The sequence below is a fragment of the Bubalus kerabau genome, chromosome 21 (genome assembly GCF_029407905.1).
Source record: "Bubalus kerabau isolate K-KA32 ecotype Philippines breed swamp buffalo chromosome 21, PCC_UOA_SB_1v2, whole genome shotgun sequence".
Classification (NCBI taxonomy): Eukaryota; Metazoa; Chordata; class Mammalia; order Artiodactyla; family Bovidae; genus Bubalus; species Bubalus kerabau.
This window is the reverse complement of record NC_073644.1, coordinates 12,332,677-12,476,855: the sequence shown is the minus strand read 5'-3', so window position 1 is coordinate 12,476,855 and position 144,179 is coordinate 12,332,677. Positions and strand designations below refer to the sequence as shown.

The window sequence follows — 144,179 nt, the reverse complement described above, 5'->3', positions numbered from 1 at the left end:
ATATTGCTGAAGCCTGGCTTGGAGAATTTTGAGCATTACTTTACTAGCGTGTGAGATGAGTGCAATTGTGCAGTAGTTTGAGCATTCTTTGGCATTGCCTTTCTTTGGAACTGGAATGAAAGGTGACCTGTTCCAGACCTGTGGCCACTGCTGAGTTTTCCAAATTTGCTGGCATATTGAGTGCAGACTTTCACAGCACCATCTTCCAGGATTTGAAATAGCTCAACTGGAATTCCATCACCTCCGCTAGCTTTGTTCGTAGTGATGCTTCTAAGGCCCACTTGACTTCACATTCCAGGATGTCTGGCTCTAGGTCAGTGATCACACCATCGTGATTATCTTGGTGGTGAAGATCTTTTTTGTACAGTTCTTCTGTGTATTCTTGCCATCTCCTCTTAATATCTTCTGCTTCTATTAGGTCCATACCATTCCTGTCCTTTATTGAGCCCATCTTTGCATGAAATATATCCTTGGTATCTCTAATTTTCTTGAAGAGATCTCTAGTCTTTCACATTCTGTTATTTTCCTCTATTTCTTTGCATTGATCGCTGAGGAAGGCTTTCTTATCTCTCCCTGCTGTTCTTTGGAACTCTGCATTCAGATGCTTATATCTTTTCTTTTCTCCTTTGCTTTTGGCTTCTCTTCTTTTCACAGCTATTTGTAAGGCCTCCTCAGACAGCCATTTTGCTTTTTTGCATTTCTTTTCCATGGGGATGGTCTTGATCCCTGTCTCCTGTACAATGTCATGAACCTCCATCTATAGTTCATCAGGCACTCTATCAGATCTAGGCCCTTAAATCTATTTCTCACTTCCACTGTATAATCATAGGGGATTTGATTTAGGTCATACCTGAATGGTCTAGTGGTTTTCCCCATTTTATTCAATTTAAGTCTGAATTTGGCAATCAGGAGTTCATGATCTAAGCCATAGTTAGCTCCTGGTCTTATTTTTGCTGACTGTATAGAGCTTCGCCATCTTTGGCTGCAAAGAATATAATCAATCTGATTTTGGTGTTGACCATCTGGTGATGTCTATGTGTAGAGTCTTCTCTTGTGTTGTTGGAAGAGGATGTTTGCTATGACCAGTGGGTTCTCTTGGCAAATCTCTATTAGCCTTCGCCCTGCTTCATTCTATACTCCAAAGCCAAATTTGCCTGTTACTCCAGGTGTTTCTTGACTTCCTACTTTTGCATTCCAATACCCTATAATGAAAAGGACATCTTTTTGGGGTGTTAGTTCTAAAAGGTCTTGTAGGTCTTCATAGAACCGTTCAATTCCAGCTTCTTCAGTGTTACTGGTTGGGGCATAGGCTTGGATTACCGTGATATTGAATGATTTGCCTTGGAAACGAACAGAGATCATTCTGTCATTTTTAAGATTGCATCCAAGTACTGCATTTTGGACTCTTTTGTTGACCATGATGGGTACTCCATTTCTTCTAAGGGATTCCTGCCCACAGTAGTAGATATACTGGTTATCTGAGTTAAATTCACCCATTCCAGTCCATTTAAATTCACTGATTCCTAGAATGTCGATGTTCACTCTTGCCATCTATTGTTTGCACTTCCAATTTGCCTTGATTCATGGACCTGACATTCCAGATTCCTATGCAGTATTGCTCTTTACAGCATCAGACCTTGCTTCTATCACCATAAGCATCCGCACCTGGGTATTGCTTTTGCTTTGGCTCCATCCCTTCATTCTTTCTGGAGTTATTTCTCCACTGATTTCCAGTAGCATATTTGGCACCTACCGATCCAGGGAGTTCCCCTTTTAGTATTCTATCATTTTGCCTTTTCATACTATTCACAGGGTTCTCAAGGCAAGAATACTGAAGTGGTTTGCCATTCCCTTCTCCAGTGGACCACATTCTGTCAGACCTCTCCACCATGACCCATCCGTCTTGGGTGGCCTCACATGGCATGGCTTAGTTTCATTGAGTTAGACAAGGCTGTGGTCCATGTGATCAGATTGGCTAGTGTTCTGTGATTATGGTTTCAGTGTGTCTGCCTTCTGATGCCCTCTCGCAACACCTACCATCTTACTTGAGTTTTTCTTACCTTGGACGTGAGTATCTCTCCACGGCTGCTCCAGCAAAGCGCAGCCACTGCTCCTTACCTTGGACGAGGGGTATCTCCTCTCGGCCACCCCTCCTGACCTTGATTGAACATGGAGTAGCTCCTCTCAGCCCTCCTGCACCTGCCCAGCCACCGCTCCTTGGACGTGGGGTAATTCCTCTTGACCGCCTCCTCTGACCTTGTCGTGTGGGTAGCTCCTCTTCTGAGAATACAAAAACAAAATTTGTCCTTAAAAATGTGGGAAACATGTCTTGTTTGCCTGACTGCAGAAAGGTTAAATAGATAAATTTTTGGTCAAATATTTATGATTTTATTTCTTAAATACCTTTCCAATTTTCCATTCTCTAGAAAACAAACTTTACTAGAAGACTGTACTTGATATGCCATCTTTTTTTTTTAATTTACAAAATTATCACCTGAACCATTTTCTTTAAAGTTATTTCAAGCAATGCTTAGTCACCTGCATACAGTAAATGCAATCGATTCTCTTGACAGAGATCCATATATCTTCTTCTTCTGTGCCCCTATCCAGGTAAAACTGCTAATAGTTTGTTCAACAGAGGACTTTGTTGTCAGCTTGGGAGACTCTACCTCTGATTTTGTTTGCACTTTTATAAACATATAATATGCAAATACTTTGTAATACATTTTGTACATACATTTGTTGAGTTTGGTGACTTGACTTTCTCCCTTAAATGTATACCTTGGGAAGCTTTCATGTAAACAGTATATTTTTTAGTGTGACATTTATGTGTATGTGGGAAAGATTGAAGGCAGGAGGAGAAGGGGATGACAGAGGATGAGATGGTTGGGTGGCATCACCAACTCCATGGACATGAGTTTGAGTAAACTCCAGGAGATGGTGAAGGACAGAGAAGCCTGGTGTGTCAGTCCATGGGATTGCACAGAGTTGGACACGAATGAGCCACTGAACAACAGTGTATTTATATTTAATACTGTATTACATAGTTCATTACGCACTTCCATAAAGGTGGACACTAAGTATTTTTCGGATGCTTGCCCATTCACATCCTTAAACACATATCTTTGAGTACAAGCACAAGCCTTTCTGTAGTATATACTTCAGGAGTAAAATTAATCTTAATGATATTTATATGGTAATTTTAACAGATGCCATATTGTCTCCAAAAAGTAGTTACCAGACCACAACCCCCCCCAAGTTGTATCATTATGAATTTCACTAACAATGGATACTCAATACATTTTGATATTTTTCAATTCAATAGAAAATTATTTTAATTGATGCTTTAATTTGTGTTTTCTCAATTATTTGTGATGTTAAGTAATTTCTACACTTGCTGATATAAAAATATATAAAAATATTTTATATTTTGTGAAATATTGTACTATTAAAACCTATACTATATTGTTTTCTGTCTTTTTATTTTATATTTAGCCTTTTTTATGTATTCATATATATTTGAAAATCTTTTTCTGTGTATGCTATCATTTTTATGTGGTTACAGAAAGAGTTCTTCAACTTGAAAATTATGAAAATATTATCCAATAATTTTCATTTTTATCCATTTAAAGTTTTTCAGGTTAGACTTTTAATCCATCTAGAAATTATATTTTTGGTTGTTGATGAAAGAGAATAAATTATTAGCCAGTTGTCTGAGATGAAATTATTGAATATGTCATTTTATCAGTAAAATAAAAAGACAAATTCATCACATATTAAGAATCCTATGGATCCTATGTTGTGTTATATTCATTTACATATTTATGAAAAAACAATGTTTTAACTAGGAAAGTTTTGATTACCTCATAGTTAATACCTCATTTTGTTTTAATTATTCATGCTTATTTTATCTTTGCAGTGAATTTTATTTATTTATTTTTTTAATATTTTAATTTTTATTATTATTATTTTTTTTAACTTTACAATATTGTATTGGTTTTGCCATACATCAACATGCATCCACCACGGGTATACACATGTTCCCCATCCTGAACCCCACTCCCATGCAGTGAATTTTAGTATAAGCTGAGTTATACAGAAACCATTTTTGGTTCTTTTTTTTTTTTTTTTAATGTAAATTATTTGGAGAGAACCGACTTCTTCACAGTGTAAGTCCTCCCATCTAGAGACCTGTGTGTGTCTCCATGTTTCCACTGTCTCTCATGCCTGTCCATAGCATGGAGTACATACTTCCCTCGGGCTTTAACAGTTCTTGAGAGCTGTTTCTCAGGTTCTTCACAGTGGTCTGTGTACTCTCATAGTTCTGTCCTTATTTGTTGATCCTTTCAGTTCTCTATATTTGCACCTCATTTTATGGTGTTTGTTTGTTCTCAAAAATTGGAAAGATTTTTGGTTGTTTGCTCATCTTTTCATTTCACTCTGTGTAAAAATTGTGATGCTCTACTAAATGAAGTGTCCATAATTTGAATACTTGGTATCAGATATTTCTTTTACTATTGAAAATGTTTATTTGGACATAGATTTTAGATTTTTCTAAATTGTGTCTTCATGGATGGCTTCATTTTACTTTCATCTGTTTTTTATTCATCTCAATTTTGAATCACATATGGTAGCAAAAGCACTTTTCGTTTACTTTGGAGCTCCTAAAAATACTGTAGACAATTTATCATTTTCTCAGAAATAAGTATCAATGCATATTTTTAGAAAGAAGCTCCTTAATGCTATTTTCTTTTGGTCTTTTTTGCACTTTGTGGATTCTTTTAGGCACCATCCTTTCCTTTGATTATTTTGAACTGCTGCAAATACATTTCAGCCTACACTTTCTCATAAATATTGTGGGTGGTTTTTATTTAGATTACTTCAGTTTTTACAGATGGTACAAGAATTTTATTCCTTAGAGATGAAATGTGAGGATTACATTAAGTCAATTTTTATTGCCAGTTTAAACAATTATTAGTTTCGAGAAGGGGACTAACCTGGCTTCATGAGATATTTTGTAAAGCAGTTTTCTCTACATGGAAACTTCTTGAGCAGAGGCAAATGTTTCAGTGTTTGATTATGTAATGTCTCTTCTCTATTGAAAGAATAGGCTAAGATTATGAGCTTCTATTTTGGCTTCTATTATTGCAGGTTCAGGAAAATGGCTGCTTCTCTTGAGAGGTACCCCTCTTGCAGCAAATGTACTTGTGTGTAAGGATGGATATGAGGCAACAGTTGGAAGATGCAAAGATGGGAACTTCTCTGCCAAGTTTTATCTTTGGTGGAGTTAGCACTCCCCTACAGAGCACATCTGTTGCTGGTTTACAAAGTTAACATGATCACAAATGCGCTTTGTTTATCCTGAAGTCTTGTCTCCATCTGTCACATCTAAAAGAAAGTTGGAATGCTCACCTTTTCAGCAAAGTCATGTCCTTGATTGGATCAAACTCAGATGACAGGACTACTTTATTTAGCGTTAGCCCTGCTATTCATTGGCTTAATCTTTGTTGTATTTATGCTTACTTTTTTATCCTTGGTAAAGTAACTCAGGAGATTTTCTGATCTACATAAAATTGTCTTCAAATGGATTAGGCTTTATTTCCTAAGATTCACTTTGTCCTCTACTCCTGGCTCTCCAAATAGCAGTTGTTTAAGTTATTTTGCATTAGTTTACTTATTTCCACAGCACACACTTAGGTGTACCAGCATTTTTTCTTGACTAACTCTATCTGATCCCATCTATAGTATATTTAGAATATATATGTGTGTGCATGTGTATTCACATATAGAATGAGATTAATACCAGGACATCATATTAAAAGGACAATAAGTCAAAAGTGAGGAATTGAGTATCTTTTACATAATGTGTACACAGTAAAATAAAAATGGAAGGAAGAAAGTGTTTGTAAAGACAGATACATGAGTATGTAGGTAGATAGTCTGTTGAGAGTCCTTTGGACTGCGAGGAGATCAAACCAGTCAATCCTAAAGTAAATCAACCCTGAATATTCATTGGAAGGGCTGATACTGAAGCACCAATATTTTGGCCACCTGATGTGAACAGTTGACTCATTGGAAAAGACCCTGATGCTGGGAAAGACTAAAGGCAGAAGGAGAAGGGGACGACAGAAGATGAGATGGTTGGATGGCATCACTGACTCAATGGATATGAGTTTGATCAGACCCTGGGAGGTGGTGAAGGACAGGGAAGCCTGACATGCTGCGGTCCATGGGGTCACAGAGTCGAACAGTACTGCGCAACAACAGGCAGATAGATACATGACAGAGGACTGAACGCAAATGGGCATGAAGGATCTTTTACAGTGATAGAAATGAATTCATTTTGGTGATACTGAAGCCATATACAAGCCCCTGTGTCCTTGTCTTTTGAAGTAAAGGACTGCCTCAAGAGTCACTGATTGGGAACTGTGAAGATGTAGAAACAAAGAATAGCTGTTGGGCTGGGGAACTATAAATCCACCACATAGCTGAATCACTCAACTCCCAGTTCCCTGAAAGATATCGATAAATGCCTGACACACATTCCTAAGTTGTCTTTACAAGAAATAGACGCGCCCTTCACTCCAGATGAAAACTGCTGACTACAAGAATATAGACCCTAGCCTGATTGAAACCAGAAGGTTGATGATGTGTGAAAGTTCACCTTGATGCCAACCGATCCAAGAATTGTCCATGAGCAGATCATGCCCTGCCCCTTGGACACCATAGTACTCCTTAGTACCCCCTCCGAGGTGGGTGACACAGTCTTCAGGGCATTAGCTTGCTGTGGCTCTCTTTGGCTGGCAAAGCAATAAAAGCTACTCTTCTCTATTTCACCAAAGCTCTGTCTCCTTGTTTCTGTTCTTCACTGTGAACAAAAGATGAGTTTCTGCAGCAATATTTGCACAGTTCTGTAAGCAGACCAAAAAAAAAAAAACAAAGCATGTTGTTGTTTAGTTGCTGTCTTATGACTACATTACCAATTAATTGTTTGTTTGCCTCTAAGAAAACCCTACTTTTTAATATTCCTTATTGTGGTAGTATATTAAAGATAGAGCCTAATCTTCTAAAACAAATCATGCAAATGAAACTTTGTGGGTTTTTTTCCCCCTGTCATTTTAATATACTAGGAGCACAATGGAATTTTCTGTTGTGTTTTCTTGCAGTGCAATTTTAGGATAACCTTTGATCATTGGAAGATCCATCAAAAATAGGACGGACGGTAATTGCTCTCAACTCCAACTCATTAAGTCATCAGTTCTGACTAATCGGATTTTTAAAAAATATTTTGCTGATGAACATTACTTTATATTGACAATGATGGAATATTTATGTAATTACTGTTCAATCTAACATGTCACTCATAATTATCTGTAGCATAATCTATTCTTCTCTTGAATAATGTAACACTTGGAAACTAAACTACATGATTCAACTATTAATAAATACTATGATTCAGCATGTTATTTACCCTTGGATCTTTTTGTCCAGTGACATACAGACAGACACCCTATACAATTCAGCGTGCTCTCACAGTGACCTCTATTATAAAATCAAGAGTTTCTGTTCAGAATGAGACTAGCTATGGCCTTCCCTGGTGGTTCAGTGGTTGTTACTTCACCTTCCAATGTGGGTTAGGTGGGAATGTGGGTTTGATTCCTGGTCAGGGAGCTAGGATGCCACATGCCGGATGGCATGGCCACAAAATCAAAACATAGAAGTACTATTGTAAAAATTCAAAAAGGGTTTTTAAAAAATGATCCACATTAAAACAAATCTTTAATAAAACAAAAAAGAATACTGTTGGTTAATAAAGTTTAGCTTGAACAAATTCCCAAATCACACTAGGTAAATTTACTGATCATTTGTGGAAGCATGTATAGCAAGCATAAGTATTCTGGTCCAATATAATCAATATGTTAAATTTCCATTGTACGATGGGCATCATGCAGATAAAGGGCAGAAATCCTGGACATCTGGATTAATCACACATATGCTCAGTAAATTTTATTATCAAAAGTTTATTGACATCTGGGATAATTTTGCCTAAATAAAGGTGAAATGACAAATAGTGCTTACATCACATTCGGAAAATTTCTCCTATCATGAATGGTTATTAATAGAGTTTTTTAAATGGTTGAAGTGAAAGTCTTAGTTGTTCAGTTGTGTCCAACTCTTTGCCACCCCATGGACTGTAGCCTGCCGGGATCCTCTATCCCTGGGATTCTACAGGCAAGAATACTGGAGTGGGTTGCCATTCCCTTCTCCAGGGGGATCTTCCCAAGCCAAGGATTGAACCTGGATCTCCTGCACTGCAGACAGGTATACTATCTGAGTCACCAGGGAAGTCCCTTCTAATAGTTACTTATACTAAAAAGAGGAAGATCTGAAGTTAATGCAGTTGGACACAGAAATAAAAAAACAATTTAAGTCTCAACAATTAAGTACATACAAATGCTATATGATTTTGTCAGGGGAAAGTTAGGTAGATTGCTTTTACATTTTAACTTTTTGTATATAAAAAACTGGAATTTATTAGAAGGGTGCTAAGATGATTCATGGAATCCAAGTAAGAGCTGACAAACCTAAATAGGGTAAAGGTGAAACCCAAGGTCACACCTCTGACTTTACAGATGGGAGTCAATGTGCCTCCCCTACTGGACAGGTATCTGATGTTGACAGAATATTAACACCTTATGACTTGCAACTCATGACTTCCTGTGGGTCAGCCAGGGACAATAATCTTGAGCTGAAGACCACCCTATAGAAGAAAAGCAGTCTCAAGATTCAAAGAACTTAGCATAGATATAGACAATAGATGGATCAATTAAATGATTGACTTTTATTAATATAAATTCTAATATATAGAAAGAAGTGCCTAAATACAAGTAATGTGTGCATAATTTTATATATTTTATTACTAGTTAAATATTATTAAAGTAATACCAGTAATCTTCCATGCAGGTAAAAGATTTGATTATGTCTAGATTCTTTTTTTTTTTTTAATTGGGGTGTTAAGCAGAATAAAAAATAAAGGCCATAGCTTGAATAGACCTTTCTACTAAATACTGAAGGCTATACTGAAGGCTGGTAGCTCAGATGGTGAAGTGTCTGCCTGCAATGAGGAAGACCCAGGTTCAATCCCTGGGTTGGGAAGATCCCCTGGAAAAGGAAATGGCAACCCACTCCAGTACTCCTGCCTGGAAAATTCTATAGACAGAGGAGCCTGGTAGGCTACCATCCATGGGGTCACAAAGAGTGGACAGGACTGAGTGACTTCACTTTACAGGAAAAATTGCCAGTTTTTCACTTGTACTGAAGGCTACATAACTGAAACAAACTATCTTGGTTTCCCTATGCTGACTCTGACCTTAACCAAAACTTAAGCTTTCTTCATGTCCACGTGACCGTCCCGCTTTCTAGCCAATCAGCTACAGACAAGTAAACAGAACTTAAGTTTCCAGTAACCAAACACAAGACAATGTACTCCCTCATTCATGTTTATAAACTGAGCCGTAACTGCTGAGAACCAAGCCTCTTGACCCCTTTTGGTTTTGTAATCTCTGTTTAGGAACAATTTGTTTCTCACTCAACAGAATATGCATATCAAGCAAAGATCTCTGAATTTTCTTTCGATGGAGGCAGCCCTATCCTAAACTGCTCACATAAGGTTTACATGAATTTCATTTTTAAATTTGTTTCACCAACTACACATATAACGCTAAACCATATACATGTCTGCAGTTTTCGTGTTTGTTTTTTTCATTATGATGTTTTCTAGGTCCACCAGTATTGGTGTATTTGACTAAGTTGTGGTTTAGTTGCTCAGTCGTGTCTGACTTTTTTGCAACCCCATGGACTGCAGCCCACCAGGCTCCTCTGTTCATGGGATTTCCCAGACAAGAATACTGAAGACGGTTGCCATTTCTCTCTCCAGATGTGATTTTCCTAATTGCTTAAAAATGCTCTCTTAAGAGGAGTTGCCCTCTCTCACTGTTTGCTAGACTCTTGGCCACCAATGGCTAGGGCTGCTGTAATCTCTCTATGTGTCACCTTGTCCCACCCCTAGTGTATAGTCTAACCCTTGGTTCACTGCCTGTGCTGCTGACATTAGTGGTAAAATCAAGGAGCTGTATGTAATTCAAATGTAGTGTAATAGTTCTTAATCCATTGATTAACTCCCCAGTGTGAGAAAGTGAACGTGAAGTCACTTAGTCGTGTCCGACTCTTTGGAGTCCCCATAGACTGTAGCCAACAGGCTCCTCCCTCCATGGGATTCTCCAGGCAAGAGTACTGGAGTGTGTTGCCATTTCCTTCTCCAGGGGATCTTCCCGACCCAGGGATTGAACCCGGGTCTCCTGCATTCCAGGCAGATGCTTTAACCTCTGAGCCACCAGGGAAGCCCAGTGTGAGAGGAGATAGTTATTTTCTCAGAGAAAATCCCCTCATTTCAGAGGACTGCCTGGGGAGGGGAGGCGGGTATTTCCCCTGCCGTATTTGGTATTTCTCTCGGTCACAGGTCACAGCTGCTGTGTTGCTCTATATCGTCATCACTTCCCAACGGCCTCTGGGAGGAAGCCCTGTTGATATTAACATTTTACTTCCTTCTTCTGTCGAATATCCCAGGTCCTTCCCTGGTGGCTGAGATGGTAAAGAATCTGCCTGCAGTGCAGAAGATCCAAGTTCAATCCTTGGGTCGAGAAGATCCTCTGGAGAAGGAAATGGCAACCTACCAGTATTCTTGCCTGGAAAATCCCATGGACAGAGGAGCCTGGCGGGCTTGGTGGGTTACAGTCAATGGGGTTGCACTGAGTTGGACACAACTGAGCAACTAACACTTTCATTTTCCTTCACTTTCTCTTAGTAAACATGTAAAATCCCTACATTTAATTAGCTTTTGTTGCAAGCAGACAACTTGTTTCTGAAGAGCTGCAAAAACATTCTGCAAACCAAACCAAACAACAAGAAAAATCAAACAAAAATAAATGGACTCACCTCTCTTAAACCATTTGTTCAATTTGTGTCTGAAAAGGGCTGTGTACTATATAGGCCAAATTACCTGGTTCTAAAACATTCTGATAATTATCTTAATATTGAAATAAATGGTAAATCATTCAAATAAAAATATGTAGTTATGACAGGCACATAGGAACATAATCTGTAACTCTGACTCCACTATCCTGGAATCTCACCACTCTGGCCCTTGCCCACTTTTGCTGTTTTTGTTTAGTCACTAAGTCATGTCCAGCTCTTTGTGACCCCATGAACTGCAGTACATCAGGCTTCCTTGCCCTTCACTATCTCCTGGAGTTTGCTCAAACTCATGTCCACTGAGTCAGTGATGACCCAACCATCTCATCCTCTGTTGTCCCCTTCTCCTCCTGCCTTCAGTCTTTCCCAGCATCAGGGTCTTTTACAATGAGTCAGCTCTTTGCATCAGGTGGCCATATTACTGAAGTTTCAGTTTCAGAATCAGTCTTTCCAATGAATATTCAGGACTGATTTCCTTTAGGATTGACTGGTTTGATCTCCTTGCTGTCAAAGGGACTCTTAAGAGTCTTATCCAGCACCACAATTTGAAAAGCATCAGTTCTTTGGCACTCAGCCTTTTTTACTCCTTTCTATTTCTCTTTATTTATTTCTGCACTTCTGAGTTTCCACCAAAATGATTTCCCTTCTTGACCAAAAATATCCCCACTCTCCCTTCTTTATTGCAGTTCTTCTGGTGGAACATTCTGCAGGTGTTTTCTTCTGAAAATGTGTTTATTTCACTCACAGGTATGTGGTTTTATTTGTTCATTTATTAGTTTTTTTTTTTTTTTTTTTTTTTTTTGTCTAACACAGATCCCAGGTAGGCTGGAGTCTCAGAAAAGGAATCATTGTGAATTATTCTGTCATGTCTGACTCTTTGTGACCCCATGGACTGTAGCCCATCAGGCTCCTCTGTCCATGGGATTTCCCAGGCAAGAATACTGGAATGGGGTGTCATTTCCCCCTCCAGGGGATCTTCCCCACCCAGGGAATGAACTCGAGTCTCCTTTGTCTCCTGAATTGGCAGGTGGATTCTTTACCACTAGCGTCACCTGGGAAGCCCCAGAAAAGGAATGAACTTCTGCAAAGCACCCAGGTAAACTAGTTAAGGCCCAGCATGAGGACATCAATATTCATCCAGCTCAGTCTTAGACCCAAGCCTCATGAAGATGTTGGGAATGTTATATCCACCATGAGTGCTAGCATGTTTCCTGATGCTGTTATGTCACATAGGTGCATCACAAGATGTGCAAACAGAAGCCATTGACGCTAGCCTGGGAGGGACTTGTGGTTAGTCCCACAAAAAAAGAGCTGCTAGCATAGGATTGCAATCAAGCCTCTACTATGACAGTCTCCTGTTGAGTCCTGACAAGGACGAGAGCAACACTTTCTCTACCCCACAATCCAAAACCCCAAGTCCAGGGGTTGGGTGATCTTCTAAGACTGCCATATGCTGTGTTAGATGTGTCTTTATCCAGTGTGATAAGGCAATGAGAACCTGCCATCCGTCCTTTCTCTGAATTGTTTCTTGAAGTGTGTGCTGTAGCTCGTTATTGTTATCTAAAGATAAGCAGTTGCCCTTATCTTTAGGACATTTATTTCCATTATGAAGGTTTTTTTCTTTTTTTTTCTGGCTATAGAATTTGAGGCCACAGTCATTTTTTTCTCAGCAATGTAAAGGTATCATTCCATTATTTCTTGACATCCATTGTTTCTTTCGGGATAGGTGCTTAAACATATTTTTGCTTTAATAAGATTAATTGCTTTTTACTCTCTGGCTGTACTTATGATTTTCTTTTAGTTACTTTGTTTCTTTTAAGCAGTTTTCCTGAGATATATTTAATTGAGGTTTTGTTTGTCCTTTTTTCTCTCCTGAGTCTGTGCATTTTATTTTAAATCTCTGTTCTATTTTTTCATAACTTTGGAAAATTGTAACTGTTTGCTCCTCAGTCATTACACTGAATCACTTCTGTCCTGGATGGTCCCTTTTAGGTAATCTCTTAACCATAAGAGGTTTGGGCTCCTAATATTGGAGAATATTGAGAAGCTCAAGATGGTCCTACATCCAGTTCCTCCTTAAGGTCCCGGGTGTAAAATATCTCCTTCACTTCTCATCTTTCCCACTTCCTTTACTTCTATTCAAAAAGTGGATCCAAAGCCTAGCTTCTCCCTGAGTTTCCTTCATTTTCAGGCCATGTACCATTTTAATAGCCTCATGATTTTTTTTTTTTTTTCAAGCATTCCAGTTGCTCTCATCAGTTGGCTCAAATTAACTAGTTGTCTCAGTGTGGTGTCATACACTCTCTTGGCTTTATGAGTGCATTACTTACATTGCCCATTCTAAGCTCATCTTCTTATATCCATTTAAATTTAACAAACAAGGTATTTGTCACCATGAATGTAGTCTTTCTTCTTCTTCACAAAAGCATGATAAACTAGTCTATATGTTGTACTGTGAGACTGCAATATTTTATTCATAGTAGGCTGTAGAAGTTATTAATCTGTGTTTGATATCTCAATGTTATACATAAGGTTAGTACATTTTCACTTTATTTTTTTATTTTGCATTTTATAAATTGTTCTTTTTGTCTTAGATTTTTGAAATTTTTCAAGAGGAGGATCAAGAGTATGACATTTCTCATTAATCTTCTCCAAATCTGCAGTTTCAGGTATTTCCTCAGCAAGGGAAATAGACCTCTATGATTTATTTAATTTATTTAATTATTAACAGCCTTCCATCTGTTCTGTTTTCTCCTTCTGGAATTCCCGTTATTCGTATGTTAGGTCTTCTGGATAAATCCTTTAAATCCCTTAACTTTTCCCTGATGGTTTTCTTCTGACTTATTTCTTCCATTTTTTTTCTTCCAAGCCACTGATTCCAGTCTCATCTTTGAACTTCTGCTTCATTTATTGACTAAATTATTTATATAGGAAGTCATGTTTCATTTAGGCTCAGGAAATTATTTGGAGCTTATCTTGAATCTCTTTGTTCTGTTAAATTTCTGTTTGTTAATTTCTCTTATGCTTATTTTGATCAGTGAGTTTTCCCTTCTTTGGATGGATGTCAACTGTTTTGATGTATTTTTATTTACCTATTTTTCTTTCACTGGGACATAGGTCCATTTTTTGAAGACACACCCATACCCACACAGACAGCCATTGTGTCACACCATTTCCAGAATATTCCATCTTCCTTTTTTTGGGTCTTTATGATAATAACTGAAACTCTGGGAGATAGTGGAGGACAGGGAAGTTTGCCATGCTGCAGTCCATGGGGTCTCAGAGAATTGGACATGACTTAGTTATTCAACAACAACATGGTAATAACTTCAAAATTATCTTTCATCTCTTGCTTCCAATAATTGTAATTATATAATATTCAAAATTTACAGTACTGGTCACTTTAATAAAATTATCCACTGATCTCTGAGTTGCAGTTTCGTATACCTAATGACAAGAAGTAACTGCACATTGACATTATTGGTGAATATGAGAAAGTAGGTGGCACACTGCTCATACTTCAGAAAAACTGCAGGATGGAAAGCCACTGATGCCAATTAATACTCCAACATTAAATAATTTCTGTCACTCCTCCCCTCTGCTCTCAGACCTTAATTTAAATTTGACTCAGAATTTACGTGGCAAACTTGATCCAATGCAGAGTTTCTTCAGGATTCTGTTGTGGATCCAGTGAATGTTTCAGTACTTCGTTGACTGTAGGTATTTTTATTTTGACCTACAAAAGTGGTTGGGATAGATATAGTTCAGTTCAGTTCAGTCACTTAGTCGTGTCTGACTCTTTGCGACCCTATGAATTGCAGCACACTTAGGCCTCCCTGTCCATCACCAACTCCCGGAGTTTACTCAAACTCATGTCCATCGAGTTGGTGATGCCATCTGGCCATCTCATCCTCTGTCATCCCTGTCTCCTCCTGCCCCCAATCCCTCCCAGTATCAGAGTCTTTTCCAATGAATCAACTCTTCGCATGAGGTGGCCAAAGTATTGGAGTTTCAGCTTCAGCATCAGTCCTTCCAATGAACACCCAGGACTGATCTCTGTTAGAATGGACTGGTTGGATCTCCTTGCAGTCCAAGGGACTCTCAAGAGTCTTCTCCAACACCACAGTTCCAAATTATCAATTCTTCTGCACTCAGCTTTCTTCACTGTCCAACTCTCACATCCATACATGACCACTAGAAAAACCATAGCCTTGACTAGAAGGACCTTTGCTGGCAAAGTAATGTCTCTGCTTTTTAATAAGCTATCTAGGTTGGTTATAACTTTCCTTCCAAGGAGTAAGCATCTTTTAATTTCATGGCTGCAATCACCATCTGCATTATTTAACTTATATGCAGAGTACATCATGAGAAATGCTGGACTGGAAGAAGCACAAGCTGGAATCAAGATTGCTGGGAGAAATATCAATAACCTCAGATATGCAGATGACACCACCCTTATGGCAGAAAGTGAAGAGGAACTAAAAAGCTTCTTGATGAAAGTGAAAGAGGAGAGTGAAAAAGTTGGCTTAAAGCTCAACATTCTGAAAACTAAGATCATGGCATCTGGTCCCATCACTTCAGGGCAAATAGATGGGGAAACAGTGGAAACAGTGTCAGACTTTATTTTTGTAGGCTCCAAAATCACTGCAGATGGTGATTGCAGCCATGAAGTTTTGGATACTGCTAAAATAGAAAAGAAATCATGACAAATACAGAGCATGCCCAATGTGCCAGGCATTGCTTTGAGTCTACACATATTGGGTTTAAGTCGTTTCAGTTGTGTACAACCTTATGGACGGCAGGCTGTCAGGTTCCTCTGTCCATGGGATTCTCCAGGTAAGAATACTGGAGTGGGTTGCCATACTATTCTCCAGAGGATCTTCCCAACCCAGAGATCAAGCCTGAGTCTCCTGCATTGCAGACAGATTCTTTATTGACTAATTCAGGCTTAAATTTCCATATCTTTCTCCTTTTATCTGCAGAATCATCAAATCATTCAATGGTACTATTACTCTGAAAGCATATGTGGAATTCAAAATAATGTAATTCAGTTTAAGATATTAAGTACTTAATATATAAGAAGAACTAACTGTCTTGAATAAATAAACCACTCATATATCATGTGCATTGTCTGGTTTTAGAAATAAAAGTTAATGTGTAGAGAAACAAATGAGAGAAAAATATGAGAACCTGGGAAATTAGAGCAAAAAAGAGACTGCTTGGAGCTCAGTGGGAATGACTTTAGGGAAAACAAACACAACTCATACAAAAGGAGAAAATGTGAAAAGATCACCTGGGAGAGCAGAGCATCATGATAAATGTCAAAGGAAACACATGATGTGACATGTGGCGGTCCATGAGGATGTGAGGCAGAGGTATATTTTTAGCTAATGATACATCACATGAAAAAAGAAGGATAACAAGCATTTTAACAAATGAAATATTTCTAAAAAACATGACTTGTATTTTTCTGTTCTGACTTTTATATTGCAATTGATTTCTGCTAGATTACTATGTATTTTATTAAATAATTACAGTAAATCCTCCATATTAGATTTTTTTTTAAAGCAGAGACATTTGCCAACAAAGGTCCATCTAGTCAAAGGTATGAGTTTTCCAGTATGGATGTGAGAGTTGGACTATAAAGAAAGCTGAGCACTGAAGAATTAATGCTTCTGAACTGTGGTGTTGGAGAATATTCTTGAAGAGTCCCTTGGACTGCAAGGAGATCCAACCAGTCCATCCTAAGGAATATCAGTCCTGGGTGTTCATTGGAAGGACTAATGCTGAAACTGAAGCTCCAATACTTTGACCACCTGAGGGGAAGAACAGACTCATTTGAAAAGATTCTGATGCTGGGAAAGACTGAGGTTAGGAGGAGAAGGGGATGACAGAGGATGAGATGGTTGGATGGCATTGCCAACTCAGTGGACATGAGTTTGTGTAAGCTTCAGGAGTTGGTGATGGACAGGGAAGCCTGGCATGCTGCAGTCTATGGAGTGGCAAAAAGTTGGACACAACTGAGTGACTGAACTGATGGGCTGATTAGATTTATAGCTATTATAATTCTAAAACAGTAAAATTAACATTTTTGTTACCTGGGTCCAGTGTTATCTAGTTCACTATGATTTAAAATGGAAGGCTTCCCTGGTGGCTCAGTGGTAAAGAATCTGCCAACCAACACAAGAGACACAGTTTGATCCCTAATGCAGGAAAATTCTACCTGTCTAGGAGCAAGACCGTGCACCACATCTATTGAGCTTGTGCTCCAAGAGCCCAGGAGCTGCAGGTACTGAGCCCACATGCTCTGGAACCCATACTCTGCAACAAGAGAAGCCACCACAGCAAAAAGTCAGCACAAACAAAGATAAATAAATTAACAATTATTAAAAAAAATTAAAACTGAGAGAGCATTTCAATCATTTTTTTTCCATTTCATTTTCATTAGAGATAATCAAAAGCCCACAAATGAGCATGAGTTTTATCCTCTAAGTAAGTGACTCTTCCTCTCTATGTGGTAATTGATAACTGAAATCTCTAGGAGTTTTCCAGTTGTGGGATTACAGCTCATGAGATACTGAAAAACCTCTGAAACTTTCATCCTTTGCTTTTACTAAAGTGTAAGGGGTACATCATCACAAACATACCTTTTTATTTGCAATAAGCTCATAAAAATAAAAGAAATTCCAAGGATCTAAAAATAAAGAGGAACAAAACCTAAGGCATTAAAACCTCTGCTATATATGAACATGATTCATAATCTTGGTCAAGTAGAAGCTGTGGGTTTAACGTACATATGAGAAATTTGGTTTGAAGGTAGCACTAGGCTGCTTTGAAAATGTGACCCATTTATTAAAGTTAGATGCTTAAAGACCTGTGTTATTAGTAAAAGAGAAACTAAAAAAAAAAAAGATAAACAGCATGTGGTTGTTATGGATTTAATTGTGTCCCCAGAATCCACATGTTCAGGTCTTAATCTCCAATGTCTAACTTGCTTTGGAGACATGGTTTTTACAGAAGCAGCAAAATTCAAATTAGATCCCTAGCCCTACCCTAATGGGTAGCCCCTGATATGGCCAGTGTCTTATAAGAAGAGGAAATTTGGATCCAGGTACTATGCAGGGACTGTGTCATGGGGATATGAAGATGGATCTACAAGCCAAGGAAAGAGGCCTGGAACAGATCCCTTCCTCATAGCCTTTGGAAAGAATCAGCTTTACCAACCTTGACATTAGACTTTCACCATTCAGAACTACTCTTATTTTAAGCCACTTAGCCTGGGGTACTTTGTATGGTGGTGGTGGTTGTTCAGTCGTGTCTGACTCTTTGCAACCCCATGGATTATAGCCTGCCAGGCTTCTCTGTCCATGGGATTTTCCAGGCAAGAATACTAGAGTGGGTTACCATTTCCTTCTCCAGGGGATTTTTCCCAACCCAGGGATTGAACCCGGGTATCCTGCATTGAGGGCAGATTCTTTACCCCTGAGCCACCAGGGAAATCCACTTTGTATGGTAGTCCTGGCAAGCTAAAGCGTCCTCTAAGAAAAAGACCTGTCCCTTGAAGAGTTCTGATCATAAGCCTACATTGTATGTAAATCTGGCATTCAAGTTTGTGGTCTTGGAAATATTTGAAATATCATCTGAAATATTGACATAAAATGTGGCTACAGTACTGTGATGTTCCATAAAATGAAGTAGGGGATTATAAATGTCTCACTAGACTTCTGGTGTTCCACAGTGGCAGTCTTAACGAAAAAGAGCTCACAGTCCAAAATTACAAACCCCAGAAGGAAACAATCCACTGTAAACAAGGGACAGAAGAAAATACAAACAGTAGAATTAAATCCCCAGAGAATTATCACTTTTATATAAAAATAAGTTTAAAGTTATTAAAGGAATAACAGTAGGGAGTAAAAATATGATAAATATACACTACAAGAAGTCGTGTTTGAAAATAAAGCACAATCTGGACATAAAAAGAACCAAAGGAAAAATTAAATTATTTATGAAACTGCAGATACATGAATTTGAGGAAAGAGTTAAAGCACATTTTGGGGGGATTCATCTTGATGCAATGAAATAAGGTTAAAAGATGACATTATAAAAGACAAATTGAAAAAAAAATATGTAGACAGGTGAGAAATTCCAATACATCTCCACTGGAAACTCTTAAGAGGAAAAAAGAGAATGAGAAAGGTAATATTTTTAAAGATAGTATTGAGAATATTCCAAAATTTATATGAATTTTCAGATTTAGGAAATACAATCTTGAATATGAAAATAATTTAATCCATAGAATAGGGAAATTTCAGAAAAACAAAGAGTAGGTCTTAAAAATGACTGTAAAAAAAGATTGTATCAGAATAAATTAAAATTAAAATTAGACATTTTAACAGGGATAAAAAGATACAAGGCAGCAGAAAAATACCTTTAAAGTGATGTGAGAAAACAATGGTGAACTTTGAATTCTCTACTGATATAAGCTCCTGAAATATCTGACAGTGTTAGAAAAGGACATTTTCAGATAGAAACCACTGCTAACATAACACACTACTGAGAGAAAAACTACTGAGTTATATATTCAGAATGAAAGACATCAAAACCAACACAGATTGTGAAATGAAAGGGAAATGGTAGCAAATAAATTGCTAAACATTAAATAAATCTAAAATTCATTGATTGCATAATGCCAGGAAATTAACTATTAATATAATGTCTAATTTAAATAAGGTGGAACTGAGATACTAGGCAAAAATAGCTCGAGAGTATAATGAAAGATGGAAGAGAATCAATTTGATTTAAAAATCTTTCAGATATTTTGGATATCTGCTTTCATTTAAGAGGATATTGATTAATATTCAGATGGAAACCAACTATAAGTATTAATTTTTACCATCCTATTAACATTTAATAAGAACATTGTTGATGGACAGGGGACATTTATTAAGGTGATATATATCCTTTCAATAAATGTATATCTGTGTTTTTCCCCAAATTGATCTCTCCTCTGTAACAAGCCCCCAGGTCAAGACATAGAATATTGCTGGCACCACAAAGCCTTACTTATATTCATCCTTTCCCCAAGGAAAACCACTTCTTAGATTTCTGAGAGCTTAAGTTGTTTTTGCTGTTGTTGGTGTGTAGTTGCTAAGTCATGTCTGACTCTTTTACAAAACCATGGACTATCTGCTCGTCAACCTCCTCTGTCTATGAAATTCTCCAGACAAGAATCCTGGGGTGGGTTGCTATTTCTCCAGGGGATCTTTCTGACCCAGGGATTGAACTCTCAACTCCTGTGCTGGCAGGCAGATTCTTTACCACAGAGCTATCAGGGAAACATGAAGTTAGATTTTCCTATTTTTGTTTCAATAGAATACACTGCATACCTTTTTTGGTCTACCTTATTCAAAATCATATTTTGAGACATTCCTTCATGTTGTATAGCATTTTAGATTATTTACATCATTTCTGTTCAATGATATTTTGTGTCACTGCATGATAGTTTATCCATTCTTCTGCTGATAGACATTTGTTTAGTGTCTCGTTTGAGAACATTGCAAATCATACTGCTGTGAACAATTTCATATATTTCTTGTAAGCATATGCACATATTTCTTCCAGATTTCTATCCAGAAATGACATTGCTTGGTAACAGGGTAAGTGTATCAACTTGAGTTGCTGCTGACAAGCAGTTTTTAAAAATATCAATTTATACTCCCACCAGTGATCTGTGAGTGTGGTTGCTCAACAACATTCACTCAGATACTTGGTATTTTCTGATGCTTTCCTTTCAGTAAATCTGATACTTGTATATCGCCTTGTGGTTTTGATTTTCATTTCCCTGATGGCCAGTGAAGCTGAGGACTTTTAAATATAGTTATTAGACATTTGGGTGTAGTTTTGTTTTTTTTTCCTTTGTGTGTGTGTGTGTGTATGTGTGAAATGCTTGTTCACATCTATGACCACATGGCAAGACTATGTTTTTAATTTTTTTAAAAGAAGGTCTCTGTATATCATGGAGCCTGGGATAAGTTGGTGGACACGGGCATCACAAATATTTTCTTTAGTGTTGACGATGCTGTCTGTTTTAACGCCTAGTAGAAAGAAAGTGTCGAAGAATTGATGCTTTCAAACTGTGATGCTGGAGAAGACTCTTGAGGGTCACTCGGACTGCAAGGAGATCAAACCAGTCAATTCTAAAGGAAATCTACCCTGAATATTCATTGGAGGACTGATGATGAAACTGAATAGTTTGTTCACCTGATGCAAAGAGCTGACTCATTGGAAAAGACCCTGATGCTGGGAAAGATTGAAAGCAGGAGGAGAATGGGGCAACAGAGGATGAGATGGCTGGATGGCATCACCTACTCAATGGACATGAGTCTGAATAAACTCCGGGAGATGGTGAAGGACAAGGAAGCCTGGCGTGCTGCAGTCCATGGTGTCGCAAACAGTTGGACAAGACTGAGTGACAGAACAACAACAAAAATGACACCAAAGCTTGCAGTTAAAAAAAAAAAAAATCATCCATTTAGCCAGGTGGTCCATCTGGTCTGAGGCAGGCTCCCGTGGTCTTGGTTGAGCCCACGCGTGTGTCAGTGGTAAGAACTGGGCTTACTGACCGCTGGGTCTGTGACCTCTGTTTTTCTTCACATGGCCTGTCAATTTCCAGTCGACTAGCTTCCACTCCTTCCCATGGCAACCACAGGGTCCAAGTGCAGTGAGAAAGGGTGAGTCCTGGTGTTCAGGAGTGGCTCTTCCGGTCTCTCTTGCTCCAAGTTTTCTAACTTCCTGTTTGGTCAAATAAAGTCATGTAAGCAAGTCCAATTCAAGGCGAGGGAAAACAATCGATGAAAGATTCTACAGTCACATTGAAGGGATAAGGTTGCAGAGAGAGAAATAATAGATCCCACTTTTACAAGCTACCACTGCTTCTGGGTGCAGATAATTACATTCTGTGCTATGCTTATCACTCGGTCGTGTCTGACTCTTTGCCAACCCATGGACTGTAGCCCACCAGGCTCCTCTGCCCATGGGATTCTCCTGGCAAGAATACTGGAGTGGGTGGCTATGCCCTCCTCCAGGGAATCTTCCCAACCCAGGGATCGAACTGAGGTCTCCCACATTGCAGGCGGATGCTTTACCATCTGAGCCACTAGGCTCATGCAAAATATACTCACCTTTATCTATGATCCCCAAATTCTCATCAAATTCTAGCATATGGCTCAATGTTCAGAATTTCACAATCTGGATTAAATTTGACAGTCTCCTCAGATATGGCTGCTATTGATCTAAGGAATATAAACTATTAAACAAGTTACCTGACCCCATCACACCCACCATGCAATGGTACTAAAGCAACAAAGATGACTGTAATAAATACTTCCATTCCTAAATGGGAGAAATAGGAAGCACTTAACAGTCTACAGTTCCATGGGAGTGCTGAAATTCCACAAGGTAAAAGTTGGCAAGACCCGTATCTCTGAGGTTAGGAAACATTTCTTGGTTAAACCCTGCTTCTAAGTTTAGGAAGTAGAAGCAGGATATAATAAAAATAAGAGCCTAACCAAGAAATGGAGAAGGCAATGGCACCCCACTCCAGTACTCTTGCCTGGAAAATCCCATGGATGGAGGGGCCTGGTGGGCTGCAGTCCATGGGGTTGCTAAGAGTCAGGCACGACTGAGCGACTTCCCTTTCACTTTTCACTTTCATGCACTGGAGAAGGAAATGGCAAACCACCCCAGTATTCTTGCCTGGAGAATCCCAGGGACAGAGGAGCCTAGTGGGCTGCCGTTTATGGGGTCGCACAGAGTCAGACACGACTGAAGTGACTTAGCATAGCAACCAAGAAATAATAATAATAATTTCAATGGAGAAAATAAGCAGGAATATGTTTGCAAATGACTTTTTCCTGCTTGTTTTCAGTATCCAGAGATTTGGAGGCTTGGAGGTCTTTTTCAAATTTGATAACTCTTCCTTCTTGGTCCAAATTGGTGGCACATTTCCTATACACGTCTTTTAAAATTACAGGGAAAAAAAAAAGTGAAAAGTGAAAGTGTTGGTCGCTCAGTCGTATCCTTCTCTTTGTGACATGCATGGACTGTAGCCCACAAGGCTCTTCTGTCTATAAAATTCTCTAGGCAAGAGTACTGGAATGGGTAGCCATTCCCTTCTCCAATTAATTTCCCAAACCAGCAGACCAACCTGGGTCTCCCACATTGCTGGCAGATTCTTTACCATCTAAACCACCAGGGAAGCCCTGGGGAAGAAAGTGTAGATATAAAGTAGATATAATTTTTGTTTTTTCTCTTTCTAAGTACAACTAAAAACCCTGGGCATTGTATATAAGATAAAACTTTGAAAGGTGGGGAGAAAGCAAAGTGTCCATAGACACAAGGACTCCAAAGTAACGGGGTAGTGATTTCGCCAGATTTTCTTTTAGTCTTATATAATCTGAACAAGGAGCAAAAGAAGGCAGCAATTGTGAAATATCAGAAGGTTCAGACTCGAAATTCTCCCCAAAGGCCTCTCTTTCTCACCAAAGAACCAGGAAACAGGCAGCCTAGCAGATGGTAAACTTAATAAATAAGCAGTGTGGTTAAGCAATCCTCTGAAGACAAAACCATGACGCGTTCACTTGAGCAAATACCGAGGGACCACCAGACCTCTATCCTCCCCAGACAGGAACCATCTGTGGGAAAACTCGAATCAAAGTGGTATCTGAAAAGGCCAAATAGGGAGGCCAAGTTCATGGGCAGTTCTGTGTTATTATTATTCAACCTACATCTTAACAATGAAAGTGAAGACAGTGTTAGTCTCTCAGTCATGTCCTACTCTTTTCGACCCTATGGACTGTAGCCTGCCAGGCTCCTCTGTCCATGGAATTCTCTGGGCAAGAATACTGGATTGGGGTGCCATTCCCTTCTCCAGGGGATCTTCCCAACCCAGGGACTGAGCCCAGATCTCTGGTATTGAAGGCAGAATTCTTTACTGTCTGAGTGACCAGGGAAGCCCATTATTCACTGTTTAATAAAGAATTAGTCTTCATCAATATTCATCACAAACAGTATTATGCTAGGTCTTTCTTGTCACCTTTTTAGAAGTTTTTTCAGTAGTATATTTCTGCTTTTTAAATTTATTAATTGTATTTTCTTCCATTTTATGGAATTGTTTTATTCATGTCGTTTATTTTTATCTTGAAGATTGCATGTAACGGATCTTTTTTTTTAACTTGCTGTAATGGTTTACCAAGAATAATCCAACTTTTCTCTCTACTTTAAGGATCACATGAAATTCTATTTGTATATACACATATTCAAGGCTTTTCCCATGGCTCAGTGGGTAAAGAATTTGCCTGTTATGCAGGATATGCAGGAGATGAGGTTTTGATTCCTGGATGGGGAAGATCCCCCAGACAAGGAAATGAAAACCCACACCAGTATTCTTGCCGGGAAGACTCCATGGACAGAGGAACCTGGTGGGCTACAGTCCATGGGATCACAAAGAGTAGGAGACAACTGAGCACACACACACACACATATATATACATATACACATATGCACACATCGTGCAATCACAGACAAATGTAGAGGGTATGGTATGTGTTTTGCATCTTTGCATGTATATTAAGCATATGCAAGAGTAGGAGGTAAGAGAAAACGTCATAAGATTGAGAAATAGAAATTCAGATTAATCATATTTTCTGATTATAAATATGATTGATACTACTTGCATAAAAATATTTCTTTCATGGGAGAAGGCATCAGTTGTTAGTACTTTTGAACACCAATATCAATGTATATCCTAATAAATATGCATAAGACATGCATGATTGATATCAGTGGTTCACAAATACAGAAGATTATCTATATGCAGATTTGGGAGATAATATGAAATTCTGATATTAATACATTTTACCTTCCAAAGCAAATTCTTGATAAACATCGGGAATCTGTAAAAGCATTTTTCATATTATTTTATTTTCCAAGATTCCGTGTAACTTAATCCAGGACTTTTTTCATAGTAATTATATTTAGACTTCTTAACTAGCAGGAGATTATAATTTGTATAAATAAAATGATGGTAATATTTTAAATAAAATTAAGAAAATATGATTTTACAAAGCATAAATATGTATGCACTGTATATAAATAATTTATATCAATATACTTAGAGAAAATAGTGCTCTAAATGGATTATGGAAAGTAAATGCTTTATTAGGCTTCCCTGGTGGCTCAGACGGTAAAGAATCTGCCTGGAATGAGAGAGACATGGATTCCATCATCCCTGGGTTGGGAAGATCCCCTGGAGAAGAGAATGGAAGATGTTTTATTACACAATAAAATTATGAACATGTAAGCATAATTAATACCCTAAGAGTGCAACCTTGAAGAAAATATTGCAGAACAAGATTACCTAGAGAATATAGGCCATGATAACCTTATGGTTTCTCCTTGCTTTTCTCAATGTTTCTAAAAGGTCAATTTTTCAAGGTCTCTGTGAGATTTCATGAAATTTGATGTTTCACAGATTCAATAGCATTTCTTTTCATTGAGTATAGCTGTGTGAAATCTAAATTGTCCTCAGGTATTTTGTCTTCGAATGAAGTTATTGCAAGCACTTTTCTCTTTTTGACATCTCCCTACTTGACAGAAAAATCCACTCTACAGAAGTAATGGAGAAAAGTATTGCTTCAAGAAAAATAATTAGAAGCCATGGTTTAAATATTAAACACCAGATTTGAGTTTAAAAAAGAAGTCTGAAGTTGACCTTTAAATTATGGTTCAAAGTCTTTTGTTATAACTAAAACACAGACAAAGTAGTTATTTTCTCACTAATTTAAGTAAAATTTTAATGTGCTGACATTTTTATTTAATAAAAGGAATTGGAGATCTTTAAAGAACATAAGAAGGTTCCTGAATATTTAGTTTGAGGTGGTTTTTTTTTTTTTTTTTTTTTTGGTCAGACTTATAAAGGGAAAGTGTTAGCTGCTCAATTGTGTCCAGCTCTTTGCAGACTCCATGAACTGTGGTCTGCCAGACTCCTCTGTACATGGAATTCTCCAGGCAAGAATACTGAAGTGGGTAGCCATTCCCTTTGCTAGGAGATCTTCCCAACCCAGAGATTGAATCTGGGTGTCCTTCACTGCAGGCAGATCCTTTAACATCTGAACCATCAGGAAGCCCTTACAGAGAATAGCTTAGAGAGAATAGCTTAGTGAGAATAGCTCTGCAATCTACATTTATTCATAATATTCATCTCATCAGATGTAAACCTCTAATTTATCACAGCTCCTTTTGGAGTTGAAGAAATTATATATCAGTTTTAGAGTGAAAACAGTAATAGGCAAAGCATAACTTAAATAATTACATGATAAACTCAGATAATTTACATAAATAATATTGCCAATTAAACAAAAATTGTTAAAAAAAAATCACTATACCTATAGCTTGATTCCATGTTCTTTCAGAAAATGCCAAAAAATGGTTTTTCATCAAAGTCATATTTAGATTCATATAAGTTCTTACATTAGGAGTTTAGTCACTCTCTTGAAACTGATGGAAAAGAAGTAATTTATAACATTTTTTCTGTTGTTTTCTGAAGCATCTCTGCTGTTAGTGCTGAAGACTGCTGCACAGAAATCAGCTCTCTTTTTAGCAATCATTTCCCAACTCTGTGCTGTACAGCAAGCCTCTGATTATTATATCACTTGAACATGGTATATATCCTGTCGTATTGTCTTTACTTCCCCCTTGAAATCAGAGTTGAGTCCTGGAAAGAAAGGGACAGTGCATATGGCAAAGAGTAACTTTTTTTCTCCTTTTTTTGAAATGTCCTTCAAAACGGTACTCTCTAAAGTGCTGTGGGAAATGTTAGCAAATCTGTTCTAACTTCTTTTCAGCAGAGGACATAGGACAGTGATGAGCATCCTTCTCGCCTTTGGTACTGTGCCTTGGAGTACTGGTGGAGAGGGGATTTCAGGGTCACTGCCCCCCACGCCCCAGTGAACCCCCCTCCAGCCTCACCCTGACCGGGTGTCCCCTCACAGCACCAGCTCATGCCAGTGTGACCTTCATCTCTGACCTCGCTGCCCCGGCTTCACCATATTAATCACAACGCTTCTTTCACAGAAATGCTTATGAAGCTTCCATTATTCTTTACAACAACACCCTTCTGATGTGCATGTGTGTGTGTGTGTGTGTGTGTGCCTGTGTGGAGAGGGGAGATGATGTTCATGACCCAGAGACCAAGAAACAAATACTAAACTAAATCTGCAGACTAGGGTAACTCTTCATACTCTATTTAACATACAAGTGCCAAAAACTCATTTATCTTATTCGTTGACATGGTATCCAGAAAAATAGACACAGGGAACAATTTTCTTTTTTAATGTGGAAATTGGTTTTGATATTTTGGGGGAAGGATTTTTAAATGTTCTTTTTTATTGTGGTAAGAGTTGCAAATATGACATACTGTTTTGTCCATATGTAACTGTACAGTTCAGTGGCACTAAGTATATTCACATTGTAATGCAAATCTCACCATCATCCATCTTCTGAATTTTTCACCTTCCTAAACTGAGACTCTGTTCCCATTAAATACTAATTCCCCAAGACCCCTCCTCGCCTCCCCATTCCCCACCCCTTGGCATCTAAATGACTCTATGAATTTGACACTTTTTTAAAAATAGACTCTCCACATTATGCAACTCTATTTTTTTCTGATCCTTCTGCTTTTTCATTCTTCAGCTTCTATTAAATGAACCATCAATGCCTTCTATAATATAACTGTGTTCCCCCTGCATGCATCTGTCTTTGGTTTGTTTAGTCGCCAAGTCCTGCCCGACTCTTTGTGACCCCATAGATGACCCCATGGACTGTAGCCCACCAGGCTCCTCTGCCCATGGGATTCTCCAGGCAAGAATACTTGAGTAGGTTGCCACGCCCTCCCCCAGGGGATTTTCCCCACCCAGGTATCAAACCCGCATCTCTTATATCTCCTACATTGGCAAGCAGGTTCTTTACCACTAAAGCCACCTAGGAAGCCCCCTTATGATGTTTAGCCATGTCTAAGTGGCATGTCCATCAAGAACAGTGGCGTTATTTTCTAATCGAGGTCGTGGCTTGATAAGGAATGTGGTAGAAAACATGTTAAGAATCGCCTGTGGAATTTCTGGAGTCAAATGTGAAACTAGTAAAAATGAGTGTCAGGCATTTTTTGTGAGATTCAGCATGAACCCATCACCTCGGATTATCCCAAATACTCAAAGGAGCACAAATGGCTTTATTAGAAGAACAGAGAGATTCAGGAATCCCTATAGTGACTCTCATTAAATGCATTGAAACACCACCTGCTAAAAGTACTATTTCTCTTTTGAGAACAGTTCTTAAAATGAAACTCTTCTATTATAATTTCTCCTCTTCTCTAAAAAAATGCACTTGCTATCTACCTACAGAATATGATTCGTGTTGCTCACAAAGAGCATGACCCTTTCAAGTGATTCACATGTTTCCATGAAGGTCTCATGTAGTTACCTAGCTAACCAACCATTTATTTTTACTGAATGCAGAGTTCCCATTACCACTGGCATTTGACTTCATTATTATTAGACTCAAGAGTTTTCCTGCACATGTGAGAACCTTGGAAATCATGTCTACACATAAAATATTGTTTCCTTTGTTTTCTTCTGCCTTTTGCATTTCATTAAGCATGACTATAATTACATAACTTGTAGTATGTACCCCACATGGAAGTTGTCTCCTTTATCTTTTTTTATGTTTCAATATTCTTTCTTTCCATTCTTACTTTTGTAATTACATGGCTTAAAATCCCCAACACCAGGGTTCCAGAAAGCTGTGGACTGATTACTCTTACTTGAAAAAGTGAAATCATTTTCCATCTCCTTAGGTGAATATAAATCAAATGCCACTCTGGTTTTAAAGCTCTCTTGACTTTTTTCTTTCTCCCTTTTTTATGGCTCCCTTGATGGAGGTCACCTTTTGAAATCAGAGGTTTCTTTTTTTGGAAATTCATTCTTTATCATTCAGATACTGACACAGTTTCACTCTTTTAATCTTTCTATCTGAAATCATCCTTATCAAGTATTTCTCTGAGTAACATTATGATTCTTTACAGTAACTTTCAAACCTGAATGTACATCAGAATCACGTAGGAATTTTTAGAAATATAGATTCCTGGATGATACCCTAGGCTTGGATTAAGACATATTAAATAAAAAAAAAAAAAAACCTTGCATGTGACAACAAAGGAGACAGTCTTTCACAGTTCTAGGAACTTGAATTTAGGAATTAAAACTGGAGAAAACAGTTGGTTTTCCGAGTATTATTGATTTGGAAACAAACATAAAATAAGATGCACTATTCAATAACCATCACTAGTGAAAACTATCATATTTAGAACAATGCCCTTGCTCATTCCCCCAGCCTCTGCTGGGACAACAACACTGCCAGGCTGATAACTGGCATCCCTCACCCTCAGCCCTGCCCTTGGTATATGAACCCTGCAGGCTCCAGGAAAGTGAGAACCGTCTCCGGGAACTTCCTCATTTTTCATTCTACCCTTGATTTGGGAGGGCTCATCTGACGCCTGGTAAACCTCTCTGTTGAACCACTGTTAGAATCTACATTCTAGTGCTGACATAGAGGTTTTATGTTCCTTCCAATTTTCAGTTCATTCTCTTGAAAACTTATATTAAATAATAAAAAACCCCACTGCCTGAATTTAATCTGCAAAGGGTTATTTCAAACCCATGTGCTCCAGTTTGAAAATTTTCAGGTTCAACTTTGGTCTGCATCCCGAGTTTCTTGTCTAACATATGTCTTCGATTTAGCCATGGCACTCTCTATCCTCAGTCCTTATCTCTAATAATAACTGCTAGCAGTTACTACATTTTTGTCTGTAAAAATGACCTGTCTGCCTAGGCCTAGAAAAGTATGCCTTGAGTGCCCGTCATCATTTGCAGTGTTTATTTGAGACACCAAGTGTTTTGAATTGGACCACAATGAACACTGCCTGAATTGCTCTTAGTTTAGGTGAATGCTCAGGCATTCTTCCTTAACCACTGGGGAAATCTTCTGTTGTGAGATAGTCTTGGGCAAGAAATCCTGCCCTTGGCCAGAGGTGAGGGTAATGCTCTCTCTCACCAGTTTCCCATGAAAATAAACTATGATGCATCACTGAAAACTATGAATATATTAAGTACTGTTCAGTCACTAAGTTGTGGTCCAAATCTTTGTGATCCCGTGGACTATAGCACACCAGGCCCCTTGTCCTTTACTATCTCCTGGGGTTGCTTAAATTCGTGTTCATTGAGTCAGTGATGCTATCTAACCACCTCATCTTCTGCCGTCCCCTTCCCCTCCTGCCCTCAATCTTTTCCAACATCAGGGTCTTTTCCAATGAGCCGTCTCTTCTCAAAAGAGGTGGCCAAAGTATTGGAGCTTCAACATCAGCACCAGTCCTTCCAATGAATATTCAGCATCAATTTCCTTAATGCAATATATATTATTGGCTTTGTGTGCTGTCATAACCTTATAAATATCTCACTCCTGCTGCTGCTGTTAAGTCGCTTCAGTTGTGTCTGACTCTGTGTGACCCCATAGATGGCAGCCCACCAGGCTCCTCTGTCCATGGAATTCTCTAGGCAAGAATACTGGAGTGGGTTGTCATTTCTTTCTCCTATTTTATCCCTATGTGCTCCCAATTGAGTAGTTATTTAAATCTAGATTATGAAATGACATGTCTGATGCTTTGCAACCCTATGGACAGTAGCCCACCAGGCTCCTCTGTCCATGGGATTCTCCAGGCAAGAATATTAGAATGGGTAACCATCTTCCCAACCCAAGGATCAAACCCAGATCCTTTGCATTGCATGCAGATTCTTTACCGTCTGAGCCACCAGGGAAGCCTTGGATTAAGAAATGAATTAGGGGGTGCAAACTGAGTGATCAGATCAGTAGTAACACAGAGGAATCACGCATCCAAACACACATCCAGGAGACAGAAAAGTATAATCCCCAAACTTTTTAGTTACAGATGTAAATGGTAACAATTTGTTGCCTCTTGAAATTACTCACAATGCTTTTGCTTAGTTGTCTTGTATACATCCTCATTTTTAATGGGCAAAGTTTGCAGCAATTACACACTGTGAAAATGTAGGGTTTGAGCCGTGAATAGCCTTTTAAGGGGTTGTATGACCGCACAGCTAATGACTTCAGTATCTTGATTGCAGTGTACTTTGCATGCACATGTTCAGTTTTTATCTGGAATTTAAAAGAACTCTGAGTTTAAGCAATTACATCCCTCATAAAGGAATTTTAAATGCTTTTTTGGGGGTAAATCTGTGAACGCAAATTGGCTTGCTGCTCAGCAACAAAGATTTAATACTTAATGAAATAACAGATGGCGGGCAATCATTTCAAGGGAGAAGGTCATGACGAACAGCGTAAAGATACTTGATTGCATGGATCTGAGCCTTTGATACTGCCATGATGAGCACCAATCACCCTGGAATCTTCATAAAATATATTTTCTGCTCAGGTTCTGTGTTGTGTTATAAAGCTAATGGGAACTGCACAAGTAAACAGAACTTATATGGGAGTAAAACACTTTTAAAACCATGCCCCAGAGATACAGTAAACTATAGAGCAAGGATGTATGTAACATTAGACGAGCAAGATTTGCTTGAATCTTGAATAAAGGTCAAAGTTTGAGGGCTTCTCTGGTGGTTCAGACGGTAAAGAATCTGCCTGCAACTCGGGAGACCTGGGTTCAATCCCTGGGACAGGAAGATCCCCTGAAGAAGGAAATGGCTACCCACTCCAGTATTCTTGCCTGGAGAATCCCATGGACAGAGGAGCCTGGTGGGGTACAGTCCATGGGGTCACAAAGAGTTGGACATGACCGAGCAACTTGCACTTCACTTTGAGTGCTAGGGTCACTGTTCTTAGGTAAGGATTTCCTGGTCCCAACATGAGATGGTAGTCCTTGTTATAAGACAGAGAGGAATATGTGTGAAAGATGACACTTCTGTTCACTGCCTCTGAGAATTCATACTCTATGCTCTCGAAGATGGCCTCTTAGAGAGCTAAGAAGAAGCACGAGGGCTGGGAATTGGGCTGTCATTTCTCAGTGTCTTGAATGCAGTGCTGCAGGAGCTCTGCTGTGCTTCCAGCCAGTGCTCTTGAATGCATGTAAGTGCAGCAAGTGTATAACTTCATCAGACGTCCTCTCTGTATCCAAGTAACTGCAAAAAGGGTGGATCAAACAATCATGTATCACTGAACTGCAGAAGCTAAGTCACACCTAAAGGCAGTAAACTAATTTAAAAGATCTAGGACCTTAAAAATTAGAATCAGATACTAAAATTACAGAACACCAGGGGTGCAAGAGAAATCTGGGAATACTATCCTGAGCTCCAAAGCAACACATTTATCGTCATGAAAGGGCTGTGTTCTATTGGAGATGGAAGAGAAATGATTCTTTAAGCACTCTGGCTGATTTTATCAATTATTTTCTTGAAGTCGTAGGATGAAAAGTTGGTACCATTTTAAGAGCAAAGCTGGATATAATTTCTTGCATTCAATATGTCCAAAAAGTTACTCAAAATTAAACTGGCAGCCAGTTGACTCAGTTTGAAGAGACACATATTGCCAAGGAAGCTCAGGACCGGGGACATAGGAAACAAGATATTTTAACCATTATGGCCTTGTTTGAGCCCAAGTGTTTGACCTAACACAAACTACAACATAAAGAAGATAATGGTCAAAAATCTAAATATTGCCATTCAAGGCTCTGTCAAAGGCAGCTAATTAAAAATATTTTATTGAAAAGGGACCTTTCAGGTTACTTATCTCCAGAAATTCTTAGGACTTATTCTTCATTTTAGTATTTTCAGACACTAGTGACCTTCCTTTCGATATTCTGCTTTTCCCATCTATTGCTCTGTACCCAGTATTATGTTACAGAGTGGATCTTCTGTTCCTTTCATTGAACAGCTTGATGTTAAAAATTTATTGAGCTTCCCTGGTGGCTCAGATGGTAAAGATCTGCCTGCCAAGCAGGAGACCCAGGTTTGATCCCTGGGTTTGGAAGATCCCCTGGAGAAAGGAATTACAACCCACTCCAGGATTCTTTCCTGGAGAATTCCATGGACAGAGGAGCCTGGTAGGCTAGAGTCCATGGGGTCACAAAGAGGTTGGACATGACTGAGTGACTAGCACACATACATATAAAGACTTAGGCTAAAAAGCTAATTATTCTTTGAAGATTAAAATAGTTTAAAATCTTATAGAAGACCATTTCATTTCATTCCTCAGTGGCTAAAGTTGAGGAAAGTTTTGCCTACCAAGTGTTGTTCAAATGTGTTCCATTTTGTCAATTCATAATGTCAGATCAGATCAGATCAGATCAGTCACTCAGTCGTGTCCGACTCTTTGCAACCCCATGAATCACAGCACGCCAGGCCTCCCTGTCCATCAGCAACTCCCGGAGTTCATTGAGACTCAGGTCCATCGAGTCAGCGATGCCATCCAGCCATCTCATCCTCTGTCGTCCCCTTCTCCTCCTGCCCCCAATCCCTCCCAGCATCAGAGTTTTTTCCAATGAGTCAACTCTTCCACCTCTTTGGAGGTGGCCAAAGTACTGGAGTTTCAGCTTTAGCATCATTCCTTCCAAAGAAATCCCAGGGCTGATCTCCTTCAGAATGGACTGGTTGGATCTCCTTGCAGTCCAAGGGACTCTCAAGAGTCTTCTCCAACACCACACTTTAAAAGCATCAATTCTTCGGCACTCAGCCTTCTTCACAGTCCAACTCTCACATGCATATATGACCACAGGAAAAACCATAGCCTTGACTAGACGAACCTTTGTTGGCAAAGTAATGTCTCTGGTTTTGAATATGCTATCTAGGTTGGTCATAACTTTCCTTCCAAGGAGTAAGCGTCTTTTACTTTCATGGCTGCAGTCACCATCTGCAGTGATTTGGGAGCCCCCAAAAATAAAGTCTGACACTGTTTCCCCATCTATTTCCCATGAAGTGGTGGGACCTGATGCCATGATCTTCGTTTTCTGAGTGTTGAGCTTTAAGCCAACTTTTTCACTCTCCACTTTCACTTTCATCAAGAGGCTTTTGAGTTCCTCTTCACTTTCTGCCATAAGGGTGGTGTCATCTGCATATCTGAGGTTATTGATATTTCTCCCGGCAATTTTGATTCCAGTTTGTGTTTCTTCCAGTCCAACGTTTCTCATGATGTACTTTGCATATAAGTTAAATAAACAGGGTGACAATATACAGCCTTGATGAACTCCTTTTCCTATTTGGAACCAGTCTGTTGTTCCATGTCCAGTTCTAACTGTTGCTTCCTGACCTGCATACAAATTTCTCAAGAGGCGGATCAGGTGGTCTGGTATTCCCATCTCTTTCAGAATTTTCCACAGTTTATTGTGATCCACACAGTCAAAGGCTTTGGCATAGTCAATAAAGCAGAAATAGATGTTTTTCTGGAACTCTCTTGCTTTTTCCATGATCCAATGGATGTTGGCAATTTGATCTCTGGTTCCTCTGCCTTTTCTAAAACCAGCTTGAACATCTGGAAGTTCACGGTTCACATATTGCTGAAGCCTGGCTTGGGAATTTTGAGCATTCCTTTACTAGCATGTGAGATGAGTGCAATTGTGCAGTAGTTTGAGCATTCTTTGGCATTGCCTTTCTTTGGGATTGGAATGAAAACTGACCTTTTCCAGTCCTGTGGCCATGCTGAGTTTTCCAAATTTGCTGGCATATTGAGTGCAGCACTTTCACAGCATCATCTTTCAGGATTTGGAATAGTTCAACTGGAATTCCATCACCTCCACTAGCTTTGTTCGTAGTGATGCTTTCCAAGGCCCACTTGACTTCACATTCCAGGATGTCTGGCTTTAGGTCAGTGATCACACCATTGTGATTATCTGTCAGCCTGTGTTTATTCAGGAGAAGGAAATGGCAACCCACTCCAGTGTTCTTGCCTGGAGAATCCCAGGGACGGGGGAGCCTGGTGGGCTTCCGTCTATGGGGTCGCACAGAGTCAGACACGACTGAAGCGACTTAGCAGCAGCAGCAGCAGCAGTGTTTATTCATAGGGCTGTGTGCTCAGTTTCGATGAGTAAACATCGAAAGGATTCTTTACAAGTAATTGAGAAAGTAAATATCTATTTTTCCTTTTTTAAAAAAATTTAATGAATGAGCCTACATATAGTGCCAATAATTCCCAAGAGCATTCAGACAAGTCTCTTTACAGTTGGATTCTGTCTATGTATCCCAGTGTTAATAATCCTGGGTCAGCTTGGATCTTCCCAGGGTTCACTGTTTTTAGAATTCCATGAGTTCCTTATCTAAATCTCATTCTGAGTGATCAATGGTTGAGTGTTCTGTGTATTCTTTCAGCATCTTGCTGGCTCTTTTTATGCAGGACACAATATTTAATGAGAGATCAATATTTGCAGGGTACATTTTCTTTCACTTCCATCATTTTGGAGTCTGGGTGTGTACCAAATCATTAATATTGTCATTATTACCACCTCCATCATACTCGACCAAGAATCTCCTGAGAACCCATTTCACGCTCAGCACTTTGAGAATTGATTTCAAAAACATACACAAATAAAAACAGAAAAATGCTATTATATTCTTGGGGGGAGAGTGATTGACAAGACAAAGAACATTAGGGTGTAGAGCAAATTGGGTGTTGTAGAGTCAGGGGATTTTTTAAGTTTTGATCTGCCTCCAATAGGCTGGTTATACAAACTCTCCAATTATTAGCTTATTGCTCAGCACTAAAGAATTAAATTGTGTAATGTATTTAGTATGCAGAATGGTGCTTAATATATTGTATACACATGCTATGGTCAGACAATCAATACTGATGCAAATATATAATGTAAAGATCACTGAATGGGGGAGAGGAAAACATGGCTCCTATATCTGAATCTAGCACTTATAAGCTTTCCAATTGTGATCATGGGCCAGTCACCCAGCTTCTCGGATTCGCAGTATCACATCTATAAAATTAGAAGGGTGAACAGTTTGTTGACTACTGATGTTCCTTCCAGTTCTGTTCGTTCATGACTCTATGCATAGTCCATGCTGCTCAATGATAATCTCATGGGCATTAAAGACTTTCAGGTGGCTGTGTGTATGTGTGATAATCTCTTTTGAGATTCTATTCTAAGATGTGGATTTAACTCCAGAATAATGCACATGTGGGGCTTCCCAGGGGGGCTCTGCGATAAAGAATCCACTTGCCAATGCATGAGACTCAGGAGATGGGACACAATCCCTTTCCTGGGTCAGGAAGATCCCCCAGAGGAGGAAATGGCAACCCACTCCTTCCAGTATTCTTGCCTGGAAAATTACATGGACAGGGGAGCCTGGCAGGCTATAGTCCTTGGGTCACAAAGAGTCAGACACAACTGAGCAACTGAGCACACATACACACACAGACACACACACTCACACTGCACATATAAACACCTGCATAGGTGTTGCATTCAATTTCTTACAATCTAACTCTCCGGGAAAGATTTCTTGGTCCACCTACAGCCATGGTTCCCCAGGGAGATATCCTGTTCTCTATGTGCCGGGTGTCCAGAAGTGATGGCTGTTTGAGAATTTGCATGTTCTGTTGTTGTTTAGTCGTATGTCACATCCAACTCGTTGTGACCCCATGCTTGCAGCACACCAGGCCTCCTTGTCCTTTGCTATCTCCTGGAGTTTGCCCAAATTCGTGTCCATTGAGTCGGTGATGCCTCCAGCCATCCTCTGTTGCCGAAAGGAGAAGCCAGAATCTGCATTATGTCTTTTCAAAATCGGTGCTGAGGCAGCTGCTCTATCCCAGGGCAGTCCTGGTTCTCCTTGCTCTAATTCCTTTTCTTCAGAACAGAGACACAAAGTGCTTTATCTTTTTTCTCCTTCATATTGCTCCAATGCACTCCAACGCATACCTGTCCACCACTGTATTCCACAGCTGAAATAGGACAAGTACCTCCTTCACTTTTCCCTTCCCAATGTCCTGGAAGGCCTAATCTGTTTCCTTTATTTTGATGTGATTAATAACAGTTGAGAAAGCATGAGATGCAAACGACTGCAGAGTGAAACTGGAAAGCCTGAGTTGTTAATTTCTTGACATTGATTGATGTTGTGCCCAACAAGAGGGTCACTGGAAGTCTGGATTCACTGTGTTTCTATTGAGGATGGGGCTCACCAGACCTTCAATATTCATTTCTTTCCCTGACTTTCTCCGGATTATGCTAACCTTTCCATCATTTAGTTATAAAGGACTGACAGGAAAGTCTTTAATTAAAAAGATTTGGTGCGTGAAAGGTGTGGGTTTTTTTGTTTTTTAATTAATAGTTATTTTGGGGGGTCAATAAAAAAATGTTTTTTAGTATTCATTTTTGAAAATGTTTCTAGGATATATAGTCTGGACTGATAGAACATTAATATCCTTTGTATTACCTGTTTAATGAGTTGTTTATTTACAACTACTACTAAAACCATTATTGATAATGAGCATATATTAATACATACAAAGCTTGAGGGTAAGCATTTTATTCATGTTCTCTCTTTTAATTTTTACAACATCCCAATAAGGTCACTCTTATTATCTCACTTTGTAGCCTTGTTAAAAGGAGAAAGCTTAGATAATGGGAAAGGATCATAAAGTAGCAAGAGATGAACTTGATATGGAATCTATCACTGTCTCCTCAAATGGCCTGCTCTTAATCACCAGAGACAGTCAGGAGCAGCCAAGAGAGCAGGACAAAGCACAGCAGGGCAGTTGTTTGCATAAACTTGAACTCTATGTGCCCTTTTCTTTCTTTTTTTCTTTTATTTTTTGAGCTGCAAATTGACTTCATTCAGAAAACAAAATTTTGAAAATGACATTTTAACTGCCTCCTCCATTTAGGATTTTTTTATAAGTAATCTTTCCCCTCTAAGTAAAGCAAAAATTAAATACCTTTTGGAAAAAACAAAACATAGATCATCATAAAATGAGCATTAAAATAACATAAGTTCAATGAAAAGAAATGACTATTACTCAGTGTATCCAGTCTTTATTTGTGTTTATTTTTACAACACCCCTCTTTTGGTTTATGTTTGAGGTTGGGTTTTTTCTGGTTGTTTTCATGATCAAATTTGAAAAAAACATTTTGCTTAGACTGACCAATTACTGAGTGTAGGGATGTTTGCAGATCAAGCAATTCGCATTAGACTATAGTCTGTATGATAGGAAATAAAAAATGCTCTGTAGAGATTCATCTGATGCAATGTTTCTGGTGATCTTTTCCACCACCTTATCTAAGAATCAGTGTGTCCTTTAGATAGAAACAACTTCTGATAAACAAATATGTAAACTGAATAGCTTCCAAAAAGAAAATATAATGCATCTATATGAAATAAATAGATTCAGTGGACTAGTAAGCATCTCATCAGAGATGCTTCTAAGAATCATTAACATTCTTCTTTCTTTGAACGCCAGCCTCATTAGACATTAATATGAAAACATGAGGCAGATACTGACGCCAGCAATAATAAAGCTGGTATGGCTTTCAGTTAAACCTCCATGACCAGCTTCATTAAACATATTTCACTGTACTCTTAGGTTTTTAAATATGTCTCCGAGCACATCTCATAATTTTTGAAAGCTACTGCAAGCTAATTTGCTTCATAGAAAGCATAATTTCCATGCATATTAAAAATGATGCTGCATTTTCAGTAACTTTATGTGTATTGATCAAAGGCTTCCTTTCAATGGCAATCTCGCAGTTTCCAGTTCAGTTTCCCATATTCTATGAGGATGATAATTTGAAGTCAATTTTTCAAACATTCACTTTAAATGAAAGTCTCTTAACTGCATACATAGATTTGAAATCTTTATAAGAAGATTTATAAGAAGAGTTGTTGAACTTAGTGGGGGAAATTAAAAAAAAAAAGCCTTTCTCCCTCAATGTACCCATTAAGAAAAGAGTGATTATATGAAATATGATAATAAAATGTAAAATGTTTAAAAAGTCCTTAAGAAAAATCCCACGTGTTCTAGAAAAATGAGAGAGAGAAAACATTCTTACTAAAGTTATATTTGGATCCAATCACACCATTCAGATTAGACTGAGTGAATCTGCATACTTGTGGAGATTCTACAGAAAAATCAGGACATGTATTTTGAATTAGACATTTTACGTTCTGATCCATTTCATTCACAGTCCTTAAAAGTGCATACCTTTAGAGGAGGGAAGAGCAGAAAGGTGAGAGTCCTGTTCAGCAAAAGGATTGTGATCCTAATCAGAACCATTTTACCTACCCCTTCCTGGGGTAGCTAAGCACTGCTTTGAGCAATTGTGTTGTTTATCTTCTTTCCTAAATCCACAGGAGGTTCTAGAAAACAAAACGACTAAAGTCTTTAGAGTCACAGAGGCTTTATGGAAGATCAAATATAGTCAATTTCAATTGTGATTTAAGCAATTTCAAATGAATCCCCTTCTCCCACAACTGGCTTTGTTTGTTTACTCAATGAACATGATTATCATCTGTCTCATAGTCAGTAACACTTTTGAATTCACTTCCTGAGCCTCGGAGCCATAACCCAGCAAGTGTGTGGAAAAGTAATCTGAGGAAAGAATAAGATTATTCGGCTCTAGCTTCAGGATCATGGTAGGTAAACAGAATTAGATGCTTTCATTTATCTAGCACCTACATTTTATACCAAAATCTCTCTCTGAGTTTTGTAACAAAGTATAAACAAGTGAGCCACCCTGTATCATTCCATGGCAAAACAGACATGCAAAGAAAGAAACAAAAACGAAGTCACTCTGAAATATAAAAAAAGGATTTCTATGCCATTTTTAGGACAAGATGGAGACTATTTTATGAGTTTAGGCTACAGAATGAGAGCTTCTTAGAAAATTATTCCTCCATTTCAATGGACCATTTGAATGGTTTCCATTTCAATGGTTTCTAAATCAATGACTTTTTTTCCCCCCCTGCATTTTGACAAAGGTGATTTCTGTAAAACACTTTTAAAAACAACACACAACAGCATTACAATTATAATTAGCTATTTCACTTTACTAAAAAATTAAGTCAATTTAACTGTTTACCAAACAGTTTGTATGTTTAATTTCAGTCATTTAAATATAATTTAAAAAGGAGGTAAGCAAGAACATTGAAATAGTCCTGCATGGGAAGAAATGAATGGCAATTTTAACTCCAACAAGTCCCCAAGGAATCAGTTTTCACAGTGTTATTTTTTGACCTATATGGTAGCTTTAGATCTTTGTTTTTCTATTGTTATATGTACAGGTTTCCAAAGTAGTCTTCCACACTGAATAGTATAATTACCCATATCTGGGTAAATGTGATTCATTATTTACCATGGATTTTTACAGAGTAACAGATTTTATTCCTAGATATTCCTGAGGACTCTGCTGATAAGCTCTGAGCTCATTTATTTAAAATATGGCAGGAAACTGGCAAGTAAATTCTTAAAATTGTTATGGCAATGCCTGTCCTCAGTCTCTCTGGGTTCATATTTTGCAAATAAAGCCAACTCCAAGAGTGAGAGGAACGTGGCTTTCCAATTGCTGGACTTAGCGTTTGTGAAGAAGAAGACTGATTTGCATTATTTGGGCAGTCCTTTCTTATTTTCACCATAATGAACTCTTGAAAAGTGGGATAGGTATTTTGTAACACCATCCAACCAAGTCTGAAAGACTGACTTCCTTCCGTGTATCTACTGCCGAAGCAGACACGTTGACTGTACAGGGTGCTTTCAGAATCCTCTCTGCTCCGCTCTGCATGAGAATAGGAAGCCCGATTCTAGTCACTGCCCTGGATGACTATGGGCAGAACAGTTTCCATGTGCTTTAGTTTCTCATTAGTAAAAGCGGTAAGGAAGAGATCTCTAAGTCACTAGCTCATTTTGAGATTTTTAACTAGAGAGGTTTGAAAATCAGAAACTTCTCTTTTATTTATCTTGGGCTTTCCAGGTGGCTCAGTGGTAAAGAATCTGCTTGCCAGTGCAGGATACCCAGGTTCAATCCCTGGGTCAGGAAGGTTCCCCTGAAGGAGGAAATGGCAACCCATGCCAGTATTCTTGCCTGGGAAATCCCATGGACAGAGGAGCCTGGCAGGCTGTAGTCCATGGGGTCGCAAGAATTGGGTACAAGATAGCAACTAAACAACAACAGCAACTATTTTATCTTATTCACAACTTTGTGTTGACTTGAACAGGATAAAGAAAACCATGAAAGACTGATGTTAAAGAGGGCTTCAGTGGCCATCTCCTTTGCTTTGATGTGTTGGTTGCTACTAAGGGAAGCAATGCATTCAGGGTTTGTAGCCACCAATGGATTAAAATCAGTTCCTTGATTCCTCCCTCAAGAGTCACTGCCCAGATTAGAGTCTGATGTAAAAATTAGTCACTGTACAGCATGGAGAGGCTAGTATAGGTGTTAGAAGCCATAAATATACAAAGCACCAATAGAGGAATATATATATATATATATACACACACACACACACACACACAACATACTGTATTTCCTTTATACATTTAAGTTAATTAATTGATAGCAGTTGAAAGACATGAAAAAAAGAAGGATATAGGCCTGGGGTAAAAATGTATATCATTTTACAATAACCCTTCAAATTAAAGATGAACCTCTTATGTAATTATTCACATATTTCAGCAATCAACTGAATGAAAGTCTTGGTCGTTTCTACACTTCATTTTGCCAGTCTAAACTTGCCCTATGAATAGTGTGTCTACATTTTAAAGGTGAAGTACAGCAAGTGAGAAGAGGCAAGACGCTGCCTGTACTTGCAGACAGAGAGGACAGAAAGATGGAGGTGACTCTAAAGGCAGGAGTGAGAGCAAGACGGGTGTGTTTGGATACTTTCACTGTTAAGAGAGCGAAAGCAATCAGAGAAAAAGGCGGTAGAGACAAGAGGGCAAGAAGTAATGAATCTTAGTAAATTATCAAAAGTGCTAAAGGCAAAGTAAATAAGCTTGAGCTCTGACTCACAAGAACCTATTATTTAAGTATTTCCTTCTATTTGAAAGTGAATTATCCCACGTCAATTTATTAGATATTTTATCTTAGTTTTGAATCCAGTCATTTAGTTATTCTAATTATGCTCGTCATCTAATTATGATGACTAATAATGATCATCTAATTATGATGCTCATAATTTAGTTATTCTAATCATGATGCTGCTTATGTCTTTCCCTACTTCTCCAAAGAGAGTTGGACCATAAAGAAAGCTGAGCGCCAAAGAATTGATGTTTTCAAGTTGTGGTGTTGGAAAAGACTCTTGAGAGTCCCTTGGGCTGCAAAGAGATCCAACCAGTTCATCCTAAAGGAAATCGTCCTTGAATATTCATTGGAAGGACTGATGCTAAAGCTGAAGTTCCAATACTTTGGCCACCTGATTCGAACAGCTGACTCACTGGAAAAGTCCCTGATGGTGGGAAAGATTGAGGGCAGGAGAAGGGGGTGGCAAAGGATGAGATGTTTACATAGTGTGACTGACCCAGTGGCCATGAAATTGAGCAAACTCTGGGAGCTAGTGAAGGACAGGGAAGCCTGGCATGCTGCAGTCCATGGGACCACAAAGAATCAGACACAACTGAACAACAAATGTTCCAATAAATATTCAGAGACAAAGGTATTACATTCTTAACCTAGTGTTCTTCAGTTATTTCCTTGATTAATCTAAGTACAAATTTAGAACATATATAATGGTTGTCAATTTTACATTATACAAAAACAAAGATGTAGCAGACTCAGTAGGTACAAGAATAAATGTTTGAGTGAGTGATTTGATAAATAAAGACCATCTACATGTTGTCAGTAAATACAGCAAAAACAAACACTAAGAATCTTTAGATTAACTGTTCACCCTTTACTGTGACTTTGTATAAACATTTTATTAAAGAATTATGGAAAAAATACCAGCATTTATCACCTGTCTGTGATTTTCTAGTCTCACTCAGGGTTTGGCAAACAGCCGCTGGCTAAATCTATCCTACTGTCTGATTTTAGAAATAAAGTTTTACTGGTATACAGCCATGCTTATTTGCTTACTCATTGTTTGTGGATCCTTATATGCTAATGTAGCAGAATTCAGTGGTTGAGACAACTCTCACAGCCTGCGGAGCCTAAAGGATTTAGAGACAAGATTTTCTGGGTTTGGTTCCAGACCACTGCAATAAAGCGAGTTGCACAAATTTTCTAGTTTCCAAGAGCATGTAAAAGTTATGTTATACGGTATTGTAGTCCATAAAGTGTGCAATAGCGTTATGTCTAAAAAACCAATGTTCATATCTTTTGTCTGAAAAATACATTTTTTGCTAAAAAATGTTAACATCATCGGAGCCTTCAGAGAGTCACAGTAGTAACATCAAAAGATCACTAATTACAGATCAGCAGAACCAATATAGCAACAAAAAAAAAGTTAGACATATTGTGAGAATTACCAAAATGTGACACAGAAGTGTGACGCGAGCAAATACAGTTGGAGAAATAAGAGCCAATAGACTTGCTTGATAATAGGGTTGCCACAAAGCTGCAAATTGAAAACACGGGAAGTCTGAGAAGTGTAGTAAAGTGAATACAATAAAACGAGGTATGCCTGCACTCCCTGTTCCTTTGCAGAAAAGGTTTGTTGACTTCTGACAGCTTCTGAGCGCAGGAGGGGCCTCTTTGTCCTGGCTGCTGCTCTGACTGATCGAGGCCAAAAAATATCCCAAGGGGTTTGGTGGTGGCATTTTAACCACATAACAATAACATTTATCAACAACTTTCCTGCATGCCTGCTAAGTCGCTTCAGTTGTGTCCAACTCTTTGGAGACACTGTGGACTGTAGCCTGCCAAGCTCCTCTGTCCATGGGATTTTTCAGGCAAGAATACTGGACTGAGTTGCCATGCCCTCCTCCAGGGCATCTTCCTGACCCAGGATCCAAACCCGCATCTCTTGTGGCTCCTGCATTGCAGATGATTCTTTACCACTGAGACTCCAAGGAAGCCCTTGTTGACAGCTTAACTGTGAGCCAAAGTGGTCTAACATAAATAATAACACCTAAATCTTGTAGTAACTAGACTATTATTACTACAATAACTATTGTGGAGATGAGGCAACTGGAGAGAATTTGTGGCTCAACTGATTTCATCAGTGTGTTGAAGCCAGGAATGAAGCCTAAGCAATTTAATGCTTACCTGCCTCCTGAGAAATCTGTATGCAGGTCAAGAAGCAACAGTTAGAACTGGACATGGAACAACAGACTGGTTCCAAATCAGGAAAGGAGTACATCAAGGCTGTATATTTTCATCCTGCTTATTTAAGTTATATGCAGAGTACATCATGAGAAATGCTGGGCTGGATGAAGCACAAGCTGGAATGAAGATTGCCGGGAGAAATATCAATAACCTCAGATATGCAGCTGACACCACTCTTATGGCAGAAAGCGAAGAACTAGAGTGTCTTGACAAAAGTGAAAGAGCAGAATGAAAAAGTTGGCTTAAAGCTCAACATTCAGAAAACTAAGATCATGGCATCTGGTGCCATCACTTCATGGCAAACATGGGAAACAATGAAAACAGTGAGAGGCTTTATTTTGGGGGCTCCAAAATCACTGCAGATGGTGACTGCAGCCATTAAATTAAAAGACGCTTACTCCTTGGAAGAAAAGCTATGACCAACCTAGAGAGCATATTAAAAAGAAGAGACATTACCTTGCCAACAAAGGTCCATCTAGTCAGAGCTATGGTTTTTCCAGTAGTCATGTATGGATGTGAGAACTCGACTATAAAGAAAGCTGAGCACCGAAGAATTGATGCTTTTGAACTGTGGTGCTGGAGAAGACTCTTGAGAGTCCCTTGGATAGCAGGGAGGTCCAATCAGTCCATCCTAAAGGAAATCAGTCCTGAATATTCATTGGAAGGACTGATGCTGAAGCTGAAGCTCCAATATTTTGGCCATCTGATGCAAAGAACCGACTCACTGGAAAAGACCCTGATGTTGGGAAAGATTGAAGGCGGGAGGAGAAGGGGATGACAGAGGATGAGATGGTTGGATGGCATCACCAATGCAATGGTCATGAGTTTGAGTAAGCTCTGTGAGTTGGTGATGGACAGGGAGGCCTGGTGTGCTGCAGTCTATGGGGTGGCCAAGAGTCAGACATGACTGTGCAACTGAACTGAACTGAACTGAATTTAATGCTGAACTTTTAAAAAGATAACAGAGAGGTTTGAGTAAAAAATCTATTTTGCATCCTCGTGTTTTTCTTACTTTGCATCTTATGACACTTGGAGCTGGGACTAGGCAACACAGAAGACAATGGCAAGAGTGTTTGTGTGAGAGGATTACACGAGGCAAACTTTGGGCTGCTGTGACGGATGACTTAGAACAGTGTGAAGTTCATTCCGTCACTTCTAACAGCCCAAGAGGAGTAGTACAGGCTGCGGGATGGCTCTTTTGCACACTGCCTTTCAGAGAATCGGAATTACTTTCATCCATGGCTTTGCCGTGTCCTGGGGACCGATGTGTCTGCATGGCAGAAGCTAAGTGACAGGTAAGCCTCCAATTCAGTGCACAGGTTTTGAAGGGTTTGCGGGAGCATATGGCTGCTGTCCCAGAGCTCAAACCTACAAGTGGGGACTTCTACTCACAGTCCCTCTGTGTCCACCTGCCTGCAAAGAAGATCAGAATACTTAAGTTCCAGGTGTGTGTTCAGGTGACCAGCTACTATCCCATTTCTGTGGGAGAGAGATGGATTTGGAGTTGACTAATGGCAATTTTTATAAGAGCAGAAGAGTAAAAATGTTATCCTTTTAAGGTGTTTCAGCAGCATAACTGGTCCCTCTGACTGTTGGTTCAGTTCTTCCTGAGTGGGAAAACATTTATGATAGTTAATGAGGGGCAGAAAAAGCAAATGGACTCTTGAGTTTTCACTGAAAGAGGATCAGAGTGTGGAGATCTTTCCCAGAGTCATCTCCCTAAGAACATTCTTGAATTAGCCATCGGCTGTTCTATTATGATTTTCAAAGCTCTATTATTCTAATCTTTTTTTCCATCTCTCTATGATCTCAATTTTTTCAAAATACTTAACAGCATTAGACTATAGTATTGTGAAGTATACAATATGCATTTTTAGCAAGTTCTTATCAGTATGTTTATAGTCCTCATATTTGTTTACTAAAATTATATTAAGTGATATTTATAGTTTATATTTCTTGAGTGTGTGTGTGCTCAATCGTATCTGACTCTTTGAGAGCCCCTGGACTGTAGCTCACCAAGCTCCTCTGTCTATGGGATTGACCATACAAGAATACTGGAGTGGGTTGTCATTTCCTTCTCCAGGGGATCTTCCTGACCCAGGGATCAAACCCACATCTCCTGAGTTTCTTGCATTGGCAGGTGGATTCTTTACCATTACCAGCATCACCTCATGTGTCAGGAATTTTTAAGATAGTGAATGGTAACTTTTCTTCATATATTTGATCTAATTTTTATTGTACTATATTTTAATTCTTACTGTGCATTTGTGAAATGGATTATTAGAACTCTTAAGTAGCTGGGAGCTGGAAAAGTGTGAAAAAGTTTCTCAGAGATCAAAACAGAAATGAGGTGAGTCATGAAAGGAAAATAAAACTAGCAACTAAATATATTTGCAATATAAGCAAACACACATATATTTTCTAAGGGAAATTAAAAAGCTCTATAGTAATGAATATCACAGATTACAAGTGACTGTGTCTGAATTTCATTTTCCTCTGATTAAAGTGACATTTTCCTTTGCCTAAATAAGCTTAAGCTGAAACTGTCTATGTGAAGTCATCTAACTATAGATCTTTCCTCCAGAGCAGTTGAAGTTGCTTGATTATTTTGGTTTTCCAGTCATTGTGTGTGTGAGTGTGCTCAGTCGCATATGACTTTTTGTGACCTCAAGGACTGTAGCCCACCAGGCTCCTCTGTCCATGGGATTTTCCAGGCAAGAGTACTGGAGTGGGTTGCCATTTCCTCCTCCAGGGGATCTTCCCAATATTGCATGTCTCCAATTTACCTCTGTAGATGCTTGGAGAGGTCAGTGAAAATTAACGTGTGTGAGCTGATACTCTTTCTTTTCCTCCTTTGATGTATTAATATATAGATACTCACAATGTAGCATCTCTTGGACATTTTTTTTTAATTGGGGTGACTCCAATGGTAAAAATCTGCCTGGAATTCAGGAGACCCAGGTTCAGTCCCTGGGTCAGGAAGATCTGCTGGAGAAGGAAATGGCAACCACTCCATTATTCTTGCCTGGAAAATCCCATGGACAGAGGAGTCTGGCAGGCTACAGTCCATGGGGTCTCAAGAGTCAGACACAACTTAGCAACTAAACCACCACTACTATAGAAGCTTTACAATGTTGTACAACAAAGTAAACCAGCTATACATGTGTGTATGCGCGCACACACACACACATTTCCCACCTTTTCAGCCCTCCTCCCATCCCATTTCATTCATCTATGTCACCACCACAGAGCGTCCAGAACACTGAGCTGAGCTCTCTGTGCTATACAGCAGGTTCCCACTAGCTATCTCTTTTACTCATGGTAATACATATACATCAATCCCAGTCTCCAAACTTATCCCGCCCCCTTGCACCCCATAGGCATGCCCACACCTCCGTTCTCAAAGTCTGATCCCTTTGACTTTGGAAAGTAAGACTTCTGTTGGGAAAGCCCTGAGGCATGCCTCCCTGCAAAGCAACCTCGGCTTTTGTTTGTCTCCTTGTTTTCTGACAGTGGAAACTATTTGCAGTGTTTCAGGTTTCTGTGATGTCTGGAAACTATTCATAGGCCAGGATCAGAGTCGACCAAGTTTTGCAACAGAGAAAGAGGCTCACAGGTACCCATGAAAGGACTGGCTTGCCCAGGATGTGAGGAGCACTGGGGTGGAGACGTGAGAGAGTTAAACTCCCTCTCCCAGGCTTCCTCACTGCTCAAGCAGGAAAGAGCAAGGTACAGAAGTCATGCAACTGTCTCAAGGATTCAGTGAAATGATCCATGAAAAGGGCTTTGTGTTTGGCTCAGAATACACAATGTATCCACTCATCATTGCTTTATAGAATTAGGTTGCTTCTTCCTGCTCCAGGTCTTAGTCCTTGAAGTCAGTCCTAACTTGTATTTGTGTAGAGCAGCAACAATCATGCTTGGTCTTCACTGGTGGCTCAAATGGTAAAAGAATCCCTCTGCAATGCAAGAGACCTGGGTTCGATTCCTGAGTCAGGAAGATCCCCTGGAGAAGGGAGTGGCAGCCCACTCCAGTATTCTTGCCTGGAGAATCCCATGGACAGAGGAGCTTGGCAGGCTACAGACCATGGGGTCGCAAAGAGTTGGACACGACTGAGCTACTGACACTTTCACTTCTCTTCACAATCGTGCTTACTTCATAGGTTACTTCTAAAACTTAAATATTATTCCTATAACATATTTCACCCTTGATAGGTTACAGGTATTTTTATTCCCACCAGTCTGCACTGTTTTAATATTTTATTTCTAGATTTTTGTTTTAAGTGTGTTTGATTTCTGAAAAAAGAAAACATACTTTTCTGGTTTTGCATTTCTGACTTCTGGTTATTATTATTGTTAGTGTGTGTTCTCATCACCTGCTAGAATTTCTTCATCCCTCCAGAATCTTCCCAAAGCATTTCCTAAAGGTTCCACTTCCTAAATACCATCATGTGGGGCATCAAGATTTCAAAATATGAATCTGGGGCATGCAGACATTCAGACCATAGCAAAATCTTTACTCTGTTGTTGGAAATATAAAGTCTTAGTTGCACTAATATACTAAAAAAACACCTAAATTGATGCTTTTCTAAATGTTTACATGTTATGAATTTTGACATCTGCTTCCTTCACATTTGTAGTTTTGTCATTTTAAAGATAATGTTTTTCATTTATTTATTTTTGGCTGTGCTGGGTCTTGGCTAATTTGCACAGGCTTTCTCTAGCTGCAGGGAGCAGGGACCACTCTCTAACAGCGGTGTGCAGGCATCTCGTTGTGGTGGCTTTTCTTTGGGCCACGGGCTCTAGGCATGGGCTTCAGTAATTGTGGCCAGGGGCTTGGTTGCTCCACAGCATGTGGAAACTTCCTGGACCAGGGCTGTGTCCCTTCCATTGGCAGGTGGATTCCTACCCACTGTGCCACCAGGGAAGTCCGTTTCACCACTTTTAAAGTGTACCCTTAGTATCTGAACCTCTTTTTATATTGTTTTGTATTTTTTTAAGGAAAATAGCAAAGAACCATCTGAATAAAACTAATATTAGACTGTTTCTGAAAATCACATGGAGAAAAATGTGAGCCATGTAGGTCTCAAGAAGAGTTGGAACTTTTTAAAGTATCTGTTTGTTTATTTCATTTTGGGCCATGGGAAGCAATATTGGTAACAGAGAATCCATGCGGTTGATGACAAAACACATAAGCCAGGAGTGGAGCCCTCCTGTTGGCTCAAACCCTTGCTGTATCCACCACTTATGCTTTTTTGGGTTTCGTTTATTCAATCATTAAGTAATGGTTGCATTACTATTTCCCTCAAAAATTCTTGTGCAAATTAAATAAATTAATATAAACAAGGTACTTAGAGAGGTTCATAGTACGCACTCAGCAATGTTAACATTAAAATTAAATATAAAATTGGATAATGATATTTTGACATTGAGAAAAATGAAAATTATGATCTGAAATGAATACTTGAAGTGACAGAAATAAGCCAATGATATTGTTGGCATCATTTTGCTTTTTTAACACTTAACAGAGATTTTATGTCTTGCATTCCTTGCTCGGACAAGAAAATCAGTCTTCAGCTTAGTAGTTTCCTTCTCTCCTTAAATAAATATATTTGATGAAATTAAGTGATAAAAAAACAAGTGAAATTCCACCTGAGTCTGGTGTTAAAATTATTTCTCTAAATAAAAAAATCCCAGAGAAATTCATAAGTGTAATAACTTTCTCTCTACGTAAATATTGAAACTTTCTGCTCTGTTTAAAATATAATTATTTTCAGGAAGTAAAATCTCTGCTTTGTTTTAACACACAGTATTTTGATGGTATTATTTTATCTCCGGAACACATAAATGCAGTGTCCAATTCTCCAGAATGAAAAAGAGAAATACATACTGTGAGCAGAAATATTGGTATAAAAGGTCACACTGATAGACCATGTATTCAGTACTGAAAACAAGTGAGTTGTAACCACCTCTAGTCTTGGAAGTGTGAGGGCTAAGGGAAAATGCAGTGGAATTGGAGAAAAGGAGGTCACTCAGTAGGGCAAAGGACAAAGGTCACCAGAGGACAACGGGAGGGATTTTCAAGACGCATATAATTCTGTCAATTTGGTTTTCCTTCATTATGTACTCATTTTGGATAAACAAAATATTTATTCTGAGAGGACATGAAAAAAAAAATATGAATGAATATATCGTGTCCATTGGGCTTCCTTGGTGGTTCGGCAGTAAAGAGTCTGCCTGCCAGGAGACAAGGGCTCAATCCCTGTGTCAATAAGATGCTCCCTGGAGGAGGCAATAGCAACCCACTCCAGTATTTTTTTTTAATACAAATTTATTTATTTTAATTGGAGGCTAATTACTTTACAATATTGTATTGGTTTTGCCATACATCAACATGAATCCGCCATGGGTATACATGTGTTCCCCATCCTGAAACCCCCTCCCACCTCATTCCCCATACCATCCCTCTGGGTCATCCCAGTGCACCAGCCCCAAGCATCCTGTGTCATGCATGGAACCTGGTCTGGTGATTCATTTCACATATAATATTATACATGTTTTAATCCACTCCAGTATTCTTGCCTGGAGAATCCCATGGACAGAGGAGTTTGGCAGGCTGCAGTCCATAGGGTCTCAAGGAATCGGACATGACTTAGCGACTAAAACAACAACAAATTGTGTCCATTATACAAAACATTTTATAATTCGCCAGAGCAACGGTTGTTCATTCTTTCTGAAAGTATTGAAAATATATTAAACTACTCATAAAAATCATTTTTCTTTAGTTTAAGTTCTCAGTTTTTTATCTAGAAAATACCAACTTGAAAGTGAAAGACTTAATATGATAAACTACATCATTTGAATGCAACTCCAGTTTATTACTATATAGTATGAAAAAATAACAAAGCTTAATGCTAAAATATAGATACTCCAGTGAAATAGAAGAAAAATGTATTTTATATGTATGAAAAACAATACTTACTTAATAAAATCCTGGAGTGGAGTAGTGTGAAAACAGATAGGCCATTGAAGAGAGTAAGTTTTGAATACAGAAAGCATACTGAGTATAGAAACATTCAGCATATATATAGATTTTCTTGAAAGATTGGCATGTAAAGCTATATGCATGTGTGTATATGAACTTTACCACTGATTTACAGATTTTAATAACGACTAGACAAAAAATTTCTCCACATTTCTTAAGTTCTTCTCACGTCCTTTCTATTCCATCGTTTTCACGTTGTAGATAATGCAAGTCACTTTGCATTGCTTTAAATGACAGAAATAAAAAGGAAATAAGAAAAACATAATCTCAGTATCACTGAAACACATTTTAGCACTTTTCTTACAATCCTAAAAGAATCTCTGTCTCATTCGAAGCATTCACCACAATTACTCACTAATTTAGTGCTAAATGAACTTAGTAGCTATGCTTTCAGACCAGAGCAACTTTGCACATATTATGTCCAGATTATATTTTCTTTCTAAACTGCACAAATGAGTTCTTTAAAATAAATAATGAAAAATTATTTTAAAGCTAGATGGTACAAATAACAACTTTGTGTAAATTCAAATTGTAAAGAATATATTATCTCATTAATATTGCCCCAAATTTCATTTCTTTAAGCATTTAACACTTTATTAGATTTTAAAGTTGTCAAGAATATATTTGCTGCATGATAAATTGCTTCAGAACCTGGCAGTTTAAAAATCCATTTTATTTCACTCATGCTTTTGTGTACTAGATGTTTGTGTAGAAGGTATTTGTGTACTAGGTATCTGCTGCTAAGTCGCTTCAGTCGTGTCCGACTCTGTGCAACCCCATAGACGGCAGCCCACTAGGCTCCTCCATCCATGGGATTTGCCAGGCAAGAGTACTGGAGTGGCGTGCCATTGCCTTCTCCGCTAGGTATCTGGGCAGTTCCATTTGGCTGACTCATACAGCTGTGGTCAGAGGTCATCCTGGACAGCAGCGATCTGAAAGTTTGGCTTGTCTAGATGTTCAAGAATGGCTCATTCTAGTGCAGGCGGTCGGTGTTGGCTGGGCTATTGACCAGATCACCTGCATATGGCTTGTCCAACATGGCAGTGGGGGAGATACTGTCCTTCGACCATCTTTGAAAGGCTGATCTGCCATCTTAAGTTCCTATTGTGTGTGTATATGTTTCGTCAACCAGTCGTGTCTGATTCTGCAACTCCATAGGCTATAGCCCACTAGGCTCCTTTCTCCATGGGATTTTTCAGGCAAGAACACCGAAGTGGGTTGCTGTTTCTGCCTCCAGAAGTTCCTATTGACATGTATTTAATATTATCACATTAAACCATTTCTAATGTATTAACATTGAAAGATAAAGACATGATTTACACCTTTCTTAGATCTGAGGACTCTGAATACCCTGCTTTGTTTCAGTCTCTTGACTGCTACAGTGATTAGCCAGTTCACTTTTAACATGACCATGATTTTTCCCACATAGCTAATGATGTGGACTACTTTTGTATCTTTCTATCCCTTCCTGAAGCTTGAACCTAACAGCAAATACACGTAATTGTCAACATAAATGCAGACGATTAGTTTTCCTGTAAAACAATGGCTTAGTTATCAATATTGCAAAGGACAGAAAGGATTTATATTTAATTCAGATAAGTGAGTTCTTCTAGAGGAGTTTTGGGATAAGAGTGAATGGGGCAAATGTTATCTAGTCTCTCCTGTAATGTATATTGTTCTTATTTAAAAAGACTACAAAGTAAATATGACAAAATGTCAACCACTGGAAATTCCAGGCTATGAGAACACATTTTAGTTCAGTTACTCTCTCTGCTTGCATGTATTTTCAAAAATTCTCAATATAACACAGAGTACTTGCATTATAATAGTAATAACTGTGTGTAATATTTTTTCTTTAACACATACAATTTCACTTTTTAAATACAAGTCATAATTTAAAATCTATCTTATTTTAATTTTGTTTTTTAAATAAATATGTAGTTTGTTTTAAATTAATATCTCCACATATTAGAAATATAATTGCCACAATTAGAATAATAGGTACTATATTTAAATTTTAATTCTTTAAAACTATCATACATATATTTCATAGGCCATTTCTATCAAAATCACTGCAAGTAGAATGATATTATTTTTCCACTTTTATCATTTCAACCTTAGCAGTCATGGCTCCTTGAGTTTGAGTACATTCCTTTCCTCTAATCTGCAAGACTTCCAGAATCAGAAGAGAGTCAGACTAATGACAAAGATGAGACTCGTGCCTGGAAAGCACTGATAATGCTTTATGTGCATTAATGACATCCGTGTAACTGAACACCATGTGACTTAAATGGATCTTGGAACCATACAACTGTAGCAAGCAATTTCCCATTTTTCTGCCCTGTGGAATGGTACTTCTTAATGGTGTTTACCTCCTAGGAGCTTCTGAAATCAATATGCATGGAAAAGCAGATTATTTTTAATAGGGTCACTTTATTTAGTTTAAGAGCTAAAGTGTTATCCTAACTGAATACTGATTTGTTCTCAAATATATAAATATAAATAACTTCCTCTAGAGGGGTCATTTTGATCAATATGGAGTCTGCCATGGGCTCTTTTTGTAGAGGTAATAGAATAATGCTGAAAAGTGCTGTGAGCCAAGAATTTTAACTGAGTTAATGCTGGCTAGTTCTCCAGAACCTGGAGGAAAACAGAAAATGACCTAGAAAGACACAGTAAAGTGGAGTTTAATTCCACAAATGGTGTAGTTTATTAAAATGTTTGTAGCTCTACTTAGGATATGTCCAAAAATATTTTAGCTTTCAAATGTGAATGTGTTCAGTCATGTCTGATTCTTTGTGACCCCCTGGACTGTAACCCACCAGGCTCCTCTGTCCATGAAATTTTCCAGTCAAGAATATGGGAATGAGTTGTCATCTCAGGGGATCTTCCCAACCCAGGGATAAAAGCTGCATCTGCTGCATTGGCAGGCAGATTCTTTACCACTGAGTTACTAGTTCAGATCAGTTCAGTCACTCAGTCGTGTCCGACTCTTTGCAACCCCATGGACTGCAGCACGCCAGGCTTCACTGTCCATCACCAACTCCCAGAGCTTGCTCAAATTCATGTTCATCAAGTTGGTGATGCCATCCAACCATCTCATCCTCTGTCATGTCCTTCTCCTCCTGCCTTCAATCTTTCCCAGCATCAGGGTCTTTTCCAAGGAGTCAGTTCTTTGCACCAGGTGGCTGAAGGATTGGAGCTTCAGCTTCAACCATCAGTCCTTCCAATGAACACCCAGGACTAATCTCCTTTAGGAAGGACTAGTTGTATCTCCTTGCAGTCCAAGGGACTCTCAAGAGTTTTCTCCAACACCATAGTTTAAAAGCATCAATTCTTCGGTGCTCAGCTTTCTTTGTATTCCAACTCCCACATCCATACATGGCTACTGGATAAACCATAGCTTTGACTAGATGGACCTTTGTTGGCAAAGTAAGGTCTCTGCTTTTTAATATGCTGTCTCAGTTGGTCATAGCTTTTGTTCCAAGGAGCAAGTGTCTTTTAATTTCATGGCTGCAGTCACCATCTGCAATGATTTTGGAGCCACTAGGGAAGCCTTTAAATATGAATGTTAAACCATTTTTTGATATGAAAGAAACATCTATCACGTCTTATAGTCCATTGTCCCATACAAAGTTATCTGCTGCAAAGACGGCCCATTTAAGTCTGAGATTTTACTCTTTAAGGAAGAAGAGAAAACTAATGCTTGTAGGAAATTACCTAGGGTGAGCCAAGTAAAAGAAATGGCATGAAAAAAGGCACTAAGACAGAAAGAACTTCGTTGGAACACATTCATGAGTGAAAAGAATAGTGATTAACAGCATCTGTAAATAAGCACACACATAATCCTCTACCGAAGTTTATGCATCCTATCGTATAGGGGTGCAATAATTTTACTAAAGTGCCTTGTTTTGACCAGTCAATTTTGCTACATGGCTAATAAAATGTGTGTACTAAACATATACATTGAATTTACTGCTCCCATCAAATAAAACCCAGAGCAAATTTAATTGGATATATTTCTAATGACATGCATAATTGTCTTTCTGCTACACTCTAATTAACATCAATATAAGTGAAATGCCATTTCCAAATAATACTAATTACAGTCATTTAGGTGAAAGACCCAATCACATATTTAATCCTATGATGTTTCTAATAGCTATTTTCACTAAGAATCTTTCCTTCTCCTCAGTATCCTTGTGAGGTAAAGCAGACATTGGCAGCAACCATGGAGTTTTACTTTTGAGAGGCAGATTAATGTAACGTTTTACTCTGAATTTCTGTATGCTCATTTCATATGACTGTTGTCTCCAGAAGTAGTCATATCTCGAAAGGTTCATTATCTTCCTGTCCACTTATCAGAGTGAATTTGTAGTGGAGAAAGGGGGCAGATTTAGAAAGAGGGAATAAATGGGTTCTCAGGTGGCGCTAGTGGTGAAGAACCCACCTGCCAATGCAAGAGACACAAGAGACATGGGTTCAGTCTCTGGGTCAGGAAGAACTTCTGGAGGAGGGCACGGCAACCCACTCCAGTATTCTTGCCTAGAGAATCCCATGGACAGAGGAGCTTGGAGGGCTACAGTCCACAGGGTCGAGAGAGTCGGACACGACTGAAGTGACTTAGCACAGCACACATGCAATCAATGGATAGAACTCAGTCCTCACATCCTGCTCTCTTACTGTTCACCCTCCTTCATTCTTGGTCCTTAGAGAATGTCTGCTTCAGGCACAGGATAATAACAGGACCCTTTCTTAAAGCTGTCTGCACTACTTGTACCTGGCTTGAAATGTCAATTGACTATGTGTGTGGGATCTTCCCAATCCAGGGATCAGACCCAGGTCTCCCACATTGCAGGCAGATTCTTTACCAGCTGAGCCACAAGAGAAGTCTAAGAATACTAGAGTGGGTAGCCTATCCCTTCTCCAGAGGATCTTCCCAACCCAGGAATTGAACTGGGGTTCCCTGAAACATAGGTGGATTCCTTACCAACAGAGCTATCAGGGAAGCCCATATAGCTCTTTAATTAGAGATAAAATCCAAAATCTGCAAATTTCTCAAAAAGTTAATAAATCATAAAATAAGCTTAATTTAGTACGTAATTTGACAAAATCAGATGTCTTCTTGCCAGGCGAAGAGCATTTGGAAGCCATAAATCACTGTGATTGAAGGGTGGGAGATTTTTGCCTTTGAGCAATAAAGGGAGCAAAAAGAGACCTAAATAAAAATTACATCTTATCGTGGTTACTAAACTCATTAAAAAGTTTCTGTTTGTCATTATATGGATACAGGTTCCTAGTTGTGTAGACACAAAATCATTTTTTAAATTAATTTATTTTTTATACAAGGATAATGGCTTTGCAGAATTTTGCTGTTTTCCGTCAAACATCAACATGAATCCGTCATAGGTATACATGTATCCCCTCCCTTTTGAAACTCCCTCCCAGCTCCCTCCCATCCCACCCCTCTAGGTTGATACAGAGCCCTTGTTTAAATAAGTTTTAAATTATTTCTTGGCCATATAAAATTTTAAATACTGTTTGAAATATTCTGTATGGGCTCCAAATCTTTGACATTCTGATTGTATTGTATCAAGTTGATTTAATTAACAACCAATACATACCAGGCACTATGCGTTTATGTGTTTTTTTCACGAATCTGTTTTATGATTTTACTCATGACTACAATTGCTATATTTCAGTGTTCTAGGTAATCATAAGGAGAAGGCAATGGCACCCCACTCCAGTACTTTTGCCTGGGAAATCCCATGGACGGAGGAGCCTGGTAGGCCATAGTCCATGGAGTCGCAAAGAATCGGACTTGACTGAGCTACTTCACTTTCACTTTTCACTTTCATGCACTGGAGAAGAAAATGGCAACCCACTCCAGTATTGTTGCCTGGAGAATCCCAGGGACGGGAGCCTGGTGGGCTGCCGTCTATGGGGTTGGACAGAATCAGACACGAATGACGTGACTTAGCAGCAGGTAATCGTAAGTGGTTGTTCCATGTTAGTATTTGTTTGCACTTGCCATCTTGAACAACTTTCTATTGTCCCTGGAAGTAATAACTACTTTGTTTTTGTGTGTTGTTTCCTGTATTTTTTCAGCATTTCATTCATCCAAACACCTGACAGTGTTGAAAGAATCTAACTTGAAAAAATCAAATTCTCCATCACTTCTGGTTCTGAAATTATTCCCTTCCTCGCGCTTTGCTCTAGACTTATGCACTATTGCCATCCAGGATTCTCCTTTCTCTATCAGCTAGAGAGGCCCTTACTAGGTGGTATCACTTTTGTCCCAAATCTTATGTCTTTCTTTTTCTTAGACAATGATCTTTTGAAGAAAAGCATCCTTCTCTGTTAGGATGAAAATAGTTACATGTGAAATAATTTTATTGGAAAAATTTCTGTTTGAAATTACCATTATTCTATTCTCCTCCAACACATGAAAAGATACTTCATTTCATAAATGGGCTGGAGATTTTACAGTGCTAAGGATAATTTCCCGATATGCCCACCTGTTCCCCAAGCTTCCAGAAAACATGTCAATATGTTTTAATGTGATGTAAAATCCCTCAGTCATGTCCAACCCTTTGTGACACTATGGACTATAGCTCGCCAGGCTCTTCTGGCTATGGAATTCTCCAGGCAAGAATACCAGAATGGGCAGCCATTCCTTTCTTCAGGGGATCTTCCTGACCCAGGGATCAAACCTGGGTCTCCTTCATTACAGGTGAATTCTTTACCATCTAAGCCACCAGGATTCTATGTGATGGAAACACCTATATAAATTAAGACTAGAAGTTCCAAACACCTTATGTTTTATGTGTAGTTAGGTTATATTATGATGTAAGTTGATAAATCATGGTAGAAAATTCTTTGGAATCTCAATGATATGTCCCAACTCCCTATTTTTTTAAAAAAGGAAGCATTAAAATGTAATATTTGGGGTAAAAATAATATACATCAATGTAGAACATAGTTATAAAATCCAATATCTAATGTACAACTCAGGATAAGGACTTCTTTAGGAGTTTAACAGGTAAGACACACATTCTGAGCCAACTTGGACTGAATTGCACTCAGCTTTTGAAGAATATTTACCATTGAAGTTAGAAATTGTTTGAAAGATGAAAGTGCTAAATATACGTAGAATTTTAAACTAGCTAGAGCTGACATCCCCAAAGTCTGCCAAGATCTTCAGATTTCTAAATCCTAAAGAAGCTAAATATATGCAGTTGCATCTTATGAATACAAATGTAAAATGCCTCTTGCTAATAAATCACTATTCATTAATGGGGTAGATATAGCACCTATTCATAACTCTGATGGGAGCTCCAACCTCAGGCAGCTTTCTCTTTTCAGTATTTTTACTTTTTATTTATATCCTCATTTTAGAATATCTCATACAATTGATTTACATATCTATTGCTGTTTAGTAGCTAAATCGTGTCCAATTTTTTAATGACCCCATGGACTGTAGCCTGCCAGGCTCCTCTGTCTACGGGATTTGCCAGGCAAGATTACTAGAGTGGGTTGCCATTTCCTTCTCCAGGGGATCTTCCTGACCCAGGGATAAAACCTACGCCTCCTGCATTGGCAGGGGGATCCTTTACCACTCAGCAACCAGGGAAGCCCTTATGTATCTATACATATCCTATATATTCATGTTAGAAAGAGGAAAATCATTCTATTCCTGTATGAGGCACTGGTGTCTGGTATGATATCTAGGCCAGAGTAGTTACTTAGGAAACTGTAGTTGAGAGACTCTGTCTGTGAGATTCTATGCTTCAGGAAGACAAATAAGTAGACTCATCAGCTCTCTGAAATTTCTTAGTTATTGTGTAAGAGGAGCTGTGTGATGTCTCCTGCTTTTATGTGTACGTCATCAGTATTTCTTCATGTTTTCCAAGACACTGTCTGCTTCTCCAAGCGTGAGATTTATTAAATTTCTGGTCACAGTGGGGACCCTAGGGAACACAGTCAGCTCCCATGTAAATCTTCAGCCTCTGAAGGGTGTAAGAGGCTCTCAGATGGGACTGGAGTTTTCCTGAGACATATATCATGCATATATTGAAGGTTCACAAACAGAGGCGAATTGTGTTCTTTGTGAGTACAAGAGAAATTCAAAATTCGCTTGAATTTTTCTGACTGTCTTCCTGTTGGCCACTGCTTTCATTCTTCTGCTATGTTGACCCTTTTGCCTTCATTGGAGCCTGTGTGAGTGCACAGGAATAATTGTTGCGACTAGAGTAGTTGGCAGGATTATTGAAACAACTCCAGATTTAATTTAAATATGGCCAAGGCTTTGTTTGAGAGGAAGTGAAAAAAGAAAAAGGAGAATGAATCATCTTTAATGCCAGGTTGGCCCCTGAGTCATCCCTGATTTGAAGTTGCCCAACCATTATGGTCAATTATGGAAATGGAAAGTAGAAATAATAAATTCAGTACTGGGAAAAATAGCAAAATGTATAAACAAGCTACAAACCAAGGGCAAATCACCAATTAGATGGGCTCCTTGGCTGCTTTTAACTTTATTAATGAAAGTCAGAATGGAGCCTGTTATCCAAAGTACTAGGATATGTCTAGTTGAGGCTAAATTATGATCCTTGTTCTGGATGAAAATATTGTGATGGGAAAGTGCAAAAGTATGAAGGTGTGAAAAATGTGACTGATTCCACCCCCTCATTATACAGAATCCTACAGAGATTAGAGATTCTGGACAGGTGACGCCTGCGATGAGGGTTATTTTGTCAAGAAATTGACTCATTTTGTGGACAGATACAAACAGCTCCCAGAAGACTCCTGTTACAATGAATTGTTCACATTATTAAGTGGGGCAAATCTCACGAGCTCTGCTCACAGCCTCAAGGAGGGGGAAGTTCCAGTTAACACAGGATTCTCAGTAGGAAACTACATTCATCACCATGTGTGTGATGGATGAATCCTTCAATCTTATCCCTAATTTTTCAATCTGTATTCAAGAAGGAATTAGAATAAAGCATAGGAAGAAAGAAAACTGCTTTACTCCTCCAAAATATGTAAATATGCTCAGAACATAAGCAATATTAGCCAGTTTGGATTGGTTGTATCAGTGATTCTCAAATGGGACTGACTTTGCTCCCCAGAGATATATGGCAAGATCTGCAGAGTGATGGTAAACATTTTTTGAGTTGTTAAAACAAGCACCATTCCATGCAAAATTTCCATTCAAAACAGGTCTTAATGACCCAGATAAACATGATGGTATGGTCACTTACGTAAAGCCACCCATCCTGTGGTGTGAAGTCAAGTGGGTCTTAGGAAGCATCACTATGAACCTATGAACAAAGCTAGTGGAGGTGACCGAATTCCAGCTGAGCTATTTCAAATCCTAAAAGATGATGATGTTAAAGTGCTGCACTGAATATGGCAGCAAATTTGGAAAGCTCAGCAGTGGCCAGAGGACTGGAAAAGGTCGGGTTTCATTCCAATCCCAAGGGAAGGCAATGCCAAGCAGTGTTCAAACTATGGTACAACTGTGTTAATTTCGCATGCTAGTAAGGTCATGCTCAAAATCCTTTTATCTAGGTTTCAGTATGAACCGAGAATTTCCAAATGTACAAGCTGGATTTAGAAAAGTCAGAGGAACTAGAGATCAAATTGCCAAAATCTGCTGGATCATAGAAAAAGCAGAGGAATTCCAAAAAAACAATTTATTTACTTCTGTTTCATTGAATATGCTAAAGCCTTTGACTTTGTGGATCACAACAAATTGCAGAAAATTCTAAAGGAGACGGAAATAACAGAACACCTAACCTGTCCCCTGAGAAACCTGTATGCAAGACAAGAACCAACAGTTAGAATCTGACAAGGAACAATGACTGGTTCCAAATTGGGAAAGGAGTACATCAAAGCTGTATATTGTCACCCTGCTTATTTAATTAATATGCAGAGTGTGTTAGTCACTCAGTTGTTTCCGATTCTTAGACACCCCATGGATTGTAGCCCAGCAGGCTCCTCTAGTCATGGAATTTTCCAAGCAAGAATACTGGAGTGGATTGCCATACATGCAGAGTATATCATGCAAAATGCCGGCTGGAAGACCCATGAGCTGGAATTGCGATTTCCAGGAGAAATATCAATAATATCATCAGAAATGCAGATGATACCACTCTAATGGCAGAAAGCGAAGAACTAAACAGCCTCTTGATGAGGATGAAAGAGGAGAGTGAAAAAACTGGTGTAAAACATTCAAAAAACTAAGATCATGGCATCCGGTCCCATCACTTTATGGCAAGTAGATGGGGAAAAAGTGGAAAGACTGAAAGACTTTATTTTCTTGGGCTCCAAAATTATTGTAGGTGGTGACTGTAGCCATGACATTAAAAGATGCTTGCTCCTTGGAAGAAAAGCTATGACAAACCTAGACAGTGTATTAAAAAGCAAAGACATCACTTTGCTGACAAAGTGATAGTCAAAGCTATGGTTTTTCCAGTAGTCATGTATAGATGTGAGAGCTGGACCATAAAGAAGGCTGAGCATGGAAGAAATGATGCTTTTGAACTGTGTTGTTGGATAAGACTCTTGAGAGTCCCTTGGACAGCAAGGAGATCAGACCAGTCAATACTAAAGGAAAGCAACCCTGAATGTTCATTGGAAAGACTGATATTGAAGCTGAAACTCCAATTCTTTGACCACCTGATGTGAAGAGCCAACTCATAGGAAAGACCTTATGCTGAGAAAGATTGAAGGCAGGAGGAGAAGGGGATGACAGAGGATGAGATAGTTAGATAGCATCACTGATTCAGTGGACATGAGTTAGAGCAAACTCTACCAGACAGCAAAGGACAAAGAAGCCTGAAGTACTACAGTTCATAGAGTTGCAAAGAATCCGACCTGACTTAGTGAATGAACAACGACAACCATTTTGAGTAATGGGGAGGCTAAGATTTCTCTTAGTATGAGAAATACTACCAGCATTTCTACCAGTATTACTACCAATACTACCCAGTATGACACCGGGTAAGGACCCGAGGCCATTCACGTTTGTGTGAAATGTGGCATAAGTGTGTAGAGAATCTTTATTGACATTACTGTACATCAGAGCACAATCTCATTCCCTAAATCTGTGATGGAGTTTGAAAAGAAATGTGATGAAATGTGAGGGTTATGATGATTTGACTTCAGAAGTCTTGAAAGAGAAAATATGCCCTAAAGTCAGACTTGTTAAAAGAAAATTATGCATGATTTTTTTTAATACCTTGCCCTGAGCTTCTCATTGAAAGCATGTAATATCTGTTCGGGGGTCTTTTCTCTCATACTGGGCTTCCCGTGAAGCTCAGTCAGTAAAGCATCCGCCTGCAATGCCGGAAGCCTGGTTTCAATTCTTGGGTCAGGAAGATCCTCTGGAGAAGGAAATGGCTACCCACTCCAGTATTCCTGCCTGGAGAATCCCATGGACAGAGGAGCCTGGTAGGCTACAGTCCATCGGATCACAAGAGTCGGACATGACTCAGCACTATCTTTCTTTCTTTCCCTCATATTAGTCATTGGAAAAAGCATTGTCCTCCAATTCTGCTGCTCATATTCCTTTTCAAATGGTCTTTATTGAATTTGTTACAACATTGCTTCCGCTTTATATTTGGTGTTTTAGCCACCAGCCGTGTAGGATCTTAGCTTTCAGATCAGGAATTGAACCCCTACCTTCTACATTTGAAGGTGAAGTCCTGACCACTAGACCAACAGGGAAGCCCCTGCTCACATGCCTTTTAGTTGAATATTACTCATGGAATCCTTTACAATGACCAAAAAGCATTTGGTTAGGCAATTTGAAGCAATAATGGTTACCTGGGATGGGATGGCAAGGTTAAGGGGTTTTCTACTCTTATTCAAGATGCAGGTATGTGCATGCTATATCACTTCAGTTATGTCCAACTCTTTGTGATCCCATGGACTGTAGCCCACAGGCTCCTCTGTCCATGGGATTCTCCAGCAAGAATACTGGAGTGAGTTGTCATTCCCTCCTCCAGGGGATCTTCTCGACCTAGGGATTGAACCCACCTCTCCTGTGGCTCCTGCATTGCAGGCGAATACTTTACTGCTGAGCCACAGAGGAAGCCCCTACAACAGGCATACTTAATTTTTTTACTTACCAGTCCATTATAGCCTATAAAAACAGCTGACAGATATTGGAGCAGAGGACTATAGATGACTAAACAACAGTGATGCTTCCAAAGAGGTCAACTATACAGAAATGATGTAACAATCAAGCTTTGTCACAAATTGAAGAATATTGATATGCTGTTGAGATCCATTTGGCTAATGCTGTCTTTTGACTCCTACTTCTGAAGAAAGTCAACGAAAATCTGCATTCGTGTGATATGGCCAAGACTACACAGTTTACTGTGCCCCCACGGAGATATCTGTCTTCTTTGACTTATGGTCATAACTTGGTAAAATGAAAGCACCGGGATTATTTTCATGATATAATAATGATGTGTGTGTTAAGTCACTCAGTCATGTCCATCTCTTTGCAACCCCATGGACTGTAGACCACCAGGTTCCTCTGTCCATGGGATTTCCCAAGCAGGAATATTGGAGTGGCTTGCCATTTCCTTCCCCAGGGGATCTTCCTGACCCAGGGATCGAACCCCAGTCTCCCATATTGCAGCCAGATTCTTTACCATTTTGAGCTTCCAGGGCAGACATAATAATGGTATCTCAACATAAAATCAAGTTGAATTACAAACGTGGAAAAGCATATGACTATCTGGGGATGGTTGCTTCACTTTGCCAAAATACAAGGTGTGACGCAGATGGTAAAATTCACAGGAAGAGCCCAGACATGAGCCACTATTGGGAATATTTCTCAAACAAAAATAAATTGTTTCTGCCAGCAAGAAAATGTTAAGATGAGGTACAGACATGATTAGGTTCCTTTATTTTTTTTAAGTCTTTACTGAATTTGTTATAATATTGCTTCTGTTTATGTTTTTCATGTTTTCGCCATGGGGCATGTGGGATCTTAGCTACTCAACTAGGAATTGGAAGGCGAAGTCCTAACCACTAGACTGCCAGGGAAGTCCCAGGTTCCTTTATTTCTGAAGAATATTACCCCTAGTTATGGCTTCTACTACCTCCATTCAAGCAATTACATAAGTATGCTGAATCTGAATGGAGTTAATGGGGCTCTCTTATAGGTTGAACTGTGCCCCTTCATTTCTCAAAAAAGGTCTATTGTATTGAAGTGCTAACCCCCAGCGACCTCACCTGGAAATGGAATCATTGCAGATGTTAATAATTAAGATGTGGTCATATTGAAGTTAGCCAAGCCCCAATCCAATATGACTGATGTCTTTATAAGACAGGTCATGTGAAAACAGAGACAAAGAAGAGAAAAAACTGGGTGACGACAGAGGCAGAGAAAGGATTTTGCATCTGCAAGTCAAGGAGTGATGGTCATTGCTGGGAAACCACCAGAAGCCAGGAGGAGAAGACCAAGGTTTCAGAGAGTGGGTGGTCCTGAGGGGACCTTGGTTTCAGAATTCTAGCCTCCAAAACTATGTGACGATACATTTATGTCATTTTAAGCCATCTTTTGCATTTTGTTGCAGAAACTCTGACAGTAGTAGAAGCTCTGAACAGCAGAAGCTCCATACTGGAGCTCCATGCTCAGTTGATCTCTTTGGTTTCTCACAATGACAATGTGTAGATGGTGTTATTAGAAATGTCAGTGATTCTCACCTCACCTTTTGAATTAGAAAAAGAAAAGATAAATTTCCTTGATGGGTAGAATTAATAATAGTGTTCTTGAAATATCTGAGGACATAAAATATAGGGACAATTATATATATATAGGAATGGGGTTTCCCAGGTGGTACAGTGGTCAACAATCTGCCTGCCAATGCAGCAGATGCAAGAGACAAAGTTTGGATCCCTGGGTCAGGAAACTTACATGGAGGAGGAAATGGCAACCCACACGAGTGTTTTCGCCTGGAGAATTCCATGGACAGAGGAGCCTGGCGGGCTACAGTCCGTGGGGTCGCAAAGAGACATGACTGAGTCTGCGCGCATTCCCGCGCATGCACACGCACACGCGCACACAGGAATACTAAAGCATTGAGCTATAACGCTTATTTTTCAGTAGGCATTGGATTGGTCATATGGTCTGAAAAATGAACTCTGAATGGTTAAAGGATAAAAGACATGTTTGTAGAAAATGCTATGGTGTGGAAATTATTATGAACATAGAGGAAAATTTAAGTGGGGCATGTGGGGAGGAAATTCTCCTTCTGAATATGGAGAGGTCTAGTTGCAACAAGTCGTGTCCTCATCAGCTCTTTGAAATCAGCATTCTGAGGACGTAAAATGAGCACTAACAGAAAAAGGGAAGTAACATACCCGGACAGAAAAAGATCATTTCCTACTGTGTCCCTCAAAAACTAGAAAATTGACTAAAATTGTTATGCTTCTCGACAGGAATGTCAGACACTAAAATCCGTCATGAGTCATCCCATAAAAATCTGGACTCATCCATAGTGTGGACAAGTGGATTACATAGGTCTGTTACCCACAGCTCTGAGTGCATACCCATGAGTTTTCACTGGAATCAAGACTCATTCTGGACCTAATTTGCATCCCCAGAGACAGAAGCAGATGTCTCCAAACCTACTACATGATTAACTCAGAAAATATTTCATTTTGCAATTCCTGTTTAACTATCATCAGCTAAGAAATCTATTTTCCTGCAGGTGCAGGATAACGTTGGCTAAAAAACATCATATATAAGGAATCGTGTATTTTATTATATACCAAGTAGTGGATTGTTTGAAAATGGGGAAGAGTTACTAAAATATGTACTTACAAAACTGAGAGACAATAAGTGTCTAAAGGGATGACTGAATGACTGCAGGGATGCATGTTGAAACAGTAAGCATAGAGGTAAAGGAATGTTGTGGTTGCGTTTACTATTGAAATATTGTAGGGGAAATAGGGAAGAAAGGGTAGGGGTTATTGTGGAACTTACATAAATTTCTCTACTTCTACAAATATTTCATTTTCTCTGACTGATTTTTATAGTTGTTCAGGGACCTGGTTGCATTAATAAGTTCCAGAGAAGGAACTGGTGTTTAATATTATACAATGGCAATACCTTTAAAAATAACTGCCCAAATTCTTCATACAATCTGAAGCAGTTGTTTTCATTCCTCAACTCTCTATGGATGATAACAGTTACAGCTGCTTTCCTACCCGGTGGAGGAGGTCATGATCTAAACATTTAATAATCTAATAATCTAAACCTACTCCATATGGCTGGGAAGGGCCCAGGAAGGAAGCATTGGCAAGAGCCATATTGGTGAGAGTTACACCAGTTGTACCCTTGGTGGAAACAGAGGCTTTAGGTAAATCTCTGTGACAGGTGGAAAAATGGGCAGTGACCACAAAAAAGAAGGACAAGACATAGTTGATGCGAAAGAAAAAAATAATATTAGTTTGGTATCCCCTGAAAAGTCGAGAGCTATATCATCATGTGCCTAGGGAATAAACTTGTTTATCAACTGAAATCTCCTATATTTGAAGCAGAAGGCTTAGGACATGGGTTCCAGTGAAATTAAGAGTCCTTAAATCTGGATTTATCTATGTGATGCACTTTGATGGAGCTAACGATGCCTGTGAATGAAAGTGTAGAGAAACCCTTTACAGAAGAAACACAGAAAGTGTTGCTTTCAGAATGATTAAAAAACACTTTACTTAACAACAAAACCACTAACAAATGTGCACCAATTAATTCAATGGATAATTTGTAGGGAATATGTCAGGAGGATAACACAAAGTAGCTTCAGATATAAAATATTGACTCGAGTTACTGAATCAACAGGTAATGACAAAGAATGTGGACCAGTTTTCCTTGAAAATGTTTACTGGGTGAACAGTAACATGACCTAAGTGTATTGTATGTATTCCTCCCAACAATCTGGAAAAATAGGGATGTTTAATCCAGTTTTAGAAGGAAGAGGATTGATAAATCCATAGATCTAACAGCGTGTCAAAAATCACATAGCTAGCCAGTGAAAGAAGCATAATCAGAAGTCACATTTACCAAAATGAAATGTGTGTGAGCACATGTGTGTGTGAGCTCTGTGTTATTCAAATGTTTAAATAGGTAAGAAACTCTGAAACAAATGATATTTTCCCTTAATTTACTGACTCTATTTATTATTTTCACCCATTTTAAACATTTCTTTATCAGGATTAATGTAGTTTCTTAACCTCTAGTTATGCTGGATATGAATAGTCACTTTTTAACAAAACAAAATTTAGCACTAAAGCTGATTTTCTTATTTTTTCCTTCCCTGATGGTTGTAGTTTTACTATTCCTTCAGAATCTCCTAGAGACATAGAAGCATCTGCTGTGCTTTTGGACTAACTTCAGTATCCTTGTAAAGAGCACTTAATTAATTAAAGTGTTTATAAGCAAATATTGACATGAACCTGGTAGAGCAAGATATGGAATGAATGAATAGAAATTCTGTCACTCAAAACAGTGGTAGCGTGGCTCGAAAAACTAAAGCTTTCATTTGAACTGGAAGACAATATTTATCATCTCCTAAAAGGAGCTGGGAAATAGCAGCTGGGTTCTTAGGGTACAACAAAAGCAGACAACAGTAACAGCAAACAAAAACAACAGCAACAAAGCAGAAACAAAAGATCTCCAGCCGCCACCAACCTTACCTTCTGCTGAGTACAACAAGGAAGTGGCATTTTGTGGATCTGACTGAGGATTGTAAGAATCCCAGAGAAGAAGACTGAACCCTGTCCATAAACGGATAAGTTGAATCGTTATTAAAGTCTTCAAAGAGACAGGAAACATATCTTGATCTTAAATTTGAAAGTAGTATGTACAAAAGTGTGAAAGGAAAAGGAGAGGGAAAGGAACTTTATATTTATCTTATACCCTTGGCCAAGCACACATGTTTTGGAAGAGTATCCTCATCTGTTGCTCTATGAACCTTGGATTTTTTCCTATTTCCTGTGAGATTAAATGCATTTCCTAATATCACACAACTTTTAAACCGATGCCTCAGTGTGGGGAGAATGTGGGCAGTGACTGCTTGGGTATTCTGAACGGACAAATACATACACACACACACACACACACACACACACACACACACAGATTTTACAGTTTCAGAGGACTCATGAATTGCCCATATCACTATGAATAATCAGACTATGAGTTTGTGTTTTATGTAGAAGGATTAATAGATTGCACTTTTAAAGCGTCCTACAAGGATGTGGAGAACAATGTTTCTCTGAAAATGTGTAATCTCTGATCAGTTTGGTTCAGTTGCTCAGTCATGTCTGACTCTTTGCGACCCCATGGACTGCAGCACACCAGGCTTTACTGTCCATTACCAACTCCTGGAGCGTGCTCAAACTCATGTCCATCGAGTCGGTGATGCCATCCAACCATCTCATCCTCTTTTGTCCCCTTCTCCTCCTGTCTTCAATCTTTCCCAGCATCAGGGAATGAGTCAGTTCTTCACATCAGGTGGCCAAAGTATTGGAGTTTCAGCTTCAGCATCAGTCCTTGCAATGAATATTCAGGACTGATTTCCTTTAGGATGGACTGGTTGGATCTCTTTGCAGTCCAAGGGACTCTCAAGAGTCTTCTCCGGCACCACAGTTCAAAAGCATCAATTCTTCAGCGCTCAGCTTTCTTTATAGTCCAACTCTCACATCCATACATGACTACGGGAAAAACCATAGCTTTCACTAGGTGGACTTTATTGGCAAAGTAATGTCTCTGCTTTTTAACATGCTATCTAGGTTGGTCATAGCTTTTCTTCCGAGGAGCAAGCATCTTTGAATTTCATGACTGCACCATCTGCAGTGATTTTGGAGCCCAAATCTCTGATACCACATGTTTAATTAATTAAGATGAATTTGCTAACTGGCCATCTGGTAAGTAAAATTAGTTGCCTATCAGTGTCTACCTCACCCACTAAAAATAATGTGACCTGTTGTTTGTATATGTGTCTGTTTACAACCTATATACAGTATACAGCTTGAGACAATTTTATGAATGAGAATTTATTTTCAAAAACTTGATCTTTTAAAAAATTAATAGCCCATACAGTTTTGAATGGTTTCCTGTTATTCATATTCAATTCCTAAAAGGTCACTTATTTAAATCATGAATCAACTGAAATTCATCTTTTAGCCTATGGTAAATGCAGGATATTGGGAAATGCATCTGTTCCTTGCCATGTTTTTTTGTAACTAAACAGTCACAGCTGTGTAGTGGCTCATGCTTCAGCAATTTTTTAGAATGATACAGTTGTCTGGGACCAAATCACTGTGCTATAAATAACTAGGCCGGAAGGCAATATGTTATAGAGTTCTGAGTGCAAAAACTGTATACGATTTTAGTCCATCAGTAAGAAAAAGAACCTGATTCCACCTCTACTAGGAAACTGAGTAGAAATACTGGAAAAGTGTCCCAACAGGAAAAAGATGGGCACTTGTGTGTGGCAGACACTGCTGCTTGCCAGATAATATCTGCTCTCCTCTTCGTTGCTAGTAATAGGACTCCAGTTCTATTGGGGAATCAATGAACCAGATAAACACAGAATTACCATATGACTCAGCAGTTCTACTCCTGGGTATATACCCAGAAAAACTGAAAACATTTTCAGATACTTGTACATGAAATGCTAATAGCTTGCAGTCGCCAAATGGTAGAAACAGTCCACATATACATCACCAGATGAGGGATACACTAAAGGCAGTACATACACACAATTTAGTATTATTTATCCGTAAAAAAGAATGAAATCCTGATATATAGATGAACCTCCAAAACATTATGCTGAGTGAGAGAAGCCATAAGGAAATCCCATTTACTGTATGATTCTACTTATATGAAATATCCAGGAGAGGTAAGTCTGTACATACAGAAAGCAGATTAGTAGTTTTTGGGTATTAGTTGGGGAAGGAGGGTCAGGAGGAAACTAGGTAATAGATAAGATGACGAAAATATTCTGAAACTACACGGAGATCCAGAGTTCTAGCACCTCATTGAGAATGCACTAAACGCCTTTGACTTGTACAATTTTAAATGTTCATCTTATGCTGTGTGAACTTAATCTCAATTTAAAACAAAAAACACTCTGGAAAACAAAGTTTGTCCCAAGGGTTAGGGTGAAAAAAAAAAAAAAAAGAATGATTCAACCAAAATACCACATTTTAAGTTTCCCTGTGACTATGTGTGGCCACATGATTAAGTTCTAGACATTAAAATGTCAGTAGAAATGTTATGAGGGATTTCCAAGAAACACTTGGTTACACAGGCATTTTTCAAGTATCATAGTTTATATAATTATATAACATTTTATAAATATGTGGGTTTTTTTCTCTCTTATATCTTACACTTTAACCTATCAAAGGCATCTTCAAGATCAGATCAAGTTGTCTTTGCCAGAGGCACTTTTTTATGCCAGCTATCTCAGATTCCTCAAAATACTATGCCCCTTCTTTCTAAATTGTTTAAAATACTGAACACGTTAAATCCGTTAGTGATGTTGTCATCAGATAATTTGTCAAACTTCCAGCCCCACTCACAAAATAACTTACTTTGTGGTATATGTTTGGGATCGCTATACCACTGCCTTTTACTACATTGTGAGCAAGTATGATCTACAAAGGACTGATGCAGTGATTTACCTGGGAATAAATTCTAACTGTAAATTTGATTCATGTCTTTTTATCTTTTCTACCATGTAACTTCCATAACATCCTGTTTTTCTTTTAATTTCTTCTTTTGTCTGTACTTTTGTGTTCTGTTGTAAATCGTAGCAATCTACACATAACATATTTAACATTTTAACGATTTGGAAATGTATAATTTTATGGCTTTAAACACATTTAAAGTCTTACGCAAGTATTCCCACTATCCATCTCCAGAATCTTTTCATATTCCCCAGCTGAGACTCTACAACGATTAAATCAGATCAGATCAGTAAGTCTGCAGGAATCACCATTTTCTTTTCTTCTCTATGGCTTTGGCTGATCTAAGAACCACAGAGAAGAATAGTACAGGATTTATCCCTTTGTCAATGGCTTATTTCAGTGACAGTATCAAGGTTCATCCACATTGTAGCATTTGTCAAAATTTCCTTCTTTTTAAGGCTGAATAATATCCCATTATGTGTACATATCACATTTTGGGTATCTATTCATCCACTGATGTACAGTTGGGTTGCTCCCACCATTTGACTATTGTGAATAATGCAGCTGTGAATGGGGATTTACAAATATCTCTTTTAGTCTCTGCACGTGTGTTTAGTCACTCAGTTGTGTTTAACTCTGCAACCCCATGGACTGTAGTCTGCCAGGCTCCTTTGTCCATGGGATTCTTCAGGGAAGAATACTGGAATGGGTTACCATGCCCTTCTCCACTCTTAGTCTACTTTCAGTTATTTTGGGTATAAACCAGGGAGTGAAATTGCTGGGTCCTATGGAAATTCTATGTTTTAGGTTTTTGAGAAGTTGCACACCATTTCAAATTGGTTTCGATTGTGGTCTAATGAATGGCTTTGTGTTACATATCAAATCTGCTCTATTATTAAAAATAATGCAAGTGAAAGAATGATATAAAACTTGTAATGATTGGTAAAATTAGACTTGTAGGTGGATATTTTTGAGGAAAATGAAAAAATATATTTTACATACAGTTCTACACAGTATTAAACCTTATTTGAAGCTGGGGACACAAGAACCTGCACGTGCAATCGATTTGTGTTTGGTATTTTTTAATGTATGTCATCCTGTGTTACATACTTTCTTCTCTTTTGTTGTTCTCTGTTATGCACAGCTTTTACTAAAGCTGGTTTTAACAATGCTTTCAGGAACTGGCAGATAACTAGCCAGCAGAAACATAAACACCGTTTGTGCCCTTGAATATGTGGATCTCATTAAATAAGTATGAAATACATTTTATTTCAAGAACACTGAATTGCTTTGCTTATTGAGATATATCAACACAAATTGGCTTTGCCATTTGATTGCTTTGAAAAAGTACCTATTTAGCATCATAGAACTTTGTAATAAACATTGCTTGAGGTAGTGTGCAGTCTTCTATTTCATAATAAAGGATAAAATTGCTTCTTTATAGCAGCCTCGGATTAACTTTATTTTTCTATGCAAAGTTTTTTTCATTGAAAGTTAAATTAGTTTTATTCTGGAAAAGTCACAGGCTGAGCTGCACAAGGAGTGTAAGAGGGAAAACAATCACTCTTTGATGACTTTCAATTGCTGCTATGATTATTGAATTTGCATTTCAAATTCTTCATATTTTGAATTCTCCATAAATTTGTCAATTCTGCCTTTCAACAAATTTCAATTCTAGTGAGATTGTCTAATTTATTGTTTAGAAAGTTTCATGTTATCATCTCTTTAAGTCTTTACATTTGTTGGTGTATCTATTCAATACTTTTTCTTTTAATTATTGGTTTATTTTTCTTCTTTCTTAAATATATGTGTTGTAGATCTGTTGAGTATTTTTCCTATAGTCTAACTTGATTTATTATAATTTTTATTACTTTTTTCTCATTTGAAATTATTTTTGATTTTATAATTATGTGTCTCATGCTTTCCATAAAGTTCCTTTTATTATATTTTATAGAATTATGTATCTGTCTTCATCTTAAATTATAAAAATAAAACACCCATGTGCTAGTTTTTATTACTGTTCACAAAACCCCATTTTTATTCCTACTGATGATTGTATTACTCTGCCACATATAGTCAGGGCTGGTTATGTGGTTTCTGTTAACCAATAAAATTGAGAGGTGACACATGTCGCTTCTAGGGAGTAGATTTAGGAGACTTCCCCTGCACTCTTTTTCCTCTGCCTTGGGTACCAGAACTATGCCCCATGGTAACCTCAGGGTAGAGACATAGGTTATATGGGGAAAAGGCCTAGCCAACCAATGACACACATTGTACACTGAGAGGGGAGTTGTTGCTGCTTAACTTACTGAGGTGCACGGTTGTTTGATATGGCAAAATCAGCTAGTCTCTTGACTGAAGTATCTTACATCATTAAGGGGCTAAGGAAAAAGTCATTCATGTTATTTGAAAAATACATCAATAGAGATAAGAATATTCGATTTTAAAACTCCAGGATCTCAGTCGGTAACCCCAGGCTATGCCCCCAGTTTCAGGAAAACATCAGACAAATTCAAATACATCTACATCTCACAGTACAGCTAACTAATACTCCTCAAAACTGTCAGTCATCAAACACAAAAACAGTCTGAGGAAATGTCACAGGCAACAGGAGCCTCAGGTGACATAAGAACTAAATGTAGTCTGGATGGGATCCTAGACAGGAAAAAAAAGCAGTAAATAAAAACTAAGGAACTATGAATAAATTACTAACAATAACCAATAATATACTTTTTAAATAACAAATGTTTGGAGTAAAATCAAAGAAATGTTCAAATGCTGATCCAATAACTACTTTATCTTTCTATCAACTGGGTACCTTAAATAGCATTTTCTAAGAAAGGAAATTTACCCCCATGTCTTGAATAGCACCTGGCATATAAGCCAAGTACTAAGTCATTTCAATAGTATCCAACTCTTTGTAACCCCAAGGAATGTAGCCCACCAGGCTCCTCTGTCTGTAGGATTCTCCAGAACGGGTTTGGAATGGGTTTCCATGCCCTCCTCCAGGGGATCTTCCTGACCCAGGGATCAGACTCACATCTTTTGTGTCTCCGGCATTGGCAGGCAGGTTCTTTACCACTGAGCCACCTGGCAGATAGTAATCACTTGATAGATGCATGTGAAATTTTAAGGAATGAAATAAACCAGACATTATAGAAGGCTGACACAAAGCCCTCCTGAAATCGGACTTTCCCTTTAAAAAATAACAAGATTCAACAACGGAGTCAGAGTAAGAATGGGAAGGATTACTGCAAGTTATTCGTTCATGATCAATTCAACTTAAGGCTTATTTCATAGTGATACCTCAATAGATAAACTGGAGCTATTTCTTAAATACTCCTGCTTACTGGATACAAAGACCACATTGCTTGTCCTTGACAAGAATTTCCCTATTTTCTATTTTATTTTCACTCCATGTATTTTCAAAGGAATGTCTATGCTTCATATCAATCTTAACAATCCACTCATTGAGAACAATGCTTATGACATTTATCTGGAATATAGTATATAATTCTAGAGTGAGCTATTTTTGAGATATTTGTAAACAATTGGACAATAGATATTTATTTGTATTTCTATGCCATGCTGTATATAAAAATGAGTAAATGAAATATGCTATCTATACTAAATGGAATTCTCAAAACAATTGACATTGAAAATACTGGGCTATTAATATGAGATAAACATGAGATAAAATGCAAAATAGCCCCAATGTTTAATTCATTGTGACTCTAATTTTCTGTAAACAGAAGATCAAGTATAGAATGACCTTTATCTGTTTTCCAGTCAGGAGATATAATACTAGTACATCCGGATTTCCATATTCATTTTAGCATGTTGAAGGGGTACCTTCAGTTCAGTTCGGTCGCTCAGTCATATCCAACTCTTTGAGACCCCATGGACTGCAGCACGCCAGGCTTCCCTGTCCATCACCAGCTCCCGAAGCTTGCACAAATTCATGTTCATTGAGTCAGTGACGCCATCCAACTGTCTCATCCTCTGTCATCCCCTTCTTCTCTTGCCTTCAATCTTTCCCAGCATCAGGGGCTTTTCCAGTGAGTCAGTTCTTTGCATCAAGTGGCCAAAGTGTTGGAGTTTCAGATTCAGCATCAGTCCTTTCAGTGAATATTCAGGACAGATTTCCTTGAGGATGCACTGGTTTGATCTCCTTGCAGGCCAAGGGACTCTCAAGAGTCTCCTCCAACACCACAGTCCAAAAGCACCAATTCTTTGGCACTCAGTTTCTTTATAATCCTACTCTCCCATCCATACATGACTACTGGAAAAACCATAGCTTTGACTAGATGGACCTTTGTTTACATAGAGGATGAGGATGAGACAGTTGGATGGCGTCACCGACTCAATGAACATGAATTTGTGCAAGCTTCGGGAGCTGGTGATGGACAGGGAAGCCTGGCGTGCTGCAGTCCATGGGGTCTCAAAGAGTTGGACATGACTGAGCGACCGAACAAAGTAATGTCTCTGCTTTTTAATATGCTGTCTAGGTTGGTCATAGCCTTTCTTCCAAGGAGCAAGTACCCTTTAATTTCATGGTTGCAGTCACCATCTGCACTGATTTCGGAGCCTCCCCAAATAAAGTCTTTCACTGCTTCCCCATCTTTTTGCCATGAAGTGATGGGCCCAGATGCCATGATCTTAGTTTTCTGAATGTTGAGTTTAAGCCAGCTTTTTCACTCTCTTCTTTCACTTTCATCAAGAGGCTCTTTAGTTCTTCTCTTTAGGAATCCATCACTGAACCTTTCAGGAAGTGGGTTTCATATTCCAATATGTTTTCACTGCATATATTTAAGCTGTACTTGGGAGTAATAGAATTCATAATTGTCACATATAGAAACTTTATTCTCTATTCTTTTCCCTAATTTTGGATGTCCAATGCTGGTAATCAGGTGATATGTATGACATTCAGTAAGGTGGAAAGAGTGTCAGATTTTATTTTTTGGGCTCCAAAATCACTGCAGATGGTGATTGTAGCCATGAAATTAAAAGACGCTTACTCCTTGGAAGGAGGGTTATGACCAACCTAGATAGCATATTCAAAAGCAGAGACATTACTTTGCCAACAAAAGTCCATCTAGTCAAGGCTATGGTTTTTCCAGTGGTCATGCATGGATGTGAGAGTTGGACTGTGAAGAAAGCTGAGCGCTGAAGAATTGATGCTTTTAAACTGTGGTGTTGGAGAAGACTCTTGAGAGTCCCTTGGACTGCAAGGAGATCCAACCAGTCCATTCTAAAGGAGATCAGTCCTGGGTGTTCTTTGGAAGGACTGATGCTAAAGCTGAAACTCCAGTACTTTGGCCACCTCATGCGAAGAATTGACTCATTGGAAAAGACTCTGATGCTGGGAGGGATTGGGGGCAGGAAGAGTAGGGGACGACAGAGGATGAGATGGCTGGATGGCATCACTGACTCAATGGACGTGAGTCTAAGTGAACTACAGGAGTTGGTGATGGACAGGGAGGCCTGGCGTGCTGGAGTTCATGGGGTTGCAAAGAGTCGGACATGACTGAGCAACTGAACTGAACTGAACTGAAGGACTTTCTTGGTGGTGCAGTGGATAAGAATCTGCCTGCCAATGTAGGAACATGGGTTGGACTCCTGGTCAGGATAGATTCCACATACCGTGCAGTGACTAGTGAGCTCATGTACCACAACTACTGAGCCCAGGCTCGCAACTACTCAGCCACGAGTGCCCTAGAGCCTGTGCTCCCACGCAAGACAATGAGACACCTGTGCTCGGTAAAGAAGAGTAGCCCCCTGCTCACTGCAACTAGAGAAAGCCTGTCTGCAGCAACAAAGACCCAGCACAGCCCAAAATAAATAAATATATACATAAAATTATTTATAAAACTATATTCAGTCATTTTTTAAAGATTGTTTATTAGTGTAAGCAATTGCCAGTAAATATTTGAAATATACCTTGATGTGTAGATTTGCAGCTCAACACAGCTACAGTTGGAACTCCTGTTCATGTTTGCTTTCTACACAATTATTAGTATCACATAAAGAAATCATGTAAACATCCAGAGTGGCAGAGTTTGCTACCCTCAGATCAGATCAGTTCAGATCAGGCGCTCAGTTGTGTCCGACTCTTTGCGACCCCATGAATCGCAGCACGCCAGGCCTCCCTGTCCATCACCAACTCCCAGAGTTCACTGAGACTCACGTCCATCGAGTCAGTGATGCCATCCAGCCATCTCATACTCTGTCATCTCCTTCTCCTCCTGCCCCCAATCCCTCCCAGCATCAGAGTCTTTTCCAGTGAGTCAACTCTTGGCATGAGGTGGCCGCTTTATCATCATTCCTTCCAAAGAAATCCCAGGGCTGATCTCCTTCAGACTGGTTGGATCTCCTTGCAGTCCAAGGGACTCTCAAGAGTCTTCTCCAACACCACAGTTCAAAAGCATCAATTCTTCGGTGCTCAGCCTTCTTCACAGTCCAACTCTCACATCCATACATGACCACTGGAAACACCATAGCCTTGACTAGATGAACCTTTGTTGGCAAAGTAATGTCTCTGCTTTTCAATATGCTATCTAGGTTGGTCATAACTTTCCTTCCAAGGAGTAAGCGTCTTTTACTTTCATGGCTGCAGTCACCATCTGTAGTGATTTTGGAGCCCCCAAAAATAAAGTCTGACACTGTTTCCACTGTTTCCCCATCTATTTCCCATGAAGTGGTGGGACCTGATGCCATGATCTTCGTTTTCTGAATGTTGAGCTTTAAGCCAACTTTTTCACTCTCCACTTTCACTTTCATCAAGAGGTTTTGTAGTTCCTCTTCACTTTCTGCCATAAGGGTGGTGTCATCTGCATACCTGAGGTTATTGATATTTCTCCTGGCAATCTTGATTCCAGTTTGTGTTCCTTCCAGTCCAGCGTTTCTCATGATGTACTCTGCATAGAAGTTAAATAAACAGGGTGACAATATACAGCCTTGATGAACTCCTTTTCTGATTTGGAACCAGTCTGTTGTTCCATGTCCAGTTCTAACTGTTGCTTCCTGACCTGCATACAAATTTCTCAAGAGGCAGATCAGGTGGTCTGGTATTCCCATCTCTTTCAGAATTTTCCACAGTTTATTGTGATCCACACAGTCAAAGGCTTTGGCATAGTCAAGAAAGCAGAAATAGATGTTTTTCTGGAACTCTCTTGCTTTTTCCATGATCCAGCAGATGTTGGCAATTTGATCTCTGGTTCCTCTACCTTTTCTAAAACCAGCTTGAACATCAGGAAGTTCACGGTTCACATCAAGTAAGTCTATTAAACTTTCCTTCCAGGCAAGAATCACTTTCCTTAGGATGCCAGACAGCTTAAGAGTTTACATTTTGGAGTCAGACAGGTCTGGTTCCAAATTCTCTCCCTGGTATTTTACCTGGCACTTGTTACTTAATCTATAAATACTGCCCATCCTGGGGCCTCCAAATAATGATGGTTAGACTTTTACTCCAAAATGTCCTTTCCATGGAGTAGTGATAAAGATAGTGACATAGGCAAAGCATTTAGCAGAGTCATTGCCTCTTCCAAATCCTCATAATCATAGCTTCATGATCCTTAGTATCAATGTCTTTGAATAAACGGCTTCCCTGGTGGCTCAAACAGTAAAGAATCTGCCTACAATGTAGGAGACTGGGGTTTGATTCCTAGGTCAGGAAGATCCCCTGAAGAAGGGATGGCAACCCACTCCAGTATTCTTGCCTGGAGAATCCCCATGGATAGAGGAGCCTGGCGGGCTACAGTCCATGGGGTCGCAAAGAGTAGGACACGACTGATTGACTCACACATACATACACATCGTTCGAATAAAAACAAGTAATTCAAGAACTGGCATGTGAAAGTGCCCACAAGCACATGTTCTGTTGCAAAAGAGTCTTCTGAATTCATTTTGCAGACAGCTAGACTGGCTGTAGGTGCATTCCAAGGAAGGAATGTCCTAGAAAGTCTGATCCTATGATCCAGCAATCCCACTGCTGGGCATACACACTGAGGAAACCAGAATTGAAAGAGACACATGTACCCCAATATTCATCGCAGCACTGTTTATAATAGCCAGGACATGGAAGCAACCTAGATGTCCATCAGCAGATGAATGGATAAGAAAGCTGTGGTACATATACACAATGGAGTATTACTCAGCCATTAAAAAGAATACATTTGAATCAGTTCTAATGAGGTGGATGAAACTGGAGCCTATTATACAGAGTGAAGTAAGCCAGAAAGAAAAACACCAATACACTATACTAACGCATATATATGGAATTTAGAAAGATGGTAACAATAACCCTGTATGTAAGACAGCAAAAGAGACATTGATGTATAGAACAGCCTTTTGGACTCTGTGGGAGAGGGAGAGGGTGGGATGATTTGGAAGAATGGCATTGAAATATGTATAATATCATATAAGAAATGAATCGCCAGTCCAGGTTCGATGCACGATACTGGATGCTTGGGGCTGGTGCACTGGGACGACTCAGAGGGATGGTATGGGGAGGGAGGAGGGAGGAGGGTTCAGGATGGGGAACACATGTATACCTGTGGTGGATTCATTTTGATATATGGCAAAACCAATACAATATTGTAAAGTTAAATAAAATAAAATTAAAAAAAAAAAAACACTAGGAGGTCATCATGGGCTTATACTTGTCCTGAGAAAGGGGGTCTGGAAGGCCCTGCTGGCTCAACCAAGTTCCACAACCTGCCATGAGCAGCATGCATTGTGCTCAAGATGTAATCACCCTTGATGAGAGCTGAAGCCAGTAGAAGATGTGCTGAAGCCAGTACAAACACGCATGTTGTTTTTTTAAATTAAATTTTGCATTATAGATTAATAAAAACATCAAAAATAAAATCTCACTTTTACTCACAAAATACAAAAGACTGACAAAATAGTGTGAATATACCAAAATACTAAAAATGATATTATTTTTGCTTTTTTTAATACAAAGGGTGGATAATGCTCCAACTTCAAATTATTCCCTTTGTCAACTTCAGATTAAACACTAGCAAAATGAAAAAAAAAATAGAAAATTGGGCTTTTCTAAAAACCAGTTGGAAAGTTGTTCTGTTTGCAGCTGGACCAAAGTGTCTAATTATACAACATTCATTAAGCATGTTTTTCTTAAGCTCTCAAGCTACACTGATTCTTTCTGTGGGTTTTTTTTTTTTTTTTTTTTCTGATTCAAAGGGAATATTTTTTCATTTTTTGAAAAAGACTTTATTTCTCAGAGCAGTTTTAGATTGACAGAAAAATTAAGTCTACAGTGCAAAGTTACTAAAAAATCCCCTCTTCCTTCACAGTTATTACTTAGCAACTTGCAGTGGTGTGGGGCATGCATAACAATCGATGAACAAACCCTCATACAATATTTTTAATTAAAGTCTATAGTTTACATTAGGATTCACTCTTCATGTTGTATACTGTATGGGTTTTGACAACTTTGTGTCTTATAGTATCATACAGAAAGGTTTCACTGCCTTAAAATCTCCTGCACTTATCTCTGCCCCCACCAGACACCTGATGATCACTGATCTTTTTACTGTCTCTATAATTCTGCCTTTTCCAAAATGCCTTATAATTGGAATTACACAGTAATTTTTACACAGCCTTTTTACATTGGCTTCTTTCATAAGAATATACATTTAAGGTTCCTCCTTGTCTTTCTGTGGTTTAATGTGTCATTTGCAAATACTGTAATTACCTATCCAATTGACAAATTTTTAGTAAGGCTAACACAAAAAAGATACAAATAACTAAAATCAGAAATAAAAGTGGCAACATTACTTCTAACTTTCAGAAATTAAAAAAAAAGTATTATAAGGGGTATTAAGAAGGTGGGATGATTTGGGAGAATGGCATTGAAACATGTATAATATCATATGTGAAATGAATAGCCAGTCTAGGTTCAAGTTGATATTTTCTAGATAAACAACTGAGGACTTAAACTAAAGAAAAATGATTTTTATGAGTAGTTTAATATATTTTCAATACTTTCAGAAAGAATGAACAACCGTTGCTCTGGCGAATTATAAAATGTTTTGTATAATGGACACAATTTGTTGTTTTAGTCGCTAAGTCATGTCCGATTCCTTGAGACCCCATGGACTGAAGCCCGCCAAACTCCTCTGTCCATGGGATTCTCCAGGCAAGAATACTGGAGTGGATTAAAACATGTATAATATCATATGTGAAATGAATCACCCATCCAGGTTCCATGCATGATACAGGATGCTTGGGGCTGGTGCACTGGGATGACCCAGAGGGATGGTATGGGGAACGAGGTGGGAGGAGGGTTCAGGATGGGGAACACATGTATACCCGTGGTGGATTCATGTTGATGTATGGCAAAACCAATACAATATTGTAAAGTAATTAGCCTCCAATTAAAATAAATAAATTTAAATTAAAAAAAGAGGGTATTATGAACAATTGTACTCTAACAAATTTACAGAGTAAATGATATGGACAAATTCTTGAAAACAGGCTAATCTGACTCAAGAGGATAAGAAAAAAAAAATCTAAATAGACTTGTACAAGTTAAAGACATTGAATCAATAATACAAAAACTTCCAAGGAAGAAAAGTTCCTAACCAAATGGCTTCAGTGGTGGCTTCTATCAAATATTTAAAGAATTAACATCAATCCTTCTCAAACTCATCCAAAAATACTTCCTAACTCTTTCTATGAGTCCAGCACTATCCTGAAACCAAAACCCAATAGAGCTATCATAAGGAAAGAGAATTAAAGACCAATATCCTTTATGAACATTAATGTAAAAATCTTCAATAAAATACAGCAAAACTGAATCCAACAAAATTTTAGTAGAATTACAGACCATACTTGAAAGAGATTTATCTCAGGAATGCAAGAGTGATTAAATATAAAAAAATCAATCAATGTAATATACCATATTAACAGAGCAAAGGGAAAAAAAATTATTATCTCAATTGATATAGAAAAAGCATTTGAAAAATCCAACACCATTTCATGATACCCAAAAAAGTCAGAAAACTAGTAATAAAAGAATTTCTTCAACATGATAAGGCCATTGATGAAAAGTCTCAGCTAACATCACACTGGTTGTTGAAAGACGAAGGCTTTCCCTCTAAGACCAGTAAAAAGACAAGGGAGCTTGCTTTCATCTGTGCTATTTAGCATCGCACTGTGCTATTTAGCATCGCACTGTAATTTCTAGTCGGCGAGTGGGTTTACATTTCCTTCTCCAATGCATGAAAGTGAAAAGTGAAAGTGAAGTCGCTCAGTCGTGTCCGACCCTCAGCGACCCCATGAACTGCAGCCTTCCAGGCTTCTCTATCCATGGGATTTTCCAGGCAAGAGTACTGGAGTGGAGTGCCATTGCCTTCTCCAAAATGAGAAAAAGAAACAAGCAAAGGACATTTAGGTTTGAAAGGAAGAAATAAAACTACCTATTAGTAAATAACATAATTCTACACTTTAGAATTCCACAAAATCCACAAGAAAGTCACTCCAAAGTTCCTCAGAAAGCTAAACATAGAATTACCATATGGTCCAGAAATTATATTCCTAGGTGTATATATCCAAAAGAATTAGAAATATAAACTCCAACAATATTCGTCACAATATTTTTCACAGTAGCCAAAAAGTGGAAACATCCCAAGTGTCTATCAAATGAATGGATAAAATAAAATGTGGTTGTTTTGGGGTTTAAGTTTTTTTTCCTTCCATAGCTCCAGTGTGAATTGCTAACCTCCAGTATCACAAAATGTGTTCTTATTTAAAAACAGGATTGTTGCAGAAGTAATTAGTTAAGATGAGATCTTATTGGAGTAGGTCAGGCCCTAATCCAGTATGAATGGTATCCTTTTACAAGTGGGAAATTTGGAGATAGACATGCAGAGAGGAAATGACCCTGATACTGGGAAAGACTGAAGGCAAAGGGAGAAGAGGGCAGCAGAGGATGAGATGGTTGGATGGCATCATTGACTCAACGGACATGAATTTGAGCAAACTCCGGAGATAGTGAAGGACAGGGAAGCCTGGTATGCTGCAGTCCATGCGGTTGCAAAGAGTCAGACACAACTTAGTGACTGAACAACAACAATGCAGAGAGGGGGGACACTATAAACAGGCAAAAGAAGACAATGACCATAAAGGCAAAAGGAGACGACAACCATCTGTGAGCCAAGGAGAGAAGGCTGGAGTGGATCTTTCCTCATAGTCTTTAGAAGGAACCAACCTGCTGACTGTTTATTATGGACTTCCAGACCCAGAAATTTTATACAACAATTTCTGTTGTTTAAGCTACCCAGTTTGTTCCCTTTTGTTATAGCAGCCTGGAAAACTAACACAATGGTATATACATGCAATGAAATATTATCCAGCCATAAAAAAGTAATGACGTTCTCATACAGGCTACAAAATGCACAGACCACAAAAGCATCATGCTAGGTAAAATAAGCTAGACACAAAAGGACAAACATTGTATGATTCCACTTACATTAAAATGTTAATATTTAGGATGTGGAGACCCATACAGAGAGAACATAGATTAAATGTTACCAGGGGCTAGGGTGAGGGGAAATGAACAAAATGGCCTTAGAGTCTCTGTCTGGGGAAATAATTATGGTGCTTGCAACCAATGTCACTGAATTATGTACTTAATAATGGCTCAAATTCAAGTTTTATATTATATGTATTTTACTGCAAATATTTGAATATATGAAAAAAAAAGTATAATGGATTAGAAAGCTTCAGAGTCCATATTCCAAATGGGAGGGTTTAAGAAATTTTTGGAATATTTGGATTTATGTACAAAAGGAACCTTTCTTGTAGCATAGAAATGCAGCTTTGGATTGTTATGACTGAAGTGCTGGGCACAGACTGATGAAAGCAGAGGATGGGAGTGATGAGTTAGTCAAGGGAACCAGGTCAGGAAAGACAAATATTCAATTGTACGTAGCCATAAAACTTTGCTAATCCTTAATGTAGCAGTTTGTGTGAATGGAATAGTCACTCAATACCTATGTATAATCTCTTGAGTTTCCTTTTTCAGTTCCCTTCATTATCCCCATATTTCTTGTCCTACATGAAAAAAATAAAAAGCTAAATTAAAAAAAAATATGTAGTTGGAAAAGATTGACATAATCATAATACATTATGACCAAATGATAGATGTCAAGCACTGTTCTTTTTTGATGCAATGTCAACTCATTTAAAGTTCATACTAGCAATTTAATTTTTCCGTCAACCTTGAGAAGAGACATTTTTCTGTTCACTATGAGAGAGAAATCTGAGGCTGTGAGTGGGTAAGGTATGCAGACCAAGAAGAGGTGGAAGTGGGATTAAGACCAAGTTGATTAGACTCTGACATTCATGGTTGTTTCATGGTATTCTGCTGTGGCTTCCTGTCCAAGTAATGGCGGGAGGGATAGATCTGTGTTCAGAGTGTGTGATAGGATGGAAGAACAGGTATCCTTAATCTTTGGGGAATCACTCAACTATTAACACTTACGATTGCTGCTTCAGGAAAAAAAATCAATCACCTTATGTGTGCTAAGTCACTTCTGTAGTGTCTGACTCTGACTCTATGGACTGTAGCCCACCAGGCTTCTCTGTCCATGAGATTCTCCAGGCAAGAATACTGGAGTGGGGTTCCATGCCCTCCTGCAGGGGATCTTCCCAATCCAGGGATCCAACCTGCATCACTTATGTCTCCTGCATTGGTGGGTGGGTTCTTTATCACTGGCACCACCTAGGAAGCCCCAATCACCTTATAATGATTATCAAGAATATCCTAAGACCAAAGGGGTGTAAACCATTTCCTTCTGAGTAAAGCAAAACAATACCAGTTTTTTTAAGACTAAAGCCAAGTTATTTAATTAACACTCAATTTAAAGCAATGGCACCCCACTCCAGTACTCTTGCCTAGAAAATCCCATGGACAGAGGAGCCTGGAAGGCTGCAGTCCATGGGGTCGCTGAGGGTCAGACACGACTGAGCGACTTCACTTTCACTTTTCACTTTCATGCATTGGAGAAGGAAATGGCAACCCACTCCAGTGTTCTTGCTTGGAGAATCCCAGGGATGGGAAAGCCTGGTGGGCTGCCGTCTATGGGGTCACACAGAGTCGGACGCAACTGAAGTGACTTAGCAATAGCAATTTAAGTAAAATAAGGAAAGATAAATAAACTTAAATCTAGCAACTCAATTTCAATCGATAATGTCATGGAAAGACTGGAAAATCAGAGAATTCCACCTTGCAAAGTCAGGTGGGGCCAAAAAAGAGACAAGTTCAAGGAGTTCAAGCAGTAAGAGGAAAGGTGAAATGAAGAGGCATGGATATCTGTGTTTATGTAACAGTTTTGAGGGGAAGAAGGTAAAAGTGTCTGATATATGATTGATTCTTGACATCTGAGTGACTTCCTGCTCTTCCCTCCTTCCTTCTTTTCCTCTCTCTAATGCCATGAAAATACAAAACTAAGTCGATCTTTCATAAATCACAAAATAAAACAAGGAACATTCTGTAAGGAGCATGTGGTATTCTGGTGTAGAGCTGTCAAGGGCCTTTTGAATATTCACACAGCAGCATATCTGCAATTTAAATACCTTGTTATAGTTAATAAGAGTTGTCAAAGAAGCACATTAACATGCCTCAGGGATTAATTTTGGGCTTTACAGACTTCATGTGTGTGAATAAGACAACCCTGTAACACGAGTCACACAATCTCAAAAGGCTATCCTTATCACTTTCTCACAGTTAGAGACTGAACAATCAAATATTATGTCTCAGGCTGTATTTTAATAAAATTGTTTGTGTGCAATATTAATATACAACTTTTGGTCTAAAATTTTTTCTTAAAAAATCAGTGGCTTGCATTTTAAAAAAAGAAGAATCACCAGCATGAAACTGCCAAAAAAATTATTCAAATACACACTATTGAAGAAGTTATGAAAAAGTTAGTTCTACATTTACATATTTGAATAGGAATGTGTTCATATGTCCATAATAGACTTTTCTCTTTATAGGTAAAAGCTAGTATATGGATAACAATGAGTTAGAATAAGTCACTAATAGGTTAATTTAGAAAAAAAAGAATTGCATGATTTAAGCAAGTTTTGCCTCCCATTTCTACTTTAGAGAAAATCTTTAACTTTCACATCTTCTAAAATTCTGCCCATACTAGTCAAAAAAAAAAATGGTGATTTCTTAATATGAACATCTGAAATCCACCCCCACACAAATCGAGAAGAGTAGGTGGAAGGGAGGTAACATTCACAGAGAGTATGGAGACTATATTTTTCCTCACCATTTTCAGTAAGGCTCAAAATAAGACTCAAACTGTCTTCTACATTACTGCTTTTGCTATTTCTTTTCCTACATTGTCACAGAACATGGGATTGTTTCTTTGACAGTTTGAACTTTGACTGCATGTATGCCTGTCCAAATTCTCTGCCTTGAGGAAAAATTGACATGTCTTAAAAAGGAAAAACTAATGATATTATTGTAAGTTTCTTTCAACTCTTACTTTATTGTTGCATTTTCTGTTTTCTATTCCATAGTTGCACTATTATTGCGTGTATGATATGTTCCATGAGGGCAGATAATTTTGATAATCAAGCATAATTATTTTCACAGAATACATCATTCATATTGCTTGAAAACTTATTAGCACTCCAACATTATTTTTTACACCTTTATATAGTTTATCATTGATTTCATATTATCTAAATTGTACAAATTTAAAAAATATTGTCTTGCTCTACATTTAATACTTTCCCCTGTGAATTCTTTATATTTGAGAAGGAATTAATATAAATGATTAGGTGCTCTATTGGAGGTAGTTTTTAAACTGTTTGCTTAAAATAAATCTTAATTTAATTGAATTAATGTATCTTGTCAAAATGCAAGTCTATGTTCTTTGAAAATGACAAAAGGATACACAGAATTATATGCAGCATTCTTAGCACACAATTTATCAATAAGTGTTAGTTTAGTGATCTGGTTTTAAATCTCTAATATATTTCATCCAAGTGCATTCCTACTATAATACTTTTGAAAATGAAATAAGAGAGCATATCCATTTAACTTTGGGATTCACCTGTATCTGCCTATGATGGCTGAGGGCTGCTCACCAACACTCTAGCTTACGAACTTTGACTTAGAGGCAGTCATGCATAGACTGTTGTTGACAGAGGTCAGGGGTCACTCTATGACCACTGGTCAGTTGTCTCACTGAGCACAGACAGCAGCTTCTGTGCACTCCAATTATAAAGCACAAAAGTGATATAATTTTTAAAATCACTACTGTAGTTCATTGAGTATTGACAAAGAGTTATTTAAACACATGTAACCATTTTATAGTGTTCTAATGGTTTTGAAGGTAAAATGTTCTCTTTTACCTAAAGGATAAAAATGCTAAATATTATGTACTTTTATGTCCTCTGCCTATGTATAAATATGTGTGTATACATATAATTGTTTTTGAATGTCATTTTATGTAAAAATTGAAGGGTATATACATAAGACTGAAGTACATCTTTTGCTTTGCATTCTTGAACCTCTTTTTTCTGATAACAAAAGTACTTTTTTTCATTTGGTAATGAACCCTTCCCCTTCTCAGTCTATGTAATTTGATTTCCAATCCTATTAATTCATGTGTTTATGAATAATAATAATTGTGTATATATAGATATTATATATATTATAATATATATACTATATGGGCTTCCCAAGTGGCTCAGTGGTAAAGAATCTGCCTGCCAATGTAGAAAACGCAGGAGATTTGGGTTCAATCCCTGGGTCGGAAGATCATCTGGAGAAGGAAATGGCAACCCACTTCAGTATTCTTGCCTGGAGAACCCCATGGACAGAGGAGCCTGGAGGGCTACAGTCCATGGGGTCAGAAAGAGTCAGACACTACTTAGCGACTAAACAATAGCAACATATACTATACACATATATGTGTGTGTGCATTTAAATGTATGCATTGTGAAAAGATTCCTCCACATAGTTAACACATTCATCCCCTCACTTTTTTTTTTTTTTTTTGGTGAGAACCTTTAAGTTCTGTTCTCTTGGCAAATTTCAAATGCAGTACCCAATACAGTGTTACCAAATACAGTCATTATGTTGTACATTAGATTTGCAGACCTTATTCACCTTACAGGGAAGTTCATACCCTTTAATCAACTATGTCCTATTTCCCAATTCCCAGCCAGCCCTTGGCAACCACTTTTCTGTTTGGTTTCTATGATTCTATGATGTTGATTTTTTCCTTTGCTTTTGTTTAGATTCCACATATAAGTGACACCACGCAGTATTTGTCCTCTGTCGTACTTCTCTCACTTGGCATAACACCCTCAAGTTCCATCCATGTTGTCACAAATGGCAGGATTCCCTTCTTTCTCAAGGCTGAATATATGTACAGTTGACCCTTGAACAACATGGGTTTGAACAGCAGAAGTCCACTTATTTACAGATTTTTCAATAAATATTCAATTGGCTCCCCTTCTCTGCAAGTTGCATATCTGAATGTTGATGATATTCAGTTGGTTGATGCCACAAACAAGGAACCTGTGGATCCAGAGAGCCAACAATAGGATTTGAGAATGTGTGGATTTTTGTATTGAAGACGGGGCCTGGACCAACCCTTTTTGGATTCTGAGGGATGACTGCATGGATATATATCACATCTTTTTTACTAATTTGTCACTTGATAGACACAAGTTGTTCACGTATTTTCTGACCGTAAATAGTGCTTTAATGAACATAGGTATGCACATATCTCTTTGATAGCATATCTCTTCCTTTGGCTGTATACTAAAGAGTTGGATCACCTGGTCAAATGGTAGTTCTAGTTTTATTTTCTTTTTGAGGAAAATATTCTACTTTTACTATCATTTTGGCAGGCACCTCCATATGGTTGGGCTTCCCTGGTGGCTCAGCTGGTAAAGAATCTCCCTACAATGTGGGAGACCTGGGTTCTATCCTTGCACTGGGAAGGGAACAGCTACCACTCCAGTATTCTGGCCTGGAAAATTCCAGGGACTGCATAATCCTTGAGGTTACAAGGAGTCAAACACGACTGAATGACTTTCACTTTCACTTTCTATACTGCTGCCCATAGCACTGCACCAATTTACCAACAATGTTTAAGACTAAAATGCCATGTGCTAGGCTCATGCTAAGCCATTTATTCCATTCTATGTCAATGGTCATATGATCTATGCCAGTCCATTTAGAATCAACTCCAGAAAGGTGTCTAGAGTTATATAGAAAGAGGCTTGCTATGTATTCTAGGATTCTTAACCATAAAATTATGTAAAACTGCAGTTGCTGGTAACAACTGTGAAGGGAGAATTGTCAAAGAGCAAAGCTAATCCAGGAAAATCAGACACAAATAATGGAAGAGAATGTCTTCATGTTAAGCCTTAATTCTCTGACCTGATACCAACCAGTTACATGAACCAAAATTACATTTCTTAAAATTAATTTTAATTAATTTTGTATCAGTTAATACCTGAGAAGACTCTTGACTGAGTTTGTTTTGTATTTTTTCAATTAATCTGATTTAAAAATTCAAAAGAAAGTTTTGCATAATAGCCAAATCATTCACAGATTGACTGATGTTTAGTTTATACCAGTTGTCTTAGTTCTGTATGAAAACTGTGGAGAAAACACAATATGTATTTGGAATTAACTGCCATGAAGAAATAATAATTCAAATCTTCCTCTTCTTGCCTTTTTACTATTTTTTCAGAATCAAATAGTGACTATCTTTCTACATAGTCATTTTAGGTAGTCTATCTAGATAGGCATTAAGAAGCTGTTAAAGTAAAATTTTATCCTAAAATAGAAAAAGTATTTTGTTTTGTTAAAATTTTCCATCAGAATCAGATTCAAAAAATAAATTAAACCAGAGAGTTTCATAAAAATCAAACAATCTTCTTTGGAATAAAGATTTGAAATAATGGGGGGAAAAATCCTGGAGTAATATGATATAAGATTCATGTAAAATAATCATTGGTTAAATAGCCCTTCGTTCCTATGAGTAGGAAGCAGAGGAAAACCAAAAAGAAACTTGATAAATATTAAAAACTTAGGAAATGATGTGTTAGAATTTCTCATGTGAGGTCATAAACTGAAATGCAATTTTCACTGTTCAGATTAATGTATTTAATTTACAGGAGAATTAGGAAGAACCCATTTCCTTTCAGCTGAAATAAGATTGTAGAACCACAGTGTTCTACAATCAGTGTTAGAATCAAACATAACACATTTTAACTGTGCAATGTTACATACTTGTTCCTTACAGTGTTTGAGGGAACTTTACAAAAATAATCATATGCTTAAAATAGGAAATATCTGTCAGAGTGAGATTAAAACATGTTCTGGTTAAAAACCTTGGTTTCCAGCTCCACTTGACTACAACAGTGCCCAGAGTGCACACGGCATCGGCCATTGAGCTGTATCTCTGAACTGTGGTTACTCGGCCATTTGTGTACATGTTTTTCTTTCTGATACATTTAATTCATGTATATGGGGACCTACAAGATGCAAGCTGCTCCAATGGTCCAGTCCATGTCTCAAATCAGCGCCTAAGTCATCCTGTCTTCACAACTCAGCAGCCTCAGTTTGCTCACTTTACCCTAGAAATAGGACCTGCTACCTTACCAGAGAGGCTTGCAGGTGGCTCAGTGGTAAAGAATTCTACCAATACAGGAGACACAGGTTCAGTTCCACAGTGGGGAAGACTCCCTGGAGGAGGGCATGGCAACCCACTCCAGTATTCTTGCCTGGAGAATCCCAAGGACAGAGAAGCCTGGCGGGCTACAGTCCATGGGGTCGCAAACAGTTTGAAACGGCTTAGGCATTGAGCATTGGTGCACCCTATGAAAAAATCCCGGACTATCTAACCAGTCATGCCTGGTTTCCCTTGAATCTTCTTGTTGTTTAGTCACCCAGTCATGTCCAACTCTTGCAACCCCAGGAACTGCAGCCTGCCAGGCTCCTCTGTCCATGGGATTTTCCAGACCAGAATACTGGAGTGGGTTGCCATTCTTCCCTTCTGAATTCACTTCAGAATTAATGCAGTTATAAATATTCTTAAGAAGTCTTCAGACAAGCATATACAAAAGGAAATCAGTCCTGAATTTTCACTGGAAGGCCTAATGTTGAAGCTGAAACCCCAATATTTTGGCCACCTGATGTGAAGAACTGACTCATTGGAAAAGACCCTGATGCTGGGAGAGATTGAAGGCAAGAGAAGGGGATGACAGAGGGTGAGATGGTTGGATGGCATCACCAACTCAATGGACATGGGTTTGAGTAAACTCTGGAAGTTGGTGATGGACAGGGAGGCCTGGAGTGCTGCAGTCCATGAGGTCGCAAAGAGTTGGACATCACCAAGTGACTGAACTGAACTGATTCGTTCATTTATTTGCGGTATTTACAACAGTAGTAGAATTGCATGGTCATAGAGCTAAATTCCTTTTTTGCTTTTCTTAAAAACATTTTTACAGGCTTTTCTTGAGATTAGAGCACACTTTGTGCACAGCTAAGATCCTCCCCCATCTGTCTTGAGAATTTATGCAATTTTAATATTTGTCGTTGTTTAGTCACTAAGCTGTGTTTTACTCCTTTGCAACCCCATAGACTGTAACCTGCCAAGCTTCTCTGTCCCTGCTGCTGCTGCTGCTGAGTCACTTCAGTCATGTCCGACTCTGTGCGACCCCATAGACAGCAACCCACCAGGATGGCCCGTCCCTGGGATTCTCCAGGCAAGAACACTGGAGTGGGTTGCCATTTCCTCCTCCAATGCATCAAAGTGAAAAGTGAAAGTAAAGTCGCTCAGTCATGTCCGACCCTCAGCGACCCCATGGACTGCAGCCTTCCAGGCTCTTCCATCCATGGGATTTTCCAGGCAAGAGTACTGGAGTGGGGTGCCATTGCCTTCTCCAGGGGATCTTCCTGACCCAGAGATCAAACCCAAGTCTCTTGTATGGCAGGCAGATTCTTTACCACTAAGCCACCAGAGAAGCCCAATTTTAACATTTACCTTAGTACTATGTGAAGCTCTGGCCAATGATGGGTTTGATGAATCCTATGGTATTTTTCAGACAAGAATACTGAGGTGGGTTGCCACTTCCTCCTCCAGGGTTTGATGTGTGCTGAAATAGAGGTACATCCTTGGAGTCAACTGTCTGGCATAGAGAGTTTCATCTGACATCTTTTCATACCATGTAGAAGGTATTTCTTGATCATAAAATGGCAACAGCCCGGAAGAGAATAAAATCACTAGATTTTATCTCTCTTGCCCCAATTAAAATTAAACCACAATCTCTCCATGCCTGCTACTTTAAAAAAATAAATTTTAAATTTACAACAGTTTTATAAAAGATACCACAAATACTTCCCATATGTTTCAGACTCATTTCTCTCTGTTATTAACATCTTTACATTATATGGTCATTTTTTACAATTAAATAACTGACTTAGACACATTATCATCTGAGAAAATATTATAGCATTTAATTGATTTGTGCATGTGTGTGTGTGTGCGTGTGTGTGTTATCTACATATAGTTGTGGGCAGTGTAGAAATGTAGACTCTCATTAATAAGTAATTAGAGGGTTTGAATCTAATTAGAAAAGAAAAACTAAACATAAGTATACATGAATGAAGACAGTGGATGAATGCATAGACCATAGAAAAAACTAAAGAATCACAAAAATGTAGAAATGGTACTACAGTATTTACAAGAATGTCCAAGATGTTTTACTGATGGAATGTTTAATTTGTTTCATAGGTTTTGAAGTTCCAGGTGCATGTTTGAATAGACTGTCTAGATCACAGCCAGCCGCACCATAAAACATTCTGAGATGCCTGTCTGAACGCTTGACATGCATCTAACACAGTTGAGGAACTGAATTTCTAACTAATTTTAATTGTTCAAATTTTAAATTTAAATAACTGCATGTAGTTAATCACTGCCATATTGAATAGCACAGGGAGAAATATCCCAAGTGATATTTGTTTTTTTGCTGTATGGCATGAGAATATTACTATTTATATGTATGAGAAATAGACCAATCACTGTTTTCTTAAAGAATATTTTTATATTATATTTCATTTTTTGGCTGCACTGTGCAGCATGCTGGATCTTACTTCCCTGATTAGGGATTGAACCCGTATCCCCTCCAGCAGAAGTGTGGAATCTTAACCACTGGACTCTGCAAGGAGTCCCTGTAACACTGTTTGCATTGAGCACAATTTTTAGCATCACTCTGCCTGCTTATGAATGTTAGTCATGTTTGGAATAATAATATTGATATATTTTTGCTTTTCAGAAATTTCCAAATTGATAATTGATTATTCAGCTACTTCTTGGTGTATATGAAACACGTATTGTCTAGTAAATGTGTAGAATTCATATTATTCATTTAAAGATTTTATGTTTACTCAAACTCATCTAAGTTAACTGATTTTACCTTTTCTTATCTTTCATAGTGTGCTTTATTTTGCTTTACTCTATTGTTTATATAACTCACTGTCATCAAGGGCATATGTGTTTTGTTTACCATTCTATTCTTAGCATAGGCATGGTGCCTACACATGCAATTTAATGGCAAATATTTATTGGCTGGAAGAATTAATTATTAAATAAGTAAGCTGCTTTAAAATTTTCTTTAGAGTAGAATATAATTAAACCAATGAATTTTTGAATAAGAGACTGAGGAATAAGTAAACACTTTGCAAATATTGAAATGCAACAATGGGTAATATTTTAGGGGAGATTTGTTTTTCTCTTAATAAATCTTCCAAATGCTATGGCTTATCTTTTAGTAGATTGTTTAAAATATAAGTATGATTACCTAAAGACTTAAAAGGCAATCAAATTTATGTATCATGTTTGCTCATTTTCTAAGGAGTAGTTTCTGCATATGCTAATTCAATGGATACAATTTGAACCACCTGCTGTAAAATGAATCCATTTAGCGACATTCTCCAAGTAATAGGACTAATCTCACTCGCAATTTCTCTTCTATTAGAGCAGTAATGAATGCATGTGGTGTTCTAAACAGTTTGTTTTCATATGGTTGGTGAAGCTTAGCTGGCTGCAGAGTATGTGGGGAGGGAATGGTTAGGGCGTCATTATTGCCATGCTGTTGCTTCCTAACTAAACAGAGATCAGGACATAACAAAGTCGATTTTTGGAGGTGGCCTAAGAAATACTCTTGTAATGCCCTGTACAATTTTGTGGACTGTATCATGGAAAACTACACAAAACCCTGCTTGAGTTAAAAGGTAAACTAAGCTAACAATAAACAGCACATTGGATTTTGTTTGAGCTTCCAATGTGATAACTGGGAGCTTATAAAGTAACTTTATATCTTATTGCCTTAAAATATGCAGAAACTCAAAATGGCAACACATCAAATAATTGAAAAAAGATCTAATTTGACTTTCAGATTGTGGGAGGATTAACGTTTCATGCTTCAAATATGTGCTCAGTTGCTTCAGTCATGTCCAGCTCTTTGAGACCCTATAGATGGTAGCTCACCAGGCTCCTCTGTCCATGGGATTCTCCAGGCAAGAATACTGGAGTGGGTTGCCATGCCTTCCTCCAGGGGATCTTCCCAATCCAGGGATCCAACCCACGTCTCCCGCATTGCAGGCAGGTTTTTTACCGCTGAGCCACCAGGGAAGCCCATACACCATTTATCACTAGATAATTTACTGAATTGAACATAATGCACAATTTTCTAAATTTTCTGTAAATTGTTCTGTTCTTGAATCAATCTCTCTCTCCCTCGTCATATTTGTACACATATCAAATATTACATACTATTTGTATGTAATATACACATATGTGTGTATCCAATATTGCATAATATTTAATATATTTGATAGATCTTCCCTTTTAATACCATAAAAACAATTCTGTAGTTAAATCTCTTTGTCTGCTTTGTACTGCATCTATTCTTGCACAGCTGAACATGGTAAAAAACAACAACAACAAAAAAACGTTGTTTTTTTTAGCCATGCTGACCTATCCGAGTTTGGGGGAGGGAGTTAATAAGGAGAGTACAGTCTCTCTGAGTGAGGAGCAGAGCTTCTATATACATAATTCATGAAAACTTGTCCTAGTAAATTGGGTTTCCCTATCACCAGATAGATAAATAGGAATGCCCTAGTTAGGGAAACTAAAAAAAAAATAACAGCTTTCAGACTCTGTGAATGTCATGACATTCTGATTACTGAATGCTTCAAACTGAGCAAAAATAAACATACTGTTGCTAGTACATAATCAAAACCCATAGTGGGAAGTAATTGCTAAAAATCCATTTGGAGGTTCTCAGTGTTTCCAAATTCCTCACCTTTAGAGGGTAGTCATAATTATATTGCTTAAAAAGAAGGTATGTGAAGGCAACATCCATTACTAGATCAGAAAAGCTTCTCTTCCAGTGTTTCTTCAATATCACAGCTAACACGTTCCAGTGTAGTGTCACACGCAGGATTTTTTAAATCACCCATCTAAAGTTATCCGGTGCTACAAAGGAGACCATATGGCTTTCCTAGGTTTTATAAACTTCAAGATTCTTAAACTGTTTCGAACAAAATAGCTTAACCCTGTCTTATGATGACAAAGTATGTACATCTAATACATATATAGATTATCATACAAATAATGTGGGATGGAAAATCCCCTGTGGTTTTTAATGTTTCTGTATTTCCCATTAAGCAACGCAACTCTGACTCTAAGTAGATTGTATCAAGTCAAGAATGTAAGCTTTTATCTGTAGAGAAACCGCCATGATATCATGCAAAGAGATGGAGTCAAAATTCTCAACAGATAAATGAAGTAGAAGAAGACACAGAAAGAGAAACAGAAAACTGATGGAACAAAAGGAAAATAAGTTGTAAAATTGTGACTCTAACTATATTAGCGATTACCTTGACTATCAAATTAAATACTCCAATTAAGTCATGTCATAATGACTTTAAAGAGTAAGATCGAGTATATGCTGGCATAAGAGACATGCTTTAAACATAAAGACACAATAAAAAAGTGAATAACCAGCATGAAAGAGCAGAATTATCAAGATACTGAAAGGGACTGTTATGAACAAATTTATGCCATGAGTTGTCAGATAAAATGGACGTCTTAGATTGAATGGACACATGTTGAAAGATATCTTTTTTCCTTACTCTTTTGTGTATACACCCTGCCCTGGAATTGCTGGGTAATATGGTAATACTATGTCTAACTTACTGAATAACTGTCAAACTGTTTTCTACACAGACTGCGTCATTTTACATTTCTACCACCAATATATGACAATAACAATTGCTCGACAACTTCACCAGTTGTTTTTCCATTGAAAAATAATTTGGCCAATAATAGATTTGTAGTGTCTTCTCTGTACATTTGATTTTTATTTCTCTAACCAACCAGTGAGAAGCTGGACTCAGGGTCCAAAGAAGCAGTGCCTGGAACAAAAATAATAACTTCCAAAGAGATGACTTAGCCATCCAGAGCTCCAGCCAATATTAATAGGACTTCCCAATTCTAGTGTTATCTGCATTTTTGCATTCCTTGAATATCCATGTTTAATCATATATTTTTTTCCAGAACTATAAAACCTTAAATTTGCAATTGTAAATCCAATACATCAGCATAGAAGGGCTTCCCTGGTGGCCCAGACAGTAAAACATCTGCTTGCAATGCAGGAGACGTGGGTTCCATCCCTGGGTCAGGAAGGTCCCCTGGAGAAGGGAATGGCTACCCACTCTAGCATTCTTGCCTGGAGAATTCCATGGACAGAGGAGCCTGGTGGTACGGTCCTTGGTGTCACAAAGAGTTGGACGTGACTGCGTGACTAACACTTTCAGGCATAAGAAAAGGAATTACTTTATGGCACAAATAAGAGAACTGCAGTAATTACACTATAATCAGTTGACCCAAAATTCCTATCCACCAGGACCCCCTGAATGTGACCTTATTAAGAAATAGAGTCTTTGCCAATACAATTAAGATAAGCTTTCTAGTTTAAATAAGCTGGGATTTAAGTGTTAGTCACTCAGTTGTGTCTGACTGTTTTGTGACCCCATGGACTATAGCTCACCAGACTCCTCTATCCATGGATTTCTCCAGGCAAGATTACTGGAGTGGGGTGCCATTCCCTTCTCAAGATAAAGCTCTCTAGTCTAAATCAGCATGGATTAGGATGGGTCTTAAATCTCATGACTGGTGTTCTTGTAAAAGACACAGAGATACAGAGAGAAGGCTATGTGGAGAAGGAGGCCGAGCCTGGAGCTATGCTGCTCTAAGCCTAGAAATGCCAGGAGCCACCATAATCAGAAAGAGGCAAGAAAAACCTCTCCCCTAGAGATCCAGAAAGAAAGTCACCCTGCTTGACACCTTTGAACATCCAGCCTCCAGAACTGTGAGAGAATACATTTCTGTTGTTTTAGGCCACCCAGTTTGTGGTAATTTGTTGCAACTGATACAAATACACCCACTATCCCAAGATAGCTAGGCCAACTCTCTGAAGTACTTTCCCACATTTTTTTTTCATATAAATACATGTATGCATTTATATATGTATTATGATAAATATATCTACTTTTATATTTATATAGTTATATATATATGACACAGAGAAAAAGAGAGAGTAACAGATAAAAAGAGACAGGGTCAGTAAAGGCACATCTAACTTTTAAAAATAACTTCACTCTGATATGGCTTACTGATACAGTGAAATATTGTGCTGAGTCGCTTCAGTCATGTCTGACTCTTTGTAATCCCATGTAAGATAGACCACCTGTCTCCTCTGTCTATGGGAGTTTTCAAGCAAGAATATTGGAGTGGGTTTCCATTTCCCTCTCCATACAGTGAAATATTACTCAGCCATAAAAATGAAATCATGTCATTTGCAACAACATTGATGAATCTAGAAGGTATTTGTTAACTGTTGTTTAGTCACTCAGTCATGTCTGACTCTTTACAACCCCATGGACTATATAGCCTATCAGGCTCCTCTTTCTATGAGATTCTCCAGGCAAGAACACTGGAGTGGGTTGCCATGTCCTTCTCTAGGAAGTCTTCCTGACCCAGGGATCAAACCCACATCTCCTATATTGCAGGCAGATTCTTTGTCACCGAGCTACTGGGCAATGCTCCCTCTAGGGTATTATGTTAAGTGAAATAAGTCAGAACAAGAAAGACAAATTTCTTCAGGATCTCACTTGTATGCAGAATCTAAAAGGCCAAAAAAAAAAAAAACCCACAAAAACCCACAAAGCAAAATATAACAAAAGAAGACTGATAGATATGGGAACAAATGGGCAGTTGCCAGAACCGAGGAAGGTGCAAAGCACGCAGAATAAGTGAAGAGGATTAAAGGTTCAACCCTCCAGTTACAAAATAAATAAGCCATAAATAAGGGATGTAAAATACAGTATAAGGAATTTGGTCAATAATATTTTAATAACTTTGTATGGGGACAGATGGTTACCAGACTTACCTGTGTGATCATTTTATAATGTACACACGTGTCAAATCACTAGTCAGTACACCTAAAACTAAAATAATATTGTGTATCAACTATATTTCAATTTTCAAACAAATTCATAGTATTTCTAATAAGTCAATTAAGCTTACAGAAAAGATATGTGAAGTTAAGGTGCAACTTTGATGCAAACACGTGCTACACAGAATAGGTATCACAGAATAGAAGGAAATGGACAGAGAAAATATAATAGCACAAAGGAGTACTAGCAAGAAATAAAACAAAACAATGGGCTTAAATCCTTTCCAAGGAGTGAAATGAAAAGATTAAGTGGATATTTAGTATACTCAATATAAGGTTTACATGCTTGCAAATTGACCCCTGCTACTTCCAAAATGTTTAGACATTTCAAAAGCCACAGTGGACTGTGGAAAAGTTCCGCTTTTTATTTCTATGTAAACTGTTGTCTTGGTTTTGAATTGTTTGGATTTATCTGATATTTCCTTTCAAAAGCATTCAGAGTAGAACTGTTGTTACCTTTGAAAATAAGGAAAACACTTTTGTATAAGTGTAGAGTGGTGAGTCTGTGAATTACTACAAAATACTTTCTCGAGTCTTGAAATTGACACTCTGCAAATCCTCTGGGCACAGAATCACACCTATTGCTCAGGTATATGGGGGAGGGTGGGGAGCTGGAGTGGGTAGAGAGTCTGCATTTGTTAATATGACAGAGAAATGAGAACAGGGAAGGAACAACTAGCATTCATTCAATTTTACTACAATTTTGAGAGCATTTACTCTGAATTAAATTGTACTTCTATAGAATTCACCTTACACATTCCAACCTGGTTAAGACTGAATATGCTAGAAATAAATCTCTCTAAAATACATACTGTGCAACTCTGTTGCTGATTTATTCTAGAATGTGAAATATCTCCCCTTTGCATCCTCTCTCTAAATGTGTGTGTGTGTGTGTGTGTGTGTGTGTGTGTGTGTGTATATATGTTAATTTATATATACAGAATATATGTATATATAACTTATATATATATATGTTAGTTTCTCAAATAGATATATGAGTATCTAAATAGCCCTAAATATTAGCAGTCACCTTGTAAATATACCTCTTTTTGATTCCTATAGAAAGTCAGTAGGAATTTTTCAATTTGATAAAAAATAAAGCATATTTCTTTAAATGAAATAATTTTTTGCAACTTCTAACATTATTTAGGAACATATTTTCAACTTTATTCACTTGAAATGATTTTTGATAAATACTTTACAGAAACACAGTGGTTAATATTTTGTAAGTAGATGTGTTTAGCTTTATTGGTGAAATTTAAAAAAAAATAGAAGAAGGAAAAAATCCAATGGAGCCTCTGAGAGATGATAAAATAACGCCAGAGAACTACAAGTCACCTAAAATCCCACCAGGCCGTGACTGGAAAATGCATGTATTACAAGGCTGAAATGAAAGGATTTAAACTCTGTCACGTGGCATCAATCAGGGGCAGCAGCCATTGCTCAGTTTAATAACCTCTCCTATCCGTGTTGATGAGAACACAAAGAAATTCATGAGCTGTGCAGTTTCAAGAGTCATTTCTCTTGTCTGATAGCAATTACATGGACTTGAGTTCTTTGACTATAGGAGGCTACAAAGAAGTTCAATATTTGTGAACAAAAAGTGGTCTCTTCCCAATTTATACAATAAAAGGAGATATCAACTGTCACATACAATTCTGGGAAGTCACAAGGTTGGTTGAGTCCTTTAAAAATATAAACAGAAAAAAATGTATTCATGTAGCTTGTGTGTGTGTGTATGTGTGTGTGTGTGTGTGTGTGCGTGCGCTCAGTGGTGTCTGACTCTTTGCAACCCCATGAGCTGCAGCCCACCAGGCTCCTCTGTCCATGGAATTTTCCAAGCAAGAATACTGGACTGGATTTGCCATTTCCTGCTCCAGGGGATCTTCCCGACCCAGGGATTGAACTCACGTCTCTTGCATTTCCAGGTAGATTCTTTACCACTAGTGCCATCCGGGAAGCCCTCATGTAGCTAGATTATGTCATGTATTCTTATATATAATTAAAGTCATCAATATCTGAACAGGACATTTTCGTTTGCACTATATTCATGGTTTAGTGTCTTATTATTGTAACATCACAGTGACATAAATCTGAATACCTTATTATAAAGTTAGTAAAACATTTTGAAGTGTAGTAAAACTTTTTTTGACACTCAAACACATCTTTTTGCTACATACTAAACTTGAAAATACAAATCTTTTTAAACATGCTCATGTAACATTGCAAGCATAAGTATTGTCATATACTATCTGATTATGACATTATCTACATTGCTAAAGTTAATCAGAACAACATACATAACTTTGATAATAATGAATTTCAGAAGTCAAATATTTTAACATTTGGTGACTGTGAAGTAGTGATCTGCACAGGAAGATGTTTGCAGAGGTAAACAGTGAGAAAACAAATGGAAAAATGCACATATTCCTGCCCTAAGTGTTGATAAGTAGATCTCTTCCTCATCATCTTGTGTCAACATAATAGAAATTAAAGTACACAAGACTTCGAGGGTTACCTGATTTGGTTGTACCCTGATACATATTAATACTACAACCAATCGTGCTGCCATATTGAGTTAGTTTGTTTGTTTGCTTCACTTTTTAAAATGTACCATGGTTTTCCATTGGTGTTAGATTAAGGTTAAAATTCTTGGTGGGCAATTTTGACCTCTGAATGAGATCTGACAAGCACCACCAAAGATGGTGTCTTAGTCCCCGCGGGCCACAACAACAAATGTAACAGACTGTGGGGCTTATAAACAGCGGAAATATATTGCTCCCAGATCTGGAAGCTGGGAAGTCCAAGATCAAGGTGTCAGCATGGCTAGGTTCTGGTGAAGCCCCTTTTCTAGCTGCAGACTTTGGACTTCAACTCCTTGCAGTGTCCTCACAAGGTGGAAAGAGCAAGGAAAGGTCTTTTACAAAAGCAGTAATCCCACCATAAGGGCTTCTTAGGTGTTCAGTGGTAAAGAATCCACCTGCCAATGCAGGAGACACAGGTTCAATCGCTGGGTGGGGAAGATACCGTGGAGAAGGAAATGGCAACCCACTCCAGTATTCGTGCCTGGAAAATCGATGGACAGAGGAGCCTGGAGGGCTACAGTCCATGGGGTTACAAAGTGTCAGAAATGACTTAGCAACTGAATAACAAATCCCACCATGAGGGCTGTGCCCTCAATACCTAGGCTGCTACTGCTAAGTCGCTTCAGTCGTGTCCGACTCTGTGCGACCCCACAGACGGCAGCCACCAGGCTCCCCCGTCCCTGGGATTCTCCAGGCAAGAACACTTGAGTGGGTTGCCATTTCCTTCTCCAATGTATGAAAGTGAAAAGTGAGAGTGAAGTCTCTCAGTCGTGTCCAACTCTCAGCGACCCCATGGACTACAGCCCACCAGGCTCCTCTGTCCATGGGATTTTCCAGGCAAGAGTGCTGGAGTGGGGTGCCATTGCCTTCTCCATACCTAGTCTCCTCCCAAAGGCTCTGCCCACTAATGCCATCACCCTGCACGTTAGGTTTTCAACACATGAAGGACAAAAACATTCAGATCATAACAGATGGTGTCTGTATCCATCACTTTTGAACATACTTTATTTGATCTAAGAGGAAATCACCATCAGCGATTTTGTGTTTTGCAGTTAAATTAAACCTGTGGCTTATGTGAACTTTGATAATCAGTTTTAAATCATTAAGTTCATGGGCCAATTAAATAATGAAGAACCTCACTCCATACTCATCCTTACCCAGTGAAGTGTTCTCTCTCTTTTAAAAATAGTTCAGCATCTTCTGAAATTTTTCATATTTATAACAACCTTACAACAGTGACATATAATGTCTTTTTCTGTAAGAAAGGGCTTCCCTGGTGGCACAGTGGCAAAGAATCTGTCTGCAGTGCAGGAGGTGCTGGGGATGTAAATTCAATCCCCATGTCAGCAAGATCCCCTGGAAGAGGAAATGGCAACCCACTCCAGTGTTTTTGCCTGAGAAATCCCATGGACAGAGGAGTCTGGTGGGCTACAATCTGGGGTCACAAAGACCCCAGACCACAACTGAGCAGGCACACTATACTACTCTGTAAGAAAAGCAAATGTTCATTCACCTTGGTCTCATTTGCCAATATTCCACATCATATCACAGATGTCTTAAAAGCCATCTAAAGAGGGAATAGTTGCTTTATATTCCATTTATAAACCTTCAAACAGTTGCTTATGCAGATATATGAAGCATATAAATGTTGAGAAATGCAGGTTTATAGCTCAACATTCAGAAAACGAAGATCATGGCATCTGGTCCCATCAGTTCATGGGAAATAGATGGGGAAACAGTGGAAACAGTGTCAGGCTTTATTTTTTGGACTCCAAAATCACTGCAGATGGTGATCGAAGCCATGAAATTAAAAGACGCTTACTCCTTGGAAGGAAAGTTATGATCAACCTAGATAACATATTCAAAAGCAGAGACATTACTTTGGCAACAAAGGTCCGTCTAGTCAAGGCTATGGTTTTTCCAGTCGTCATATATGGATGTGAGAGTTGGACTGTGAAGAAAGCTGAGCGCTGAAGAATTGATGCCTTTGAGCTGTGGTGTTGGAGAAGACTCTTGAGAGTCCCTTGGACAGAAAGGAGATCCAACAAGTCCATTCTTTAGATCAGTCCTGGGTGTTCTTTGGAAGGAATGATGCTGAAGCTGAAACTCCAGTACTTTGGCCACCTCGTGCAAAGAGTTGACTCATTGGAAAAGACTCTGATGCTGGGAGGGATTGGAGGCGGGAGAAGAAGAGGACGACAGAGGATGAGATGGCTGAATGGCATCACTGACTCAATGGACGCAAGTTTGAGTGAACTCCGGGAGTTGGTGATAGACAGGGAGGCCTGGCGTGCTGCTATTCATGGGGTCGCAAAGATTTGGACACAACTGACCAACTGAACTGAACTGAACTGAAGATATCTTGATTTCAAAAGGAAAGTTTTTAAAATTATTTTCATCTAACTAACAAAAGCAATTTAAATTTTCTTTGTGGGAGAAAACATTTGTTTTATGCTTAATGCTGACATATTTTTTCCTGGAACCCAAGAGACAATCATGAATTATAAATAAGCAACAAGGCTATTAGCTGTGAAAATAAGTTTAGATTGCATTGATTAAATATATTATTTTCAGTGAACATTGGTGCATATATTACAAGGAAAAAGCAAACAACCAAACAAAAACTTTAAAGAAGTTTCATAACATATATGTAGTAGGTGTAGTAGTTAAAAAATACATTGATATACCATGCTTTGTCTTACTGGTAATTGAGAAGTAAGCTATAATATGAAATATATTTGAATCAGTAGCATGGAGATTATATATATATATATATATATGTTGGTAAAATATGTGTAAAGAAGTGAACATTGATGGATTCCATCACTATAATTTTGAAATTAATATTATTAGTGGGATACTTTGTGTCGCTGCATACAAATGTTAGGTAGAAATATCATTAGCACTGGCGTCCCAGGTGGTTCAAGTGGTAAAGAATCTGCCTGCCAATATAGGAGATGCAGGAGACATGGGTTCGATCCCTGGGTTGGTAAGGTACTCTGGAGAAGGAAATGGCAACCCACTCCAGTATTCTTGCCTGGGAAATCCCATGGACAGAGGAGCCTGGTGAGCTACATTCATGGGGTTGCAGAGTCAGATATGACTTAGCAACTGAACACACACACACATCATGGCACTAGTTCACCAACAGTAAATGCATATTTATTCTATTAAAATTTTTGCTATACTCATTAAAATTTGGTATGATTATTCAAGAAAATTTGGGGTTTTTTTTCTTAAATAATACCCTGAATTTTCTTTGTGTTGGCATAATCTAAGAAATAAATTGGGGCTTGTATATTTATGATGTAGATGTAGATACAGACACTTTTCCTTCTTGTCTTAAGCAACTTCTATTTAACATTTTAAATCATTTTCATTAAGGTTATGAGGTAGTGATTTTTTCAGTCTTCCTTTATTTTCTGTAATATAAAAATAATTTTTTTCAGTTTAAGAAACACTAGACTCACCACAGAACTATCGGCTAATTAATTTGAGTTTCCCATCTTGCTACAAAAGGAATGAATGCAGCCCCAGGGAGGAAAATGTGGGAATATATTTATTTTGTATAAACAAATAATCTTATCTAGAGAAAACATGGGAACTGTGGCCAGAGGTGGAAAAGTGGAATGGTCAAGAATGCAATGGCTATTTTAATACTAACAGAGTGTTCAGTTCAATTCAATTGCTCAGTCATGTCTGACTGGGACTCCATGGACTGCAGCACGCCAGGCTTCACTGTCCATCACCAACTCCTGGAGCTTACTCAAACTCACGTCCATAGAGTCAGTAATGGCATTCAACCATCTCATCTTCTGTTGTCCCCTTCTCCTTCCACCTTCAATTTTTCCCAGCATCAGGGTCTTTTCCAATGAATCAGTTCTTCACAGCAGGTGGCCAAAGTATTGGAGTTTCAGCTTCAGCATCAGTCCTTCCAATGAATATTCATGACTGATTTCCTTTAGGATTGACTGGTTTTATCTCCTTTCAGTCCAAGGGACTCTCAAGAGTCTTCTCCAACACCACAGTTCAAAACCATCAGTTCTTCGGCATTCAGCTTTCTTTATAGTACAACTCGCACATCCATACATGACTGCTGGAAAAACCATAGCTTTGACTAGACAGACCTTTGTTGGCAAAGTAATGTCTCTGCTTTTTAATATGCTGTCTAGGTTGGTGATAACTTTTCTTCCAAGGAGCAAGCGTTTTTTGATTTCATGGCTGCAGTTACCTTCTGCAGTGATTTTGGAGGTCTCCAAAATAAAGTCTCTCACTGTTTTCACTGTTTCCCCATCTATTTGCCATAAAGTGATGGGACCAGATCCCATGATCTTAGTTTTCTGAATGTTGAGTTTTAAGCCAACTTTTTCACTCTCCTCTTTAACTTTCATCAAGAGGCTCTTTGGTTCTTCTTTGCTTTCTGCCGTAAGGGTGGTGTCATCTGCATATCTGAGGTTATTGATATTTCTCCCAGCAATCTTGAGTCCAGCTTGTGTTTCATCCAGCCCAGCATTTCGCATGATGTACTCTGCATATAAGTTAAATAAGCAGGGTGACAATATACAGCCTTGATGTTCTCCTTTCCCAGTTTGGAACCAGTCTGTTGTTCATGTCAGTTCTGTTGCTTCTTGACCTGCATACAGATTTCTGGATAGAGATTTTTAACAGAGTGTAGACAAGTACCAATTTTCAATTCAATTCCAATTAATTGCTGCCTCAAATATTTCCAGAAAATGAATATGGAAGTTTTCCCCTCAACCTAATTCCATTCCTTATTTGTACACCCAGAAACTAATTGATTATTTTCAGTAAATACGGTTAGACTTTAAATCCAAGTACCTCTGCCTTAGTGAAACTTGTTTCACAAATATTTCTCCTATGTGGACTCATTTATAATAATTTATTCTGCTTCTTATAATGTTGGCATAATTATAAGGGCGATTTACTCCTTACTCTTATTAAAATTTTTATTTTTGAAACAGCTGAGAATAATCAAAGAATTAATGTTATTGAGCAAGCTAGAATGTCCAAGTATGAAAAAACAAAGTCTAAAAATATTGATGATTCATTAGAACCAGTTCATCGGCATCAAAATAAAGCACCAGCTATATCAAGACCATATACTTTTCCTAAATAACAAAGTATTTTAAAATTTTATTCACATATTCCAGAAAATTCTCTCTTGCACATCGTGGGAAGCATTATAAAGAGAAAATGTTTTCAGATAGATCCGTAGGTAATATCATAAAAGAGTTCACAAAGAGCAAATATACCATCAAAATAAATGAACATCATAAACAAATCTAATGTTCCCTTATTTGCATAACAATACACTGGATTGTTTGTTTCTAACTTCCTCCTACTCTCTTAAAAAAGAAAAATCTCATTGTATTCCAATTCCGCACCTCTTCTGCACCTGTACCTATAGTTGGCTGGAGAAAACTAAAATCCAGAAACATGAATATCACGTTGGTCCTATTTGCCAAACTGGCAGGGATACCGAATTATAATTCCCAATTACATTTGCTTTCCAGTTTTCCTAAATGGCCGTTTCCCATAGTCTCCTTTCTCCTCGGTTTTCCCACATTTTTCTCACACTCAGGTGATAACTTTGCTTCTCATTTGACTAAGAAAATTCCAGATATTATATGAAAACTCCCATAACCTTCCAAATCCACAGTTCCTCTGCATCACTGTTCATACAATGTCTTCCCTCGTGTTAGAGTGAGAAGGTACATTCTTCTTTAAAAAAAAAAAAAGTATATATATATATATACAAGAATGAAGTACAACAAATTATCAATATCATTTCATGTCATAATATTCACTTCAGCTATTGAGAACACCAAAACATGTTCCTAAAGTCCACACAGCTAAGCAGTTCTTTCAACCCATTTGTGTATTCAGGACCTTCCTCTACAAGAAACGTGTGCCACTTAAGCACTAAATATTGTCCCATATTGTCCTCTTAAAGGCATTACTCCATCTATGTTCCCCCTGTCACTTGCATCCTCATTTATCTCCCTTCTGGGTCATCCTCATTATCATTTAAAGACAGTCTTGTTTCTTTCATGTAAAAAGGAACTTTCTCTTAACAGCAACATTCACTCCAGATCCATTTTTTTTCCTAGACTTCCCTTGATTCTATGTAATATGTCTCCCAGTCTCTATTAAACCACACATGCAGCCTACAAACTGAAAGGTCCCTGATGACTGACCAATGGTGAACTCTGAAAACAAGCTCATTATTCCTCTTCCATAACCCTCAGCATCACTGCACAGTTAATCTCTTCCTTCTCCTAACAATGCCTTTCCTTGACCATGTTTTCTAGGCTTCCCTCTTATTTCACCACTTCCCGTCCTCTTTCTCCTTTGCTGCTTCCTCTACTTTCTTTTCATTTACCGATTTTAGAGATTTCCAGGCTTAGCCTGTGCTCCCTTCTCTTCTCTATCGCCATGTACGCCCTTGAGGATCTTGTCTAGAAATTAAGCTTCAAAGATTTTCTGAAGCTGTAGGTCGATGCTGTTAACTCCAGTCTCCTAGTCTGATATATGACCTCTCCAGTCTCCAGTCTCCTAGCTGATATATGACCTCTCCACCAGTCCATCTAATGAGCACCCTAGTCTTAATGAGCGTGTGTGTGCCCAGTTGTTTCAGACTCTTTGTGACCTCAGGGATTGTAGCCTGCCAGGCTCCTCTGTCCATGAAATTTCTCAGGCAAAAATATTGGAGCAGGTTGCCACTTCCTCTTCCAGGGGATCTTTCTGACCCAGGGGGTTGAACTCGCTTCTCCTGTATTTGCAGGTAGATGCTTTACCACTGCACCACCTGAGAAGCAAGGCGAATTTCTGGTCTTTCTCCTCTGACCATATATAGTTGTATACTTTCCATTACTTCTAAAGCAAAGTAAAACGAAGTCATTTTTAGCGTTTCTAACTTGCAGCCAAAAGCAGAATGAAGTCGTGCTTAGCTTTTCTCTTTTGATCAATAAATCCTTTTGGCTCAACTTTCAGCATATTTAGAATCTGACCACTTTGAAACCACTGGACCAGCAGGTCCAAGCCTGCAGCTTCTTCTTAGCCCAGCTGCCAGCACAATCTTATTAAAATGAAAGACAGAAGATGTCAGTCCTTGCCTCTAAGCCATCAGTGGCTTCCTATCCCACTCAGGGGCTTCAGTAGTGTCCGACCCTCTGTGGCCTCATGGACCATGGCCCACCAGGCTCCTCTGTCCATGGGATTCTCCAGGCAAGAATACTGGAGTGGGTTGCCATGCCCTTCTATGGGGGAACTTCCTGACTCCAGGGATTGAACCCAGGTCTCTGGTGTCTCCTGGATTTCAAGCAGATTCTTTACCCCTGAGCCACCAGGGAAGCCCTATACCTTTCAGAGTAAAAGTGAAATCACCTCCCCGGCTTGCTCTCCTATTGCTCCCCAGTCCACTGTCTAGGGCATAACAGGCACGTTCTTTCCTCCAAGCTTTTGCACATGTCAGTCTGTCTGTCTGGAAAAGTCAATTACCAGATTTCCAAATGGTTTGCTCACTCATCTCACTCCAGTCCTTTTTCAAATGCTACCTGCCCACTAAAATCAACACCAATTACTCTCTTTAAAATTTGAAAAACAACACTATCCCAAGAGACCCTATCACTTTTTCCCCTCCTTAGATCTAGAATACCACAGGGCTTTCCAGGTGACGCTAGTGGTAAACAATCTGCCTACCAATGCAGGCATCATAAGATACTCCGGTTCAATCTCTGGGTCTGGAGGATCCCCTGCAGGAGGGCATGGCAACCCACTCCAGTGTTCTTTCCTGAGAATCCCATGGACAGAGGAGCCTGCCCATAGAGTTGCAAAGAGTCGGACATGACTGAAGAGACAGATCGCATGCACAGGGTATCACAAGATTGCCTTGTTATGTTACTTTCTTTCTGCCATAGAATGCAAACTTCATAAGAGCAAGATTTTTGACTGTTCTGGTCCCTGTTATAGTCCCAGAATTTATCAAAAGAATGATTGTTGGTACAGGATAGGTGATTAACAAATTCTTCTAGATACAAATGATTTATAAGCAAATGACAGTTAGCCAAATATGATATTTTCCCCACTATAGGAAGAAATGATATTAAATTCTTTGGTGGGCAGTAAAAATAGTCACCATAAGAATTTGGTGAGCAAATTAGAATTTTATAACTTCATCAAGGAAAAATAAATTTTCAATTTTGGCAAAATATAACAAAAGTATATATATGCTTAAAGATGTTTAATCATGTTTACATAAATATGCAATTCTACTAGCTATAACTTTGAAGCATATAAATTCATGAAACACATTTATAACACTATGTACAGAAATGATTAATCCCCTTTTCATTGATTTCTATGACATTTTCAAATTTTTGCATTGCATCATTTGTATTTAGAGAAATATTAAAAAGTATTATATTTGAAAGTCAAGTGCTTATAATGGCTATTTTATCAGTGCAAATGGTGCTTCCCTGGTGGCTTAGTAGTAAAGAATTCCCTTTAAGAACCAATGCAGGAGATATGGGTTCGACCCCTGGGTCAGGAAGATCCCCTGGAGAAGGAAATGGCAACCCACTCCAGTATTCTTGCCTGGAGAATCCCATGGACAGAGGAGCCTGGAAAACATAGTCCATGGAGTCACAAAGAGTCGATATGACTTAGAGACTAAACAGCAAGCAACACATTTTAAAAACAAGTACAAAAGCTATCTGAATAAGTGCGTTTATTTATGTTTTCAAAAGAAGCATGTGAGTCCATTATTTTCTATTCTGTTTGCTTGGGGAAAAAGGGGAGGAAAAGAAGGAGAAGAAGAGGAGAAGGAGTAGGGAGGAGAGGGGGAGATGACAAGCAGAAACTCAGTGGATACATCTCTAAATAACACATCCTCCTATTTCATTTTTTTTTTCTTGGTTTATGGCTTGGCCTTAAGACATTCCATAATTTTAAATCTAATTTTAGGTAGGTTGAAATATTTATATTTATAGCTAAATTAATGTAATGTGGAAATATGGGTACTGAGAGCTCCCAAAGGAATAATAATTAATTTTGCTATAAAGTAGTGTTTTAGATTTATCTTTCTATTTGCATGGAATTTAAATCACACTCTCCCTTGTGAGTACAAAATAGCTTACCTGCAATTCTAGCTCAGTTGAATCAATGATTACAACTGATAACACTGTATTTCATGTTTCAGAGCAAATCTGCTGATAAGTTTATAAAATTAAAGCCAATGGCACCTCTGACTTCACAAGAGATATTATGTCCCTGTTAGACCCCTTTTATAATCAATGGGTTTAAAATTTTAGTTTATCTTAAGTTGAGCTACTAGTAAAGAAACTGATTATAATTATGCTGGTATACTAAGAGATCACCAGATTGCATATGAGATAAAATGTATTCTCTTCTTTATTGGCTTGGATATTATCTATAAAGACACAGAAACTACATAGACTATGACACATTTTATTCTCCAAAAAAAGTGCTTTTCTTAACTTCTACAGAAGACTGATCTGCAAAAAATAAAATATAGGTATAAGAGAAAAATCATTGTATGTGTATTTCTGATCATATTTTGGATGTAAAAATGTTTGATAAGTATTAACGTCATTTTATTGTTGATGCTTAAAGAAAATGATCATAACCAGAATATAAAGCAGTAACAAAACAGAAAGTGCAGGGTCATATAGAAAAATAAATGTTATTATAAAAACATAATTTTCTTTTTAAGTTTTAATAGAAAATATTGTGTTAAACTCTATGATGTGTGTACTATCTAATTAGTTTCAGAAGGCAAAATTTCCATAATTAACGTGGCAGTGAATTTTGTATCGTCAATGAACTTTGCTAAAATATTTGCTGGACTTTTGGGATGGATAGTCGAGAGAAATTACAATGTCTGTTTCCATATTTGCTAGAACTGTGTATCTATTACCAAAGCAAGTTGCCAACATGTGTTCCATATTCGTATGGAAATCAACAGTTTAAAGTAATTGTTTATGTCTTTATGTGTGTAAGTGTGCTACTGTTTTCAAAAATATTCATGCTCACATTCTCTATTTTTCTAAAAAAAAAAAAAAAAGGAAGCAACATAGGAATAGCCAGTTAACACTGTGATATCTTTTAAAAATAGTTGTGCTAGGACAAAAAGCTTAATTTATGTGTAACGATAGATATCTCACATCTTTATTGTTAAAATAAGAAAATTACTAATTCAGTATTGATAACATTGGAAGTTGCCTAGACTGAAACACATTGTGTGTTACAAAATATCCTGACAATTAGGAGATATAATACACACAACTCTACTGTGTCTACATCTGTAGATAATTCTCTCTCTTCTCCCCCTCTCCCCACCTCCTCTTTTTACCTCATTTTCTCTTTCTCATCCGTCTAGCATGCATTCCTACATCTGTCTATCTATCAGTTTATATCCATTCATCTATGCATCCTTTGATAAGTCAAAGTAACCTCTTTCCATGTTGGCAGTTGTTATTAAAGAACATGTCATTAAACATGTTAACAAGTTATCAAACATATTAACATGCTAAAATGTTATTAAACAAACAAGAAAGCCTCCAGTACCATGACAGGTACTTATTGAAGAGAGAAAAGCATTACTAAGCTTCCAACCCAAGGACACAGAAGAAATTTTGTCATTTCATACAATAAGGGACACTTTTTTCACTTTTAAGAAATGAAGAAGTGTTGACACATGACAGACAGTGCAGTATATATTTTACCAACTGCCAACACACAAAATAGATGAAATCAGTCTTTGAATGATACCTTTGATGTTTTCCTTCCTTTTGCAATCTGTCAGAAAGGAGCTATGGACAACTGTCCTACTGGGAATCTTCAGGACCATTGTCTGGAAAATACAGCTTTCAGTAAGTTAGGATAATTTTTGCTTCACCTTTGACTTTGTTAGAGAATATACTTTTATTTAGAAAATTGTGGTAGAAACTTTTTCCAGCAATAACATGAATGGTTTTCAAAGTGATCACTAAATCTGGACAAACACAGTTTAAAAAAAATGTTATTTCTAATCATTATGAAAGGTTAAAAGAGTAAATGTTCTTCTATAATCCACTTTTAGATGGTTTTCATTACTTTGCCAACAAAGGTCCATCTAGTCAAGGCTATGGTTTTTCCAGTGGTCATGTACGGATGTGAGAGTTGGACTGTGAAGAAAGCTGAGCGCCGAAGGATTGATGCTTTTGAACTGTGGTGTTGGAGAAGACTCTTGAGAGTCCCTTGGACTGCAAGGAGATCCAACCAGTCCATTCTAAAGGAGATCAGCCCTGGGTGTTCTTTGGAAGGAATGATGCTAAAGCTGAAACTCCAATACTTTGGCCACCTCATGTGAAGAGTTGACTCATTGGAAAAGACTCTGATGCTGGGAGGGATTGGGAGCAGGAGGAGAAGTGGATGACAGAGGATGAGATGGCTGGATGGCATCACCAACTCGATGGACATGAGTTTGAGTGAACTCCGGGTGTTGGTGATGGACAGGGAGGCCTGGCGTGTTGCAATTCATGGGGTCGCATAGAGTCAGACATGACTCAGTGACTGAACTGAACTGAACTGAACTGAGATGGTTTTCACAAAAATAAATGCTCATTTGTTTACTTAAAATTACATCAAGCAATTATTGAAATGAATTATATCATGAGATACAAGGACTGTAATTTGTAACCAGTTATTGATCTTATTCCTAATTCAGTGCCTAATAGATACTAAATGCTGATAAGTCACTTGAATGGACAGGTGATCAAATGCAACTATTAAGTAAGATATGCGTACCTGTGTAGTAACTTCAGTCGTGCCCAACTCTTTGTGACCTCCTGGACTGTAGTCCGCCAGTCTCCTCTGTCCATGGGATTCTCCAGGCAAGAATACTGGAATGGGTTGCCATGCCCTCCATCAGGGGATCTTTCCGACCCAGGACTGAACCCACTTTCCCTGCATCTCTTGCATTGTACACAGATTCTTTACCTCTGAGCCATCCGGGAAGGCCATGTAAGATATGTGTGTTTGTAAGTGCATTTAAAATTCTATTTAAGTTCTCAAAATTTGGTGTGCATTAAGTATCTGTCAGAAACACTTTTATTATAAAAATCAAGATAGCCAAAGTTGAGAAATCGTTATGATTTTGCATGGAAATCAAGGTTATTACTGGATTCTAGTATTTTAGAAGCCCTTCTCCCCTACCTAGTCAATGAGAGGTACCCTGAATCCATCATCTTCCTTACCTTTGGGGTGACACCTCCTAATGCATTCCTCTAGGTATTGGTACATGATTCTGAATTTAGGAGAGGATTTAAATTAAAGTGTGGATTCTCAAAATTTCTTGAATTAAAAGAACCCTAAAGTAAGTCTACTACTTTCTTACTTTTTGAAATAATTCAGATTACATTTAGGGCTAGGTTATAACTTGAGAGATTAATGTCATTAGTGGTAGGTGGCTCAAGTGGTAAAGAATCTAGCTGCCAATGCAGGAGTTGCGGGTTCAATCCCTGGGTTGCAAAGATCTCCTGGAGGAAGAAATGTCAACCCCTTCCAGTATTCCTGCCTGGAAAAGTCGATGCATAGAGGAGACTGGTAGGCTACCATTCATGAGGTCACACAGAGTCAGACATGACTGAGCGACTACACACACACACACACACACACACACACACACTCACACACACACACACACACACAAGCACACACACAGGTACTCTTACAAATATGCCTCCTGTCTCCACTAGGCATGGTGCTATTATTTGCTTTAAAGCATGACTTGAGTCATGCTTTGTGCTCAAGACTGAAAATGAATCACTCCAGGCTAATCCTTGACCCTGTACAGGAAACCTTGTTAAACGAGAATCAGTACCACCCGGAGAATAAAAAAAATTTTGTGATGTGTTCCCAGAGTGAGAATACTTTCAGTTTCTAACTTGTAAAATAAATGCAAAAGAAGAGCATGTATTTGAAAGTCTTGGGGTGATGAAGAAGTGAGGGAGAACGAGGGGAAGAAATCTAATTGTTTCTGACAAAGACCAAAATAAAATTCATAGTTGGCTTACTTGTGCTCACCAGAGACAGGAAAAAGTGTTGTAGCATTTTGTGTACCCTGTTTCTAAGCTGTCAATCACAGCATCCAGATACCAATTAGAGGATGCCAGGTGAGAACGACCCACCTGGGTCTCCTTGAAAACCCTGGGTGGGAAGCATTTTTATTGTAAATGGAGAATACTGTGAATGTGTTTTCAAATGACTCATAAAAAGAAGCCTGGTGTTCTTTCTGCTTAGGTTTAGAACATCATTTTAGATATTCCTTCTGACTGAGCAGAGAATTAGAAACTTGAAATCATTTTCAAACAAACATTCTACCTGCTGGCATAGAACTATTAAATTCATTGGGCCAATACATTTCAAATGAAAAGTTTACAGTATAAGAATAAAGTGAAATGATTTTTACAGTTCTTTTCAGGCATTGGAATTGCAATCTATACAGGGAGATAAAAAGGAAATGGAAAACAGTAAACAAACTATACACTAATTTAAACTGAAATGAAAATGTGCTTGCTCATATCCACCTCCTGGCATTTAAATTATTAGTAACAGACTTAGAAAAGGCCAAGTGTGTATTAAAAACAGAAAAGGCAATGTATTGATGTTTACATACAGTGACTGGAAGTAGATACTGTCCTTATTCATTGAATGTAAAATTAACAAGCTCTGAAGAATCCCATGGACAGAGGAGCCTGGCAGGCTAAAGTCCATGGGGTCGCAAGGGTCGGACACGACTTAGAGACTAAACCACCACCACCGCTAGGAGCTTCCCTGTGGCTCAGATGATAAAGAATCTGCCTGCAATATAGGAGACCCAGGTTAGATCCCTGGGTTAGGAAGATTCCCTGGAGAAGGGAATGGCTACCCATTCCAGTATTTTTGCCTGGAGAGTTCCATGGACAGAGGATCCTGGTGGGCTACAGTATATGGGGTTACATAGAGTCGGACACAACTGACTAACACTTTCACTTTCTTTCTGTATAATATTAAATTTACAAGTAGTATTACAGTTTTGGGAATGTAATTCAGAGCTATCGCATAAAACTCCTCTTGTTAAAGGTTTTAAAGGTAAAATTCAAGTTATTGGCAAATGTACCTTTTCCATCCTAGGGTATCGTGATAACATGTGACTTCGTAGTTGAGATAAATTTATATTTTTGAGTACCAATTATGACTGTGTTTGATGTTCATTGGGAGTGTAAACTGTTACTTCTTTGCGTTTCTTTGATTTATTTTGCAGACTGGGATCATGGTGCAAAGAAATATTCATGAGAGTAAAGCAGGTTCGCTAATGCGGAATTTTTGACACTGAATATTGAAACCCACTGTCACCTGAATGTGGCGGAGCGCTCATGCTTCAGCAGCCCTCCTCAGAGTCTCTTTGATAATTGTCTTCAGAGCATTTGCCAGGAGAAAGCGAAGCCATCTTCCGTCTGGCTATGCTCCGCCAGGGTAATTTTGCAGATCCACAGACTGGCACATGTCTGCACCACAGTTTTCTCTACAAATGGGCATCACACTGACAGTGAAAATCAGAGCTATCCATAGTCAGGCAGTGTCCCTTCAGTGGTAAGCTTTTACAGTTTTTCATCTGTGAAGTAGATCGATTGTAAGCACACTATGGGGTTTCTTTTTTTCTTATTCAGTTTCATTAATGAGGTAGATACATGAATTCAGGAACTTGGATTACCCTTAGCATTGTGGGAATAGCTACAAGTTTCATTTGTTTTCGTTTATTGATCATGGCTTACATTAGCATTCCACCCAGGGAATAATGCCACTTTAACCTGTGTACTGAGTGAGAGCTGACATGGAAATATTATTGATCTCTTTCTTGTTTTCATGAATTCTAGTCTCTTTAATTGAAAACAAATGCATGTAAGGAGTCCTTAGTAATGTTTTGTCATAAACATCTAAATTCTTAATGTGTTAGGAGGGCAAGAAAATATACCTGAAATGTGAAGCTTATTTCTTTTAACAGTGCTAACAATATTTCATAAATATCCAGTCCAGATATTATATTATGATTTTGAGACAAAATGGCTGTTGATATTGAGGCTTTCAATCATACACAATTTTGATTAGAAGAGGAGAATATAATAAAAATCAGAAGTGTTCTCAGAAACATTTTTTGTTTGTTCTCTCTCAGTGAAACAATGAGCTCATTATGAAAGGTTTTACACTGAATTACTAGATCAACTCCAGGGAAATCTGAGAACATGCAAGATCTGCCACATTCTTATTCTTTCTTCAACTTTACTTTGGTATAATTGATATACAAAAAATTACACGCACATTTAATATATGCATCTTGGTGAATTTGGCATATGCATACACCATCCATGGTACTGTCACCCCCACTAAAGTACTAAACATGTCTATATCCATCACCTTAAAATTCTTCTTACATCCCGTTTTTTGCTTCTTTTGTTAAGAACACACAACATGAGATCATCCTCTTAATATACCTTAAATTGCACAATACTTTAAAAAATAGAATATATTTTAAGAGCATTGTTACCTATAGGTACTATGCTATACAGTACACTTTTTGAAATAGTGGACATGCTTTGTATTTTAATTCATTTGTCATATATACATAGATATTGCCAAACTTAATAAATTGAACACTTAAAATGAGTTAATAAATTGTGTGTAAATTAAAATGATAACTTTTAAAAAGTTAATTTACAACATTTTTACACAAAGATCACACATTTAAGAACCTACATAATATATTATTCTAAAATAAAATGCAGATATTAATTAAAAAAATTTTTGCCAATTTTAATAACTACAAAGCCTGTTGAGTTTTATCTAGGATGACATAAATAATTATCACAAGAAATCACACACACATACATATATATATAGATAGACAGATATATAGATAGATATAGATATGCTGCCCACTAGGGTAGAACTTCACCTAATGAGGTTTGGAGTCACATACAATTTGCAGACTAGCAAGAATTATGGAATATGTGTTAATCTGTTTAGGGCTTGGTCCATAAATTAAGTAAAAGTTCAGTTGATTTGTTCTCTTTATATTTATTATGTGACATCTCAAGATGTGCAGTTGAGACTTTGAAAAAAATTTTTTAAATAGGGTAAGTAGGCTGACATTTCTGGCATGACCTGTCTGAAATCCAGACCTCCACTAAGAGAATCACACAGGATTCATCTAATACAGATATAAAATGTGATAGCAGTTTTCAAGTTATTCTTCTCATGTGACAGTTTTTGAAAAAAGCAAATTCTTGCTCAGATTTCACCTACCAATACAGTTAAGCATGCTGAGCTATGCTATGCTAAGTCACTTCAGCCATGCCCGACTCTTTGCCATCTTATGGACTGTAGCCCACCAGGCTCCTCTGACCATGGGATTCTCCAGGCAAGAATCCTGGAGTGGGTTGCCATGATCTCGTTGAGGGGATTTTTCTGACCCAGGGATCTAACCCTCGTCTCTTATGTCTCCTGCACTGAATTGGCAGGTGGGTTCTTTACCATTAATGCCACCTGGGAGCCCTAAATGCATGCTACTCTAGTTTCTAGAGTTTCAGTGGAAACTTTCCATGAAATTTCAGTGAACACCTGACGTTTTTGTCTTTTTCTCCATCCTTGAAGGAATTTGCCCCCTGGACTATGGTTCACAGCTTGAGTGCTGCTTACCTAAACCAGTCCCCACAGGAAATGTTATTTTCACCTTTGGATTTACGAAATCAACTGAAGGATTAGTTGTGGATGATTTAGCTCAGACAATAAAATGCAAAATATATACAGCCTATTCATTTAGATAATTTTGCATGTGACAGTCCATTATTGGCAATCTATGGTGTTTGAATAATTTCCAATTCTTATTTCATAGGAATTAAGAAGAAAAAAGTCCCCAGTTAGCTGTGAATAAGGCTATTGTCACTGGTCTGTCTTGTTCTGGATTCATCTTTTTCTTCTCTCTTCCATGATTTGTGGAATTCTGAGGAGGGTTTGCCACCTTGTTTTATTTCTTATAGATTGGATCAGTCACTATTATTCACCCTAGGACATTCTCAGTTCTTTTTAACTGGGTCATTATTTTTCCAAGGTTCTTAGCTAAATGCTTGCTGTCTATCATTGAAAATTAGGAGATCTTTACAACACGGTTTGCCTAGTCCTGCGACATTCTGACTCGGAGCACTCTCCGGGTATAAAGCCCAGCTGTCCCTGCATTCTGTTAGCACTGCGGGACTGCAGAGTTTTTGACTTTTTTTACTTAAGAAGAGAATTCTTCACATTGAGCCTGTCCTTCAAAAGGACATCCCTCACCCAGCAGAATCATGTGTATCACAACACTGTTTGCATAACAGTAAACATCCCATGGAGTACTATTTCACATTTGCTGTCATATTTTAAAGTTGTGTTATATGTCTATTTTTGTAATTAATTTTGATTAGAGTTGATTTACAATGTGCTAGTTTCTGCTGTACAACAAAGTGAATCAGTTATGCGTGTGTGTGTGTGTGTGAGTCGTGTCCAACTCTGTGACCCCATGGACTGTAGCCTGCCAGGCTCCTCTGTCCATGAAATTCTTCAGGCAAGAATATTGGAGTGGGTAGCCATTCTCTTCTCCAGGGGATCTTCCCCACCCAAGAATCGAACCTGGTTCCCTGCATTGCAGGTAGATTCTTTACGATCTGAGCCACCAGGGATATACATATATGTATATTGCCAATTCAATGAAAGTTTAGGCAGAACCTAAACTTGTGTCTCAGTTTCTAGAAGAATATTTACAAAAGTATTCCTCTATGATTTGTCTGAAAATAATTTTCGAATTATTAGTATTTTATTTAAAATCATTTCAACCCCACTCAGGAGGCTCAATTTCATGTTTTAGTAAACTTGTCAACTTTAGTAAGCTGGTAATGAGGATGCTGGTATCCTAAAATAACTAAGGTACTCAGATAAGCTTGAGACATGAGATTAATAAACCAAACTAAAGCACACAGTGGAAATACTCTTGCTGCTTGTTTCACTGTTCTTTTATGGAGCCAAATTGTATGTTATACCATATGAGATTCAAGTGTGTGTGTGTGTTTCCTCATAAATGAAATTGGTTACCTTGGGAAGGTAATGTAAGAGCATATAGAAAGGTCATGGCATCAGATTGAAAGACCTTTTAAAAGCTGTGTCATTACTTGTAAATTATTCTAATTCTCTTAGTTAAAATTTCCTTGACCGCAGATTTCCCTGGTAGTCCAGTGGTTGAGACTCCATGCTTCCACTGCAGAGGGCATGGGTTTGATCCCTAGTCAGGGAAGTTCTGCATGTTGAGCAGTGCGGCCAAAAAAAATGAAAAAAAAAAATCTCTGATTGTAAAATGAGAGAATAAAATTCCCTACCCCATGTTGTTGTTTGGAAGTTCAATGAACATAATATCTGGTAAATTCTTACCTCTGAGGTTTGAATATGGCCAAGTTCAGCAACTGGATTATAATTCGGGACAAGCTACTAAACAATAAGTCATTTGTACAGAAGACTGGGAGTCTTTCAGATATATTCAGTCAATCTCCCTTTTAAAAAACAAAGCACAGAATTTAGAGCAGAATCAATCTTTTCATCTGTCACTGATGATTCCTTTGCATACAAATCCCATGCTGTCGGCTGCCTTATTTGTATGGACTCAAATAAGACAGCGTTGGGCCAAGTGCACCTCAGTAAACCCCCAAAAGGGAGGCTCTATTCTCTTCACCGTTGTATGGGATCATGTCAGTGTTTGAAAATCAACTGGCCAACACAAAACATATGTTCTCACGTCTTTAAGATCTGGGCTGATAGAACAGAGAGTTGACATGTCTGACACTGGCTGGTGCTCTTCTAAATGGAGATGAAGAGATACTATCAAAAATGTTATTTTGTTGGAACCTAAGTCTTCAGATGTATGGAGCATTCTTAAACTAAAGTTGAACAGTATATCCTGAAGTACATAAAACAATTTTATAACTGTACCTACAAATAATATTGGGCTTCCCTGGTGGCTCAGATGGTAAAAAATCTGTGTGCAATGCAGGAACCCTGGTTTTGATCCATGGGTCAGGAAGATCCCCTGGCAAAGGGAATGGAAACCCACTTCAGTATTCTTACCTGGAGAATTTTCTACATGAAAGGGAAAAATCTGCTTTCAGAGTTAAGTAGAAAAGAAAATGAAAAAGTGAATCCAAATTCATAGATTTTTGCCTCTGGAATATATCACCTAGTTTTATGATCTACTTTCATTTCCTTTAATTCCATACATATTTACACCTCTAAATTGAACTTGAATATTAAAAAAAATATTAAATGAAATACATAATATGAAAATGTATAAAATGCCAATATCAAAACGATTGCAATTAAATTAATTATAATCTGAAATGTGATATGTTAAATGTTATACTTAAGTTACATGAAACATAACATATGAAAATATTCCACTGTAAGTTACATGACAACAAACTACATAATTCTCTGCTAAAATAACTTAATAGTTTCAAGTAATGTTTAGTATGTAATTATTTCAATCAATTATTTCATTGAGTAGTAAGTATAATACACTATTTTAAATCTGATTTCAAGAGGAAATAAAATTTTAGTGACTATCACACTTTAATGTCAATTACACTTTGGCTTTATATTCTCAAGGATAAATTATTTATCTCAAATATGAGAAAAAGAATAAAGGATATAAAAATGTGTTAGAAGGAACTACTATAATGTTATTTTTAATAAAAATTACATTTAATATTTCTGTTGAAAAAGAAATGGATCACTAGTTCTGCTTTTAATCTCATAGATTCAGAATCTCAAAGAAGGAACATTTTTATATAACTGAGGAACAACACTGAATCGTGATTAACATTCCCTCTTGGTCCCAGCACTGTAAATGCCACTGCTTTCTCTAAGAGTAACTTCTAGTCCTTTGAGACAGTGAGCAGAACCATATCTTGTAGAAGATAAAAATGTTCCCTTTCCTTGCTCTAGGGAGACTGTGTGTGTTTATAAGTGCATATCCGTGTGCACAATGACATGAATTAGAATTGACCCAATCGATAAACCTCAAACTTTATTTTCATTGCAAACTTTTGAGTAAAAGAAAAAAGAAATGAATAGCTTCTACTGTTCTGAGAAAAAGTAAGGTAAGCTTGAATGAGGATCTAGGTGCCCAGACAAGCTTGAGCCATGAGTTTAATAAAGCAAATGAGCACACAATGAAAAAACTCTTTGGCTTGATTTTCTGTTCTTTTATGAAGCCAAATTACATGTCACCATGTAAAATTAAAGTGTGTGTGTGTGTGTGTGTGTTTTCTCATAGATAAAATTGTTTACCTTGGAAAGACAATGTAAGAGCACACTAGAAAGTGATGACATTAGACTGAGGGACCATTTGAAACCTGTGCCCCCCCCCAAAAAAAAAAACAAACAAACTCAAGTGAACCATTATGTAAGTGAAATATCTAAAGTAGGATCAAAAGGTTGGCTCTTCAGCAAACTGTTGATACTATCTCTCCCCTTCCATATTATGAAAGACACACCCTCCACAGACCCAGACCCCTGAACTCATAGGTCTTCTTTTCTAGAATATTCCTGGTTTCCCACTCTTGCTGTATTATGCTAGGTTATTGTTAAAAGGCTTCTCCTTTGTTCACCTACTATATTTAGGAAAAAAAAAACTTCCTTTTTTGGACCTTTATATTTACCTTCACAATGTAAATATTCTTTTTTGCCCCAAGCCTGCACACATAATCTGTTTCAGAATAAGTAACCATCATTCAGGGGAAAATCATATATGATTGTATATTCTTTGAAGAATCAGTAAGAGATATTTGATAAATAATTGAAAATATAGATCAAAGGAACTACCCTAGAAGGATATTTGGGAGTCATTATCTTAATTGAAATCATTAATATGGTTGAATTTCCATTGGAGAGTAGTATAGGAGAGTTTGTAGAGAAATTAAAAAAAAGGACATAAGATGAAACCTTGAAGGGCTTAGACAGATGAAATAGGAGTTTGTGAAGAAAAACACAGAGAGATTATAGGTGCAGGAAGATCAAGAGAGTAACATTATCAGAATGACAGAGAAGATAATATTTAAGGGTAAGGTAACATTGTTGCCTCAGGAAAGTGAAGTAATGTAATCACTGTAACACCGAAGAACTAACTGGATTTAGTATTAGTGTGATGGTCGCTCAGTCATGTCCGACTCTTTGCAACCCCATGGACTGTAGCCTGTCAGGCTCCTCTGTCCACGGAATTCTCCAGGCAAGAATACTGGAATATTTCCTTCTCCAGTTTTGTATTAGATGGGGACACGAATAGTGCTAACTGGAGAAGGAGATGGCAATCCACTCCAGGATTCTTGCCTGGGAAATCCCATGGACGGAGGCGGCTAACTGGCGGTTACAGTCTATGGGGTTCCAGAGTCGGACACAACTGAGGACGCACGCGCAATAACGCTGACGGACATCGTGAATGCTTTCAGTGGACGGGCAGAGAAGAGATGGCAGTGAGTGGAGAGGCAAGAGTCTTAGACCACTTCAGCCTACACCTGAAGCGTTTTATTTTTGTCTGCTCAAAGAACAGCATTTTAAGAGGTCAAGACCATTTCCAGAAGAGACTCATCATGATTTGAGTGATTCAAAACTTCAAAAAAGAACATAGAAGAAATTAGATATTTTGGTGAAGGAATAAAACACTAGAAGTGATGAATAGTTACATAAAAACATTTTCAAGACTTTTATACATAACAAGAATTGTATATGCTTCCACAGGAAACCAGTAGGACCATTATTTTGATAGACTGGGGGTGTCAGACTGTGAAACCACGCAAGTGCTGTAGGCTGGCCTTTAGAGTGTAAATCTTAAAGAAATATTAACTTTAAGAATAAATGGTTATTTATAATAAAAGGTAATACTATAGAGATTTTAACAATACATATTGAGAAAGTAATGTTTATACATCAAAAATATACCTAAAATAAAGAGGTTTTTGCTTTATTTATACCTATAAATAAACTTCCTATTTGTGCCCAAATTATTAATGAACTGTGCAATTAAAATTCAGTAAAGTAGCCTGTATCTTTCAAAATATGTTTCAGTGGTTGGAGTTACAGTGGAATAGCCTTTTAAGGTCTGGTGTTTTTCTAAAGAAAACATGGAAGAAAATGTAGGACAACATTGTCTGAAACTGACATTTGTCCTTAAACTTAAACATAAGTGACTCATCAAAATAAATATAATGCATAATTCATCCCGGTACAATAATCATATTAATGACATATCTGAAGTCAAAAGATTAGAAGTGTATTACACAGGTATTAACTTGTAAATTACTGCCAGATTAATGGATTTAGCAGATAGAATACAATCTTATTAAATGTGTTAATGATGTTTAAGTGGATATGGAAAACAGAAAAAGTCATTACAAAACATTAAGCTTTGCTAACACAGATTTCCTTCAGGATAAGGAATAAGCTCATGCTATTTTCAGTAGACAACAATATATTCTTCCAAAAGTGAAAGCAAGGAAGATACGTTTTCTGAATTGCAATCTTCTAATATTGTTCTGGCTTTTAGACATAAAAAGGAGTAGCCTGGTTCATGTGATGTACATATAAGAGCAAATAATAAAAGAATGGTCAAACTACTGCACAATTGCACTCATCTCACACGCTAGTAAAGTAATGCTCAAAATTCTCCAAGCCAGGCTTCAGCAATACATGAACCGTGAACTTCCAGACATTCAAGCTGGTTTTAGAAAAGGCAGAGGAACTAGAGATCAAGTTGCCAACATCTGCTGGATCATAGAAAAAGCAAGAGAGTTCCAGAAAAACATCAATTTCTACTTTATTGACTATGCCAAAGCCTTTGACTGTGTGGATCACAATAAGCTGTGGAAAATTCTTCAAGAGATGAGAATACCAGACTGCCTGACCTGCCTCTTGAGAAACCTATAGGCATGGCAGGAAGCAACAGTTAGAACTGGACATGAAACAACAGACTGGTTCCAAATAGGAAGAGGAGAACGTCAAGGCTGTATATTGTCACCCTGCTTATTAAACTTATATGCAGAGTACATCATGAGAAACACTGGGCTGGAAGAAGCACAAGCTGGAATCAAGATTGCCAGGAGAAATATCAATAACCTTAGATATGCAGGTGACACCACCCTTATGGCAGAAAGTGAAGAGGAACTCAAAAGCCTCTTGATGAAAGTGAAAGTGGAGAGTGAAAAAGTTGGCTTAAAGCTCAGCATTCAGAAAACTAAGATCATGGCATCGGGTCCCATCACTTCATGGCAGATAGATGGGGAAACAGTGCAAACAGTGTCAGACTTTATTTTTGGGGTTCCAAAATCACTGCAGATGGTGACTGCAGCCATGAAATTAAAAGATGCTTACTTCTTGGAAGGAAAGTTATGACCAACCTAGATAGCATATTGAAAAGCAGAGACATTACTTTGCCAACAAATGTCCATCTAGTCAAGGCTATGGTTTTTCCAGTGGTCATGTATGGATGTAAGAGTTGGACTGTGAAGAAAGCTGAGTGCCAAAGAATTGATGCTTTTGAACTGTGGTGTTGGAGAAGACTCTTGAGAGTCCCTTGGACTGCAAGGAGATCCAACCAGTCCATTCTAAAGGAGATTGGTCTTGGGTGTTCATTGTAAGGACTGATGCTGAAGCTGAAACTCCAACACTTTGGCCACCTCATGTGAAGAGTTGACTCATTGGAAAAGACTCTGATGCTGGGAGGGATTGGGGGCAGGAGGAGAAGGGGATGACAGAGGGTGAGATGGCTGGGTGGCATCACCGACTCGATGGACATGAGTTTGAGTGAACTCCAGGAATTGGTGATGGTCAGGGAGGCCTCTTCGTGCTGTGATTCATGGGGTCACAAAGAGTCGGATGTGACTGACTGAACTGAACTGAACTGAACTGAATAACAGTTATGACTAGAAACATTCATGAACATTTACAGGTATAGAATAGTGTACATACATTCTATTTAACTGTTCAAATATGTGTATTGCAAATGAAATTATCCAAAGCAAATTTTAAATTTAATCAAGTCAGTCTATAATATTACACAGTTGGTAAAAAAAAAAAGAAACTACTTTCAGGTAGTTTATGTAGGAAAAGGTCATATTTATTTTATTTAAATTATTTCTAAATATGCAATTTTATATACTGTGAGTGAATTATTTTATAAGTAATCAAGAAAAGTTTACAGATAAGAATATTCAAATAAGAGAGTATAATAAAAAGAGAAAGTTAAGTGAGAAGCATTAAATATTAATACCCACATACACATACACATCAAAGACCACATCTGAAATAAAAATTGCAGAGTGACTTCTGAAAACACCTCTGACTCTTAGGAAGCTAGTCTTGTTTGCTCACTGCTTAAAAATAGTTTTACTTCCCTGGAATATTCATTTCACTTCTGGATAATAGTCTAAATCCTCTTTCTCAAGGCACTAACTGAAATATTTGGATTTTCCATAAATCTCCAATATAGATATTTAAGGACAGAATATTTTTCAAAAAAATTCTATTCTTAAATTTCTATATTACTGATGTTTATATACATAGTGAAGATTCTTGAAGTGGTTTGCTTGATTCTATTATAAAAGTAAATCATTGGTCCATAGGTTTAATGGATATGTCCAGAAAATGTTGTGAGTTTTTATGAAAGAGTAAGATAATTAGACAATTTCATTAGTTAAACTTTGATGGCAATTTATCAAAGCCACTCGATATTACAGACACAATTTTTAAAAGTGTTTCACTATATCTTTAAAAAATTATCTGAGAATTATTACTCTACCTTCATTTTTCTGTATCTCACCTCTATGAATGCAAAATAATTTACATTTGTGGAGTTTTATTTTTTCTAAATGGAGCAAATAAATATGTTAATTCTTTCATGACTAACATGGTATGATCTGTAATGTTTTTATTTAATTACCAGAGACATTACTTAAATACTATATTAAATTATGGCCTCAATTACTTTTGTCTATATGTCACTCATACCATTGATTTATCACTAAAGAAATTATCCACCTTCCAGAAATCTGCATGGCATAGAATCTTTTATATGTATTCATATATATATTAAATTAGTACCAAATTTCTTGCCTCTAGAAATTTCCATCCCAATAAGAATTTACCATCAACACATGTTTATATGACAAATAACATGTGATAAACAATGCTCATATAAATGACTAATATGCTTAAAGGGGCTTCCCTGGTAACCCAGTAGGTAAAGAGTCTGCCTGCAATGTGGAAGACCTGGGTTGGATCCCTGGGTTGAGAAGATCCCCTGAAGGAGGGCATGGCAACCCACTCCAGTATTCTTGCCTGGAGAATCCCCATGAACAGAGGAACCTGGTGGGCTACAGTGGGGTTGCAAAGAGTCAGATGCGATCGAAGCGACAAAGCACAGCACAGCACAATATGCTTAAAAACAATTTAAAGTGGAGTGTTACATTATTTTATACCTATATATGTCCTAGTATTTTTAACCGAATGTTGTACTGATTCCATATTTGGCAATGACATGTTAATACATGGTTGGCACTCAAATTATATGTAGAATAAATGAATGTGTAAAAAAGCAAATACTTTTAACAAAGCTGAGCATGTATTTTCCTTGCAAAAATCCAGAGAAAATCACACTCATCATTCAAGTTTGAGCTCCACAGAAAATATAAAATGGCAACTTTAAACCAGGAAGTAGTAAGAAATGATATTCCAAAACACCTGCATTTTTAATACGTTTGTTTAACTCTGGCATTAAAGTTCATTTTATTTATCCTGGCATATGAAAGCCCAATAGGTGCCCATGCCTCATTGCTTTAACATATGCTGTTTCAGTTGCTGAAAAGAATATGAGATGACAGATTTTGGGGAGAAATACAGCTTCTATCCAGCTGTAATCAAATCATTAACATGAAAGATCATGTCCAGATAAACTATTCTGAACCTCTATTATCAGGATGAGAAGAGTTCATTTTAAAAATGATTTTGAGTCTTGTTAATTGAATGTCTGCCTTATAGCAACTCTTTTTTTGTTTGTTTTTGTTGAGAGATCACTTTTTCACTTTTTAGAAAGTTAAATTTTTTGTATGTTTGTTGGTTTCTGCCAAATATCAACATGAATCAGCCATAGGTAAACATATTGGAAGCTCTTAGATTTTATGGTAAGGAAAAATTTGAATTGGACCGCTATAATGTAGCAAATGTTTTACTTTTCCCTGGCTAAATATTTTAATAATGCAGGCAAATAACCCAGGGCCGGGGCGGGAAACCTCTTATAGATCAACTGTCAAAATTACTTTAAATAATGAAGAAGAAAGCTTGGGTTTTTAAACAATAATAGTTTTATATTAAATTATGATTTCTGACCCTAGAAAAGATAACTTACTTCAATCTGTGATGCAATCTTAAAGTCAAAACCCTGACAAAACTATACTTTCAGTCAGATCAACTCTCCTGATTTAAAACAAAAACATAAAAGGCTAGACATGCTGAACAAAATAATTTTGTTGTTTAGTTGCTAAGTTGTGTCCAACTCTTTGCAATCCTATGGACTGTAGCCCACCAGGCTCCTCTGTCCGTGGGATTCTCCAGGCAAGAATACTGGAGTGGGTTGCCATTTTCTTCCCTAGGGGATCTTCCCAATCCAGGAATTGAACCTGGGTCTTCTGCATTGGCAAGTTCTTTACCACTGAGGGAACAAAATAATATGGAGAAAGAATTGTGAAGCAACACTGAGGTAGGCAGTCAGTGATGATATGAGGGGAAAAGCCAGAGTATAAAGGAGGACCAGATACTTGAAAAGTTTGATGCTGCTTTCCACATTGAGGGATCTTGTTTATCTGAAAACTAGAGGGAAGGCTGAAAAAAAGTTGGTTTAACATACAAAAATTAATCAATGTTATTCCCTACACTAACTGAATGAAAGTCATGAGATACTCTGAATAGATGCACAGAAGCATCTGATCAAGTTCAAAGTACATCAGCCTAGAGAAAATGCTGAACAAACTCTGAATGGAAGGAATCTATAGCATCTGATAAAGCATATATCAAAAACACCTACAGAAAACTTCATATTTATTTATAAAACTTTTCCCCTGGGACTTAGAATGAGAAAAGAAAATGTCTTTTGTCATCACTTCTATTAAAAATTGAAGGTTCTAACCAGTTCCATTAGAAAAAAAAAAATGAACATTGGAAAGTAAGAAATTAAAACATCATTTTTTAACAGAATACATGACTGTATAAATTTAAAATCCAAATTAATTTATAGATAAATTAGAATTAGTGAGGGAGATAAGACAAATTACTGGGTACAAGGACAATAGGGAAAAATTGTGCTTTTTTCAAAAAAAAACCCATTTATACCCATTAATTCAATTATGAAATGTTATAAATTCTACTTACTAAAAGTCAGAGATAGTATCAATCATACCTCTCTATTTGACCTTTCAAGCCAGTACTCCAGTCTGGCACTTTTAATCTTCTGACCTCATTCTATTTTTCTAAGATTTTATTTTTTAGACCAGCTATGGTTGCACAGCAAAAAAGAAGAGCAATATACAAGGGTTTTCCACACTCCCCTGCCTCACCCATTACTAGCATCCCCCATCAGAGTGACACATTTGTTAAAACTGATGAACCTACATCAACACATAATAATCATTCAAAGCCCATAGTTTCCTTAGGGTTTACTCTTGGCGTTGTTTTTTCCATAAGTTTCAGATCAGATCAGATCAGTTGCTCAGTCGTGTCTGACTCTTGGTGACCCCATGAATCGCAGCACGCCAGGCCTCCCTGTCCATCACCAACTCCCAGAGTTCACCCAGACTCATGTCCATCGAGTCCGTGATGCCATCCAATGACAGGTATCTACCATGAAACTGTCATACAGACTAGAATGTGTTCATTGCTCTAAAGATTCTCTATGGTCCACCTAATCATCCCTCCCCACCACCCTCTGGGAACCACTGAACTTTTCTTATGTGTCCAGAGTTATGCCTTTTGAGAATGCTATAAAGCTGGAATTCTATCCCATGTAGCCTTTTCAGATCAGTTTCTTTCACCAGACTCTGAATCTTTTAAAAAAATATTTCCTTCAATTTATGTTGCATTTTCAGAAGATAATTTTTATGGAATTATACTCCCAGGTTTGGTGATAGTTTGTGCCAGAAAAATATTCCACTAACAATAAATTTAAAAAAAAAAAAAAAAAAAAAACAGCTGTTACCAAAATCTGGTCTTTAAAAGACATCAGATGATTGCAAAAGCAACAAAGAGCAGATGGACTAAAATTTCAGAGTGAAAACAGCCATCAAAACTAAGATAACCATAATCAGAGGTGGTGGTGTTTTCTTCTTTTTCTTCATTTACTAATTCTGGATGCTTTGATTGAGGAGAGGGGTTTTGCAGGAATAAAGAGAAACAGCTTAGGAGTTTCAGATGATGGAAGTAACATAGCAACAACTTGAAGGACTCAAACACATGGATCATTTTCCTGATGAAATGGTTGCTGAAAGCTAATGTTGTGAGGAGGGGGACGAACTAGGACAAAGATAACTAACTCTACTAGACAAAACCCAAACCCAAGCTCACCATCCAGAGTTTGAAAATTCATAAGGGATAAGAGACTGTGAACAAAAGTCAGTTACAGAGGGGAGGAAGGGTGGGGGTGAATTAGGTGTCCAGAAGCTTTTAGAATATGGGATTTTTGCCAGGAGACTAAAAAATAGATAAATATGGGCCAAAAAGTTAAAGAAAATATTAATTTATAAAAGTAATTTTAGAAACAAATTATAGAACATGTAGGTAAACATGTGGAGTCTCTTCTTTTGGAAAGTTTCTGTAAGGTATTCTGTTGTATTAACCTGAAAACTTAAGTCTCCAAACTCAGAAACAACTAATCATCAAAAAAAGTCATTTCCTGGGGGTGCGGAAGAGTGAGACAGGAAATGTGAAGTACATTTGGCAAAGAAAGTTTCACTTTTTAAAAATGAGTTCTTAAAATGTATATGAAAATGATAAACAAGTTCCCCAATATAAGGCAAAGTGTTAAGAGTGGGCAAATATAAGAACTGCTTAATATGGCTAATTAAAAAACCTGAAAATTTCTTTACCCATATTAATTAATAAATACTGGAATTATTAAAAACTGAAATGCAGTTGTTTAGCCTATACACTGTGAATGATTTAAGACAACTTTGTGTTTTTAAACAGATGTAACAGAAATAGTAATTCACTTGCTCATCATGTGAGAATTAATACTATTGGGATATACACCCCAGCATTCTTGAAACATAAATATAAAATGGAGCAAATTCTCTATCTTCAAGCAAATTTTACTTGAAGATGTCTATCAGCTAAGAATATTTAATCAAATGGGGTGAGACTCTTCTCTCACATGACCGCATGCTGGGCATTGTCAGTGGGTGGTGTCAATGTACCAGATGCAATACCAGGCGTTTTCTTTCTCTTGGCATTTTCCACGTGTTCCAAGTTGGCTGACACAGCATGCCATAATGAGAGAGGAAGGAGAGAAAGCACCTTTTTTCATTTATGATCATTTCTGTTTTCTCCCCTTTCTCCATTTTCTTCTTGCTTAAATCTCTCACTGTATGTGATCATATTCATAGTTCTTTTCTATGTTTCTCCATGCTAATTTTAAAACATATGTAAAACATAGGGGTGATCATTTTCATTGTTTTACAAGAATAAATTACCTTATTACAGTGTAGGACACCATGATACCCATGGGAATTTCTGCAACTTTAGAGATGAAATTTATTTTAAAAGCTTACTGTACATTTAAAATCATCAATATTCTTCTCAGTGCACAGATATCAAATTTGTTTCCAATTTTTGCCCCTGCCAATACACTCCAATATATTGGCATTTTTATTTCATGGTGAAAGGTGAAATTACTGATTCAAATGGTAAGTGTATATTTATTAATATTGTTTTTGATAAAAAAACACTGCCTCACATTTTCACCCATAATGAATAATAGAAATTTCCCTGAAACACTGCAAACTTAATTGTACTTATTTTTGTCAATCCAATGGTCAAAAAGGGATGGTACTGTTTCTTAAGTTTGTAATCACTGAATATTAATTATGATGATCACTTTCCACATATTTTGTTGCAATTTCTTTGACATTCTGGAATCTGTTCTTTATAGTATTCACACACTTTTTATTGTGTATTCTGGAGCTTTTTGTATATGAAAATATCAACCATCAAATATTTTCACCCAAGTCAGCTATTTTTCTATTGACTTCTTGTTGTTATTTTTTAATATGAAATAATTTAATACAATCTTAGTTAAGGAGGTCTTCCCAAACCTTAATTTTAGTTTTGGTTCTTTAAATTTACATTTAGGTCTTTGTTTTTATGGTATGTGTAAGTGCTAAGTCACTTCAGTTGTGTCTGACTCTTTGTGACCCTATGGAGTGTAGCCTGCCAGGCTACCACTGTCCATGGGATACTCCAGGCAAGAATACTGAAGTGGGTTGCCATGCCCTTCTCTAGAGGATCTTCCTGACCCAGGGATCAAACCTGTTTCTCTTAAGTCTCCTGCATTGGCAGGCAGGTTCTTTACCAGTAGCACCACCTAGGGAAGGTTTTTGTGGTATAGAATTGTTATTTAAAACATGAATATAAATTTATATGGTATGAGATAAATATGGGTACACAGTTGACCCTTGAACAACATGGGTTTGAACTATGCAGGTCCACTTACATGTGGATTTTTTATTCAGTACACACTGCAGTACTATACCACCTGCAGTTGGTTGAATTCGTGGGGATGATCTGAAGATATGGAGGGCTGACTGTATACTTGTATGCAAATTTTCGACTGTGCAGGAGTTCAGTGCCCCTGACCTGCCTTGCTCAAGGGTCAACTGTACATGCTCATTTTCTCCACCAAATGTGACCTACATGGGGGCAGGAACAATTCCAAGCTAAGAACTAAAGAGATATTTTTAAATGAATTACTAAGCACTTTATATCTCTCCAGGTCATGGAGCAAAATACATACAATGCCACAGTATATATTCAGACTGAAGAATTGCTCTCTGCAGTCAAAATGCCAGGGGATTCTGCATATTTTGGGGGTACTGGTAGCTCAGTTCAGTTCAGTTCAGTCACTCAGTCGTGTCTGACTGTGTGACCCCATGAACCCCAGCACACCAGGCCTCCCTGTCCATCACCAACTCCCAGAGTTGACTCAAACTCATGTCCATTGAGTCAGTGATGCCATCCAACCATCTCATCCTCTGTCGTCCCCTTCTCTTCCCTCCTTCAATCTTTCCCAGAATCAGGATCTTTTCAAATGAGTCAGTTCTTCACATCAGGTGGCCAAAATATTGGAGTTTCAGCTTCAGCATCAGTTCTTCCAATGAATATTCAGGACTGATTTCCTTTGGGATTGTTTGGTTGGATCTCCTTGCAGTCCAAGGGACTCTCAAGAGTCTTCTCCAACACCACAGTTCAAAAGCATCGATTCTTCAGTGCTCAGCTTTCTTTATAGTCCAACTCTCACATCCATACATGACTACTGGAAAAACCATAGCCTTGACTAGACGGACCTTTGTTGGCAAAGTAATGTCTCTGCTTTTGAATATGCTGTCTAGGTTGGTCGTAAGTTTCCTTTCAAGGAGTAAGCGTCTTTTAATTTCATGGCTGCCATCACCATCTGCAGTGATTTTGGAGCCCTTTCCCCATCTATTTGCCATGAAGTGATGGGACCAGATGCCATGATCTTTGTTTTCTGAATGTTGAGTTTGAAGCCAACTTTTTCACTCTCCGCTTTCACTTTTATCACGAAGGGGAAGCACAAAATGCAGCTTATTCCCCTAAGCCTATTTACCTTGACAACTATCACAGCAGAAATATCCTATTTTTGTAGTTCAATTCTTATGTGTCTGTTCTTTACCACCCCGCTAACATCTTGAGGCCAAAGCGTTGCCTTCTATATTTGCCACAGGAAGGTTCTAGAAGGTCAAGAGGAGGTCTGTCTTCCCTCCCCATCACTGAGGACTTTAAACTTGGACTAGTCCTTTCATACAAAGGAGATCAAGACTCACAAACCAGTGAGATTTGAGGAGTAGTTATCAATAAAACAGCAGAAAACAATGAACAAGAATTTGGCCTCTTAGCTCTACTGGATTCAGTCAGTTAATTACCAAGAACTGAAACATCCTATTGAGAAAAGGAGCTGGAGTTTCTGTTTGTGATCCAACAGCCCAGGTATACCATGGTGAAACCACACCAGTCCTATTTAATCCTGTCAAGGCAGGGTCCTGGCAAGAATATAAAGCAATTATTTGGATTTATTTTCACTTCAGATGAAGTGAAACTGTCGCTTTTTCTTGGTTTGAATGAATTGCTTAAAAAATAAAGACACTTTCTTTCTATGAAATCCTTCAAAGTGTGGAATCTTTAGATCGAGTTTACACTTTAAAAATACATACTTTCTCCTGGAAGTGGTGTAAATATTGCACCATTGTTTTTAAAATGCATTCATTTTCTACTCCTTGTTCTTGATAACATCTCATTTTTACTTTAGGTTATCCAACTTTGTGCAAATATGCAGAAGCTACATATTGATATTTTCCATCTGAAGAATCCAGAAAAGTGAGTGTATTTTTTTTCATGCATTATTATACTAACAGCTCTTTTTTGAGGTAAAAATTAAAAAACAGCCTTCTTTGTATATAACATGGTTGTATGGTCTTACATTCATCGATGATGTTCTTTATGTTCATTCTTTTCTTGCACAGTGAATTAAAATAACTTCTATAGTATTCACATTTCTAACCACACTCACTATTTAAAGGTGAAAATGTCTTAATTCCTGGGAAGAAACTTTGTGTAACCTGATATCCCACAAGATAACAAACAATACATAACGTGAATGTGTGTGTGTCTGTCTGTCCATCTGTCCTATCTCGGGCCTGAGAGCTAAGCCCGGGCTATTTTGTCTTTATGGCAATCACTAGGATTTGCATTTGAAAATTTATAAGATAATTGGGAAGTATGTTGTAAGTATATATTTGATTATTTTGGATTAAAACCTGAGTATGTGGCAACTGCATTGTCATGCACCCCATTTGAGCACATACCCAAGCACTGTATAAAAACAAACAAAAACAAGAAAGAAAAAAGCAGATGATGGAGCAAGGTGCTAAATGTTCCCAGAAGCCTCATTGTTGTAAACACATGTACATTTACTGTATGGTATCGATATACTTCTATGAACTGAATCTCGCCTAAACACTTTTATTGTACTTACTCTGCTAAACCATGGTTATGATATTTCCAGAGGTTCGGTGAGGTAAAGTTGGCCCAGTAAATATTGAATCATTTGGCAGTAGCAAATATTGTGTTTATGGGAATACTGCAGAGTGTTGCTTTTTTAAAACAAAACTGCTAAGTTAATTCTTAGGGAACAAAGGCAGAAAAAGTATAGCCTTAACATTTCTCTTGGTGATTTTGTTCACTTAGTATTGAATATTTTTCCACTTCCCAAAAGTGCCCAATATGTAGATAATTGAGGAAATTAGTATTTATACAAAAGTTTTTTATTAACAACATTAGAGTGATAGTACTGATTCATTTTATAGCAACCTAGTAATGTACATATTACATCATTTTAAACTTCATGAGTTCATGGATAAATTAGAGAACTAAAATGGGAAAAAACTGAAAATTGCAAAAAAATAAAAGTCAATCATTCTATTATCTATAAAGCAGATAGATTGCTTCTATTGAATGTAACATATAAATTTTTATATCAGTTTCTAGGACTGCCATAAAAAATACAACAGAATGGGTGACTTAACAAAAAATTATTCATCATTGTTGTGGTGGCTAGAAGTGCAGGATCGCGCTGCTGGCAGGGTTGGGTTCCCTTGAGGCTTCTGTCCTTGCCGTGCAGATGTTCCTCTCCTTGCTGTGTCTTTACATGGCCTTTTCTCTGTGTGCTTCCATCCGTGGTGTTCCTTCTCCTTACCAGAGCACAAGTCCTACTAGATCAGGGCCCTACCCGGATGACCTCACTTAGCTCTAACTACTTCCTTAAAGGCCCGTCTCCTAACACAGTCACATGCAGTGGGGAAGGGGGCTGGCCTTCCACATATGAATTCTGCAGGGGACATGAGTCAGTCCATACAGTTACTAATTGAGATATTCTTCAAGCGTGTAGCAGAAAAAAAAAAAAAAATCTTTATTTGATTTATTCTATGTAGCAAAAAGAAATATACCTTTTAATAACCAATTAATAAAGCCCACTATGGGGTCTTCCCTGGTGTTTCAGTGGCTAAGACTACACCCTCCCAATGCAGGGGGCCCAGGTTGGATCCCTGGTCAGGTAACTAGATCCCACGTGTTGCAATTAAGAGTCTATATGCTGAACTAAGACTTGATGCAATCAAATAATTAAATACTAAAAATAAATAAATCCCACTATGATTCATAGTGATGTTTAAGTGATGTTTTGACCTTGAAATTTTTCTTATTCTCTATATCAACAAATCTAGTTTGCAAAGATATGTCATTTTTCTCTAAGTATAAGAAATTATATCTTTAAAATTTGAAGTAAAATGATAATTATTTTTTAGGTGGTCTCTTACAGTAGAATATCAGTAGTAAGCTTCTACTGTGTGTGTATAAATTAATGTTTTACTTTCAAGGTTTTTTCCCCCTGATTCCTGGGGGCAGAAAATATTACTTCACAGTAGTACTGGCTTATTGTTTTCACATTAACCTCAGAGGGAAAAAACAAAACAGCAGCATTTTTAAAGTAGAATAAACTATAAGATCTTTTAAATGAAAGATCCAATTAAATATTCTGATTTTCAGTGGAAAAATATTTTCTGGAGTACAACTCTGTAGAAATATTGGGAGTATTCCTATCAAATGTAGCATCAAATGTCCTTTGTCTCTCTTTGATTCCTAGCAGGACCAATCTTTTCTGAGATCAGAGAGCTCTAGAATTGAAGTAGAAATCTAAACACTTTGCACATGAAAGGCATCCAACTTTGGTGATGAGTTAATGCATAAATGTAACTTGAGATCATCAAACATATAGTCATATTTAGTATCCTATATGACTGTTTAATTTCATTTTTGAATACGCTCTTGTATCTTATTTAGCATAAACTTTTCACCCTATAATTTTATCACATTTCTGCCTTAAAGGAAGGACATGCACAGAGAACTAAAATTTGAGGCTCTGTGGCCAAGTTCCAAAGAATAGCAAGAAGAGATAAGAAAACCTTCCTCAGCGATCAATGCAAAGAAATAGAGGAAAACAACAGAATGGGAAAGACTAGAGATCTCTTCAAGAAAATTAGAGATACCAAGGGAACATTTAATGCAAAGATGGGCTTGATAAAGGACAGAAATAGTATGGACCCAACAGAAGCAGAAGATATTAAGAAGAGGTGGCAAGAATACACAGAAGAACTGTACAAAAAAGATCTTCACGACCCAGATAATCATGATGGTGTGATCACCCACCTAGAGCCAGACATCCTGGAATGTGAAGTCAAGTGGGCCTTAGAAAGCATCACTACGAACAAAGCTAGTGGAGGTGATGGAATTCCAGTTGAGCTATTTCAAATCCTGAAAGATGATGCTGTGAAAGTGCTGCACTCAATATGCCAGCAAATTTGGAAAACTCAGCAGTGCCCACAGGACTGGAAAAGGTCAGTTTTCATTCCAATCCCAAAGAAAGGCAATGCCAAAGAATGCTCAAACTACTGCACAATTGCACTCATCTCACACCCTAGTAAAGTGATGCTCAAAATTCTCCAAACCAGGTTTCAGCAATACGTGAACTGTGAACTTCCAGATGTTCAAGCTGGTTTTAGAAAAGGCAGAGGAACCAGAGACCAAATTGCCAACATCTGCTGGATCATCAGAAAATCAAGAGAGTTCCAGAAAAACATCTATTTCTGCTTTCTTGACTATGCCAAAGCCTTTGACTATGTGGGTCACAATAAACTGTGGAAAATTCTGAAAGAGATGGGAATACCAGACCACCTCACCTGCCTCTTGAGAAATTTGTATGCAGGTCAGGAAGCAACACTGAGAACTGGACATGGAACAACAGACTGGTTCCAAATAGGAAAAGGAGTACATCAAAGCTGTATATTGTCACCCTGCCTATTTAACTTTTATGCAGTGTACATCATGAGAAACACTGGGCTGGAAGATGCACAAGCTGGAATCAAGATTGCTGGGAGAAATATCAATAACCTCAGATATGCAGATGACACCACCCTTATGGCAGAAAGTGAAGAGGAACTAAAAAGCCTCTTGATGAAGGTGAAAGAGGAGAGTGAAAACATTGGTTTAAAACTCAACATTCAGAAAATGAAGATCATGGCATCTGGTCCCATCACTTCATGGGAAATAGATGGGGAAACAGTGTCAGACTTTATTTTGGGGGGGCTCCAAAATCACTGCAGATGGTGACTGCAGCCACGAAATTAAAAGGCACTTACTCCTTGGAAGAAATGTTATGACCAACCTAGACAGCATATTGAAAAGCAGAGACATTACTTTGCCAACAAAGGTCCGTCTAGTCAAGGCTATGGTTTTTCCAGTGGTCATGTATGTATGTGAGAGTTGGACTGTGAAGAAAGCTGAGAGCCAAAGAATTGATGCTTTTGGACTGTGGTGTTGGAGAAGACTCTTGAGAGTCCCTTGGACTGCAAGGAGATCCAAGCAGTCCATTCTGAAGGAGATCAGACTGGGATTTCTTTGGAAGGAATGATGCTAAAGCTGAAACTCCAGTACTTTGGCCACCTCATGCGAAGAGTTGACTCATTGGAAAAGACTCTGATGCTGGGAGGGATTGGGGGCAGGAGGAGAAGGGGACGACAGAGGATGAGATGGCTGGATGACATCACTGACTCGATGGATGTGAGTCTGAGTGAACTCCGGGAGTTGGTGATGGACAGGGAGGCCTGGCGTGCTGCGATTCATGGGGTCGCAAAGAGTCGGACACGACTGAGCAACTGAACTGAACTGAACTGGACCCCTAAATAATCCAGCAATAGATTTGGTTACTATTGTTTATATTCAGGATGGACAAGGCTTGCTTTTCTGGAGAGTTATCACCGTGCTGGTGGAAAGATACCTGCTTGATTTTAAATTACAGAGTTCAGTTCAGTTCAGTTCAGTTGCTCAATCTTGTCTGACTGTTTGCAACCCTATGGACTGTAGCACACCAGGCATCCCTGTCCATCACCATTTCACTGAGCTTGCTCAAACTCATGTGCATCTAGTCGGGTTTTACTGAGTTAGGGAATCACTGTAACAGGGACTCAGATCTTACTGGTGCCATTTTTTATTAGCTCTCCAAAGGTGGATTTTATATTTAGAAAGTCTACCAATGTTATCATCTATAAATGTTATAAAAATTAAATATAATCAAATAATTAAATGACAACTAAATGGGAAACATTTAGAAACCCTTGAACTTCCTTGTCCTAAGCCTTGTCATTATATTCAATTATGTTAAGATCAATTCCGTTTAAGATCTATACATTATCATCTGATAAGTTATTAAGAGATGCCCGCATGCATTTGGAAATTTTACTCCTTGTTTCTTAGATTCTATTTTGAGCTAATATGACTAAATACCATGAGATAAATACCACGGTCACTAACAAATTTGTTTGTTATTTATTAACAAATTGCATTTACTAAAGACTTACATAAACTGACATAGGGTATTGGATTTCCAGAAATGACAGACAGAAACTCTTCTTCACTGAACATCATTGAAAAGGACCTTATCAGGTATAGTAAAGCTCCAAAGAGTTGATTCGTAGATTCATATTTCTCAAATAAAAAGAAATATATATAACTTTCCCCTGACTACTGAACATTCATTTCATCTAGAGGTTTCAAACTGAGGGTTCTTAGGAATATTCCAGAAGCTATGATTTCAGATGTCATTAAAACACTACCAGCAAAATTTGCCCCTTAGGGAAAGAGAACTGTATTAGGACTTTTCTTGCTGCAGTAAACAGTTTGTTCTCTTCAAAGACACTCCAGCCTGCTTCGTAAGAACTGTTTATCTCCACTCAAACATTTTTCTCTCCTTAAGGGACTTACTTCAGTTGAGATAAATTATGCTTGAGTTTCCAATGGATTTTGTGCCCCTTCGAGTCCCTTCTTTATGTGGAAAAACAACTAGTTCCAAAGACAAACTGATCAGCTGCTCTTGAACATTCATAAAAGCCCTGGATTCCTCTGAGCTAGCCAAAGGGGAATTTGAGTTATAGCAATATTTCTTGCTTGAACTAAATAAATACTGTAAGTCAAGTGGAACAGCTCATGAGCAGGATAAATAAAACAATAACAAGACCTAGTTCTCTTAAAAAGACCAAGTTGGAATCTGGAGCATTTTCGGTGCATGAATGAGATAATCTAAGCTCTTAGCTTTAGAGTCTATTGCAAAATTAATAGCTATTTTGTTTCTGGTAATCACTATGTTAGAATTGACTGATTTATCTTCTCCAAGATCTTAAATGGTCCTTTACAAACATTGCCCCATAGATGATTCAATAACTCACTTTGAAAAAACAAATACAGAAAGAAGAATGAGAGACTTGCTCTTATACAGCTATAAGAATTTTCTGGAAAATATCCTGGTCAACAAAATCTTTAAAAATGTTATAATGGGTTGATGCTCTCCAGCCTAACTGTATGTGCTCTTGGCCTGAAAGAGTAATGGAGAATATGAAAGGAAGGACTTTCAGCCAGAAACTGCCTCATACTTGGAAGTAGACCTTGGCATTCGACCTCCTGTTGAACATAAACAATTTCGTAGAATATGAGCATCAGACAAGGCAACTACAAGAACATGATGGAACAGAACAAAGATGAAACCACTTTCATATTCATGTTTGAGAACGCAAAATAGCAAGAGCTTTCCCAAATGGCAAAAATGCTTAAACATTCCCAGTTTCTGGTTAACATGAGTACACAGTGGCTTCTTTTCATTATTGTAGCTTTCAACTCTTTTTCTGTCTCCAACCATTAAGATAAAATTATTAGTATTAAGAATCCGATCATAAAATTAATGACAATTCCTGACAGCGCAATACCCACACCCTTGAACACTTGCTAGGATCACCTGTAATAAATCCTGTAGCATGTTTTTCCAACACTTTCTGGCCCAGACACTTCACAGTTCCTCTAGCATGCTGTCCCCTTCATTGCAAGGAGAACACTTAGGGTGACATTACTCTCCAGAAAGTTCATAAGATTGAGTTGCTCAAGTTTTAAAATACTCTCAGGAGAAAAGTGAAAGTCACTCAGTCCTGTCCTACTCTTTGTGATCCTATGGACTAAACAGTCCATGGAATTCTCCAGGCCAGAATACTGGAGTGGGTAGCCTTTCTCTTCTCCAGGGGATCTTCCCAACCCAGGAATTGAACCCAGGTCTCCCACATTGCAGGTGGATTCTTTATCAGCAGAACCACAAGGGAAGCCCAAGAATAGTGGAGTGGGTAGCCTATCCCTTCTCCATTGAATTTTTTCTGACCCAGGAATCTAACCAGGGTCTCCCACATTGTAGGCAGATTCTTTACCAGCTGAGGGAAACCATCTCAGGAGACAATAAATGTAAGGTCACAGAATCACCCTGCCAGCTGTGATGGTGTTGTCTTATCCAAATCTTTTGCCAAAAGAGAAATATTATGTATAAAATATTATGCTTACGGGACTTCCCAGGTGGCTCAGTCGATAAAGAATCCATCTGCAAAAAAAAAAAAAAAAAAAAAGATTCCGCCTGCAATGCAGGAGACTGGGGTTCAATCTCTGGGTCAGGAATCCCCTGGAGAAGGAAATTGCAATCCACTCCAGTATTCTTGCCTGGGAAATCCGAAGGACAGAGGAACCTGGGCTACAGTCCATGGGGTCGCATTAAAAGTCTGACACAACTTAGCAACTGTATTATGTTTAGGCATGATTTGTAAATTACTCAAAAATCATATTAACAGTGCGAAATGTTTTATATATAAAGTTCTCTCAAGGCAATTCAGGAGAAAATCACACAACTCATAGAAGCTCTGAGGTGCAAGGTTACACATCGAATAAATAATAGAGAACTCTTTGAACAGACTTCCGACTGCTTATCTGCTCATTTCACAGTCTGTGCTCCTGGGCAGCATGTGAGAGGAAATTCATATCCTTTTTTCCAAAGACATCATATTTTAAGATCTAAGGAACAATCTCCATCCAAACACTGCTCACTTCTTTGTTCTATGCTGACTCGCTCTGCAAAAAGTACAGAAGAAAGAGATTATAGAGGTAAGGTGATATAACACAGTATACAGTGAATAAAGTTAAATAAATTAAATATGTTACAATTGGAAAAATACTTCTCTGGGTACTTAAAATACTATTATGAAAGATAATTTTTTTTTAATTTACAATGATCTAAGTATAGAATAAAGGCACCCTGGATTAGGATGTTTATAGGGAAATAGTTCAATTTAACATACACTCACTGTAACCGCATTTTAAGGCAGAAAGGGCTATCTCAGAAAATAATCTCCTGTCCCTGTTTGAGATGAGTTGGTAGATATTTAGTAGGAAGATGGGAGAGATAAACTCACTGACTGAAAGAGTATTAGAGTAATTCATGTTTTCATAACTGTGTGTTTGTGAGTTTAGGGTTTACATAAAAAGATGAAGGACCTGCATCACTAAGTTATATGACATCACTGCTATAAATGAGATGTAAAGTGGTCTTAAAGTTTCTGAGATGGTGAAACAAAGTATAAAAAAGGTGTAGTTCAAGGTAACCATCCTAGGAGACTAGATTGCATAGATCTACTTTTAATGATATTTGAAGAGTTCTTGATTCAAATGTTGAACACTCTATCTAGCTGTGTAACCCTAGACAAGTATAATAAATAAGTTATTTGTGCAATGGACCCACAAAACCATGCATACTTTAAGTCAGGTTTCATGTGAGTACAAAAGGAAATAATATCAAGAACTGTGTAGCATGGCTGACATTTAGCAACACAGTAGCATTTACTATCTTTGTTATTAAAATTTGGGGGTTCTATGACTGAGCTCATGCTGTAGACTTGGGATAATCCCTTTAATGTACATAAATTTAAGATGAGTTATATATTTTTCCCAAAAGAGAAGACAGGCTTAGTCTTGCTTCAAACTTTCGATTCTCCTGAAGTAGTTAAAGTGAAAACGAAAGTGTTAGTTGCTCAGTCGTGTCTGACTCTTTGCAACCCCATGTACTCCAGGCTCCCCTGTCCATGGAATTCTTCAGACAGCAATACTGGACTGGGTAGCCATTCCCTTCTCCAGAGGAGTCTGGTGAAAAAACATTTTCCACTACAGCGCCAAGAGAAAGTCTTTCTTCTGAGCTAGTCTAATTTTTCTTCTTGAACATCTTGCCAGTCATTTCAGTTGTATTTGCCATGTGTAACTCTGGCCATTTTCTTTCTTATCATGACTGTCTCACAGTGAGTATCTTGTAACATATTTAATCCATGTTCATTTAAGCACCTCGTGTTTATCAATTTATTTTAACAGAAGTTTGCTAACTTTATAAAGTGCTGGACATCTATTTTGTTTTCTAAAAATACACATATTTTCTCTATATTTAACAAATTAAGTAGAGCATACGATGATTTAGAATTCTCATTTAGGTACTGGGTTCTGTAAGATTTTTGTTAGCAACATATGAACACAGGAAATTTCTATTCTACTCCCATGATATTAACAGTCACTTCTGATGATGTCTAAGTTGGGATCATCAATGTGCCAAAGATGGACCGCATATTTTTGATAAGGCATTCTGAGACATTTTGACTGAGTACCATTGATGACAGACATTAATGCTTGAATTTTCCCCATCGAGCAAGTTGCAGGCTGCATCATGAAATGATATTTCTCTCAACATCCACACTCATGCAGCCACTGTCTATGGAGAGATTTAAACCACATATTTCTACTTGATTGTTAATATATTGGACAAACTTGCTTGGTTTTCAGACATCGTTATATTACATTTTACTAGCTTCCTTTTGTCTATAAATTCTATGAGGACATAGTTAAAATTGGTCAGAAATAATTTTCCTCCCTGATAGAAATATTGGTTGTAACCAAAAATCAGGTCTTCATTAAGCATATAAATAGATGAATAGATGTATTTGAGCAGACTATCTTTCCACTTAATGAATATAGTGTACAGGGGAAAGAATTTCTTGTTCCAACAGCTGAGTAGGATTGTGGAGAAGTTAAAATGCTTTTGGTGAAAGTACTTTGCAAAATGATTTATGCATATTTTGTTATAATCAACAGCAACATTATCTTCTCAGAATATTTTTTGATTAATCTTTTAGATGCTTCAGATTTCAGGATATAATTTTCTCCATTCTTTAAATTGCTAAAATAATATGGATAGCTCACATGTGAAAGTGTTGAAAGCAGGGGGCTTCCCTGGTAGCTTAGACAGTAAAAAATCTGCCTGCTGATGCAGGAGGCCTGGGTTTGATCTCTGGGTTGGGAAGATCCTAGACTTTTTCTAGACAACTAAAAACCTGGCTTCTCATAATAACTTAGTGGACAGCAAAATATAGCCTTAATTTGTCATCTAACTGTTTACAGTTTCTTAAAACACTGATATCGGACTGACTATACCAATAGCTGCTTTCCCACATACCTTGGCCTTTC

At 37.9% G+C, this 144,179-nt stretch overlaps 1 long non-coding RNA gene and 1 other non-coding gene across 2 annotated transcripts; one reads left to right on the top strand and one right to left on the bottom strand.

Annotated features, from left to right (window-relative positions):
• Positions 1–10,328: 10,328 nt before the first annotated feature.
• TRNAS-GGA (transfer RNA serine (anticodon GGA)) lies at positions 10,329–10,400 on the bottom strand. The gene has a single exon. It is a non-coding gene; the product is annotated as a tRNA-Ser (tRNA).
• Positions 10,401–46,474: 36,074 nt separating this feature from the next.
• LOC129636051 (uncharacterized) lies at positions 46,475–91,863 on the top strand. The gene is made up of 3 exons (XR_008706600.1): positions 46,475–46,567; positions 46,651–46,716; positions 91,778–91,863. It is a non-coding gene; the product is annotated as an uncharacterized LOC129636051 (long non-coding RNA).
• Positions 91,864–144,179: the final 52,316 nt, after the last annotated feature.